Here is a 144179-nt window from a genome sequence, read left to right on the forward strand (position 1 = left end):
TACTGATCTTGGTCTCTGAGCGTTAGGAGGTCTAAACGCAGGAGATCTGTGAACTTGATCGATCGTAGGCACAGAAGTCAAAATCTCTGGAAATAATTCTTGCAAAAAGTTTGCAAAAAACTCCATAGGATGGTTACCTTCAATTAATTCTTTGAGACCCAGAACCTGTAGGTTGTTCCTTCTCTTCCATTTTCTAGGTCGATAAACTTCTGTCTCAACTTTTCGTTGGACTTCGATTGCTTTTCACAACCTTCTGCAATTCATCCACTTCCATTTCTAGAGCCAACAAATTTTCCTCATTATTTTTAATACATTCATTGTGTTCATTAAGAGTTTGTTGGCTAGAGTCCAATTTACCATCTATTTGTTTAAATTCAGTGCTGAATTGTTGAAACTTCTCAGAGGCTTCTCGTGTATGACTTTGCAGCAATTCCATAATAGAATCCAAAGAGGCATCCTTTTTAGTACCCCTGGCACTCCTTCCAGCCATAATTAAAGAATATCATACTTAAGAAAGAAGTTTCAAGACGGGTTGGAAATAATAAGATAATTAAAGTTGGAGCAATGGCAGATTGCTGTTACTCCATCAGCCACCACCAGGAAATCTCATGAGGCCACTCTCAGGGTGGAGGACCAACACCTCATATTCAATCTCATTCACCTTCAAACTGAGTCATGAACACTGATTTCTTCTTCCAGTAATTTTTCCTCTCCACTTCCCTCTTCTTCTATTGCCCACTCTGGCCTCTTACCTCTTCTCCTAACCCACCCTCAATTCCCTTCCTTCTTCTCTTTCTCCATGGTCCACTCTCCTCTCCTATCAGATTCCTCCTTCCCCAGTCTTTTACTTTTCCCACCCACCTGGCTTCACCTATCACCTTCTAGCTTGCCCTCCTTCCCCTCCCCTCACTATTTTATTCTGGGGTCTTCTCCCTTTCTTTCCAGTCCTGAAGAAGGGTCTTGGCCTAAATTGTCGACTATTTATATCCTAGATGTTGCCTGACCTGCTGAGTTCCTCCAACGTTTTGTGTGTGCTGCCCAGTTACTGCTTGTTAGCTGAATGGTCTACTCCCTCCCTCAATCTCTTTCTACTCTCTATCTTTCAGCTAAGATGAAGGGTCTCAACCCGAAATGTCAACTGTCTATTTCCCTCAACAGTTGCTGCCTGACCTACTGAGTTTTTTCATCAACTTTTTTCCCTCCATATTATAATACCTGCAGTCTCTTGTGTCTCCGCTCTATCTTTCTGGTTGTTTGTTGATGTTTGGTCAGAGAAGTGAAATGGTGATAAGATCTTTACAGTGTGTTATAAATACATTCTTTGGAACTGGCAGATAAGCATCTGACTATGTTCATCCTCTGAGTAAAAACTTGAGTGAGCAATATGAAGCCAATTAAATGCTGTTCTTTGTTTTACATGTGGTTCTGAAAAGCACTGTTTTGCAGTTGCTGGAAACCTCATACAGAAGCAATATATGCAGGATCTCCTCAGCAGGACTGGCAATATTTGTGCAGCAAGATGCAAAGAGTCCTGAAGAAGGGTTTTGGCCGAAAACATTATCTGTTTATTCTATTTCCTTAAATGATGCCTGACCTGCTGAGTTCCTCCAGCGTTTTGTGTGTATTGCCTTGGATTGCCAGCATCTGCAGACTTTCTTGTGTTTATAGTATGGTGCAGAGTTAACCTGTTCTTTAACAGCTTTGACATTGTGGCCCCTGCCCATCCCCCACATGAGCCATCTGTTGTCGGCCCCCAACCAACACATATTCCACTCTCCCCTCCAACCCCTCTTCACAGTCCCCCACCCTGCTCTCATGACTATACCCCTTCCCCACACGAAACCACCACGGTGGACTTCACAGCTGAACGGGTGAGAAGACAGCTGAAACGTCTCAACCCAAGCAAGGCTGCAGGACCGGGTGGTGTCAGTACCAGGGTGCTCAAGGCCTGTGCCCCTCAGCTATGTGGAGTACTTCGCCATGTATTCAACCTGAGCCTGAGGCTCTGGAGGGTTCCTGTACTTTAGAAGACGTCCTGCCTCGTCCCTGTGCCAAAGACGCCGCACCCCAGCGACCTCAATGACTACAGACCGGTGGCATTGACCTCCCACATCATGAAGACCCTGGAGAGACTTGTTCTGGAGCTGCTCCGGCCTATGATCAGGCCACACTTAGATCCCCTCCAGTTCGCCTACTAGCCCCGACTAAGAGTTGAGGATGTCATAGTCTACCTGCTGAACTGTGTCTATGCCCACCTGGACAAGCCAGCGAGCACTGTGAGGGTCATGTTTTTTGACTTCTCCAGTGCGTTCAACACCATCCGCCCTGCTCTGCTGGGAGAGAAGTTGACTGCGATGCAGGTGGATGCTTCCCTGGTGTCATGAATTCTTGATTACTTGACTGGCAGACCACAGTACGTGTGCTTGCAACACTGTGTGTCCGACAGAGTGACCAGCAGCACTGAGGCTCCACAGGGGACTGTCTTGTCTCCCTTTCTCTTCACCATTTCCACCTCAGAGTTCAACTACTGCACAGAGTCTTGTCATCTTCAGAAGTTTTCGGATGACTCTGCCATAGTTGGATGCATCAGCAAGGGAGATGAGGCTGAGTACAGGGCTACGGTAGGAAACATCGTCACATGGTGTGAGCAGAATTATCTACAGCTTAATGTGAAAAAGACTAAGGAGTTGGTGGTAGATCTGAGGAGAGCTAAGGTACTGGTGACCCCTGTTTCCATCCAGGGGGTCAGTGTGGACATGGTGGAGGATTACAAATACCTGGGGATACGAATTGACAATAAACTGGACTGGTCAAAGAGCACTGAGGCTATCTACAAGAAGGGTCAGAGCTGTCTCTATTTCCTGAGGAGACTGAGGTCCTTTAACATCTGCTGGACGATGCTGAGGATGTTCTACAGGTCTGTGGTGGCCAGTGCTATCATGTTTGCTGTTGTGTGCTGGGGCAGCAGGCTGAGGGTAGCAGACACCAACAGAATCAACAAACTCATTCGTAAGGCCAGTGATGTTGTGGGGATGGAACTGGACTCTCTGACGGTGGTGTCTGAAAAGAGGATGCTGTCCAAGTTGCATGCCATCTTGGACAATGTCTCCCATCCACTACATAATATACTGGTTGGGCCCAGGAGTACATTCAGCCAGAGACTCATTCCACCGAGATGCAACACAGAGCGTCACAGGAAGTCATTCCTGCCTGTGGCCATCAAACTTTACAACTCCTCCCTTGGAGGGTCAGGCACCCTGAGCCAATAGGCTGGTCCTGGACTTATTTCATAATTTACTGGCATAATTTACATATTACTATTTAACTATTTATGGTTTTATTACTATTTATTATTTATGGTGCAATTGTAACAAAAACCAAATTCCCCCAGGATCAATAAAGTATGACTATGACTATGACTATTCCAGTGGCTTTTAGTCAGAACTGTGAAACATTTGAGATTTGATATTGAACTTTTTACTGTTGGACTCTGGCCATATTCCACCGAGATACAACACTGGGCGTCATGGGAGGTTGTTCCTGCCTGTGGCCATCGAACTTTGCAGCTCCTCCCATGGAGGGTCAGACACCCTGAGCCAATAGGCTGGTCCTGGACTTATTTCCATCTGGCATAGTTTGCATATTGTTGTTTGATTGTTTGTGGTTTTTGTATTGCTATATTTATGCTCTATTCTTGGTTGGTGCGGCTGTAACGAAACCCAATTTCCCTTGGGATCAATAAAGTATATCTATCTATCTATCTATCTATCTATTAGAAATGTTTTATGATTTTGCACAATAGGCTGATGAGCAGAGAACGTACATCAAGCATCATAGGACATACATCAGAGACATATGGAAAAACCTCATGCTCTTTGCAAACTCTGCCAGCTACACTATAATCTCACCACCATAAGACCATAAGATCTAGGAGCAGAATTAAGCCATTTGGCCCATCGAGTCTGCTCTGCCATTCAATCATGGGTGACCCATTTCCCTCTCAGCTCCAGACTCCTGCCTTTTTCCTGTAACCCTTCATGTCCTGACTAATCAAGAATCTATCAACCTCCGCCTTAAATATATCCAATGACTTGGCCTCCACAGCCGCCTGTGGCAACGAATACCATAGATTCACCACTCTTCATCTAAAGAAATTCCTTCTCATTCCTGTTCTAAATGGACATCCCTCTGTTCTGGTCCCAGACTTCCCCTCTCAGAAACATCCTCTCCATATCCAAACTATCGGGGGCTTTCAAAATTTGATAGATTTCAATGAGATCTCCCTTTATTCTTCTGAATTCCAGTGACTACAGGCCCAGAGCCATCAAATGCTCCTCATATGATAAGCCATTCAATCCTGGAATCATTTTTGTAAATCTCCTTTGAACCTTTTCGAATGTCAGAACATCCTTTCGTAAATAAAGGACCAAAAATTGCTCACAATACTTCAAGTGAGGCCTCACCAATGCTTTATAAATCCTCAACATTACAAACCTGTTTTTATATTCTAGTCCCCTCGAAATGAATGCCAACATTGCATTTACCTTCCTCACCACCAGCTAAACCTGCAAATTAACCTTTAGGGAAACCTGCAAAAGGATTCTCAAACCCCTTTGCACCTTAGATTTTTGGATTTTCTCTCCATTTAGAAAATAGTCTGCGTTTTGAAGTTTGAAGAGATTTGGTATGTCAACAAATACTCTCTAAAACTTCTATAGATATGCCGTGGAGAGCATTCTGACAGGCTGCATCACTGTCTGGTACGGAGGGGCTACCGCACAGTATCAGAAGAAGCTGCAGAGGGTGGTAAATTCAGTCAGCTCCATCTTGGGTACTAGCGTACAAAGTACCCAGGACATCTTTAGGGAGCGGTGTTTCAGAAAGGCAGTGTCCATTATTACGGACCTCCAGCACCCAGGACATGCCCTTTTCTCACTGTTACCATCAGGCAGGAAGTACAGAAGCCTGAAGGCACACACTCAGCAATTCAGGAACAGCTTCTTCTCCACTGTCATCTGATTCCTAAATGGACATTGAACCCTTGAACACTACCTCACTTTTTAAATATATATTATTTTCTGTTTTTTGCACGATTTTTAATCTATTCAATATATGTACAGTATACTGTAATTGGTTTATTTATTTATTTATTATTATTTTATTTATTTGTTTTTCTTTCTTCTATATTAGGTATAGCATTGAACTGCTGCTGCTAAGTTAACAAATTTCACAACACATGCTGGTAATACTAAACCTGATTTTGAGTTATTCTTTTATCCGTTCTACCAAAGTGCATGACTATACAGTTCCCAGCACTGTATTCCATCTGCCAATTCTTTACCCATTCTCCTAATCTTTCTAAGTCCTTCTGTAGCCTCTCTACTTCCTCAACACTATCTGCTCCTCCACCTATCTTTGTATCGTCCACAAAAATTGCCACAAAGCCATCAATTCCATCATCTAAATCATTGATATATGACATAAAAAGGAGCAGTCCCAATACAGACCCTGTAACACCACTAACCACTAGTCACTGGCAGTCAATCAGAAAAGGCTCCCTTTATTCCCACTCTTTGCCTCCTGCCAGTCAGACAATGCTCTATCTATGGTAGTATCTTTCCTGTAATATCATAGTGAAACATAGAAACATAGAAAACCAACAGTACAATACAGACCCTTTGGCCTACAATGCTGTGCCGTACATGTCCTCATTGTAGAAATTACCTAGGGTTGCACATAGCCCTCTATTTTTCTAAGCTTCATGCACTTATCCAGGAGTCTTTTAAAAGACCCTATCATATCTGCCTCCACCACCTTCACCAGCAGCCCATTCCACGCACTCACTACTCTCTGCATAAAAACTTACCCCTGACATCTCCTCTGTACCTACTTCCAAGCAGCTAAAAACTGTTCCCTCTCAAGATAGCCACTTCAGCCCTGGGAAAAGGTCTCTGACTATCCACATGATCAATGCCTCTCACCATCTTGTATACCTCTATCAGGTCCCCTCTCATCCTCCGTCGCTCCAAAGAGAAAAGGCCGAGTTCATTCAACCTATTCTCATAAGGCATGCTCCCCAGTCCAGGCAAAATCCTTGTAAATCTCTTCTGTACTCTTTCTATGGTTTCCACATCCCTCCTGTAGTGAGGCAACCAGAACTGAGCACAGTACTTCAAGTGGGGTCTCCAGGGTCCTATATAGCTGCAACATTACCTCTCGGCTCCTAAACTCAATCCTATGATTGATGAAAGCCAATGCACCGTATGCCTTCTTAACCACAGAGTCAACCTGCGTAGCAGCTTTGAGTGTCCTATGGACTCAGACTCCAAGATCCCTCTGATCCTCCACACTGCCAAGAGTCTTACCATTAATACTATATTCTGCTATCATATTTGACCTCCCAAAATGAACCACCTCACACTTATCTGGGTTGAACTCCATCTGCCTCTTCTCAACCCGGTTTTACATCCTATCAATAACGCGCTGTAACTTCTGACAGCCTTCCCACTATCCACAACATCCCCAACCTTTGTGTCATAAAGCAAATTTACTAACCCATCCCTCCACTTCTTCATCCAGGTCATTTATAAAAATGACAAAGAGAAGGCGCCCCGGACCAGATCCCTGTGGAACACCACTGGTCACTGACCTCCATGCAGAATATGACCCGTCTACAATCACTCTTTGCCTTCTGTGTGCAAGCCAATTCTGGATCCACAAAGCAATGTCCCCTTGGATCTCATGCCTCCTTACTTTCTCAAATGCCTTGATCTTAATTTGTTAAGCAGTCTTATGTCAGCACCTTGTCAAAAGCCTTCTGAAGATCAAAGTACACAACATCGACTAATTCTCCTTTGTCTATCCTGCTTACTATTTCTTCAATGAATTCCATCAGATTTGTCAGGCAAGATTTTCCCTGAAGGAAACCATGTTGACCGGCCTACTTTATCATATGCCTCTAAGTACCCCAAAACCACATCCTTAACAATTGACTCCAACATCTTTCCAACCACTGAGGACAAACTTACTGGCCTATAATTTCCTTTCTTCTGTCTCACTTCTTGAAGAGTGGAATGACTTTGCAATTTCTAGTCCTCCAGAACCATGCCAAAACCTATTGATACTTGAAAGATCACTACAAATGCCTCCACAATTCCTTTAGCCACCTCTTTCAGAAGCCTGAGGTGCAGATCATCTGGTCCAAGTTACTTATTACTTGCAGACCTTTCAGTTTCCCAAGCATGTTCTCCTTAATAATAGCAACTACACTCACTTTTGCCCTGTGACATTCTCGAACTTCTGGCATACTGCTGGCATCTTTCATAGTGAAGTGTGATGCAAAACATCTATTCAGTTTGCCTGCCATTTTCTTGCCCCCACCCCCCCAATACTACCTCTCCAGCATCATTTTCCAGCGGTCTGATATATGCTCTCTCTCCTCTCTTTTACTCTTTATATAGCTGAAGAAACTTTTTGTATCCTCTTTACGGTATGTTATGTAGGACTAGATGTTAATATCCCTTATTTGCACTCCTGAGGTATGCTGCCTAGACTCTGTGGGGTGGCCAAGTGTGTGATGGCATCTTCTGGGTTATCAAGTGGGCAACCTCTTTCCTCAGTGTTTCGCTGATAGGCCCACAACTCCTCCGGAGGGTTCAGCAGTGAATCCTGGCGTCCCGGGCTCATCCCCTACATGCTGTTCACTCACTTGGGGGCGCAGACGGAATCCTTTCTCTTCATCCAGAGCCACTGACTACCCTTTTCAGCAGCTCTGGAGAGGTCTTTGACTGCTTGTCAGTGTGTCTTCCCTTGCGCTCCCAACTCCTGGAGTAACTTTGATGTTGATGTGGCTACAAATCCTCTGTGCAGCCTACTTCTACTGGCCGGACCCTTGCTTTCCAGCCACGATGTTGCGCATCAGCTGCAAGCTCAGCATACCTCAGCTTCTTGTGCTCATAGGCCTCCTCTACTGCATCCTCCCAGGGCATTGTAAGCTCGATGATGTAAACGAGATGGAGTGAGGCCAGCCATAGCACAAGGTCTGATCTGAGGTTGGTTTTCGTGATTTCAGTTCGGAAGCAGGATGTTAAGGATAAATTTGTCCTGGTGAGGAAGAAAAAGAATGGTAGGGTGAAGGAACCATGGGTGACAAGTGAGGTGGAAAATCTAGTCAGGTGGAAGAAGGTTTAGGAAGCAAGGATCAGATAGGTCTATTGAAGAATATTGGGTAGCAAGAAAGGAGCTGAAGAAGGGGCTAAGAAAAGCAAGAAGGGGGCATGAGAAGGCCTTGGCGAGTAGGGTAAAGGAAAACCCCAAGGCATTCTTCAATTATGTGAAGAAAAAAAGGATGACAGGAGTGAAGGTAGGACCGATTAGAGATAAAGGTGGGAAGATGTGCCGAGAGGCTGTGGAAGTGAGCGAGGTCCTCAATGAATACTTCTCTTCGGTATTCACCAATGAGAGGGAACTTGATGACGGTGAGGACAATATGAGTGAGGTTGATGTTCTGGAGCATGTTGATATTAAGGGAGAGGTGGTGTTGGAGTTGTTAAAATACATTAGAACGGATAAGTCCCCGGGGCCTGACGGAATATTCCCCAGGCTGCTCCACGAGGTGAGGGAAGAGATTGCTGAGCCTCTGGTTAGGATCTTTATGTCCTCATTGTCCACGGGAATGGTACTGGAGGGAGGTGACTGTTGTCCCTTTGTTCAAAAAAGGTGGTAGGGATAGTCCGGATAATTATATACCAGTGAGCCTTACGTCTGTGCTGGGAAAGCTGTTGGAAAAGATTCTTAGAGATAGGATTTATGGGCATTTAGAGAATCATGGTCTGATCAGGGACAGTCAACATGGCTTTGTGAAGGGCAGATCATGTCTAACAAGCCTGATAGAGTTCTTTGAGGAGGTGACCAGGCATATAGATGAGGGTAGTGCAGTGGATGTGATCTACATGGATTTTAGTAAGGCATTTGACAAGGATCCACACAATAGGCTTATTCAGAAAGTCAGAAGGCATGGGATCCAGGGAAGTTTGGCCAGGTGGATTCAGAATTGGCTTGCCTGCAGAAGGCAGAGGGTGGTGGTGGAGGGAATACATTCAGATTGGAGGGTTGTGACTAGTGGTGTCCCACAAGGATCTGTTCTGGGACCTCTACTTTTTGTGATTTTTATTAACGACCTGGATGTGGGGGTAGAAGGGTGGGTTGACAAGTTTGCAGATGACACAAAGGTTGGTGGTGTGGTAGATAATGCAGAGGATTGTTGAAGGTGGCAGAGAGACATTGATAGGATGCAGAAGTGGGCTGAGAAGTGGCAGATGGAGTTCAACCTGGAGAAGTGTGAGGTGGTACACTTTGGAAGGACAAACTCCAAGGCAGAGTACAAAGTAAATGGCAGGATACCTGGAAGTGTGGAGGAGCAGAGGGATCTGGGGGTACATGTCCACAGATCACTGAAAGTTGCCTCACAGGTAGATAAGGTAGTTAAGAAAGCTTATGGGGTGTTAGCTTTCATAAGTCGAGGGATATAGTTTAAGAGTCGCGATGTAATGATGCAGCTCTATAAAACTCTGGTTAGGCCACTTTTGGAGTACAGTGTCCAGTTCTGGTCGCCTCACGATAGGAAGGATGTGGAAGCATTGGAAAGAGTACAGAGGAGATTTACCAGGATGCTGCCTGGTTTAGGAAGTATGGATTATGATCAGAGATTAAGGGAGCTAGGACTTTACTCTTTGGAAAGAAGGAGGATGAGAGAAGACATGATAGAGGTGTACAAGATATTAAGAGGAATAGATAGAGTGGATAGCCAGCACCTCTTCCCCAGGGCACCACTGCTCAATACAAGAGGACATGGCTTTAAGGTAAGGGGTGGGAAGTTCAAGGGGGATATTAGAAGAAGGTTTTTTACTCAGAGAGTGGTTGGTGCGTGGAATGCACTGCCTGAGTCAGTGGCGGAGGCAGATACACTAGTGAAATTTAAGAGACTACTAGACAGGTATATGGAGGAATTTAAGGTGGGGGGTTATATGGGAGGCAGGGTTTGAGGGTTGGCACAACATTGTGGGTTGAAGGGCCTGTAATGTGCTGTACTATTTTATGTTCTATGTTCTATTTTCTAAGCAGAGCCTCTGGCCTAAGTCTGCCACCATCTTCCAATCATGTACCCTCCCCAGCCGCCCGGTGTCTGGTCTCAATGTATCGAGTCTGGCTTGACCCTCACCTTCCCAGACAAATGCAGTTAACGGCCAGCGGGATGAAGGGGGACGGAGAGCATTCACATTCATCCGTTGACTTTGCAGCACTGCTACAAGACACCTGGTTGTGCTGCCAGAAGTATCGGCCTTGAGTAAGTCTGGTCTTGCAGCTCACCAGAATGTGTTTTAGTGTTGCTGAAGTCGGGCAGAGGGAGCATGTGGGGTTCTCTCCATACCACTGGCTGAGATTCATGGGAGAAGGCAAGACATCGTAGGCAGCCCTGATGGTGAAGTTCGCTCTGAATGTCCCGATCGCCCACAGCTCTTTCCAGGAGATCTTTCTTTTCTCCACTCCCTCCCGTCTCATCCATTGCCCTTGCCTCGCCTGAGCGACGGCCTTTGCACACCTTGCCGCCGCCTCCTGCCGACGTATCTCCTGCGTCACGATCCTGCGTCTCTGAGACGGAGCAGCCTTGTTCCAGACTGTTGTACTGTCCACAGGGCCAAGACTGCTCCTCCCTTGGTGCACTCGGCCCACGATGTCCCAATACTTGAGTGCCGCCTTTGCTTGCTCAGTTGTTTCTGATTAAGTCCATTTCCTCCGAGTATCCAGGATGTGGGCAGCTTGTGCTACAAATGGATCACTCACCTCTGTTAACATCAACTCCAGTCTTACTGTGGAGCACCTGTACTCCCCTGAAAGACTGGAAATGGGTAGCCCTAGGGCTCCTTTGCCGTAGAGCCCTATGCTGCTGAGGCTCCTGGGAAAACCAAGCCACTTCCTTACGTATGAGCTGATCAGTCTCTCCAGCTTTTCTGCCTTCGAGATATACACCAGCGCTTCAACTTGCCAGAGAGTGTGTTTCTGTTGATGCTCTCGAGGCCACTGACGGCAGCCTTCCTGAGCTGATCTACCTGCTCTGTGTCTTTGAGGGATGCATTATACCACCGACCTAGGCTCTTCACAGGCTTCTCGAAGACTGTTGGAATCATCTCATTGCCCATGTAGAAGTGTTAGTCTACCAGCTTCCCCATGACGATAGAGATGCTTCTGGATTTGTTCAGCTTAATCTTCAGCCAAACCTGCTCGATGTTCTCTTGAAGCTTTCTCAACAGGCGTACAGTACAAGCCTTGGTCGTGGTAGGCATTGTCAGATCGTCCATGTATGCTCTGGTAGGCGGCAGCCTCAGTCCAGGTCTTATGCGCTGTACTCCAACCACCCACTGAGATGCTCTAATGATCACCTCCATGGCCATGGTGAAGGCTAGCAGGGAGATGGTACAAATGGCCATGATTCCCACTTCTAGATGTTGCCACACTGTGGTGTAATCTGCTGTTGTCAAACATAGCTGCACATCCTGGAAGTAGGCCTTAACGAGGCTAGTGAGGGCCACTGGGACCCTGAAGAATTCGAAAACAGTCCAGAGGAGGTAATGAAGGACTGAGCTGAAGGTATTGGCGAGGTCCAGGAACACCACGTGAAGATCTGTTCCCTCCTTCTTGGCGACCTGGATCTCATGCTAGATGGTGCAAGCGTGTTTCAGACAGCCAGAGAAGCCCGAGATCCCTGCTTTCTGGGTTGAGTTATCAGACAGATGGTTTCTTTGCGGATATCTTGACAGCCTATGAGCCACCACACGACAGAAGATTTTGCCCTTGACGTTTAGGAGACTAATCAGGTGGAACTGTCCGATTTCTGATGAACCCTTTTCCTTTGGGATCAGGATTCCTCTGGCTCCCTGCCGGGATGTTGGTACCTCCTGCTTACACCATACCACCTTCATGAGCCTCCAGAGGAACCGCAGGACACCTGATTCATTTTTGTAGAGCCTGTATGACACTCCATTGGGACCTGAGGCTGATGCAGCCCTTGCTCTGTGCACAATTTTCTCCATCGAAGTGGGCTGATATCTAGTTGGTGTTCTGGTGGATGGACTGGTGGCATGTCAGGTGGGAGGGTGATCTCTTCGTGGCATCGGTTGTCTGTGTATAACTTTTCCAGGTGTTTTTTCAGTTCTGCCTTTGACACTGAGAGACTTCCTATCTTCTGCCCTGTGAAGAGACCCTTCACAAACCTGAAGGGATCTTTATAGAAGCTTGTTCTTGTCCGCTCCTTTTTGACGCTTTTCGCCAACTCTCTTGTGCAATTCATGTTTTCACATTACCTGTAAAAATAAAAGAATTAGATTTAACCTGAACATGCAACATTGATATTGAAATGTCCACGGAAAGCCCCAAAAGAAAGAATCAATGCCAGAGTGAGCAATTATAGAGAATACTCTATATCATATGCTGATAGACTTATAGGAGTATTGTATTAATGATGCACAGCTGTACTATTCAATGAATGAAGCAAATACTTTGCAATTGAACTGAACTTTACCTACAACATTCAATGGTTCAATGGTTCCATTAAAATCAGAGAATATACAGTATGCAGTATACAACCTGAAATTCTTATTCTTCACAGACATCCATGAAACAAAAGAACACTCCTAGAATAAATGACAGAAAAATGTTAGAACCCTAAAGCTGCCCCACCCCCATGCACAAGCAGCAGCAAAGCATCAACCTTCCCCTCCCCCCCCACATATTCCAGCAAAAGGCATCAGCTCCCTCGAACACCCACCATGCAACCAATAACAAAGCCCCTAAAGAGACCATGATCTAGAATCCATAAACAACCATAGGAGCGGATAGGGAGGCAGATTTTGGAATGGAGTATAATGACGGGGTTGTTGTGGTGGAAGATTTTAATTTCCCGAATATTGATTGGCATCTCCTTAGAGTAAGGGGTTTAGATGGGGTAGAGTTTGTTAGGTGTGTTCAGGAAGGTTTCTTGTCACGTATATAAGCCTATAAGAGGAGAGGCTGTACTTGATCTGGTATTGGGAAATGAACCTGGTCAGGTGTCAGGTCTCTCAGTGGGAGAGTATTTTGGAGATGGTGATCACAATTCTATCTCCTTTACCATAGTACTGGAGAAGGATTGAAACAGACAAGTTAGGGAAATGTTTAATTGGAGTAAGGGGAAATATAAGGCTATCAGGCAGGGACTTGGAAGCATAAATTGGAAACAGATATTCTCAGGGAAACGTACGGAAGAAATGTGGCAAATGTTCAGGGGATATATGTGTGGGGTTCTGAGTAGGTATGTTCCACTGAGACATGGAAAGGATGGTAGGGTACGAGATCCATGGTGTACAAGGGCTGTTGTAAATCTAGTCAAGAAGAAAAGAAGAGCTTACGAAAGGTTCAAAAAAGTAGGTAATGATATGAATCTAGAAAATTATAAGGCGAACAGGAAAGAGCTTAAGAATGAGATTAGGAGAGCCAGAAGGGGCCATGAGAAGTCATTGGCGGACAGAATTAAGGAAAACCACAAGGCATTCTACAAATATGTGAAGAGCAAGAGGATAAGATGTGAGAGAATAGGACCATTCAAGTGTGACAGTAGAAAAATGTCTATAGAACCGGAGGAAATAGCGGAGGCACTTAATGAATACTTTGCTTCAGTATTCATGACAGAAATGGATCTTAGCGATTGTAGGGATGACTTGCAATGGACTTAAAAGCTTAAGAATGTAGATGTTAAGGAAGAGGATGTGCTGGAGCTTTTGGAAAGCATCAAGTTGGATAAGTCACCAGGACCGGACAGGAAGTACCCCAGGATACTGTGGGAAGTGAGGGAGGGATTGCTGAGCCTCTGGTGATGATCTTTGCATCATCAATGAGGACAGGGGAGGTTCTGGAGGATTGGAAGGTTGCAGATATTGTTCCCTTATTCAAGAAAGGGAGTAGGGATAGCCCAAGAAATTATAGGCCAGTGAGTCTTACTTCAGTGGTTGGTGAGTTGATGGAGAAGATCCTGAGAGGCAGGATTTATGAACATTTGGAGAGACATAATATGATTAGGAATAGTCAACATGGATTTGTCAAAGGCAGGTCGTGCCTTATGAGCCTGATTGAATTTTTTGAGGATGTGACTGAACACATCGTTGAAGAGCAGTAGATGTAGTGTATATGGATTTCAGCAAGGCATTTGATAAGGTACCCCATGCAAGGCTTATTGAGAAAGTAAGGAGGCATGGCGTCCAAGGGGACATTGCTTTATGGATCCAGAACTGGCTTGCCTACAGAAGGCAAAGAGTAGTTGTAGACGGGTCATATTCTGCATGGAAGTCGGTCACCAGTGGTGTGCCTCAGGGATCTGTTCTGGGACCCTACTCTTTGTGATTTTCATAAATGACCTGGATGAGGAAGTGGAATGATGGGTTAGTAAATTTGCTGATGACACAATGGTTGGGGGTGTTGTAGATAGTGTGGAGGCTGTCAGAGATTACAACGGGACATTGATAGGATGCAAAACTGGGCTGAGAAGTGGCAGATGGAGTTCAATCCAGGAAAGTGTGAGGTGGTTCATTTTGGTAGGTCAAATAAGATGGCAGAGTATAGTATTAATGGCAAGACTCTTGGCAGTGTGGAGGATCAGAGGGATCTTGGGGTCCCAGTACATAGGACACTCAAAGCTGCTACGCAGGTTGATTCTGTGGTTAAGAAGGCATACGGTGCATTGGCCTTTGTCAAACGTGGGATTGACTTTAAGAGCTGAGACGTAATGTAGCTATGTAGGACCCTGGTCAGACCACACTTGGAGTACTGTGCTCAGTTCTGGTTGCCTCACTACAGGAAGGATGTGGAAACCATAGAAAGGGTGCAGAGGAGATTTACAAGGATGTTGCCTGGATTGGGGAGCATGCCTTATGAAATTAGGTTGAGTGAACTTGGCCTTTTCTCCTTGGAGCAATGGAGGATGAGAGGTGACCTGATAGAGGTGTATAAGAAAATGAGAGGCATTGATCGTGTGGATAGTCAAAGGCTTTTCCCCAGGGCTGAAATGGCTGGCACGAGAGGGCATAGTTTTAAGGTGCCTGGAAGTAGGTACAGAGGAGATATCAGGTGTAAGTTTTTTACAAAGGGAGTGGTGAGTGTGTGGAATAGGCTGCTGGCAGCAGTTGTGGAAGGCGGAAACGATAGGGCCTTTTAAGAGACTCTTGGATGGCTACATGGATCTTCAAAAAATAGAGGACTATGGGTAAAGCCTAGATAGTTCTAAGGTAGGGAGATGTTCGGCACAGCTTTGTGGGCTGAAGGTCCTATATTGTGCTGTATGTTTTCTATGTTTCTATGTCTATAACCCAGCACTTCAACATGTGGTCTAACCATAGATTTATAGAGCCTCAACATTAGTACAGGTTTCCAGAGCCGGACTTTAGGTAGGGCCAGGCTGGCTGCAGTCCAGGTGCCTGAGCTGCAGAGGAGCCCAAAATATGTAGCTATCGTCATGGCGGACAAAAAAAAAATACGAGAGTGGAGCACAGAAAAGAAAAAAGAAACAAGAAAAAGTGGACCATGAGAAAGAAGCATTAAAAAAGACATTGAAATTGACAGAATTTTTTAAACCTGTTCTCGATGATGCAGCAGTGCTATTGCTCTTGTCACAGTCTGAGACCGGTGGACAAATGTAGACTTGTACAACAGTTAGCACTAGCACCAGCGTTAGCACAGGACCACCATCCTTGCCACAGTCAGCAGCTAACGTTGAAGAGGCAGAGAGCATGACTTTGGGATTCCCAACCACAGAGGCCTCCGAACAACCAAGTCGGGCTGCCATTAATATTAATGTAACCAGTACTGAGGATCTTTACAGCACTGATCCTGCTCGCTGGGGAAAAGAAACATTAGATGATTCAGTCCAAGCATACTGGGCTTAGAAAGTGCCGGAGTCCTGCCGGAATAAGAATGTGGATGTCAAAGCTTCGGAACGAGTATACTAACAGCAGAGACGTTTTTTCCTCCAAATTTCACTTCAAACGCAAGCTGGTAAATGGTGAGTACGTATCAGGGCAATGGCTCCTATATTCCCCTTCCACTGGCTGTGTGTTTTGTTTTCCATGCCGCATCTTCAGTGATGGTATCTGTCAGTCCACCTTCGAAACTGGCTTTAGCGACTGGAAACGTGCCGCTGAGCGCATAGGAGAGCATGAAAATAGCGAACACCACAGGAAACTGATGCTGACCTATGTTACACTAGCGTCTGACAACGAAAGAGTAGATACAGAACTGCAAAAGCAGTGCAAGTCAGAGTGTGTCTACTGGACCGAGTCCACCGTATCGAGAAGAGCGGCAGTGGTTGTGAAGTTTTTGGTTGAGAGGGACTGGCTATCCGAGGTTCCAGTGACATATTTGTTAGGCCTGATAACGGCAACTACATGGGTATTCTGGAGGTAATAAGTGAGTTTGACCCATTTTTGAAGGCGCACATACAAAATTTGGAAATGCACGATCAGACACTCCTTTGTATCTTTCACCTAAAACATGTAAGGAGTTTATTGAGCTCATGAGCGATCGAGTTCTGTCAGAGATCATCAGTGAAGTCAAAATGGCCAAATACTTTTCTATTAGCATCGATTCAAGCACAGATGTTGCACACGTAGATCACCACACAGTCATTTTACGTTATGTGTCAACCGATGGAAACATTCAGGAGTGATTCTTATGATTTCTACCCATTGAAAGCCACACAGGAGGAGGCTTTATGTGATTCTGTGCTCAGAGTTTTAGGAGAGATGAATATTGACATAAGCAGCTGCAGGGGGCAGTGCTATGACAATGCTGCAAATATGTCTGGTGCATACAAAGGCTTACAATTCCGCATCAAGGAAATCAATCCACTTGCCGAGTGGGTTCCATGTGCAGCAGACATATTGAATCTCGTTGGAATCAACAGTGTCAACTGTTGTGTTGAAACAGCTGATTTTTTCAGCTTTGTGCAGAATGTGTTCAACCTCTGCTCCAAGTCAACTTCTAGGTGGAAGGTGGTGACCGCAGCACTTCAGCCTAAGGCGAACAAGCACATTGAAACTTTGAAGTCTTTCTCTAACACTAGACGGGCTGCACATGCAGAAGCCACACAGGCATTGTGTGGAAATTATGCCAATATTCAAGATTCGTTAAAGAGCATTGCAGATGACATTAATCAGAATGTGGCAACTAGAAATGAAGCAAGGTCACTATACAAAAAAATGGACAAGCTTGAGATAGCTTTTCTGAGCAAATTGTGGTATTGCATTCTTCAGCGCTTTGAAAGTGCAAGTGTTGCATTGCAATCTGTAAATCTAGACCTGTGTAGTGCTGTGGATTTGGTGAGATCACTACGGGGATACATAGCAAGCTTGCGTGATCAATTTGATACTTTTGAGACCCAAGCTAAAACTATGTCTCCAACAGTCTCACAAATGTACAAAGAAGACTCCCAATGACAAAGAAAACGTAAAGCCTTTTGGATGAATCCACAACACCTGATGTTGGCTTGTCAGCCAGTGAAAAATTCTCAGCTACTGTTTTTTTGGTTGTGATGGATAGATTACTTGAAGAAATTGATTGCAGATTTGCATCATATAATGACCTTAACAACACATTAGGCATCCTAAACAATATCCCTTTTCTCTCTGTACAAGATCTGCACAAGAGAGCATCTGATCTCCAAAGCAGATATTCAGCTGACCTGGAGTTAGACTTTGTGGAGGATCTTTTGTCCATTTCACGGAATTTGTAAATGGCAAAGATATTTCACCTGCAAAAGAGCTTTTATGCTTCCTCAGAGAGAAAAAAAAAACTTGCAGGTTATCTTGCCAAATGTAAGCATTGCTTTGAGACTTTACCTGACTCTCCCTGTCACAAATGCAAGTGGTGAGCGATCTTTCTCCAAGCTCAAGCTAGTGAAGAATAGGTTCAGATCCACAATGGGACAGGACAGGCTGAATCATCTTACTCTGATGTCACTTGAAAGTGATCTTGTTTGGAAACTGGATTTTAGTGATCTGATCAAGAACCTTGCTGTGAAGAGATCCAGAAGAACTAGGCTTTAATTTTGAAAAACAAGCATCTGACTTTGTAAGTATCTAGGCTTGTGTGTCAGCGCTATTCCTGTTTTTGTGGCAATAGGCTAACAGTTGACTGTTTACAAACCTAGTAAGTAATAAGTGGTTTTTACTCTGCAAGCCACACAGCACAGCAATAAGTTAGTATGTGCTAGATCTCATTTTTCAAAAAGATTGTTGGAGTATTGTCAAGTTTCCTAGTTTGCCGTAGTGCCATCTCTCTAGGCCTTTTTGTCTCTCATTTCCATTTTATTTTCTCAGAAAACCGTTGAGAAAAATACCTAGAAAAAATGCTTTGGCTTTGTTAGAGAAATAAGGCCTATGGTATGTGCAGCAATAGCTGAATAAAGATTTAAGATTGGGTACATCATACTTTGTCTCCCTCATAACCCTACTAAGCCAACTAAGCCTGGGTCAATTTTTGAGTGCTTTAGATGCTGTCCTTCAAACTAAGAATCTGCATTACTTTCTGTCCTCCCTCTTAAGGCCTGTAAGTTTATAGCCTACGTATTGTACTAAACCAATGTCTTGGTCCACAGCTTTGATATTTAGACCAGCACGACCTTTGCTCTTGTTGTTGCCTTTTTTTGCTGGGTACAGCAGCATTTTACGGTGTCGGCGGGGCCCATCAGGGCCTCCAGTCCAGAGGCACCGGCCACACTAAATCCAGCGCTGCCGTGAGATTTTCGCTGTGCTAGGCAGTGCTGCAGAAAAGTATTTCTATTTTATATAGGCTGTGTATTTATCATATTATTCCTGCTTTTACTATATGTTACTGTTATTTTAGGTTTTATGTGTTATTTGGCATGATTTTGTAGGTTTTTTTTGTGTCTGGGAACGCTCAAGAATTTTTCCCATATTAATAAATGTAATTGCTTATTCACTTTACGACATTCTGGCTTACGAACTGTTTCACAGGAATGCTCTACTTTCGGGTAGCGGGGGATTCCTGTAAGTTGCAGTTTCATCGCAGTTAAACACTTGCTTATACAAATAACCACCTTCTGTAATTATTTTCTTCAGTTCTGCTGGGAACTTTTCAGCAGCTTCAGTATCAGCCGAAGCACTCTCTCCTCCAGTAAACGTTAAACTATGAAGCTGCCCTTGCCTCAGAAACCAATCAAACCACCCATGACTACCTTTAGATTCCATTTTTGCAACACTTTCATCACTATCATCCAGTGCTTTCTGTTTCAGCTTATTAAAAAGTATGACTGATTTCTCCTTAAGTATAAGAAATCTTAACGGAACACCACGTTTTGTACACCCATCAATCTACTCAAGCAATAGACTTTCCATTTTATCCATTATTGGATGCTGACTAAGAAAGACCATTTTGCTACAAGCAGAACCAACAGTAACATCGTCAGCTTTCAAAATTCTTTCTCTTTACGTATAATTAGTGCAAATGGTGGACGCGGGCAAGTTCAACGCACGGACGATGTCTGTACTTCGTTCTCAATGATTGAAATGCTTAATTATATCTAGTTTTACGCTAAGTTTAACACCCTTACGAGCTCTTTTAGGCTTTTCTGATACCTTAGAACTCATTTTGCTAACAGATGCACAAAATAAATGGAGATAAAGTACGTGTTTAAGCAATGGTGGCTGGAATGCAGTTCCGGGGGAGGAGCTTGTGTGTTCAGGCGCACGCTGCCTTTTTTTGTAACAGTGAAAACACCTTCTGTTAGCGAAAACAGGTAACTAATTTACGTCTTTGGGTAAAAGCGAGGTGTTGTAAAGCGAACGTTCAGAAAACGGGGGCCACCTATAACAGCAACTTAGTTAGGTTTTAATATACATCATATAATGGATTTTCACAGCAAAGAGGCAAGATCTCTGCTTGCTAAAAGGTACTTACAGAAGTCGAGGGAGGTATGGATAGATGGCTTGTATTTTGCTTACCACAGTTGCTGTCTGACCTACAGAATGTTTTCAACATCTTTTGTTTGCATAATGTTTAAGAGCAAAATTGGTCTCTGAAAATGACAACTTTTCAACATCTTCTTGTATTCGCTTTTGTAAAGAATTAAAGAAGGAAACCAAAATCATAACAACTATCTTGCATCAGTGTTTACAGATAAGCAAAGAGGACATCCCACAGATTAAATCATATATAGGAAGTTGCCAAAGTTATCAAAAGAAGATTAATAACAATAAAGTAAGTGCTGGTGCAAAAAGGATGAATGAATGGATTTCATCTCATTGCTCTAAATGAAGTAGGCAAGAGCAATGCTGATGCTCTAACAGTGAAAGAATGATCGTCAGAAACTATTCATTTAGAGATGAAAATTGAACAATGCTCTTCTATTTATGGACAGTGTGAGAGGTGAATAGGAAATTATGGAGTGGTTAGGCTATTAATTGGAGAGAGTTCAGACAAGGTTCACAAGGATGATTCTGGGAATGAAAGGGTTATTATACAAGGAACAACAGGAATTCTGCAGATGCTGGAAATTCAAGCAACACACACTAAAGTTGCTGGTGAACGCAGCAGGCCAGGCAGCATCTCTAGGAAGAGGTGCAGTCGACGTTTCAGGCCGAGACCCTTCGTCATCTCCTCACGAAGGGTCTCGGCCTGAAACGTCGACTGCACCTCTTCCTACAGATGCTGCCTGGCCTGCTGCGTTCACCAGCAACTTTGGTGTGTGTTGCTTATACAAGGAACGTTTGATGGCTCTGGGTCTGTACTCACTGGAATTTAGAAGAATGCTGGGGGATCTCATTGAAATCTTTCGAATTTGAAAGGCATAGACAGAGTAGATGTGGAAGGGATATTTCTCATGGTAGGGGAGTCGAGGGCAAGAGGGCACAGGCTCAGGTTAGAGGGGAGATTTCTTTCAAAACAGAGATGTGGAGAAATTTCTTTAGCGAGAGGGTGGTTAACTTGTGGAGTTTGTTACCACAGGTAGCTGTGGAGGCCAGGCCATTGGGTGTATTTAAGGCAGAGATTGATAGGTTCTTGATTGGACACAGTATCAAAGATTACAAGGAGAAGGCCGGGGATCAGTCTAATTTCTGCTCCTATGTCTTATGGTCTTATGGTCTAAATCAGGAAGGGTTCTGGATTTTCTGCTTACAAGCTAGCATTTCAAATTGGAATGAACTGCTTTCATCTACTTAATTCAATGCAAGTCGGAGTTCATGCCCTCTTGCAGAATTCATGCTATTTTGGTATCAGAATGTCTGGTGACTCATACAGGCTTAGATTGTGTTGGTTGTCAAAGCAAACAACACATTCACTGTACGTTTCAATGTACATAAAATGAATATGACTCCTGAGCATAAGAGACATGCTTTCCACTTTGCTCGTCACTGATCACATTGCTCGGCAAACAGGTGTCGCAGATCACCTGGAGACTTGCTTTCCAGTGAAAGACAAGACCTGAGGACTCACCCCAAGATATAGCAGCCTCCACAGTCAGGGTCATTTCATGATAGCGTCGCTTGCACACTGCATTCAGCTGCCAGCATGACTGTCTCAGTGCTATCAGTGCTGATGTTTGGAGGCATCTCTAGAGTTTGAAATCTCTGTAGGCACCATCTTGGCCATGCTAGGGGAGAGTGGGAGGGCAAAAATTAGGAGAAGAGGATGAGGGAGGGGACTGAATAACGTGTTGGAATTGGTATGTCTGTGCATGTGTACTTTAGATAACTGTATGCACATTAAGTTAGACATCAATATTTCAACAAGTTATGAAAATTGAACATGAGAAAACCTGCCTGTGCTGAAAATCCAAAGTATACATGCAAAATGCTGGAGGAACTCAGCAGGGCAGGCAGCACCTATGGAAAAGAGTAAATAGTTGATGTTTTGGTCCAAGACCCTCCATCAGAATTCAGCTCAAGATGTCAACTGTTCCATAGCTGCTGCCTGACCTGCTAAGTTCCTCCAGCATTTTGTGTGTGTTGCTATGAAATTGAAATTTTAATTACAAAATTAGAAAATTGTTAACTTCTGTATTCAAGTAAACATACTGTACTCGACTGCATCCACCAAGACTGACACATTACCACCAATAGACCTAACACTCAGTGATGATCACGTCACTAACAGCAACATGACACCTGCAACAGAGAAAGTTGTCTTTGACAAGGTGCTGGCCAAACATGACACCACTCCACTGGTGTAAAGGTGTTACCCTGAAAGAAGTAGAGCACCACTCAAAAGACTGAATCTTTAGTATAGAGAAGTTAGTTATGAACTGTTGTGAAAATTTGTTTATTTGGATATAGTTTGTGAAAGGGAAATTGAATGTTTTTTTGCATATACAGTTTTATGTTTAGCCGGCTGGTGGCACAGTGGCATCAGCGCCGGCCATCGGAGTGAAGGCTCCCGAGTTCGAATCCAGCTGTCTCCCTCGCACGCTTTCCATCTGTGCTGGGTTGGCCGTCGAGCTAGCAACTCGGCCTCATAAAAATAAGAAAGCCTGCTAAAAAAATGCCATCATGATGGTGTCCAGATGACTCCACGTGGAGCTAAGGGCTTTCTTCTTCTTCTTACTAGTACATAGGACACTTCAAGCAGTGGTCCCTATTGCAGAGTTGGTAAGTAAGGTAATAACTGAAATATCAATGCTTTGTCCAGGTGTGTATTGAAATAATAACCATACAAGCAGCTTCCACCTAAGAACAAGAGTGCAAAGTGCTTGCTACCTTAAAACAAATGGTCTTCTAATCATGTTTATCATCTTCAACTCCATTGTTGGACTGCTGAATTTAATGAGAGTCAAAACAATCTTTGAGGATGGATTCACTCCAACTCCTCAGTGCCCAGTGATGACAGGACCTCAGCTTGCAATCCTTCCCCCGTGAAGCCTTTGTATTGGCTTTATCAAGCTTTAATGATCTGACAGCATGTGATCCTGCAGCCTGGAAGGTGCCAAGTGGCAGAACTCCCTTCCAGACATCTCGTTGCATTAGATGACGAACAAGTTTCAGGCTGATGTGGTAGGCCTGCAGTACTTCAAGTCTTCAATGTCTTGCAGGATCTTGCGATCATTGAACATACATCTAAAAAGGACAATAGCAACTTTAGTTGACTCCATAGAAGCTACTTTGATCGAATATGCTGCCATCTTACTGAAATGGGGAATAATGTGATTTAAGTGACTTTGACCATGGAATGATTGTTGGTGCCAGATTGTGTGGTTTGGTAAACTGCTGATCTCCTGGATTTTCATGCACACCAGTGTCTTGACTTTAGAGGGAAAGGTGTGAAAAACAAAAAAAAATCCAGTTAGTGGCGCTTCTGTGGGTAAAAATGCTTTGTTAATGAGAGAGGTCAGAGAAGAATGGCCAGAAGAATGATCAAGACGACAGGAAGGCAACAGTAACACAAATAACCACGTATTACAACGGTGATGTGCAGATCAGCATCTTTGAATGCTCAACATGTCGAACCTTGAAGTGGATGGGCGACAGCAGCAGAAGGTACCTAATAAAGTGGCCACTGAGTGTAGATTTATGTTAATATCAACATGTAAAGTTAATGGGAGAAGTGGAAGGGAAAAAAAAGATTCAGAATAAACATGTGTTTTTGCTATGGCAGGTTGCTACTAGAGCATGCCCATGGGGTTTAGTACTGGGTTGTCAGCCATTTAATATTTATATTGTTAACTTAGATGAAAAATCAGAGTGTAACAAATTGAATTTGTTGACAATACGAAGTGGGGCAGCAAAGCAATCTCTCTGTCAGTTTGATCTATTTCCTCTCACCACCAGCAAACGTGACAACTAAGGAATTATCTTTTGTGGGTTGTTCCCCTAACTCAAGATAGGAGTGTTCTTTGTGGTCGCACTTTGGGAGTAAGGGCTGATACAGGGTTGGTGCTGGAGCAACTGCTCTTGAAGTGACTGAACAAAACTTTAAAATCCAGCATAGCTATGTTCCCTGCTTTTGCATTTTCAAAAGCTGTCAAAGACGCTGAATATTCCTGACATTCAAAGCTCAAAATAAATTTTATTATCAAAGTACATAATGGTCACCACATACAACCCTGAGAATCATTTTCTTATGGGTATACTCAACAAATCTTTCGAATAGTAACCTTAACAGAATCAATGAAAGGTCACTCAACTAGGCCATTCAACCAGAATGCAGAAGAAAACAAACTGTGCAAATGCAAGTATAAATAAATAGCAATAAATAGTGAGTACATGAGACGAAGAGTCCTTGAAAGGCAGTCCATTGGTTGTAGGAACATCTCAATGATGGGGCAAATGAAGTTGAGCAAAGTTATCCGCTTTTGTTCAGGAGCCTGATGATTGAGGGGCAGTAACTGTACCTGAACCTGGTGGTGCAAGCCCTGAGGCTCTTACATCTTCTTCCTGATGGTAGCAGTGAGAGGAGAGCATGACCTGGGTGGTGGAGATCCCTGCTGATGGATTCTGCTTTCCTACGACAGCATTTCATGTAGATGTGCTCAATGGCTGGGAGGGCTTTACACGTGATGGACTGGGTTGTATCTACAAGGGCACTGGTGGTTCCAAATCAGGCTGTGATGCAGCCAGTCAATATACTCTCCACTACACAGCTATAGGAGTTTTTCAGAGTTTTAGACGTCATGCTGAATTTCCACAAACTCCAGTAGCGGTACTGCTGTGCTTTCTTTGTAATTGTATGTTCAAAAACATTCTAAAAATTATTTAAAAATTCATTAATCAATTAAGCATTTGCAAATACATTACCAGCCTATCCCTATGTTATTGCAGTTCAGGTAGTGGATTCTCTGCAAATAATATTCTAAGGTAAGGATTAAAATTTACTTTTATGAAATTTATTCAAAGTTCAAAGAATATTTAATACCAAAGTGCATATATGTCACCGTATATAAACCTGAAATTCATTTTCTTGTGGGCAATCACAGTAAATACAAGTAACACAATAGATTTAATGCAAAACCACACCCTGCAGGATGGACAACATCCAATGTGCAAAATAAAACAATGAACTGTGAAAATACAAAAAAAAAGATTTAAAAAAAGAAATAATAGCAACCATAATGATAAATAAATAAGCAATAAATATTGAAAACATGAGATCAAAGGTCCCTGAAAGTGAGCCCAGTTCAGTGATGGGTGAGTGAAATTGAGTGAAGTTATCTCCTCTGGTTGAGGGGTAATAATTGTTACCGGCACCACAGGGGCGTAGCAGTTAGTGCAATGCTATTACAGCCCGGGGTGCTCCCGAGTTAAGTGTTCAATTGTGGCACCATTCTACAAGGAGAGACTGTATTCCTGGCCGTGGAATTTGTGCATTTTCTTCAGGCCTTCTGCTTTCCTCTCACAGTCCAAAGGTGTACCAAGTACATTGTAAATTGTTATGTGATTAGGTTTGGGTTCATCAGGTTTATTGGGTTGTGCTGGGGCAGCATGGCTCGATGGGCCAGAAAGGCCGACTCCCGGCTATATTGCTAAATAAATAAATGAGCCTGGTGGTGCATGCCCTGAGGCCCCTGTACCTTCTTCTTGATGGCAGCAACAAGAAGGGAGCATGGTCTGGGCAGAAGGATCACTGATGATGGATGCTGGTTTCCTGCAACAACGTACCATGTCGCTGAGCTCAGTGGTAAGGAGGGCTTTACCTGTGATGGACTGGGCCCTACCCACTACTTTTTGTAGGATTTTCTGTTCAAGGGCATTGGTGTTTCCATCCCAGGCTGTGATGCAACCAGTCAATATACTCTGCACCACCCATCTATAGAAGTTGGTCAAAGTTTTATATGACATGCCGAATCTTTGCGAATTTTAAAGAAAGTGGAGACATTACATGCTTTCCTAGTAATGGCACTTAAATGCTGGACCCAGGACAAATCCTTTGAAATAACACCGAGGAATTTAAAGTTGCCGAGCCTCTCCACCTCTGACCCCTCGATGATGACTGGCTCGTGGACCTCTGCTTTCCTCCTCCTGAAGTCAATTATCATCTCCTTTTTAAAAAACTTTACAAAGCATAGCTTTATTTGTTATATTGACACACCAATGGTTTATGCAGTGCTGGAAGAAGCCATTCCTGAATCTCTGAAACATCACCTTCAGGTGCCTCATGCGACCTGTGACAGTTGCGTTTCTCCTTTTGGCTTTCACACTCCAGTTACGCCTCCTCTTTCTCTTGGCAGGATAGGAACATTTACCCAGGTAGATTTTGCAGGTGAAATGCTTTAGCCCCACACTGTCGGCAAAGAGTGTGAGTCTTGTTCCACCTCTTACCAAATTATGATGTTCCTTTTCTCATTTTCCCTGCATGCTAATTCTTACTGTGAGGCTGTTTTTGTGGCATCACTCAGCCAGATATTCAATCTCCCTCCTAAAAAATTGATTCATCACTATCATTTGATTCAGCCTACTACAGAGGCGTTGTCGGGGAAAAACTTAAATCTGGCATTGGAGCTGTGCTGAGCCTTACAGTCATAAAGATAAAGTAAGTAGTATGTAAGAAAGCTAAATAAAGAAACATTTTTGAACTCATATTTCTTGATGCAGTGCAGAGAATGTGACTTCTTGTTACAGAAAACCATGACACAGACTGTTTTCCAGGAACTCAAGTCCCTGGTAATACAGGAGTTGCTGGAACAACGTTTAAAAAAAAACAAACTATTTAAAACATTTCGAACGCATCAGAAACATTAAAACAAAGTCAATTTGTTCTCAACTCTAAATCATGTTGTGCCTTCATCTCAATCATCACTTTCCATTCAAGTTGGCTGCCTTGATTGACCTGCAGCAGGCTGGAATGCAGCCGGGAAATCAACTGTCGATCTCAGCAAGTAAACTCAGTTCTCCTGGACATACGTTTCAGCAATGGAGAACAAGCTAACTTGTTACATCACTCTCTGGTACGGAGGGACCACTGCCCAGGAGAGAGAAAAGCTGCAGAAAGTTGTGAACTCAGTCATCTTCACCATGGGCACTAGTCTCTCCAGCACTGAGGACATCTTCAAAAGTTAACACATCTCAGAGCATGTGCCATTGATGTTAGACCTGATTCTGTTTCTGATCTATTCTTCTTGGCTACTGGGACCACTGGTGCTGCCAATGGGCTCCACTCAACCATGGAAATTATTCCTTCAGCCTCCTTGTGATCTATGTAAATTAGTATCACAGTCAGCATGGACATGATGAGATGAAAGTACCCATTTCTGTGTCGTATGCTTTAGTAATTCTATGAATGATACAGGACTTTGACAAGACTATATCTGGACTACATGAAACAATGTAACAACATCATCAGTTCAGGCAGATTGTTCACTGGGTCGAAGAGGATGTTATTTGAGTAGAAGTTAAGTCCTGTACTCACTGGAATTTAGACGGATGAGAGTTGATTTCAATCAATGATAAGATCCGGACAGGATAGAGAGGATAGGTAATCCTCGGGTTAAGCAATCTAGAATCTGAAGCATTTTAATTGGAAAAAGACCATACTTCCTGGACTAAGATCGAGAGGATTACTTTACTGAGGGGTTGTAAGTCTCCGGTATTCTCTGCCTTGGAACTGGATGCTGAGTCAGTGAAGGAATCAAGGTAAAAGGGGAATAGACAAGATAGAATTTTAACCCTGATGTACTCAAAGTTGGAGCAGATTCAGGGGAGCAAAGTGATGATCAAAAACAATCTTTACTCGTGACGATATACACAGGAAATACACTGCAGTTACTACATGTCTTTCTTTACACTCATTGCATCATCAAACCAATACATTTTTGTACAAAGGACAAATACCACTCATGTGGCCTTTTTCAACAATACATCCATCAATACTCGAGAGGCTGTTATCCTTGCCCAGTCCCTCAGTATCCAGTTTCAACACAGCCATGGATTGCAGTCCTTCCACACAAGGCCTTTGTGTTGGCAGCAACAAGATTCATTGCACATCCTCCAGGATTTGATGAAGGGCCTTGGCTTAAAATGTCCGCTGTTTATTTCCTTCCATAGATGCTGCCAGTCCTGTTGTGTTGCTCCAGCATTTTGTATGTGTTCCTTAATATCTCCTTGTACATGTTCCTGTAGTGGGAGCCACTGCACTTCGTGAACACTCTCAGGGGATCTGATGGTGCCTTCATAACTATATATATGTAGTAGGGACTCCTTACATCAGTGAGGCTTGTTGACTCCTCCCCACATTGCAGACTGGCTTCTCATGAGCATAGAATATAGAGAGAAGATTGAGGGAATGTTCCTCATTAGGAAGGAGGTAATTTGCTTATTGTAATTGCAACAACCTGTCATACAAATAAGCCAGCTGTAAAAAAAATGTGCTCCTTATGCCTCTTATCTCAGATCATCATAACACTTGCCTTCTTGTAACTTTGATTCCAAAGCATCTCTGGCCTCTATGTCAGCAATGTCAAAATGAACAGCATTTTGTACAGCAGGACTTTCCTGATGAATTTAACTAGCACGTGTCTGAAGAGTTCTTTTTAACCTGCTCTTGCAGTGTACTGGAAGCAAGTGTAAAACTAATGAATACCGCATTAAATATGTTTAAAAAGACACCAGGAATTTCAGGGCTTGAGCTAACACATCATTGGACACTAACAACTAAGAAAACCAGAGGCTGAAAATGCAAATACAAAACTCTTCAGGCACAGAAATGCTTTCTTTCAGATCATGAAAATAACTGTTCCTTTTAAGCCTTAGCCTAAGTTATCCTGTGGGACATTTCAAGTGAAACTGAAAGAGGGATTAAGTCAAGCTTTTGCGGGGTTAACACAGAACTGAGAATGGATAAGTGAATTCTAGGAAGGGCCAAAAAGTATGAAAGAACCTAGGCCTCGATGATAGGGAATGGAAATTTTACAAATTATGCAATGGAAATTCAGTGAAAAGTAAATTTATTCCTTCTCCTCATACAAGTTAAGAAACAAACACCACTCTTTAACTCAGTAACTTGCAGCCATTTACAATCAGTGTAAAGATATATGGCTTTTCCTTGAGACCAAAAGTGAATTTATAGGCAAATAGGATGTTTATGATTCATAGGCCAGTGGTTTGAAGGACTGAAAATGGTAACATTGTGTGATAAACACAAGAGATTCAGCAGATGCTGGAAATCTAGTGCAAAATACACAAAATGCACCAGGAACTCAGCAGATCAGACAGCATCTCTGGAAATGAATATAGTTGAAGTTTTGGGCTGAGACCCTTCTTCAGGCCTGGAAAGGTAGGGTGAAGACAACAGAATAAAAAAGGGGGAGGGAAGGGGAAGGAGGATGAGTGAGAAGGTGATAGGTGAAGCCAGGTGGGTGGGAAAGGTAAAAGGCTGGAGGAAAAGGAATCGGATAAGAAAGGAGAGTGGAATATGTGAGAAAGGGAAGAAGGAGAGGCACGTGGGAAGGTTAAATACAGGTGAGGGGAAGAGGTAGAGGACCAGAGTGGGGAATAGAAGAAGAGGGAAGGGGGAAGAAAAAAAAAACAGATGGAGAAATCAATGTTCACATCATCAGGCTGGAAGATACTCAGATGGAATATGAAGTGTTGCTCCTTCAACCTGAGAGTGGGTTTGTCATGGCAGAAGAGGAGGCTATGGACCCACACATTGGAATAGGAATAGGGATAGGAATTAAAATGGTTGGCCATCTGGAAATTCTGCTTCTTGTGGAATGAGTGGAAGTGCTCAATGAAGTGCTCCCCCAATTTATATTGGGTCCCGTCAATGTAGAGGAGGTCACATCGTGAGCACTGGTTACAATAGGTGACCCCAACAGATTTGTGGGTGAAGTGTTGCCTCAATGGGAAGGATTGTTTGGGTAAGGAAGGAGGTGAATGGATAGGAGTAGCAATTCTGTTGTTTGCAGGGATATGTGTCAGGAGGGAGATTAGTGGGAAGGGACAAATGGACAAGGAAGCCACAGAGGGAGAGATCCCTGCAGAAAGTGGAGACGGGTGGGGGGGAGTAAAGACGTTTTTGGTGTTAAGATCTTGTTGAAAATCGCAGAAGTTGTGGAGTATGATATGTTTGATGCAGAAGCTCATGGGGTTGTAGGTAGCACAAGAGGACTTTATCACTGTTAAGATGGTGGGATGATAGGGGGAGGGATGTCTGGGAAATAGAGGAGATACAGGTGAGGGCAGGAATGGTGAAGGAAGGGAAACCCTGTTCATTGAAGGAGGAGAACATCACTGATGAAATAGAAAATAAAGCCTCATTGCAGGAATGGATTCAGCAGAGACAAAGGAACTGAGAAACGGGAATAGCATTTTTAAAAGAGACAGGGTAGGAAGAGATATAATCAAGATAGCTGTGGGAATCAGTAGGTTTATAAAAGATGTCGGTAGACAGTATGTCTCCAGAGATGGAGACAGGGAGATTGAAAAAGGGAAGAGAGGTGACAAATGGACCGTGAATTTAAGGGCAGGGTGGAAGTTGGGGACTAAGTTGATGAAATTGACAAGCTCAGCATGAGTGCATGAAGCTGCACTAATGCAGTCATCAATGTCGCACAAGAAGAGCTGGGGAGCATTATCAGGGAAGGCTTGGAACATGGACTGTTCCATGTAGCCAAGGAAAATGAAGGCATAGCTGGGGCCCATGCAGGTGCCTATGGCTACCCTTTGAGTTTGGGTAACATGGGAGGAGCCACGTGAGGACTAGTTCTACTAGACAGAGGAGGGTGGTGGTGGAAGGGAACTGGTTGGGTCTTTTGTTGAGCAAAAGCAGGGAGCTTTAAGACCACATTGATGGGGATAGAACATCCATGGTGAACACAAGACAGTCAGAGTCAAGGAATTGAAAATTGTTGAGGGGATCGAGTCTCATGGATGTAGGTGGGAAAGGATTGAACCAAGGCAGATAGAATGGAGTCGGGATATGTGCACATGAGTTCAGGCAGAGACATTGGGCCTATCCAGACAGTCAGGTTTGTGGATCTTGGGCAAGAGGTATAAACAAGCAGTGCTTGGCATGTGGTGGTGGAAGGCAGTTCCCCAGAGTTCATGAGAAGACAATTTTCTGGTAGTTCGTGAGGTAAGAGGAGGTTTCCGAGAGTTAACAAGGTAGAGGTCAGTGCGCCATACTACAACACCATCCCCTTTGTCTGTGGGTTTGATGGTGAGGTTAGGATTGGTGCGGAGACAGTGGAAGGCAGTGCGTTCAGTGGGCAGAAGGTTTGAGGAGGAGAGAGGTGTGCTGAATTTGAGTCGATCATTGTCTCTTCGGTAATTTGAGATGAAAAGATCCAGACAAGCAGGATGTCCAAGAGGAGGAGAATGGTTGGAGACAGTAGAAGAGGTCTTCAGTGCAGGGTGGGGAATTCTTGCCAAAGAAGTGAGCTCGGAGATGGAGACGACAGAAGAAGAGCTCGGCATCATGGTGGGTAGAACTGAAGGGCGACAAAGGTAAAGCTGCTGCTGAGGACAGAACATCCTTCCTCAGCGAGGGGAAAGTCCAAAAGAATGGTGAAGACACAGCAGGGATTAGAGCTGGGATCAGAGGGGCAGGAGAGTTGGAGGCATCGGGGGGGGGGTTGGGGTGTTCAGGGAAGGTAGGGTAGGAGAAAGATAGAGGTTCTGAGGACCTAAGAAGTGACAGGGGAGCCTAAGTGATCGGGGGTTGGAGAGTGGTGGTGGGTGAAGGGGAGCCCGGGGCCCGGCAGCAATGAGGAGATTTTGGCCTGAAGCTGATGGCAGCAGAATCTGGGCTGGAATCGGAGCTAGAGGCCATGTAATTCGAGGTCTGAAGGCTTCCAGTATCGTTGGAACGAGGGTTGGAGATGGCAGGATCAGTTGCCTGGAGATGGGTGATCCTTTTATCTTTCCTGGATGTAAAAAAAGGTGAAAACTAGCAATTGATGGTGTGGATCCAGCAGAGGATGAAATTACTCCCTTGTGTAATTCTGCTTTTCTCTTCAGAATTATACATTCCGTTTATATTGTCACTATTTTACCTTGCAGGTTTTAAAATTAAACACAGTAAAATGTAATTCTTGTCAAAGTGAGCCACTATCAACCATCTTTCATCTGATCTTCCTTATCTAAATGAAACGGAAAAGAAATAATACCTTAACTGATGTGTGACACTCAATGTGATTGAAATATTATTTAATAACATAACATGTGAAATGAAGTTTCAAAGCAATGGTTGCCGAAAGTTTCATATTATTGTTTTCATTTTCAGATTTGTACAGCTTCACATGAATCCTTTCTGAACTGAATTGTGGTAACAGGACTTCCTGGTTCGTTCCGTGACACTGGAAGTGTGATGTGGTTGTCCCAGGTGTGAGTCACACCTCTATGCAAAGGTCACAAGGTGTAGCGTCATCCGTGCACTGTTTGTTCTCTTTTTGGTCTATGTGGGGCAATGTGAACTTCCCAGTCCCCTGGTCTTCTCAGTGCATCACTGGAGATGTCATTTGCTCAGGCAAAATCTTAAAACCCAACCTGACAACAGACAATCTGAAACCTTACACTTCCTCCACCCTTCAATCACCACTCCAACCCACCACCCTCCATCCCCAAACTTCCACTCCAATACCCGTCCCTCCACATCCAATCCACCCGTCCAGTCACACTTCCTCTACCCTTCAAATCAACACTTCAATCCCCCTTCCTCCACCCTGAAAACTACTGCTCCAATACTTCTACCTCTACTTTCTACCCTCCCCACCACTTCAGTCTTCCTATCTCCAGCCTCCAAACTACTGCTCCATACGTCCTCCCTCCATCCTTCAACTCACCACACCGTTCCACTTTCTGCCAATCTCCAAACTATCACTCAATGCCTTCCCTCCTCCCTCCAATCCTACTCTAATCTCCCTCCCTCCACCCTCCAAACCAACACTCTAATTCTCCTCCCTCTGCCCTCCAAACCAACACTCTAATCACCTTCCCTCTACCCTCCAAACCATGACTCCATTATCCTCCCTCCAACCTTTACAACAGCACTTGCAAAGTCCCATTTGTATAACTTTCCCATGCTTGCCTCTCTTCAGGTATGAAGCAGTTTCCTTCAATTTATAATAAAAGATGACATCATATGATGTCATAAAAGTTCTATTTTACATGCACAGATGATGTGTTTCATTAAACAAGAGTAACATGGTTACAGAATAAAGCCACAAGACCATATGACAAAGGAGCTGAATTACACCATTTGGCCCATCGAGTCCGTTCTGCCATTCGTTCATGCAGGATTCATTGTTCTTCTTAGCCCCAATTCTCCTGCCTTCTTCCCTTTCTTTTGAAGCCCTTACTCATCAAGAATCTATCAACCTCCACTTTAAATATCAGTTGGCCTCCACCACCATCTGTGGCAATTCACGAATCACCTCCCTCTGGCTAATGAAATTCCTCAACATGAAGATGCAGAGGTTATTTAAAGAAGTGGATTGGAGTCATGATCTAATTGCATGGCAGAACAGACCTCAGGAGAGGGCCTACTCCAGTCTCATTGACTATTTCAGTTATCATGAGCCTCTTGCTTCCAGTGGGGTTGAACACTGAGTTATGATGCAAAGCTCATTGTTGTTTCTACAAGCTTTCTTTGGTCTAAAATAATTACGAATTTCTACAGAAGCAAAATAATAAATAATTGCATCCAGACAGCAGTTTCCATTAGCCAGACAAATAGATATACGAACAAAAGTGCGAACAATATTCTGCTTTACACAATTTTGTTCTGAGCTCTCAAACACAAATTGAAGAAAATATCCTATATGAAAGGGCAAATAGCAAATGAAAAAACTGGTCAGGGTTGTAGCAATGATTACTATGGTTTTGCTAAACCGAATACTTCCATAAGATTCCATTTTTCTTTTGTGAAGTGTTGTGATAATCTGAAATGAGCAGAAACTCAAAATGATAGCGGGAATTATAAATCCAACCAGCTCAATGACAATGACAATCCAGGAGCTGGGAGGGTGCTGGGACCTATTGACAAAGCATTGGCGCTGGTTTTGGTTTTGAGCTTCTATGGTGGAATGTATTTGCAGGGGAATTCTTATCAGACACACCAAAGTCCAGGTTACACCACATGCAATCGCAGCTTTCACTGGTGACCTGTAACGAACTGCATTTAATGGGTACTTTATTGCAATGTATCGATCCACGCATATGCAGACAGTGATGTAGATACTCACATACATGTTCAGAAAATAAAGACATTCAAGAAATGCGCAGAAGCCTAATCCGAGATTCCAGTCATGCTTGTAGCTGTATAGCTTGAAAGGTAAAGATAGAAGCACCAGGGTATCAGCCACAGCCAGGCTGGTCATGTAAATTGTGGTCTCCGTCCACTTCCTGAGCTTCCAGCAGAACACCCACAGGGCCATTGCGTTGAACGGTAATCCCAGTAGAAATATTGGGATGTACATGTAAAACTGAATCAACTGCACGCTCTTAATCTCTGTAATATTGCACCACATTTCTTCTGAACTGCCAAGCTGTAAGAGAGTAACACAATATATATATACAAAGTAAGATGTGTGTTCAATGAAGCTTTGAATACTCACAACTTCTTAACTGAGTTTCTTCAATCAAGGCTTCCTTTGACAATATTAATTGAACTGTATGCACGAGATCCTTTACTAATAACAGAATATCCATTCAATACATGCTCATACATTTGAAATTGCCCGTCCTGTTGAGGATGATTTAGGCAGTGGGGTATAGTTTATAGACAGTTTAGCAGAGAAGGCATTAGGAGCTAACAATTATAAAATTCTAATGTCTTCACGTCTGAAACCTGGGCAAAAAATAAATTGCTGGTAGAACTCAGTGGGTTAGGCTGCATCTGTGGAGGCTTTTGCTCTTCCCATCTGGTCAAAAGCTGATGACCACCCTCCTTAGTAATAAGAGCACCATCAGTCTTAACGTCATCTGCACCTTTACTGATCATATTTTTTCAGATTCACATCCAGATGATTAATGTAAATAACAAACAGTAAGTGTCCTCGCACCAATCCCCATGGTCATAGGCTTACAATCATCAAAACAACCCTCAACTGTCCCTCCCGGGTTCCTATCACTAAGTCGATTTTGAATCTAGTTTGCTAAACTGCCCTGAATCCAGTAGGCTCTCAATTTTTGTTTTTATATTTTATTTTTTATTGAGATACAGTGTGGAATAGGACCTTCCACCCCTGTGATGAAACCAGTTAGAATGCTCTCCATAGTACATCTCTAGAAATTTGTGAGTGTCTTTGGTGACATACCAAATTTCCTCAAACTCCTAATGAAATATATCTGCTGCCTTACCTTTTTTGTAACTGTATTCATATGTATGGCCCAGGATAGGTCGTTAGAGGTGTCAAAACCAGGAACTTGAAATTGCTCACCCTTTCCAGTACTGATCCCTCGATGAGGACGGGTGTGTGCTTCCTTGTTCTACCCTTTCTAAAGTCCACAGTCAGTTCTTTGGTCTTACTGATGCTGATTTCAAAGTTGTTGTGATATGAATCAACCAGCTGACCTATTTCACTTCTGTACGCCTTCTTGTTACCCCTGAAATTCTGCTAACAATAGTTGTGTCATCAGCAAATTTGTAGGTTGCATTTGAGCTGTGCTTATCCGCACAGTCATGGGTGTAGAGAGAATTGAGCAGTGGGCTAAGTACACACCCTTGAGGTGTGGCAGTGTTCGAGATGTTATTTCCAATCCACATAGACTTTGGACTTCCAGTGAGGAAGCTGATGATCCAATTGCAGAGAGGGATATAGAGCTTCTTAATCGGAACTTTAGGAATGATTGTGTTAAATGCTGAGTTGTAGTCAATAAATAGGATCTTGACGTAAGTAGCAATATTGTCCAGGTGATCCAAAGATGTGTGAAGAGCCAATGAGATCGCTTTCACTGTAGGCCTATTGTGGTGATAGGCAATTTGTAGTGGGTCCAGGTCCTTGCTGACACAAGAGTTGTTTCTAGCCTTAACAAACCTCTCAAAGTAGTTCATTTCCGTAAATGTGAGTGCTACTGGACGATAGCTGTATAAGCCCTCTCACTCTGCTCCTCTTGGGTACTGGTATGATTGCTGCTCTTTGAAGCAGGTGGGAACTTCCGACTATAGCAGCATGAGACTGAAATATTCCTTGAGCATACCCATAGGTTTTCAGAGCCCTACCAGGTACACCACTGGGGTATATCACCCTGCGAGGGATTATTCTCCTGAAAGATGTTCTGACATCGGTCTCCAAGACAGAGATCACAGGGTCACCGGACGCTGCCTTTCCTCATAGCTGTAGTTTCATTCTTCCTCTCAAAGCATGCATAAAGGGCATTGAGCTCATCTGGGAATGAAACATCACTGCCGTTCATGATGTTAGCGTTCGCTTTGTAGGAAGTACTGGCCTGCAAAGCCTGACAGAGCTGACGTACATCTGATTCCACCTCTAAACTCAATCAGAATTGTTCTTTTGCTCTTGAGATAGCTCTCTGTAAGTCATACCTGGCCTTCTTGTATTGTCTTGGATCACCAGACTTGAATGCCACATTTCTAGCCCTCAGCAGACTACAAATCTCCTGGCTCACCCAAGCTTTTTGATTTGGATGTGTACAGTATGTTCTTGTAGATATGCACTCATCCACACAGGTTTTAATAAAGCCAGTGATAACTGTGGTCTATTCTTTCAGACTCGAAGATGAATCCCTGAATACTGTCTAGTCCATCAACTCAAAGCAGTCCTGTAAATGCTTCTCTGACCTTTCTTGTCCATTCCTTCTTGATCCTCTCTACTGGTGCTGCTGTCTTCAGTCTCTGCCTGTCCTCAGGGAGTAGGAGTGCAGCTACTAGGTGATCAGACTGTCCCAAGTGTGGGTGTGGGATGGCATAGTAGGCGTTCTTGATGGTAGTATAATTGTTGTCCAGTGTGTTAACTGTTCCCACAAGTGATATTTGTGTGATAATTATCTAGGGACTTTTTCATTCTGGCCTTGTTAAAATTCCCCTAAATGGCGGGAAAGGCGTCAGGATGTGCTATTTCATGCCTGTTGATTAAGTCGCTCAGTTAGTCTGGAGCTTGCCTGACACGGGCCTGAGTTGGAATGCTACCAAGATGATGGCTGAAAATTCCCGCAGAAGATGAAACAGACGACACTTGACCGCCAGATGTTGCAGGTCGGGCCAGCAGGACTGGGAAAGAACTGCCACGTTTGTGCACAATGAAGAATTAATTAAAAAGCATCCTCCTCCTCTTCTGCCTTGAAAAACTCAGCTGTACCATCTTGGTGGTGAACTGTGAAACCAGCGAGCTGTATCGCTGCGTCCAGAATAGCGGGGGATATCCAAGCCTCCGTGAAACAAAAACAAACGTAACACACTCATGTTCCTCTGGTACAGCAATCTTACTCTGAGGTGTTCGGATTTTATTTTCAGAGACTGAACGTTTGCCAGCAGAATAGATGATAATGGAAGTCGGAACCCTTTTCACCTTAAACGAACATTTAAACCAGCACGCATCCTCTCTTCTGCTGTTTTAAAGGGGTACCGTACTTGCGACCGTAGACTTTCACCCGAGATTCATCGACTTTGAGTAGCGGTAGATTTTTTAAACGCCTTAAGACGTTGTTGCTTACTGTATTGTCCATGGCCATAGCTGTGGATTTCAGTTGTAGCCTTCTAAAACGGAAATATTTGAAGATCTCCATCAGACCGGCTCGCACAGCCGCCGCTTTATTTGCACCACAGAGGTTCTCCTGTCTTTGTAAGATAATCTTTCCCCGTGTGGTTTTGTGCTGCACTATCAGTAACTGAAGCAAAGTGATAGTTTCAATGAGTGTAGCAACTGGCACTAAATGAGACTATCCTCAGCCCACACCCCACAGGCTCAGACTTTCCCTGAAAATTCATCCCTTAGTCCCAATTTCTAATCACTATGTCCAACCTGATTCATACCACCACTCCATCCAGTCTCCCACTCCTACCACTATATCCTTCTCTTTGTTTCTCCTAGCTAACACATCACTGCTTCGGGAAAACTTTTTGCATCATTACTTCAAATGTTGCAGATTTCTTTTTCTGGCAAACCTGGGATCATTGAAATAAAAAATTGAAATTTAACCAAAGTCAGATAATTTAACCAAACCCAGAGATCTTAAAATGTACCATTTCCAGCAATTGTTTTAGTTCTACAAGAAATTTCAGATGTCAACTTGTCCTACTAATTTATGGCACTTCTTAGTAAATCTTTGTTAATTACAGCTAGGGACCTACTTACTCAGCTGCATCATCCCTTTCTGAGGTTTAATCTTTCCTGCTGTCTGTTCTTCTCTTTTGTTCTCTCTCAAATTACATTAAAACTTTCCCAATGCTGATAAATGTTTATCAATATCAATTGTTATTTTTTTCCCCCTCCAACAAATTTTGACCATGGCAGAGAACTTGCTAAGTTGTTGTCATTCCACACCATAAGCCTCCAGAAGATCCTTCGTATTTTCTGGCCAAGGAAGATCTCCAACCATGTCCTACTCCCTCAACGTAACCTAGAGGACATGGCCACCATCATCTTAATGAGGAAATGCTGGAGGTGGATTGGGCACATGATGAGAAGACAGGCCAACTCCATCATCAAGACAGCACTTCATCGGACCCTTGAAGGACAGAAGAAACATGGAAGACCAAAGAAAACTTGGCGCTGTACCGTGGTGACAGAAATGAGGATGCTGAATCACGTCTGGGGCACAATAGAGAAAATGGCCAAGGACAAACAGAAGAAAGAGCTTCATTACTACCCTAAATATGAGCAGCTTAACTGGCAAGAGAGAAATATTGACCAGCTGAGAATTTCTAGAATTTTCTGTTTTACTTAAGACTTTTATTGCAACATGTTTCTGACTATTTGACAGTGAACATATTTCCAAAATCTCTATGAAACATTTCAAACAATTTCTGTTTTTAATTACATTCGCCAGTACATGAGTACATTGCTTGTTAAGTGTATGCAAAGTGAAGTAGTGCAGTGACAGTTTGCTTGTTCCCTGTGTTTTTCCAGACAAGAAACTTTGTATCTGCAAAGCCATCTCAGTACTGACCTCACCTGACTCTACTCAGTTGAATATTTTCAGGAAGTCTAAGGGTGATGGTACAACCACTAAGGCTGTTGCTAAAAATTCTAATCTTAACTGCAATGCAATGTTCTTTTTTAACAGATGCTTGGGGTTGAAGATGTAATTGTTTCCTCTCCCACTTTGCAGGTTCTGAGCGGCAAGACCAATTTTTATAGCCCATTCCTAACTCTTCCTGAGAAGGTAGAATGAGTGCTAACTTGTAACACTGCAGTCCTTCTCGTGAAGGAGCACAATGGTGGGTATGCTGGTCTATGATAGGATGCTGATGTTCACTTGGTTTCCTTTCTAGTGATTTGGAGGGGTTTTGCAGAGATAGTTTTGATGGTGCCTCTCCAGTGCTTTGAGATGCCGGCTGTAGGAAGTCCATGTTTCAGAAACTCAGAGGAGGTCAATGATAACTGCTCAACATGTCATGAAGTTTGTGAGTTTGAAGTTTTGATCCTCAAGTACTCTTTTGCTTAATCCACCAAATATTGTCCTACCCGCTGAAGGTGGTAGTAAGTATCATCACTAATATCTACCTTCTTGGCTCTTGAAACTTATTATCTAGGGAATGATTGTAGATCAATATTGTTAGGGAAGTGCTATGTGATTGGGGGCAGTTTGGTAGATGAACTTTGCTTAATGGATTTTTAGCAGTACACAGTATATCTCATATATTTCTGCAGACAAGTCAATACTTACTTGAAACTCAGCCTCCAAATGTAATCATATGCAGTTCGAGCAATCTCGGTACTGGAGTGAGTGTAGTGTAGATCAAACAGTTTCCTCTTTGTCCTGGCAATTAGCTCCACTTCAGCAGGAATCTTTTTGGAAGCAAAGTGGGTGGGGTTGAATTAAATTAGACTGGTTTGATTTGATCATATTGTCATAGGTACAGTGAAAAAGCTGTCTTGCATACTGTTTGGACAGATTAATTCATTACAACAATGCATTGAGGTAGCATGAGGTAAAATGATTCTGGAATGCAGAATAAGGTCTTACCGAGAAAGTGCACTGCAGGTAGACAATAAGAAGGTAGGCTGTGTGGTTAGGAGTCCATCTTATCATACTAGGGAACTGTTCAACAGTTTTATAATTGATGAAAAAATTATCAGGATTAAACTGGTCTGCATTGAGATTGAGTTAGTACTGGCCATCATACAGCAGAGGTGGGATGGAAACATGACCTGTGAGAGGGTGCTGACTGCAGAATCAGAATGGTTATAGAGCAGAGGAAGATCATTCAATTCATTGAGTCCACACCAGTTCAATACAAGAACAACTCACTAGGTTCATTAATAATGAATCTGTCTTCACTTCCATTCCTGGTAGTACAACTGGCCACTTATATCTTAAATAAGGTTTCCTTCATGTTGCTTTTTGTTCTTATGCCCTTCACCTTTATTCTCTGTCGAGTGGTTCTTGATCCCTCGGTGAATAGAAACATTTATGCTCTGTCTACTCTGGCCAGTCCTATCATGGTTTTAATATCCTAATCAAATCTCCTCAATACCTTCCCTCTTTCAGTGAGACCAACCCCAGCCTCTTCAGTCCATCCACATATCGAAAGCCTCTCATATCTGAAATAAATCTCTCCAAAGCCTTCATAACTTTTCCAAACAACACACACAAAAAAATGCTGGTGGACGCAGCAGGCCAGGCAGCATCTATAGGAAGAGGTACAGTCGATGTTTCCGGCTGGGACCCTTCGTCAGGACTAACTGAAAGAAGAGATAGTAAGAGATTTGAAAGTCAACTGAAAGAATAGATAGTAAGAGATTTGAAAGAGATTTCAAATCTCTTATTATCTCTTCTTTCAGTTAGTCCTGATGAAGGGTCCCAGCCCGAAACGTCGACTGTACCTCTTCCTATAGATGCTGCCTGGCCTGCTGCATTCCACCAGCATTTTTTGTGTGTGTTGTCTGAATTTCCAGCATCTGCAGATTTCCTCATGTCTGCGATATTTTCTTCCAAAATGTGATGCTCAGATGAAGGCACAGTGCCCAGTTCTGGTGGTAACAGAGTGCTGTAAAATTTAACTGTGACTTTGTTGCTTTTGTTTCCCTTGTCTCTTACTATTAGGCTCAGGATTCTATGCACTTTTTTAAAAAACTACTTTCTCTCCCTGCCCTACCACTTACAAAGAATTATGCAGCGATACCTGAAACTGCTCAGTCCTTATGCTCCTTGTCAGAACCAAGTCCTCCAGTTTACATTTCTCATTACTCCTACAAACATCTACTGACATGACCTTTCAACCATCTGAAGCAATCATTCCACCAAACTGTTCAAATCTCCTAGAAAATAAAAAAAAACTTCAAGGACTAAAAATCCAAAAAACAAAACACAAAATACTGGAAGAATTCAACAGTTGGAAAGAGAGAAGTAGTTAATAGTTCAGATACTGGACACGTCTGGTATGGGATCCTTCATCAGAACCGGAAACACTTATTCCTCTTTTCACAGATGCCTGATTTGCTGAGTGTTTCGAGTCTTTTTCTGTGTTTGTTTTAAATCTCCTGGAAGTCTAATACTGTTCTGTTCATAGTTCATAAGTCTCCATATTCTCTGTAAATTGGGAATTATGTCTAATAAGAAAAGTGAAAGAGTTGTGGAATCAAATGGTGTAAAAGCATGCCTTTGACCCACTGAGTCCAAATGGAATATTGAACATCCATTGTTCATTAATTCTACCCATCAATTTGCTTTCAAATTCTATGATCTATTCTAAGGTCAATGTACAGCAGTCAACTAAACTACCACTGGCACATTTTCAGTAAGAAACTGGGGCGCCCGGAGAAAATCCATGTAGTGACAGGGAGAACGTGCAAACTCCATACAGAAAGCATCAAAGGGTAGGATTGAACCCAGGTGACTGGTGTGAGACACCAGCTCTTCTGGCTGCACCAGGCTATTGCCTTAAACAATCAGCAAACTTTGAAGAATAAATATGATATAATAATTGTCCATATATAAATGTACAAAAAAGAAAATGTTGGAAGTTCAAAATGTTGGAAGTTCCATTGTCTTTACTTCTTGGGATTCAATCATCTCCAACATTTTAGATAGAAGCTCAGCCAGTTCTAGGAACTTCTTAACCGAACCCTGGGGAGCTTCACTGTACACCTTCCTCCAGTTTCAGAAATGGCTTTTATCTACTGCTCTCAGTTTCCTGTTACTTAAACAGTCTTCTGTCTGAGTTGCTACAGATGCTGTTTTTTCCATCAACTTTTATGTGGTGCCTTATCAGATTAGTTCACAACAGGGGGATGGGAACCAGTGCAGAGAGACAGAGGGGTGTAAAGTGAGGGTAGAAGCAAAAAGTACTATGGAGGAAAGTAAAAGTGGCAGGCCGACAAATCCAGGGGAAGCATTAAAAAGGGCCACTTTTCAGCATAATTGTATAAGGGCTAAGAGAGTTGTAAAAGAGCACCTGAAGGCTTTGTGTGTCAATGCAAGGAGCATTCGTAATAAGGTGGATGAATTGAAAGTGCAGATTGTTATTAATGATTATGATATAGTTGGGATCACAGAGACATGGCTCCAGGGTGACCAGGGATGGGAGCTCAACGTTCAGGGATATTCAATATTCAGGAGGGATAGACATGAAGGAAGGGGAGGTGGGGTGGCGTTGCTGGTTACAGAAGAGATTAACGCAATAGAAAGGAAGGACATAAGCCGGGAAGATGTGGAATCGATATGGGTAGAGCTGCGTAACACTAAGGGGCAGAAGACGCTGGTGGGAGTTGTGTACAGGCCACCTAACAGTAGTAGTGAGGTCGGAGATGGTATTAAACAGGAAATTAGAAATGTGTGCAATAAAGGAACAGCAGTTATAATGGGTGACTTCAATCTACATGTAGATTGGGTGAACCAAATTGGTAAAGGTGCTGAGGAAGAGGATTTCTTGGAATGTATGCGGGATGGTTTTTTGAACCAACATGTCGAGGAACCAACTAGAGAGCAGGCTATTCTGGACTGGGTTTTGAGCAATGAGGAAGGGTTAATTAGCAATCTTGTCGTGAGAGGCCCCTTGGGTAAGAGTGACCATAATATGGTGGAATTCTTCATTAAGATGGAGAGTGACATAGTTAATTCAGAAACAAAGGTTCTGAACTTAAAGAGGGGTAACTTTGAAGGTATGAGATGTGAATTAGCTAAGATATACTGGCAAATGACACTTAAAGGATTGACGGTGGATATGCAATGGCAAGCATTTAAAGGTTGCATGGATGAACTACAATAATTGTTCATCCCAGTTTGGCAAAAGAATAAATCAAGGAAGGTAGTGCACCCATGGCTGACAAGAGAAATTAGGGATAGTATCAATTCCAAAGAAGAAGCATACAAATTAGCCAGAGAAAGTGGCTCACCTGAGGACTGGGAGAAATTCAGAGTTCAGCAGAGGAGGACAAAGGGCTTAATTAGGAAGGGGAAAAAAGATTATGAGAGAAAACTGGCAGGGAACATAAAAACGGACTGTAAAAGCTTTTATAGATATGTAAAAAGGAAAAGACTGGTAAAGACAAATGTAGGTCCCCTGCAGACAGAAACAGGTGAATTGATTATGGGGAGCAAGGACATGGCAGACCAATTGAATAATTACTTTGGTTCTGTCTTCACTAAGGAGGACATAAATAATCTTCCAGAAATAGTAGGGGACAGAGGGTCCAGTGAGATGGAGGAACTGAGCGAAATACATGTTAGTAGGGAAGTGATGTTAGGTAAATTGAAGGGATTGAAGGCAGATAAATCCCCAGGGCCAGATGGTCTGCATCCTAGAGTGCTTAAGGAAGTAGCCCAAGAAATAGTGGATGCATTAGTGATAATTTTTCAAAACTCGTTAGATTCTGGACTAATTCCTGAGGATTGGAGGTTGGCTAATGTAACTCCACTTTTTAAAAAAGGAGGGAGAGAGAAACCGGGGAATTATAGACCGGTTAGCCTAACGTTGGTGGTGGGGAAACTGCTGGAGTCAGTTATCAAGGATGTGATAACAGCACATTTGGAAAGCGGTGAAATGATTGGACAAAGTCAGCATGGATTTGTGAAAGGAAAATCATGTCTGACGAATCTCATAGAATTTTTTGAGGATGTAACTAGTAGAGTGGATAGGGGAGAACCAGTGGATGTGGTATATTTGGATTTTCAAAAGGCTTTTGACAAGGTCCCACACAGGAGATTAGTGTGCAAACTTAAAGCACACGGTATTGGGGGTAAGGTATTGGTGTGGGTGGAGAATTGGTTAGCAGACAGGAAGCAAAGAGTGGGAATAAACGGGACCTTTTCAGAATGGCAGGCGGTGCCTAGTGGGGTACCGCAAGGCTCAGTGCTGGGACCCCAGTTGTTTACAATATATATTAATGACTTGGATGAGGGAATTAAATGCAGCACCTCTAAGTTTGCGGATGACACGAAGCTGGGTGGCAGTGTTAGCTGTGAGGAGGATGCTAAGAGGATGCAGGGTGACTTGGATAGGTTGGGTGAGTGGGCAATTTCATGGCAGATGCAATTTAATGTGGATAAATGTGAAGTTGTCCACTTTGGTGGCAAAAATAGGAAAACAGATTATTATCTGAATGGTGGCCGATTAGGAAAAGGGGAGGTGCAACGAGACCTGGGTGTCACTATACACCGGTCATTGAAAGTGGGCATGCAGGTACAGCGGGCGGTGAAAAAGGCGAATGGTATGCTGGCATTTATGGCGAGAGGATTCGAGTACAGGAGCAGGGAGGTACTACTGCAGTTGTACAAGGCCTTGGTGAGACCACACCTGGAGTATTGTGTGCAGTTTTGGTCTCCTAATCTGAGGAAAGACATCCTTGCCATAGAGGGAGTACAAAGAAGATTCACCAGATTGATTCCTGGGATGGCAGGACTTTCATATGAAGAGAGACTGGATGATCTGGGCTTGTACTCGTTGGAATTTAGAAGATTGAGGGGGGATCTGATTGAAACGTATAAGATCCTAAAGGGATTGGACAGGCTAGATGCAGGAAGATTATTCCCGATGTTGGGGAAGTCCAGAACGAGGGGCCACAGTTTGAGGATAGAGGGGAAGCCTTTTAGGACCGAGATTAGGAAAAACTTCTTCACACAGAGAGTGGTGAATCTGTGGAATTCTCTGCCACAGGAAACAGTTGAGACCAGTTCATTGGCTATATTTAAGAGGGAGTTAGATATGGCCCTTGTGGCTACGGGGGTCAGGGGGTATGGAGGGAAGGCTGGGGCGGGGTTCTGAGTTGGATGATCAGCCATGATCATAATGAATGGCGGTGCAGGCTCGAAGGGCCGAATGGCCTACTCCTGCACCTATTTTCTATGTTCCTATACCATTTGGAAGCACATTAACTCACTTAGATTTCAAGATTACTAAAATTTTGAATTCTAGATGCAAACTAAGGTGATAGCTCCTCCCTATTAGCAAAATGTCACAATGGTTCAGCCCAGCACATAAGAAATTTTCAAATAAACCAATTACTTTAAAACTGCAATTACTTACACTAATATTATGATTATTGAAGTCTGTAAAATTCCCACAAAGCCCCTATACATTTATGTATGAACATCTTCTAAATCCTGGCCAGTTTGACCTTATATATTCACTTACTTATTATTATTATTATTATTTATTTATTTAATTGCCCTTTTTTGTATTTGCACAGTTCATGTTATTTTGCATATTGGTTGTTTGTCAGTCTCTGTGTTTAGTTTGTCATTAATTATATTGCATTTCTTTGTTCTACTGTAAATGCCTACAAGAAAATGAATCTCAGAGTAGAAAATGGTGACGTATACATAATTTGATAGTAAATTTACTTTGAACTTTGAACTTCTACTAAATAAAAGTTGGCAAGGAAATTATATAATTTTTTTTGCAACCATTGTTGATGTTCTAAAGATGTAAAGCTAATTTAAGATTCAATTATCTTGTGAGAAAGGTTAATCCTGTGAACAGAGTATTCTAATTAATGATAGACAATTGCATTGTGAAATATATTAATTTTTTCTATTGACTCATCAGGCAGGTGGTTATCATTTGATATTCAGTTAATGCCTGCAATACATCTGGGTGGAAAATTACTGATGAGAAAGAGCAAACTCTTCATTCATCAGCTCTCAATGATGAAAGATATGAATAGCAAAATTACTGGGACTCCAGTCGCGACAAAAATCACTTCAATGAAAATTATTTCAAATGATCAATTGGTGCAGAGTCGCAGTATGAGATACCAGGGTAGATAGCTAAAATCTTTTCATACAGTTAATTTTTAAGAAAGGTTTTAAGGAGATGGAGAAGTGGAAATGTTTACTGAGGTAATTCCGAAACTCAAGGTCTTGATATGTGAATGCATTATATCTAACTGCAGGGTGATTAAAATTGAGGATAATTAAGAGTGTCGCCTGACTGTACTGCTGGAAGATATTAATGAAGTAATGAGGTAAGGAAGGACAAGGTTATGGAAAGATTTGCAAGGATAAGATTTTAACTTAGAGACATTAAACTGAAAGATGAACAGAATTCCGTAAGTCAGGAGCAGCCAAGTTTTGTGGAAATGGAAACACCAACCATATATATAATGTGAATTTGCAGGCAATCTGTGAGTATTTCAATATTATGTGTTGGAGATGGGGGATGTGGATGACAGCAATACTATAGAAATGAAAATCAGAAGTATCAGAGGTGGCACAGGTGTGTGGTCAAAAGCACATCACATGGTCTAATTCAACACTCATTCAGTTTTAACAGTTTCCAGGGAAAAGATGCAAACCCTACCCAGAGAATGGAGTTTATAGTGAGGATTGAGGGCAATGGCTTTGATATCCCACAAGTTTAGCTGGAGAGCAAAGCATCTACATTAGAACTTGTGAGGAAACTATAGCAATACACCACAAACTATGTCTGTTCTCACTTCATGAGGGAAGGAGAAAGAGTCAGCATGTAGAGCTGGGAGTCAATTCTGAAGCAAGACTTGCAAGGATCATAGGTGCTCATGGCTATCCTGCAAAGCTGTCTGCCATATAAATCAGCCACCTCTGCTCCAGTGCTGTCTCAGCCACTGAAGGAGTATCAGGCCAGAGAACTTAGGCACGCAAGAATGGAGAAGGCATCCATAAGATTGCATAATCGTCAATTTTAACAATTGTGAATATTCATATTTCTAAATTTGATTTGGAATACTTATTTATTTCAGTATCTACAATAGCTAAGTAAATATTGTGATGCTTAGTGACAGGAAATGAAAGATATAGAACTGTGGATGAGTGAAAATATAGAGTCATAGTTACTGGCAAAGAAAGGTGCTTGAGGTCAAACTTGAGAAGGGCTATTGATGCTGCCTTCTGTTTTCTGATTCCATCTTACCCCCTAATTTCTGTTTGGAGCTGCCTGCCTATACCCCAGCCCTCATGTCTTTGAGCACTCACGCTCAGGAGGTTGCACAGTGTACATCTTGAGGCACACACTGTTGAATACAAAAGCATTCTAAAGCCGTTGAGCTGGAGAATTATTCTTGAACCATATAATTAGTGCATAAACCCAGAGCATCCAGTAACACCTCTTTGGCTGGTAATAGTGGACGAACCACAGGTGGCGGAGTGAGTTACAATATAGTTGTTGCCAGGATATTGAACTGATATATCAATTTTTGCAGTCACTTATCAGCTGGACACTGATAAAAATAGAATCTCTTTCAACTGATATGTACTTTGAGTTGGCTCACCACCACAAATTGACACAGAAGCAAGTGTCTTTGCAGTTCTTGTAATGGCTTATGCTTATTCCTCCTGCATTTCTCACTCAAGACCGAGAATCGATAAGATCCCTTATCTTGCTCATGCGATAGCAGACAGCAATCTGTAAGGTACTGCAATGTCTTCTAAACCAACCTGGAAGTATCACAATGCATGAAACACAGTGAGTTGCCCTACTGCTTTGAAGTAGGATTAGATGAGGTCAAGATGAGGCCCACTTTCAGGCACGGGCAGCGTCGGTGTGGGAGCAAGGAGTGCTCGAGGTCGAGGGATGACTGGAGATCGGAGGATCAGAGGATCAGCTGTTGTAGATAGGCTGAGGAAGATCGGGACTACCTAGGCATTACCTGAGGAGGAAGGTAAAACTGCGCAGGCACGGGTGATGTCAGCGGCGAGCGTGGAGTTTAAAAAGAGGCCCAGTTTCAGGTGCGGGCAGCGGAGTGCATGGGAGCAGAGTGCTGGGCTTTGGCTCAGTGGGCTTCGGCGTAAGAGGGTCTTCGATGAGAGGTAATCAGTGAGCCTGAGTACGTGCTTGCTGAGGAAAAAAGGTAAGGTCGATAGGTACTTTTTCATTTATTCTGATTAATCTGGGATCAGGTAATGGGGGAGATAGTTAGAGCAGTGGTGTGCTCCGTATGCAGTATGTGGGAGGCCAGGGTCAACGCCGTTGTCCCTGATGACCACACCTGCAGAAGGTGCATCCAGCTGCAGCTCCTATCAGAGTGAGTTAGGGAATTGGAGCTGGAGCTGGATAAACTATGGATCATTCGGGAGGCAGAGACAGAGATAGATAAGAGTTATCGGGAGGTAGTCACACCGAAAAGACGAGAGGTAGGCAACTGGGTGACTGTCAGGAGGTGGAGGGGGAGCAGGTAGAGAGTGCAGAGCACCCATGTGGCTATTCCCATCAACAATAAGTATACCGTTTTGGATACTGTTGGTGGGGATGACCTACCAGGAACAAGCTGCAGTGGTCCTGTCTCTGGCACTGAGGTTGGACCCTCAACTCAGAAGGGAAGAGAGGACAGCGGTAGTGATAGGGGATTCTATAGTCAAGGGGTCAGATAGGAGATTTTGTGGGGGAGATTGGGAGTCTCGGGTGGTATGTTGCCTCCCTGGTGCCGGGTGCAGGTTATTCTCGAGAGGGAGGGCAAGAATCCAGATGTTGTGGTCCATGTAGGGACCAACGGCCTGGGTAGGAAGAGTGAGGGGGTCCTGCGTAGTGAGTTCAGGGAGTTAGGTGCGAAGCTGAAGGGCAGGACCTCCAGGAATCTCAGGATTGCTACCTGTGCCACGTGCGAGTGAGGCGAGGAACAGAAGGATTATACAGATCAATACGTGGCTGAGAGGATGGTGCAGGAGGGAGGGCTTCAGGTTTTTAGATAATTGGGCTTTGTTCCAGGGAAGGTGGGATCTGTTCCGACGGGACGGTTTACACCTGAACTGGAGGGGTACTAACATTCTTGCAGGAAAGTTTGCTAGTGCTGCTTGGGGGGGTTTAAACTAAATTTGCAGGGGGCAGGGATCCAGAATGTGAGAGAGGATAGCAAGATGAAGTATAAAGGACAGGTGGGGATTACACGGTTCCGGAATATTAAGTGTGAAGTAGAGAAAGGTGAGGCGGAACAAGTGATAAGGAGGATACATGTGCAGAGGGATGGTCTGACGGAGCATGGAGTTAAATGTGCAGAAAGAGTAAGTAAGTTTAAGAAGGCCAACAAAATTCAAGGGGCGTATAGCCCGGTGAGAGTTCGGGGAGTTGGGTTATGCACAATAGGCAGCGATTTAAACAAGGAGAGGAGAAATGGGTTAAAAATTCTATATCTGAATGCACGAAGTGTCAGAAATAAGGCGGATGAGCTTGAAGCTCAGGTGCGAATGGGTAACTATGATGTTGTTGGGATAACGGAGACATGGCTGCAGGGGGATCAGACCTGGGAATTGAATGTACAAGGGTATACGCGCTGTTGAAGGGACAGAAAGGTGGGCAGAAGGGGTGGGGTGGCCCTGTTTGTGAGGAATGAGATTCAGTCCCTTGCAAGGGGGGACATAGAATCAGGAGAAGTAGAGTCAGTGTGGATAGAACTGAGGAACAGTAAGGGCGAAAAGACCCTAATAAGTGTTACCTTCAGGCCCCCAAACAGTAGCATGGATATTGGGTGCAAGTTGAATAGGGAGTTAACAATGGCATGTGGCAAAGGAAATGTCGCAGTAGTTATGGGGGATTTCAACATGCAGGTGAACTGGGAAAATCAGGTTGGTACTGGACCCCAGGATAGGGAGTTTGTAGAGTTCCTACGGGATGCATTTTTGGAGCAGCTTGTATGAGAGCCAACCAGGGATAAGGCTATTCTGGATTTAGTGTTGTGCAATGAACAGGATTTGATAAGTGATTTTGAAGTAAAGGAGCCATTAGGAGGTAGTGACCATAATATGATAAGTTTTTATCTGCAAATTGAGAGGGATAAGGGCAGATCAGAAGTGTCAGTATTGCAGTTGAATGAAGGAGACTATGGAGCCATGAGGGAGGAGCTGGCCAAAGTTGACTGGTCGGATATCCTAGCAGAAAAGACAGTGAAACAGCAGGTATTCTTGGGAATAATGCACAAGGTGCAAAATCAGTTCATCCCCCGGAGAAGGAAGGATTCAAAGGGGGGAAAGTGGCCACAGGAGTTGACAAAGGAAGTCAGAGATAGCATAGCATTAAAAAAGAAGTATAACAGAGCTAAGGTGAGTGGGAAGGCTGATGATTGGGAAATTTTTAAGGAGAAACAGAACTTAACTAAAAAGGCAATACGGGGAGAAAAATGAGGTATGAACGCAAGCTAGCTAGGAATATAAAGGAGGATAGCAAAAGTTTTTTTAGGTATGTGAAGAGAAGGAAGATAGTTAAGAACAATGTTGGGCCCTTGAAGAATGAACTGGGAGAAATTGTTATGGGAAACAGAGAAATGGCAGACGAATTTAATAAGTACTTTGGATCTGTCTTCACTAGGGAAGACATAAGCAATCTCCCAGATGTATGGATGGGCCAAGGACATAGGGTAACAGAGGATGTGAAACAAATTGACATTAGGAAGGAAACGATGATGACGCAAATAGAAATAAGAATACAGGCTGTCTCCAGGTAATAAACAATTCCATTTTTACAGGTGACATAGTTGATTACAGACCATCTTTGTCTATTTTTAAAAAAGTTAAAGATGTTATTAAATTTAAAGGAAAAGCATATAATAGCCTTAGGAATCAGATAAGAATATATAAAGATCAAATACTATCTCAAAGATTAATAAGGAAGAATACTTGGGATAAAATATAAAAACAGATGATAAGAGTTTCATTCAAAAATGAAAACAGTTAATGAGTTAGTAAGTGAAGTTATGAAATTAATAATGGGAAACAAGAAGGTGGCAAAAGAACTAAACTAGGTAATTAGCATCTTGTTTAATACATGTAACATTCCAAAAATAACTATCAATCAGGAATTGAAAAGGAGTGAGGAACTTGGGGATATTACAGACAGGCAGTGGTTCTGAATAAGTTACAAGAGCTGTTAGATGACAAGTCTATGAACTTTGATGCAGCTCATTTGAGGATTGTAAAGTATGTTGCTGGTGAGATAGAAAATACTTTGGTTTTAATTTTCTTGATTTAGTTCTCTTGATTTAGAAAAGGGTCAGGAAGATGGGAAAATAATGAAAGAATCTACTTTATCCAAAAATGGAGGAAAACAGAAAGTAAGGAACTACGGGCACATCAGCACCATATGGAAAATAATGGAAATTATTATTAAAGATATTACAACAGTGTATTTAGAAAGATTCAAGGTAATCAGGTAAAGTCTACATGGATGTGAGAAGGGAAAATTACATTTGACTGGTTTATTGAACCTTTTAAATTAAGTATCATGAAAATGAACTGGTTATGGTACTATAAATCTCCAGAGAGCATTTGGTAATGTGGCACATCTAGGGTTTGATGAGGTACGCAGTAAGGTACTAACATGAAAAGAACATTGTGTAGGCCAGTTGGGAACTAAACAGAAGCATAAATGAACGGTACTTCTGGTTAGCAAAATGTAATGAATGAAGTGCTGCTGAAATAAGTTCTGAGATCTCAATCTTTTTATAATTTTTGGAAATAACTTTGATAGAGGTACCAAATAAAAAGCTATGATAAGCAAAGCTAGTTAAGAAAGTAATTATGAGGGGGGGAGAAGATGGCGGCACGATGACAGCGCGTGCGGCCACTTCGGTGATGAATATCTCTAATTTGTCAAGTAGGGGATCATGCACAATCCTGATTTGATGGAGACAGATGTGAGAGCACAGTGGAATATCTGGAAAACTTCTGAAATGACTGCTTTGCTACCGCTGTTACTGTGTGGTAACCGGAATCTCTGTAGCTGAAGGTCTCGAAATCCTCGGCTTTGCGTGTTTCAGCGGCCGGGGAGAGGTCGAAGGCGCTCGGCAGAGGATGGCGCTCGGGAGGCTGTATTGGAGAGGCTGCTCGGGAGCTCGGAGTTTTCGAACAAATGGGCTCAGGGTCGGCTGGGGTCGGCAAGTTGACGGTGCCTGGAGGTTTATGGCAGGGAGTTTCTCCCTCTTGCCGCCTGCTATCGGGGACTCGGGAGTCGATTGACTCGGGACTTTGAGAACTTTTTTTACTGTGCCTATGGTCTGTTCTTTATCAAATTATGGTATTGCTTTGCACTGCTGTAACTATATGTTATAATTATGTGATTTTGTCGATGTTAGTCTTTGGTCTGTCTTGTTTTCTGTGATATCACTCCGGAGAAACGTTGTATCATTTCTTAATGAATGTATGCATTTCTAAATGACAATAAAAGAGGACTGAGTGTTCTCATAACCTAAAAAAAAGTTAAGGGGGTTACAAAGAGATTTGGACAGATTTAGTAATGGGCAACAATGTTGCAAATGGAGTACAAATTGGGTAAATATGAAGTTATTGATTTTGATAGTGTCCTCTTCGACCTCATTGCAATGAGGCTCGGGACACGTAGAAAACTGGCTGCGTGGATTTGGAATTAGCAGGGGGTGGTAGTAGATGGAGTGTATTCTGTCTGGATGTCAATGACTCATAGTGTTCCAAAAGGATCTGTTCTGAGATCCCCCTGCTCTTTCTGATTTTTATAAATGACATGGATGAGGAACTAGAGGGGTGAGTTAGTAAGTTTGCAGATGACATGAAGTTTGAAGATATTGTGGATAGTGCCGAAAGTTGCTGTAGGTTACAACACGATATAGACAGGACGCAGAGTTGAGCAGATGGAGTTTAGTCCAGAAAATTATGAAGTGATACGCTTTAGAAGGTCAAACTTGAAGGTTGGATACACAGTTAATGGGAGGATTCTCAGCAGAGTGGGGGAACAGAAGGATCTAAGGGTGAAGATACATAGTTGATTTTTTTAAAACCCAGAGAGTGGTTGGTGCCTCAAACACACTGCCTAGTGTGGTGGTAAAGGTTGATACAATAGAGACATTTAAAAAGGCTCTTAAGCATATGGATGCAAGAAAAATGGAGGGTTATGGGCTGTGTAGGAGGGAAGAGTTAGATTGATCATGGTGAAGGCCTATAGTGGTCAGCACAACATTGCGAGCCAAATGGTCCATACTGTGCTATACTGTTCTATGTTCGATATTCTGTGTTCCTTGAAAGGAATAATATTGTATTACCAACATATTTCAATGTGATTAAGTTTGGTCCTCATCCCTAGGCCAAAGACATCAGCATGGACTCTTCCTTTTCTAAGGTTAAGCTTTATTTTTGTAAAGGTCAGCGATACACACAGACCTTTGTCCCTATTTTGTGGTCATTAGTTATCCCTTCATTCTACCCAGAGATCTATCAAGCCATGTAATGGCACAAATTTCGAGCTGGCCTTTGGAAATTCTTTCTCGAATCATTAATGCTGAATGACCAATCTTGTCATGAAAGTGACTTGCACTCTGCTTTTGAAATTTAGCCTCATTACGTAAATAAAGCTGAATTCTTGAAGGAGAACCTAATGAACAGATAGCACCATATCACATATTTAGTTTTATCAATTTCAGAACAAACTAAATCTGTGAATGAGTAATGATTTGTATTGGGGTGTTTACCAATTCAGATGATGAAGGTATATCTTGAGACATCGTGACACAGTTTCATCATTGCATCCCTGATCGCATATATAGATGAAGAATTGTGAGTAAAAACTTAAGACCATAAGATATAGGAGCAGAATTAGGCCATTCAGCCTCCCAGGTCTGCTCCACCATTCCATTATGGCAAATCCCGGATCCCACTCAATCCCATGCACCTGCCTTCTCGCAATATCCTTTGATGCCCTGACCGATCAGGAAACAATCAACTGCCACCTTAAATATACTCACGGACTTGGCCTTCACTGCAGTCTGTGGCAATCTTTGCTTCCACCACAGTCTCTGACTAAAAAACTTTCTCCTTACTATTGTTCTAAAGCGTCACCTCTCAATTTTGAGGCTGTGCTCTGTAGATCTGGATACCCCCAGCATAGGAAACATCCTCTCCACATCCACCCTGTCTAGTCCTTTCAACATTCAGTAGGTTTCAATTAGATCCCTCTGCATCCTCCTAAATTCCAGCGAGTACAGGCCCAAAACTGCCAAATGCTCCTCATAAGTTCACCCCTTTATTCCTGGAATCATCTTCGTAAACCTCCTCTGGACTCTTTTCAAGGTATCCTTTTTTGAGTTCTTAGGCCCAAAACTGTTGATAATACTCCAAGTGTGGCCTGACTAGTGTCTTATAGAAGCTCAGCGTTATTGCCTTGCTTTTTATTTTCTATTCCCCTTGAAATAAATGCCAACATTGCATTTGCCTTCTTTACCACAGACTCAACCTGTGAATTAACCTCCTGAAAGTCTTGCACAAGGACTAACTCCCATTGCACTTCTGATGTTTACACCTTCTCCCCATTGAGATAATAGTCCTCACTATTGTTCCTTTTACCAAAATGCATTATCATTCATTTCCCAACACTGCATTCCATCTGCCACCTTTTTCCCCATTTTACAAATTTGTCTAAGTCCTGCTGTAATTGCATTGCTTCCTCAGCACTACCTACCTTTCCACTTTTGTATCATAGAAACCATAGAAGCATTACAGCACAGAAACAGGCCTCTTGGCCCTTCTTGGCTGTGCCGAATCCTTTTTCTGCCTAGTCCCACTGACCTGCACCTGGACCATATTGCTAAATCATCTGCAAACTTTGCTACAGAGCCTTCAATTCCATGATCCAAATCATTGACGAACAACATGAAAAGTAGCATTCCCAATACTCACCCCTGAGGAGCACCACTATTCATCAGCAGCTAACCTTTATTCCTGCTCGCTGCCTCCTACCTGTCAGCCATTCTGCTATCCTTGTAAGTATCTTTCCTTTACTACCATGGGATTTTATCTTGTTTAGCAGCCTCATGTGTGGCACCTTATTAAATGCCTTCTGCAAATCCAAGTAAATGACATCCACTGCCTCTCCTTTGCTCACCCTGCTTGTTACTTCCTCGAAGAACTCCAAATTTGTCAGGCAAGATTCCCCTTCACAGAAACCACGCTGACTTTGACTTGTATAATCGTTCGTCTCCAAGTACCCCAAGTACAATTTGAAGACAGAATATAATATAAATGGTAAGATACAAATGAAAGATGTTGAGGTCGGTGTTAATATGACCCTCAAGGCTGCTGCAGAGGTTGACAATGAAGTATGATGGTATTAAGAAGTATTAAGAAGTATGGTGTGTTGGCATTCATCAAGTTCCAAGAGCCATGAGGTAATGCTACAGCTATATAAGACCTTGTGTTGGCACGTGGACAAGTGGTTAATGCGTTCGTCTAGTGATTTGAAGGTTGCTAGTTCGAGCCTTGGCTGAGGCAGTGTGTGTGTCCTGGAGCAAGGCACTTAACCACACATTGCTCTGCGACGACACCGGTGCCAAGCTGTATGGGTCCTAATGCCCTTCCCATGGACAACATCGGTGGCGTGGAGAGGGGAGACTTGCAGCATGGGCAACTGCTGGTCTTCCATACAACCTTGCCCAGGCCTGCCTCCTGGAAACCTTCCAAGGCGCAAATCCATGGTCTCATGAGACTAACGGATACCTATATATAAGACCCTGGTCAGACCCCACGTGAAGTACTGTGTTCAGTTCTGGTCACATCACTACAGGAAGGATGAGGATACTATAGAGAGAGTGCAGAGGAGATTTACAAGGATATTGCCTGGATTGGAGGGCGTACCTTATGAGAATAGGTTGAGTGTACTTGGCCTTTTCTCCTTGGAACGACAGAGGATGAGAGGTCACCTGATAGTGGTGTATAAGCTGATGAAGGGCATTGATCGTGTGGATAGCCAGAGGCTTATTCCCAGGGCTGAAATGGCTAACACAGAGCCAGGCTGCTGCTCAGATTGAAGCTGAGGGGCTTCAGGGTCCCTATGCCCACCATCCTACTAGCTAATGTACAAGCCATAGAGAACAAGGTGGATGACCTTAAAGGGAGACTCACCTACTGCAGGGAGATGCAGAATTGCTGTGTATTCTGTTTCACTGACACCTGGCTCTCCCCTGCCACCCCCGACTGTGCCATCCAACCGGAGGGATTTTCGATCCATCGGATGGATCGCATGGTGTCTTCAGGCAAGACGAGGGGAGGTGGTGTCTGCCTACTGATCAACACTGCGTGGTGCTCGGACACAGTGGCACTGACAAGCTCCTGTAGCCCGGACCTGGAACACCTGTCGGTGAAGTGTTGTCCCTAATATCTGCTACAGGAATTCACCTCGGTCATACCGACAGCGGTCTACATTCCCCCCTAGGCAGACTTGGGGTGTGCTCTGAACATACTGTATGCCAACACCAGCGAACTTGAGACCAGGTATCTGGAGGCTTTGCTCATTACAGCCGGGGACTTTAACCAGGCCAACCTCAGTAAGGCGCTGCCAAGATTATACCAACATGTCTCCTGCTCCACTAGAGGCCCGAATATACTTGACCACTGCTACACAGCAGTCAAGGATGCCTACCATTCCGTCCCATGACCTCACTTTGGAAAATCGGACAATCAGGCCGTACTCCTCCTCCTGGCTTACAAACAGAAACTGAAGCGGGAGATCATGGTGTCAAAAGTAGTGTCGCGTTGGACGGAGGAAACGGATGAGGTCCTCCGTGACTGCTTTGAATTGGTGGACTGGTTAGTATTCAAGGACTCGGCAGCTAATTTCAATGAGTATGCTTCAGCTGTCACGAACTTTATTTGGAAATGCACAGAGGACTGTGTGTCTTGCAAGACGATCCAGGTATTCTCTAACCGGAAACCTTGGATGAATTATGAGGTCAAGTCCCTTTTAAAGGCTAGAGCTGTGGCTTTTAGGTCCGGGGATACCAGTCACTACACGGAATCCAGGCGTGAACTCCGGAAAGCAATTAAGGGCGCCAAGAGGCAATATCGAGCTAAGTTGGAAGCCCAGGCTAATCAAACGGATGCCAGTAGACTATGGCAGGGTCAAAATGAGATCACCAGGTGCAAAGTAAAGGCTGGGAATATCAATAACTGTGGTGCTTCTCTTCCCGACGAACTTAATGTATTCTACGCAAGATTCGAACAGAAGAGGAGCATTCCACTCCCTCCAGATGAACCGGACCTGGTGGCATCAAGATTCATCGTCACCGAGGAGGACGTTAGAAGGGCCTTCCTGAAGATAAATCCAAGGAAGGTGATGGGCCCAGATGGCGTCTTGGGACGGGTTCTCCGGGCCTGTGCAAGCGATCTAGCTGGAGTGTTTGCTGACATCTTCAACTGCTCCTTGCTTCAGTCTAAGATCCCCTCGTGTTTTAAGAAGACAACGATAATCCCAGTGCCGAAGAAGAGCAAGGTGGCATGCCTGAATGACTATCGACCTGTGGCTCTGACATCAATTGCTATGAAGTGCTTCGAGAGATTGGTTATGACACACATCAACCACAGCCTACCAGTCAACCTCCCACATCAAAGTTGCTGGTGAACGCAGCAGGCCAGGCAGCATCTCTGGGAAGAGGTGCAGTCGACGTTTCAGGCCGAGACCCTTCGTCGACGCTTTGCAATTCGCCTACTGGAGCAACAGGTCAATGGCAGATGCCATCTCTCTGGCCCTACATTCCTCCTTAGAGCACCTGGAGAATAAAGACGCATATGCAAGGCTCATTTTCATTGACTACAGCTCTGCCTTTAATACCATCATCCCAAATAAACTGACTCCTGAGCTCCAGAACCTGGGCCTTAGCACTCAGATCTGTAGCTGGATCTTCAACTTCCTTACAGACAGGACCCAGGCTGTAAAAATAGGGGACAAGCTCTCCTCTACAATCACTCTGAGCACCGGTGCCCCACAAGGCTGTGTACTGAGCCCCCTGCTGTACTCACTGTACACCCATGATTGTGTAGCCAAGTTTCCATCAAACTCAGTATATAAGTTTGCTGATGACACAACAATTGTAGGCCGTATCTCGGGTAATGATGAGTTTGAGTACAGAGAGGAAATTAAGAACCTGGTGGCATGGTGCGAAGACAATAACCTATTCCTCAACGTCAGCAAGACGAAAGAATTGGTTGTTGACTTCAGAAGGAGTAGCGGACCGCACGACCCAATTTATATCGGTGGTGCGTAAGTAGAACAGGTCAAAAGCTTTAAGTTCCTCGGGGTCAATATCACAAATGACCTGACTTGGTCAAACCAAGCAGAGTCCACTGCGAAGAAGGCCCACCAGTGCCTTTACTTCCTGAGAAAACTAAAGAAATTTGGCCTGTCCCCTAAAACCCTCATGAAGTTTTATAAATGCACTGTAGAAAACATTCTTCTAGGGTGCATCACAACCTGGTATGGAAGTTGTCTTGTCCAAGACCGGAAGAAGCTGCAGATGATCGTGAACACGGCGCAGCACATCACACAAGCCAATCTTCCATCCTTGGACTCACTTTAGACGCTGTCAGAGCAGTGCTGCCAGGATAATCAAGGACACGACCTACTCAGCCAACACACTTTTCATCCCTCTTCCCTCTGGGAGAAGGCTCAGGAGCTTGAAGACTCGTACAGCCAGATTTGGGAACAGCTTCTTTCCAACTGTGATAAGACTGGTGAACGGATCCTGACCCGGATCTAGGCCGTACCCTCCAAATATCCGGACCTGCCTCTCGGTTTTTTTGCACTACCTTACTTTCCATTTTTCTATTTTCTATTCATGATTTACAATTTAAATTTTTAATATTTACTATCGATTTGTACTCCAGGGAGCGGGAAGCGCAGAATCAAATATCACTATAATGATTGTACGTTCTAGTATCAATTGTTTGGTGACAATAAAGTATAAAGTATATTTTTAAGGTGCTTGGAAATAGGTACCAAGGGGATGTCAGGGGTAAGTTTTTCCACACTGAGAGTGGTGGGTGCATGGAATGTACTGCCGGCACCAGCATTGGTGGTGGAAGCAGATACAGTAGGATCTTTTAAGAGCCTCTTAGATAGGTACATGGAGCTCAGAAAGATAGAGGGCAATGCACTAGGGAAATTCCAGGCAGTCTCTAGAGCAGGTTACATTGTTGGCACAACATTGTGGGCCTGTAATGTACTGTAAATTTCTACGTTCTGTGTTCTATTTTCTACCCAAAAACCTCATCCTTAATAATAGATTAAATTAGCTTATTGTGTAGAGATCGTTTAAGAATTTGGAAATGAGGGTTTGTGACCAAGTTTGCAGACGATATGAAGATAGGTGGAGGGGCAGGTAATGCTGAGGAAGCAGAGAGCCTATAGCAGGACATAGTCAGATTTGATGGGCCAAAAGGCCTACTTCTGCTCTTATATCTTATGATCTTATAGTGTAAGACTTTCCATTCTTTTTCACTGATAATCTCAAAGTATCATGTGGCATACATGGAAAAATATCCCTGCAATTTTGGGACCATACAGAAGGAAAATATGAATGACATTTTATTACATTTCCATACATTTTTATCAGATTAGGCCTGTAGATTATATAATTGTGTACAACAAAATAATGAATAAATTAATTACTACTTAGGTCAGTTTTTTCTTAAAATGTTGAATAGGGATATATATCTATTTTAATTCATCATCGTATTTGCAATGGTAGACTATGAGACGTAGGAGCAGAATTAGACTATTCAAGCTCATCGAGTTTGCTCTGCCATTTCATCATGGCGGATCCATTTCTCTTTCAACCCCTTTCTCCTGACTTCTCCCTGCAAACTTTCAGAGATTACACTGTAACAATATTTAATTAACTGCAAAGAGCTTTAGAAAGTCCTGACGTCATGAAGAACACAATTATTTCTTAATGCAAAATCTACGATCAGTTAAGTAACTGGAAATTATGTAACAAATGTTTTTTCTTATTTAGAAGTACTTAACATGGTCAATGAAGACACTAGGATACATTTTGACACTTTATAATAGAGTGAACAGTGCAATTGCAAATAGGCTGCCCATTTTACCTCCTGTTTCTATTGACCACAGCGAGAGAAGTCTAAAGGCTACATCCACACTAGACCGGATAATTTTGAAAACACTGGTTTTGCGTAAAAACGATAGGCATCCACACCAGGCGTTTTTAAAAATATCTCCGTCCACATTAGAACAGATAATTGGGCGAACCTTTTCCTACTGGGCATGCGCAGGACACACAGAAAACAAGCGAAGAGGAAACGGTGTACTTGGTGCATGCTTGTCCAGTTACAGACTAGAAAAACTTAAAAGGAATTGCTGTTGGCTCCCACGCAGGAGGACTTGAATACTGGAGTGTATGGAGGCAACCGACAGGGAGTTCATGGACAGTATGACCCAGCTGATGACAAACATTGAAAAACTGACTAACTCTGTTGCATTAATAAAGCGCCTTTTTAAATGTATAAAACATGTCTGCATCAGTGTTATCTTGCACTTCCATACAACGTTACATTAGGCTGTTACACATTATTGTCAGAAGTACTTGCATAAATAGGTAAACCACCTTCATACAAGCAAGGACAGAAAACAGGGCAAAGTGAGTATACTTATTTACTCAGTAAGCTATGGGTCAAAGTATTTGGTGAGTACATTTCTAACTCTTCTGGCTTCAGTCTTGTTGCCGTCTGTTCTGAAATTGCTAGGTTGTGTTGGAGGTTGCGTTCAAGAAAACAATGAAATGCCGAGCTGCCGCCATCTGTTCTGGCACGTCATGACAGCGTTTTTATAAATATCCGTTTACCCCGTCCACACTGCTCTGCACAATCGATGTTTTCAAATTTACACACTCTGGAGGGCGTTTTAGAAAATATCCATTTTCGGGAGATGAAAACGCTATTTCAGTGTGGATGGAGGGTCAAAATGGAGAGAAAGAGCTTTGGTTACAGATTTATCCAGTCAAGTGTGGACGTAGCCTAAATGGTTTGCTAGACAGGTCATAGATCTTTTTATTATAGATTTCTTTAATGTAAAGGGTAGAAAATATAGAAGGGATTTGAGAAATATCTCTGTGATTAAAATCTGAAATACAATGTTTTATAGATTGGTGAAGGCAGGTACTCTCAGAACATTGAAAACATACTTAGGTGAAAACTTAAAACTCCATGGCAGAGAAAGTTATATGTAGAATGCTGAGCAAAAGAATTAGCATGGGTAGGTACTTGATGATAGGCATGGACACATGGGCTGAAAAGCCTGTTTTCATGTTGTATGATTCTATAGTTACTGCACTCTATTTCAAAGACAATTGTTTGCAGTGATTCACCATCAACTGACCCCCACCTGTCTTTCCGTGGTGTGGGTATGAAATGAATTAAAGGTTGAGGAAAAGAATAATAATATACACAAAACTTTAACAATGTAGATTCAAACTAAACATTTAATAGTTGTAATTTATCAGTGAATATTTTATCCTAAGGAATAATATATTTTATTTTATTTGTCGCTTTGAACTGACAACACTTTTTACGATACTCATGTTGAATGCTACGATCATTACCAATTGCCAAAATTTTGTCAAGATAATTTGAGTGTCTTATTATATACCATTTTACACTTTTACTTTGATGGTTATAATCTCCAGCAGTTCTTACCGTTATATTACATATCCAACTGTTGCTTAATTCAGGATGTCTAACAGTTCAAATTCAAGTTCAGATTTAATTGTCGTTCAAACATGCATGCAAACCCATGAATATAGCTAAATGAAACAGCGTTACTCTGGGGCAAAGGTGCAAAATGTAGTACCAACAGTCATACACAGCATAAGACGCATATAGCACATATACGATAGCAGTAAAATACAGTCACACAAAAATATATATAGTGCAAGTCGCCGAGTCCATGAACGTTGCAGCAGTCTGCAATTAAATACAGTACAGCTTGTTTTCTGCTGAGCCAACACTGGTATAAATCATAGAAAACAAGAATGATAGGTAATATTTCAGATGCTTACCAAACACTTATTAGAAAAGAACTCCTTTAACTGCACTTTCTGGACGTCCACCTCATACATTTAAGATCCATGTAGCAGAAGTAAAGACTAAATATCTGATGATAAATGTGAGAAACTAGTTCCAGTTTTATTAAGATGATAACCACATCCGTTTGCTGATAACTTGAAATTAAATGTCATAGTAACACTAAAGCTTGTATGAAGAACTTTGTGAGTCAGTTATCTTCACAACATCTATAACCAAGAAGGTAGAGGAGATCAATAGCAGAACCAAAGAAAATTCATCTTCAGTCCCTTCTGATTGTTATCACCAAGATGAGTGTGCCAGTTGTGGCAAGTTATAACGTGTGGTTATTTGCCTTCTGAGCATCGCGAACCAGTAGGCCATTTTCCACTGATGTCACTCATTAACAAGGCATTATCGCCCACAGAACTGCTGCTCTCTGGGTGCTTTTAGCTTATCACACTATAGGTGTTCACGAATAAAACAATGTGAGGTGTTTTATGCTAAGAAAAAAAATGTAACAACTCATTTATTGTAATCCAAAACACTAAACCCTAAGAGCAGTAAACTTCTTCACATAATTGCATCCATCATCATGTCACACCCGCCTCTTAGAGTGAACTCCAATTCAACGTCTGTGGTTGTGAATTATGTTTGTTACCAGCAATTACTTTACCCTACACAGGCCCTCCCAGAATTCACTAAAACTGGCATTGTGAGCCTGTCCAGTGATCGAACAAGCCGTCCAACTTGGAGCTTTGTCCCATAGGTGGCCCTAGATCATCCAGAGGTATGTTGACACACTCATGGTCATCTTGTCTCTGCAGGGGCATGGTAACTTAATCTTCCAAATCTTGGTAAGCCACTTTAATGCAAACTAGTGAAAGACATTCAGTGTTACCCTTCTTACCTATGATAAATTCTTTTTCTCCATTCCAAAGCATGGAACAGGCTATCAAAGGGGGGCTATGGGGATGTTGGTGTGCATCATGGCAGAGGAAGACAAACAAGGCAGACTATAGGTCAACAGGAACCCAACTGAGCAATACGTCATGATGGGAGGTAGGAAAAGGTGCACAGGAATTGAATTTACTGAGGAATGTGTTGAGTCACTGTTAAGATGCCAACCAGGCAGTTGTGGCATCAGGTATGAAATCATCTTCACTCATAACAGCTGTCTATATAGCCACTCAGCTGCGGGCGACTGCAGGTCTTCTTTTGGAGCTGTTCTGATCCCCAACAGGACCCACGGGAGATGATCATACTATCACTCATTGGTCAGGGAAGCCCTCAGAGCAGCCTTTAAGAAGCAATGAAACTGCTTGCATAGGCTATTGGACTATGGGTGGTGTGATGTAGCCCAACACCGAGGTTCTGGGCCATCGCAGCTCAGAGTTCTGATGTGAATCGGAGACCGCAGTCAGAGGAACTATCAGATGGAGTGCAAAACTGAGCAACTCAGATGCTGATGAATGCCATGTGCAGCTGTTGTTGATCTTAGGGGGACGAGCTCTGACCACCTAGTGGTACAGTCCACCATGGTAAGGAGCTGTGTGAAACCGCGGGAGGGGGAAAGAGGACCAACGAAGTCCACATTGAAATGGCGAAACCATCGCTCAGGGACCTCAAAAGGAGCCAATGGTGCCTGAACATGACGGTTAATTTTTGTCCGCTGCCACTCCACACAGGCTGCAGTCCAATCACGCATACCCTTTTGAAGGCTGTACCACACAAACTTTAGTGCAATCATTTTCTGTGAGGCCTTTTGTCCCGGATGTGAGAGGCCATGTATGGAGCCAGAAACAGTCTGCCTCCAGCTTGGGGTGAGGGCAACCGGTTGAGACCTCACACAGGCAAGAAACCCCAGCTTCACTGAACTTCATGTAAGCCGACCGCAGGCCTATGACTGCTGTTCTGTAAGCTCGTACCTCTGAGTCAGCAGTTTAGTCAGCATAGTCAACCCCTTAGTCTGCCATGTCAGCATAGTCAACCCCTGTGTGTACGGCCTCAACAGCTGGCCATGAGACGTAATCAGCTACAGCATTATTTTTCCCCTTGATATGTTGTATCAGTTGTGAAATCTGAGATGTAGGACAGTTAGCATTGCTGCTGTGCAGACAAAGGGTCTGATATTTTGGCTATCACATGCACGAGGGGTTTGTGGTCAATGGATGCTGTGAAATGGAGGCCCTCTAGAAAAAAAAAACAAAAATGACGGACAGCCAGATAGAGACTGAGAAGCTCACAGCCAAATGTGCTGTCCTTCCTTTCGCGGGGACAGGGCAAGAGCTGCTGGCTATAGAAGATGGACAAATAGCTCTTGGAGTGTATGGGGTGTTAGGGAGGTGTAGCACCTCTGGTAGGGGAACATGTCGTGTCCTTTTCAGGGTGGTTTGTCCACCTTTGGTCCCCACCTGGGACTCAGCTCTCACCTGTGGCTCCCCGTAGCTGTTTGCATGCAACAGCGGCCACGCCCTGGGCAATGGCTTGGACAAGCCGGCTAAACCAGGTGAAAGTAGCCAATGGGTCTCAAACCCTCGGTGAGTTAGGGAGTTGGCTATCCCAGTATGTGAAGACAGACTCTAGCAGATTGAGCGGATGAGACCTATGGAAGGTCCAATGGTCAAGAAGGCGGTCTCTGCAAGCGTCGTGGAACGTGTAGAGCAGGACAAGACACAGAAGGCATCCTGGTAATCCACTGCACCTAGTGCCATCTCCAGCCGTCTCGACTCTGTCTTGCCACTGGATCCAGATGGGAATTGGGAAGAGAGAGTGAGGCTGATGCTGTGCAACTCTCCCTCACTTAAATCCAAGTCACACGCTAGTCTCGACACCATCATCATGGTGTCGAGGTACTCATCGACGTCGACGATGGATGAATACAGTTCTTAGGCACCCAGGAAATCTGCACTGAGCAGAGGTCTAGCCACTTTGGCCAGGATGGAGTCCCATGTGTAAAATCACCCACTGAAGCAAAGCATCGCCTGTCATGTACCGTATGTCTGGATCCTGCTGCCGTTGGTGGCCTCCAGCAAGATTTTGTCGGTCTTTGCCTTCTCATCAATAGGCGATGCTGGTGGCACACTCACTTGAGCACCCGTATCACACAGGAAGCTTCGCCCTGAAAGCATGTCCGTAATGAACAGTAGATGTCCCCTGCAGCTGAAACCCATGGTGTTCAAAGAGCTCTGATATCCCGATGTGCTGGCACTGTTGAAGTTGCAAAGGTGGTCAGCACTTCCTAGCGTTTGTACTAAAGTGAGCAGGGTAAAAGCACAGACCCAGCATTGTCTTTTTCGCAGCTGTAGATGTCCTTATGCTGGAAGCCTTGCTGACCGGGTTTGAGGCAACGAAAGGAGAAGGAATGATGTTCCTCTGCCTGGCTCAGTGTAGACTATCAGCCATTTTAGCAAGCTCCCTATTGGCCATCATGGGTGCATTAGCGAGGGCTATGCAATCTGGATCAGGCATTTGCTGCATAAAGAATTCTTTAGAAATAAAGTAAGGATGGTGATTTGCCAGGAAGGGCAGCATGTGGTCCATTAGCTCTGATGGCTTAGCATCGCTGAGGCCGGGCAAGGAGAGGACTGTTTGGTGAGTTCAGTCTCTGATTGTACAAAAGTCTGTAAAAGGTGAGTTTTCGGTGATCGGGATTTATTGTGTTCAGGTGGCTGTTCAACGTGTCTCACCACTGGATGCTGTGGAACTACTGAACAAAACCACCGTGCAGTAGAACTTGGTACAGTCCATGGCGATTTCTCACAGTGCAGTTTGGGATTCAGCTTGTAAAATCCAAGCAATGGCATTTTGCTTCCAAAACTCTGGCAGCTTCAAAGCACTGCATTGGCTGATACCTTCAATTAGCCTGGAATTGTCCTAGAGCATCAAGGTCACCAATATAGATTTTTGTAAATAAAACAACGTGAGGCATTTTATGTTGAAATAAAACCATAACAACATCTATTGTAATGCAAAACACTGAACATAGAGAGTAAACAGTACGTCACATAATTACCAGCCTCTTAAAGTGAACCCCAACTCAATATCAGTGGTTGTGATTTATGTACGTTTTCATCAATTACTTTACCCTACAGTACCTCTAAAGACTGTTGTGCATGAAAATCCCAGGAGATCAACAGTTTCTCAGATACTCGAACCACCCCATCGGGCACCAACAATCATTCCATGGTCAAAGTCACTTTGCTCACATTTCTTCTCCATCCTGATGTTTGCTCTGATCATCCTTCAATTATGTGCCACCCAAGAAGCTATCAAGCAAAATTAGAGCATATGATATTGGGTGTCTTATATTTGCACACATTATGGGTTGGCTACTAGACAAAAGAATAGGAATAAACCAATTATATTTTGGTTTGGGAGCTATCACTCATTGGGTGTTGGAGGGATTGGTGCTGGACTGTCATCTCATAAATAATACAGCCAAGTTTGCTGATGACATAAAACGGGATGAGTGATAGTGCAAACTTTGAGGTAGAGGCAGAGAGGTTTCAGTGCAGTAAAAGAAGTATACGTGAGTGGTTGAGAACATGGTAGATGAAATATAATGTGGTAAATGTGGTGTTTATTTCAGCAGGAAAGAAAAAGGAAAAATGTAATGCTTTTTCAATGATAAGAGATTGAAACTTACTGATTTTCACAGACCCTGGGTGCACTTACGTGGTATAGTGGTACAGCAAGTAGAGACGCTGCCTCACAGAGCTAGATATCTTGATTCAATCCTGACACCTGTGTGTGGAGTCTGAATGCAGCCACAAGAAGAACAATGGCTTCTGCCACACTCTGAAGACATGCTGATTGGTAGACTCACTGGCCATTGTAAACTTGGGTGAGTGGGAGAATCCGTAGAGAATTAATGAGAGTGGTGTGAGAATAAATAAATGGGATTAATGTCGGACTAGAAAATGGGTGGTTGATAATCAGGACAAACCTGATGGGCTGGAGGGTCAGTTTCCATGCTGTAGCTCTCTATGACTCCAACTGCTGCACGTTTCAGATACGTCCAGGAACTATGAAGGCAAGTATAATGTAACCTTTTACTGCAAATGGAATTGAATACCAGTATAAAGACATCTGCCATCGTAGGTTACATCCAAAATACTGAGAGGATGCTACTAGGATAATTAAATATGGCCTGCAAGCTCTCTTTGACCATGTACAACATTTGAAGTAGCACAGTGGCTTGTGTAGCACTATTACAGTGCCACCTGTAAGATCAGGGTTCAGCTCTCACCTCTGACTGCAAGGAGAGTGTACTTCGGGTTTCCTCCGGGTTCATCAATTTTCCTCCCATGTGCATAAGACATATGGGTTAGGGTTTGTGAGCTGTGCATGCTGTGTTGGTGCCAGAATCATGTGGGCTGCCCAACACAATCCTCAATAATTTGATTTGACACTTTGCGGTATGCTTCATTTTACATGTAACAAAGAAAGCTAACCTTAAATCTAATCTTTATCATCAAAGTGGGCTAAGTATATAAATATTATGGCTAGAAAGGCAGATCAGAGTTCAGCATCTTGTGGGGAACTCATAAAGCATAGGTACCGTCCGCAAGGTATATGATGAAATATGCTCCAGTTCCTTGGATGTAGTATGACTCCAGCAACACTCAAGGAGCTCAACATTGCTGAAGATATGTTCTTAATTAACTTCCCTTCCTCTGTCACAGAGCTGTGGTTGTTATGTGTTGTACCATCCACAAAATGCTCTAGATCAACTCGTCAGGCACCTTACAAGCCCACTTAGAACGTGTGTAACCATTCCCTCATTGGTAATGGTTCAAAATTCCAGACCATCTCACTCAACAGCATTTTGAAAGAAGTGTGAAAATCAATAAACTGTGTGTAGATGTTGCAAATCTGATATAAAAGCAGAAAGTGTTGAGCAAGGCAAATAGTAACTTCAGAAAGCAAAATAAAGAAGCTAACATGATGCATTTTCTGTTATTATTAAAACAGTATAATAATGCCCTTATATGGGCTATACAGAAGTTCACAAATTGGATTTCACAATTTTCTTACAGACAATTAGGGATGGCCACTAGATGCTATAATTGCCCCAAGTCTATAGTAAGAAAGTGCTTATTTGGATTGGTAGTCCATATTGGGAAATTAAGTCACCTATGCCTAGCTTTGCAAAGAAAGCCAGCATCTGGAAATGAATCAGCCTGTTTCCTTAGTAACTATACAATCTACCCATGTTTTTATTTTGATTGAAGGAAAACAGTGCTAAATCTAAGAAATAAAGTGGTAATTGCTGATCTACAATAGGAGTGGCAAACGGGTCAACGGATGATTTACAGTTGTGTTATATTATGAGCAGAATTACAGCCAAAATCCTCGGAATATGTGAAGTGGCAAAATTAATTCTATAAATAATTGGATGACCTGACTGAACCCTCATGTTTAATTTTCTCCTTTATATGAACATAAGAGCTTAAGAGCATCAGAACTAGGTATTTGCTTATCATTCAATAAAATCATGGCTTGAATTCTTATTTAATAAAATCACCATGTTGACTTGAACTTCAGTTTTCTGCCTGTTTCTCATGATTCTTGGTTAGTTTTTTCTAAAGCTATCCAAAGGCTCACACTTGAATATACTTTATGAGTCAGCCACACAGCTCTCTGGGGTAGAGGATGTCAAAAGCAGTTTTTCGGACTGAAGCAGCAATGAGATCAGAACCCAAATGACCCTGGTAAAATTAGGCATTGCTGATCAGCTTATTACTGAGTAAAAACCACTTGGTTGTATTGCTGACAATGGCTTCTGTTACTTTGCTGATGCTAAGAGTTGATTGGTTGGCTGCTTGCCATGAGCAGAACATACCTGGCCAACTGAGCTAAAACAGATAGCGAGATCTTAAGTGAATTCTTTGCACCCATATTTACTCCGGGGATGGATACAGAGTCGAGAGAAGTAAGACAAAGTGGCATCAACTACAGAGAAGGAGGTGTTTGCTACCATGAGGCATATCAGGGTGGATAAATCCCCAGGGCCTAACAAGGTGTTCCCGCAAACACTATGGGAAGCAAGTACAGAAATTGCCGGGGCTTTAGCGACAGGACAAGTACCAGAGGATTGGAGGACAGCCAATGTTGTTCTGCTGTTTAAAAAAAAGGTTCCAAATATAAACCAGGAAATTAAATACTGGTGAGTCTGATATCAGTTTTGAGAAAGTTATTGGAAGGTATTCTAAGATATACAAGTATTTGGATAGACAAGGACTGATAAAGAATGGTAATGTCTCAGTAATCATAAAGAGTTTTTTTGAGGATGTTTCCAAGAATCAATGTATTGAGTACTGGAGATGGGATGTTATGCTGAAGTTGTATAAAATGTTGGTGCGACCTCATTTGGAGTATCGCATGCAGTTGTGATCGTCTATCTACAGGAAAGATATAGACAAGGTTGAAAGAGTACAGAGAAAATTCACAAGGATGTTGCCGGGACTGGAGGGTCTGAGTTGTAAGGAAAGATTGAATAGGTTAAGACTGTATTCTTTAGAACATAGAAGATTGAGAGGTGATATGATAAAACTATTGAGGAATATAAATAGCGTAAATGCAAGCAGGCTTTTCCCTCTGAGGTTGAGTGGAACTACAACCAGAGGTCATGGGTTCAGGGTGAAAAGTGGGAAGTTTATGGGGAACATGAGGGGAAACCTCTTCACTCAGAGGGTCATGAGAGTGTGGAATGAGTTTCCAGCATAAATGGTGCATGCGAACTCAATTTCAACATTTAAGAGAAGTTTGGATAGGTACATGGATAGCAAGCTATGGTCCCAGTGCAGAATGCTGGGAGTAGGCCGTTTAAATGATTTCGACATGGAACTGATGGGTCAATGGGCTTGTTTCTGTGCTGTACTTGTCTATAACAGATGTTAGAGTTCTTATGTTTGCTTTCCTTCCTTTTTTGAATATTTATTGGAACCCAATTTGCTGGCATCTTTGCCAAACAAGGGAATTTTGGGATCACAACTTATGCATCAGCTCTCTATTCCAAACCAGAAATTCTAAAGAGCTCAACTATTCAAGTAGCAGTTGCAGACAGAGAATCCAGTCAATACTTTGGGGAAGGTTACACTGACTCAAAACAGTGACTGGTTTCTCCATAGGAGCTGTTCAACTGGATATGTTCTTCCAGTCTATGTTCTGTGCTTGTTTCAGATTCCAACATCTGCATTTTCATTTGCTTTTCACTCTTTATTCAACACTTAGTTTAAGACACTATGATATAAGCCACCCAATTCTGAGTTTACATGTTAGTTTTAGTCCCATTAGTTTGTCTAAAACATTTTATCTTAAGTGTCTCTCTTTCTATTGATTTTCTTCAGATAGTAGATTGATAGATACTTTAACAATCCCAAAGGAAATTACAGTATCACAGCAGCATTACGTGTGCACAGATATACAAATATGCAGATATTAGAAGAGAAGAAAGAAAGAATAGGAAATGAGTTACAACAAACAGTCTAATTGGAGGGGGTCATCACTTCCCCAATTATAGGTTGACTTATTATAGTACTCTTGGAAGCAGCACAGTTGTCTTAGTCTATTGCTGAAAGTGCTCCTCTGTTCAGCCAAGGTGGCATGCAGAAGGTGAGAAATATTGTGCAGAATTTCTAGGATTTTCCATAAGGTCCTTTTTTTACCACGGCCTCCAGTGTGTCCAGTTTGACTCCTATAACAGAGCCAGACTTTCTAGTCAGTTTATTGAGCCAGCTGCAATCACCCATGTTGATACCATTGCTCCAGCACACCACCATATAGAAGATTATACTGGCACCAACAGACTGGTACAACATGTGAAAGAGAGGCCTGCATACTCCATATGACCTTAGTCTCCTCAGGATATAGAGGTGACTCTGGCCCTTCTCGTACATAGCCTCTCTGTTCGTGCTCCATTTAAGTCTGTCATCCAGGTTCACCCCCAGATACTTGTACGTTCTCACCACATCCACATCCTCACCATCAATATAGTTACAGGGAGCAGTACAGGTTTAGTCTTCCCAAAATCCATCACCATCTCCTTTGTCTTACTGATGCTGAGCTGCGGATGATTCAGCTTGCACTATTTGACAAAGTCCTCCACCAGGGCTCTGTAGTCATCCTCCCGTCTTCCCTTCTGTTGCTGAGTCACACTAAACTATGGCTGAGTCATCAGTGAATGACATGACTCAATGTTGTGTCTAAAGTCTGAGATATACAGGGTAAACAAGAAGAGAGCCAATATGGTCTCCTGTGGGCCCTAGAGCTACTTCTAGCTGTCTTAGACTTGCAGCTCTAAAACCGCACTAACTATGCTTTGTAGGACACTATTAGTATTTTCAACTGCAAAGACATCGAAGAAATATTTATTCAAAACTCTTTCCATTTTCTTATTTCCATAATTAGTTTTCCAGTCTCATCAACCAAGAAACGAATTCTTATCTAAGTTAATTTTTAAAAATACTGTACTTAGGAAACTAATACTGCAAATTTTTATATTTGTTGCTAGCTTAATCTCTTAATTTATTTTTCCCAAATACAAAGTCTTCAGACACCAGAAATCCAAAGCAACACCTGCACAATGCTGGAGGAACACAGCAAGTCAGGCAGCATCTCTGGGAAAGAGTAAACAGCTGATGTTTCAGGCTGAGATTCTTCTTCAGAACTCAGACCTCTTGAGTCCTGAAGAAGAGTCTTGGCCTGAAATCTCGACTGTGCAACATGAAACATAAACATCTATAAATAACAAAAATAAGTAGTGCAGGAGAAAGGAATAATGATGTAATGTTCCTGGATTTGAGCTGGGCTTAGCCATACAGTGAGCATTGTAGTGAGAGTAGAGCAGTGGTCTAAGCACCTATCTTTGAGATGTTGATAGTCAACAAGGAGAAGACATTATTCCTGACCTTCAGTCAGCAATTTTTACACTCGCCTCCATCCTATGGGCATTTTACAGTGGCCAATCAACAAGTTGTTGTGTACGACTTTGGAATGTGGTAAGAAACAGTTTTTGTTGTGCTGTAGTATGTCACATTATATGTCTCGCAGAATTGTATGCCCTTTTGTATTCCTTGTACGATCTAGACCAACATAGTCTGATGTTTTTTTCCTCTTCTCTCGGCTTGGTGTTTCTGGCCTATGAAGTTAGGAAAATGTATATTCCTCTCCACGTAGGAATTCTACATCACACTATATACATAACTCACATCTTTCCACTACTCCACACTGCAGACATACCCCACGTCCTTCCTTTACTCAACACTACCCACGTCCCCACGTCCTTCCTGTACTCCACACTGCAGACATACCCCACATCCTTCCTCTACTTCACACATACCCCACGTCTTTCCTCTACTCCACACTACATACGTCCCCACGCCCTTCCTTTACTTCACACATACCCCACGTCCTTTCTCTACTCCACACTACACACGTCCCCACGTCCTTCCTCTACTCCACACTACACACATACCCCACGTCCTTCCTCTACTTCACACTACACACGTACCCCACGTCCTTCCTCTACTCCACACTACACACGTACCCCACGTCCTTCCTCTACTTCACACTACACACGTACCCCACGTCCTTCCTCTACTCCACACTACACACGTACCCCACGTCCTTCCTCTACTCCACACTACACACGTACCCCACGTCCTTCCTCTACTCCACACTACACACGTCCCCATGTCCTTTCTCTACTCCACACTACACACGTCCCCACGTCCTTTCTCTACTCCACACTACACACGTCCCCATGTCCTTCCTCTACTCCACACTACACACGTACCCCACGTCCTTCCTCTACTCCACACTACACACGTCCCCACGTCCTTCCTCTACTCCACACTACACACGTCCCCACGTCCTTTCTCTACTCCACACTACACACGTCCCCATGTCCTTCCTCTACTCCACACTACACACATACCCCACTTCCTTCCTCTACTCCACACTACACACGTACCCCACTTCCTTCCTCTACTTCACACGTACCCCATGTCCTTCCTCTACTCCACACTACACACATACCCCACTTCCTTCCTCTACTTCACACGTACCCCACGTCCTTTCTCTACTCCACACTACACACGTACCCCACGTCCTTCCTCTACTCCACACTACACACGTACCCCACGTCCTTCCTCTACTTCACACTACACACGTACCCCACGTCCTTCCTCTACTCCACACTACACACGTACCGCACGTCCTTCCTCTACTTCACACGTACCCCACGTCCTTTCTCTACTCCACACTACACACGTACCCCACGTCCTTCCTCTACTCCACACTACACACATACCCCACGTCCTTCCTCTACTTCACACGTACCCCACGTCCTTTCTCTACTCCACACTACACACGTACCCCACGTCCTTCCTCTACTCCACACTACACACGTACCCCACGTCCTTCCTCTACTCCACACTACACACGTCCCCACGTCCTTCCTCTACTCCACACTACACACGTACCCCACGTCCTTCCTCTACTTCACACTACACACGTACCCCACGTCCTTCCTCTACTCCACACTACACACGTACCCCACGTCCTTCCTCTACTTCACACTACACACGTACCCCACGTCCTTCCTCTACTCCACACTACACACGTACCCCACGTCCTTCCTCTACTCCACACTACACACGTACCCCACGTCCTTCCTCTACTCCACACTACACACATACCCCACGTCCTTCCTCTACTTCACACATACCCCACGTCTTTCCTCTACTCCACACTACATACGTCCCCACGCCCTTCCTTTACTTCACACTACACACGTACCCCACGTCCTTTCTCTACTCCACACTACACACGTCCCCACGTCCTTTCTCTACTCCACACTACACACGTCCCCATGTCCTTCCTCTACTCCACACTACACACGTCCCCACGTCCTTCCTCTACTTCACACTACACACGTACCCCACGTCCTTCCTCTACTCCACACTACACACGTCCCCACGTCCTTCCTCTACTCCACACTACACACATACCCCACGTCCTTCCTCTACTCCACACTACACACGTCCCCATGTCCTTTCTCTACTCCACACTACACACGTCCCCATGTCCTTCCTCTACTCCACACTACACACGTCCCCACGTCCTTCCTCTACTTCACACATACACCACGTCCTTTCTCTACTCCACACTACACACGTACCCCACGTCCTTCCTCTACTCCACACTACACACGTCCCCATGTCCTTCCTCTACTCCACACTACACACGTCCCCACGTCCTTTCTCTACTCCACACTACACACGTCCCCACGTCCTTTCTCTACTCCACACTACACACGTCCCCATGTCCTTCCTCTACTCCACACTACACACGTACCCCACGTCCTTCCTCTACTCCACACTACACACGTACCCCACGTCCTTTCTCTACTCCACACTACACACGTCCCCACGTCCTTTCTCTACTCCACACTACACACGTCCCCATGTCCTTCCTCTACTCCACACTACACACGTCCCCACGTCCTTTCTCTACTCCACACTACACACGTACCCATGTCCTTTCTCTACTCCACACTACACACGTCCCCACGTCCTTTCTCTACTCCACACTACACACGTACCCCACGTCCTTCCTCTACTCCACACTACACACGTACCCCACGTCCTTCCTCTACTTCACACTACACACGTACCCCACGTCCTTCCTCTACTCCACACTACACACGTACCCCACGTCCTTCCTCTACTTCACACTACACACGTACCCCACGTCCTTCCTCTACTCCACACTACACACGTACCCCACGTCCTTCCTCTACTTCACACTACACACGTACCCCACGTCCTTCCTCTACTCCACACTACACACGTACCCCACGTCCTTCCTCTACTCCACACTACACACGTACCCCACGTCCTTCCTCTACTCCACACTACACACATACCCCACGTCCTTCCTCTACTTCACACATACCCCACGTCTTTCCTCTACTCCACACTACATACGTCCCCACGCCCTTCCTTTACTTCACACTACACACGTACCCCACGTCCTTTCTCTACTCCACACTACACACGTCCCCACGTCCTTTCTCTACTCCACACTACACACGTCCCCATGTCCTTCCTCTACTCCACACTACACACGTCCCCACGTCCTTCCTCTACTTCACACTACACACGTACCCCACGTCCTTCCTCTACTCCACACTACACACGTCCCCACGTCCTTCCTCTACTCCACACTACACACATACCCCACGTCCTTCCTCTACTCCACACTACACACGTCCCCATGTCCTTTCTCTACTCCACACTACACACGTCCCCATGTCCTTCCTCTACTTCACACATACACCACGTCCTTTCTCTACTCCACACTACACACGTACCCCACGTCCTTCCTCTACTCCACACTACACACGTCCCCATGTCCTTCCTCTACTCCACACTACACACGTCCCCATGTCCTTCCTCTACTCCACACTACACACGTACCCCACGTCCTTCCTCTACTCCACACTACACACGTCCCCATGTCCTTCCTCTACTCCACACTACACACGTCCCCACGTCCTTTCTCTACTCCACACTACACACGTCCCCACGTCCTTTCTCTACTCCACACTACACACGTCCCCATGTCCTTCCTCTACTCCACACTACACACGTACCCCACGTCCTTCCTCTACTCCACACTACACACGTACCCCACGTCCTTTCTCTACTCCACACTACACACGTCCCCACGTCCTTTCTCTACTCCACACTACACACGTCCCCATGTCCTTCCTCTACTCCACACTACACACGTCCCCACGTCCTTTCTCTACTCCACACTACACACGTACCCATGTCCTTTCTCTACTCCACACTACACACGTCCCCACGTCCTTTCTCTACTCCACACTACACACGTACCCCACGTCCTTTCTCTACTCCACACTACACACGTCCCCACGTCCTTCCTCTACTCCACACTACACACGTCCCCATGTCCTTCCTCTACTCCACACTACACACGTCCCCACGTCCTTTCTCTACTCCACACTACACACGTCCCCACGTCCTTTCTCTACTCCACACTACACACGTACCCCACGTCCTTCCTCTACTCCACACTACACACGTACCCATGTCCTTTCTCTACTCCACACTACACACGTCCCCACGTCCTTCCTCTACTCCACACTACACACGTCCCCATGTCCTTCCTCTACTCCACACTACACACGTCCCCACGTCCTTTCTCTACTCCACACTACACACGTCCCCACGTCCTTTCTCTACTCCACACTACACACGTACCCCACGTCCTTCCTCTACTTCACACATACACCACGTCCTTTCTGTACTTCACACATACCCCACGTCCTTTCTCTACTTGGTGCCTTGTGATTGTTTCCCTGTAGACTTAACACACTCAGCCCTAAACACTGCTCTGATACTCAAGAGGTAGGATTGCCTCATTTGGCTTGTTACTCAAATAATTTTAAATTGATAACCAAATGGCAAATCTTTTGTCTTCTGACATGGTTTTTGTAATATTTCCTGATCTCTGATGTCCTTTCTTAATTTCAGCTCTTTCCTGCTGACTCTTTCCTTCCTTGAAGCAGTTTTCACAGTTGAATTCATCTCCCTTTATGATAAAGCCCAAATTTTAAGACCTTCATAATCTTCAAATTCAAGAGGAAAAAGTCAAACATTATCAGTCAGCATCCATTTGCTTCAGTCAGTTTCCTGCAGATTTCAATTAAATTTGAAAGAAGTGAGTGAAGTTCAAAGTAAATTTATTATTAAAGTACATACATGTCACCTTTTACCATACTGCACTTTCATTCTATTGCAGGCATTCACAGTAGAACAAAGAAATACAATAGTATCAGTGAAAATCTGCAGACAAAGATTGACAAACAGCCAATGTGCAAAAGCCGAACTGTGCAAATACAAAAAAAAACCCAAAAAGGCAAATAAATAAATAAATATTGAGAACATGTGTTGTAGACTCCATGACAGTGAGTCCAGGTCCTGTCCTACTCTGGAAACTTTTTGGAGAGACATTTTTAATATTATCTCAAAGGTATTGAATATAGATATCTTTCCTTATCCTATTACTGCTATCTTTGGATTACCTAAAATTTCCAGTAATCTTTCTCCTTCAGCCCGTAGAATGATTGCATTTCTTACTTTAATGGCGAAAAGATGTATTTTACAACATTGGAAAGAGACTAACGCTCCAACTACGTTTTTTTGGTTTTCCCAGACGATATTATGTTTAAATTTGGAGAAAATTAGAAGTAATCTTTATGATTCTTCAGTTAAATTCGATCAGACCTGGAGATCTTTTATTCATCATTTTCATTTAATGTAATTTTTTTTCTCTCGGTTCATATTTATATTCCCTTCTTGTTTTTTTTTAAACTCTTTTTAATGGAGGTCGGGTTTGAGGACGTGACTTTAAGTACTTTAACTCTACTTGTTTCCTAGTTAGTCCATTGCTTTGCTTTGCTTTTTAGTTTAGTTGCACGGTGGTTTTTTTTTTGGGGGGGGTTCTTTTTCTATTGATATATATAAAAAATAGTATACTATTATATTACCTTGTTATTTTATGTTTAAATTGCACTGTTTGTATCAATTTTTTACCACCGATGTTGCTTTTGAAAAAAGAGAGAGAGAGAGAAATGAAGATTAACCGTTGGACTGTCATTTTAAGGCATTGGAAGTAACTTTGGATTTCTACTGAGTTGGGTTTACAGGCATTCACAGTAGAACAAAGAAATACAATAGAATCAGTGAAAATCTGCAGACAAAGACTGACAAACAGCCAATGTGCAAAAGACGAACTGTGCAAATACAAAAAACCCAAAAAGGCAAATAAATAAATAAATATTGAGAACATGAGTTGTAGACTCCATGACAGTGAGTCCATAGGTTGTGTTAAGAGATCGATTAAGTTTTGTTTTGAGTGAAGTTAAGGACCCCCATCACCCAGAACATGCCGTATTCTTATTGTTACCATCAGGAAGGAGGTACAGAAGCCTAACGGCACACACTCAGTGATTCAGGAACAACTTCTTCTCCTCTGCCATCTGATTTCCAAATGGATATTGAACCCACAAACAATACCTCACTACTCTTTTGTATTTATTTCTGTTTTTGCATACTGATTTCAATTGAAACATTTGATATACATGTACTCATAGTAATTAAGTTTTTTTCCTATATTTATCATGTATTGCATTGTAGTGCTGCCACAAAGTTAATAAATTCTGAAATATATGCCAGTGACATTCAACCTGATTCTGCATTCTGAAGTTATCCATGCTGGTTCAAGAGCTTTATGGTTGAGGGGTAATAACTCCTCCTGAAACTGGTGGTATGGGATCCAAGGCTCTGTACCTTCTTCCCGAAGGCAGCACTGAGAAAAGAGCATGGCCCGGATTGCAGGGGTTCTTGGTGATGAATGACAATAGACAATAGGTGCAGGAGAAGGCCATTCAGCCCTTCGAGCCAGCACCATCATTCACTGTGATCATGGCTGATCATTCACAATCAGTACCCTTTTCCTGCCTTCTCCCCATATCCCTTCACTCCGCCGCTATCTTTAAGAGCTCTATCTAACTCTTTCTTGAAAGAATCCAGAGAATTGGCCTCCACTGCCTTCTGAGACAGAGCATTCCACAGAACCACAACCCTCTGGGTGAAAAAGTTTTTCTTCAACTCCGTTCTAAATGGTCTACCCCTTATTCTTGAACTGTGGCCTCTGGTTCTGGACTCCCCCAATATTGGGAACATGTTTCCTGCCTCTAGCATGTCCAATCCCTTAATAAGCTTATATGTTTCAATCGGATCCCCTCTCATCCTTCTAAATTCCAGTGTATACAAGCCCAGTCGCTCCAATCTTTCAATATATGACAGTCCTGCCATCCCGGGAATTAACCTCGTGAACCTACACTGCACTCTCTCAATAGCTAGAATATCGTTCCTCAAATTTGGAGACCAAAACTGTACCCAATACTCCAGGTGTGGTCTCACCAGGGCCCTGTACAACTGCAGAAGGACCTCTTTGCTCCTATACTCAACTTCCCTTGTTATGAAGGCCAACATGCCATTAGTTTTCTTCACTGCCTGCTGTACCTGCATGCTTACTTTCAGTGACTGATGAACAAGGACGCCTAGATATCATTGTAAGAATTCTTCTTTCTTGTGGCAGTACTCTTTGCTGATGTGCTCAATGGTGTGGAGGGTTTTTCCTGTGATAAACTAAGCTGTAACTATCACTTTTTGTAGGCCTTTCCATTCTTGGAAACTATTGTTTTCATTCTGGGTCATGATGCAACCAGTCAGGATAGTCTCCACTGTGCATCTATAGAAGTTTGTCGAAGTTTTAAATGACATGCTGATCTGCACAAACTTACAAGGAAGTAGAGGTGCTGCTGTGCCTTCTTTGAAATGGCACTTATGTGCTGGACTCAGATCAGAATCTCTGATATGGTAATGTAAAGCAATTTAAAATTACTAACCCTTTCCACCTCTAATCCCCTAATAAGCACTGGCTCATGGATCCCTAATTTCTTTCTCCTGTAGTCAATAATCAGCTCTTAACTTCTGCTGATGTTGAGTGAAAGCATTCACACTCAGATTCAACACAGCAACAATGTTATCTCCCTCTCCGTATCAAATCATATTCAGATGCTACAAATTCTGCCTGTGTCTGCAATAAAGAATGATTATTTCCAGGGATCTTTATGCCCACTTTGCATTGTATTTGATTTTTCTGCTATTAGTCAGTTGTAGGCAGATATATAACACCAATTATGAAAATGCCATAAACTTTGCAAAGAGTACTAAACATTTCATCCCAGTGACCCATCAGATGACTGCATGTCAGGAACAGTTATTACCCCTCATCCATCAGGCTCCTGAACCAGTGTGGATAACTTCACTCAACCTCACTTGCCCCATCACTGAACTGTTCCCACAGCTTATGGACTCACCTTCAAGGATTGGACTCTTCATTTTATGTTCTCAATGTTTATTGCTTATTTATTTATTATTATTATTTCATTTTTTCTTGTATTTTTGCAGTTTTTTTGCCTTTTGCACACTGGTTATCTGCACTGTTGGGTGCAGTCTTTTGTTGATTCTATTATGGTTATTGGATTTATTGAATATGCCCACAAGAAAATAAATCTCAGGTTTGCATATAGTGACATATCTGAACTTTGATAGTAAAATTACTTTGAGCTTTGACGAACAGTAACTATTGCAGATCTTGCCCAATTACGTGGCAAAGCAGCTTGACAAAAACACTGAGAATTGATCACGACTCAAGGGAGTGCCAAGACCAATTCTCTTAAGGTTTGGCACTTCCAATTACATTTGGCCTATAATGTCAATAACATCCAAAAGTGCCAGCAAGACCAAAGAATTGACTGTGAACTTCGGGAAGGGGAAACAGCAAAAACATACACCAGGTCCTCATTGAGGGGTCAGCGGTGGAAAGGGTGAGAAGCTTCAAATTTCTGGATGTCAATGTCTCAGTGAATCCTTCCTGGGGCCAACATATTGATGCAGTAGCTCTACTTCAAAGATTCAAAGTACATTTATTTTCAGCATATGTATGCAGTATACGACCCCAAGATTCATCTTCCCACAGACAGCCACAAAACAAAGAAACTGACAGAACCCATTCAAAGAAAAAAAACGTCAACCCCCCGTTGCGCAAACAAAAAAGAACAAATTGTGCAAATGACAAGGAAACAGGTGAAAAACAAAGAATATAAAATATCAAACCACAAAGTCAGTCCAGATGTATTCAGCTCAACTCAATTCAGTTCGATCTGGTGCAGAGCTGTTTGTTGACTGCAGGCCACAGAGACCGTCTGCCCCAATCAACATCATACAAAATAGCACCAAAAAGGAACAACCAGAAACTTGATTAGAAGTTTGAGGTTGTTTGGTGTGTCACCAAAGATTCTTACAAATTTCTATACATGTACCATGGAGAGCATTCTGACTGCTTATATTACAGTCTGGATTGGAGACTCCAATACACAGGACTGCAGTAGACTAAGCCATTTCCAACATGGGCACAACACTCCCCCATCATCGAGGACTTCTTTAAGAGGCGGTGCCTCAAGAAAGTGGCAGCTATCACTCAGGACCTTCACCAACCTGGACATACCCTCTCCTCATGACTATCCTTGGGGAGGAATTACAGGAGCTTGAAGGCCCTCATTCAACAATTCAGGAATAGCTTTCTTGCTGCTGTTGTCCAATTTTTGAATGGTCCATGAACCAATGGGCACTACCTCCTTGTTCCTTTCTTTCACTATTTATTTTTGTAATTTATGTAATTTTTATATTTCTGTGCTGTACTACTGCCACAAAACAACAAATTTCACATCATGCAAATCAGTGAAAATAAAAGTTTCTAATTCTGATTCCAAAAATGTCAGAGTGCTTTGACTTTTGCCAATGGTGCCAATTCTCCTTAGAAATTGAAGTCCCAAGTATCTGCCTTTACTCTATGGCACATTTGAGGTCTTCTTGCTGAGATCCTATGGGACCATCCAGAGGCTCCAAAAATAAGAAGGCTTTAATTGTGTGAATGGCATTAATTCTCACCCAAGATAGGCACTACAGTGGTGTAATGATTAGTATAATACTATTACAGCTCGGGGCATTCCGGGGCTTGGAGTTCAATTACGGTACTGTATGTAAAGGGTTGTATGTTCTTCCTGTGAGTGCATGGGTTTTTCCCAGGTCCAAAAATGTACTGGTTAGTAGCTTAATTGGTCTTTGTGACGAGACTAGTGTTAACTAGGTGAGTTGCTCGATAGTGCAGCTCATTAGATTGGAAGAGCCTGTTCTGTGCTGTATCTCAAAGTACAAATAAATAATCTCTACAGTCACTATCAGCAAGCTTCAGAATTATACAGGTAGATAGCTTTATTGATCCCAAAGGAAATTACAGTGTGACAGTAGCATTACAAGTGCACAGATATAGAAATATTAGAAGAGAAGTAGGAAAGAATAAACTAAAAATTATCTGCCAGCCTGCAGGATTTTCTGGAAAATGTATGAGCTGTCCTTTAAAATGCACTGCCATAAAATGCAATGTGAAAACAGGCATTCATTGTGACTGAGGGAAAATAAAACAATTGGTCAGATTTGGAACAAAATTTCTAATAGAAACTGATCCCATTTCTGCTTGTTACAAGTAGCAGGTGGTTCCTTAAGATTATTACAGCCAGGGGCTGCAATGGGGACAAACTCCCACTACCTATTAAATCCTCACAATGGTGTGTGCCTCATATAGCCTCTGACAACCAAGTCCAGCTTCTGGCCTTCATGTGTGGCTGAGCTACTGAGCCTGGTGGAACTGTTTCTACTGACAGGAGAAAGGGCAAAGGCAGGTTACTGCTGCCTTAAAGACAGTCGCTTCGGGCAGGTAGGATTCATCAGCCAGGGCTGGCAGCTCATCTAGGAGAAGGAAAACTCTGATCTCAAACCTCCCCTACCTTGTGGCTACACCCACTCATGGGGAAGTCTTCGGGAGTAAACCGCGAGGGAAAATTCTGGAGGTGGAGTCTCTAAGGCAATGCTATGTTGAGTTCAATGCTGACTAGTAACTCCTGCAACGCTGCTGGTACCAAACTGTATTGGTCTCTGCCATTTCTTTGGATTCATCAGTTGCGTGGGGAGGGGGAGCCTGCTACAAGGGCAACAGCTTGCTCTCCACATCTTCCTGCCCAGCCTTGCATATCTAGACAGCAAGGATGCAACATCCATGATTGACCCTGACTGACAGAGGCCTCACTCATGCAAATGGCAGGTAGTTCACATGTACATGTACAAGGCAGGAATCGTCCTGTCTAATTTCTTGAATACTGTGTTTCAGATAGAAAAAATAGTGCTTACATGTCTCTCTCTCTCTAGATAACATTGATCCTAAAATACACAACACTGGTAAAAACCACACTACTTATTAAAATTTGTAGGAGCTGTAGGTCAAATCACTTCTGAACCAAAAATATGACATACATACATTAAAATACATTACCTTTCGGATTTTAATTTTAAAAATTCTAAAATGGTGTAAATAACCATTATACTTCTACACTTATTTTCCTGAATTTTATCATTAACATCTGTCTTTGCTCAGAGGTGATCACTGAGACAAGAGAAGTGCTCTTGCTATGAATCTTTATTGTATAGCTAGTATTGCAGCAAGAGCAGGTTGCTTAGAGGACACTTGTCTTCCAGATGTTGAGTATAAGTACCTGACCTTTTGTATAGTTCAGTGAAACTGGTGACGTGACATCATCAGAAAGATAGTTTATGATAACATTTTCTTTAAAATTGCGAATTTTTTTTTCTGTGGAGTATCTGACGTTTTTTTGAAATAAGAAATGTACATATTATGGATATAATAAGAGACTTAAGGCATAGGTGGGAAGTGGTTACCCTTTCTGACATTTGCTGATTTTTCAACAGATGACCTTAAATTAAAACACTTAAATTCCAGTTGTAAATGTTATGGTGCCTTTGCAGCTTTGCACGTTGGTGATCTTGTACTTTGCAGATTTATGGTTCCACTCCCACTCTGGAGAGTGGGGTGGTGGACAAAACTTTTTTCAGAGAACTTCCTAATTTAGATAATTTATTCAACTGATATCCATCTCATGCAGTTACATAAATTCCACAGCAACACTTTAAACTAGATCAAAGGAGTGTTCTCAGATGCCTTGGTCAATATATACTATCTCATCATGTTTGAGAAGGGTACTACTATGAACAAAAGAGCACAAGGTGTAAAAGTAGGAGTAGACCCTTCGTTTCTTCTTGTCCACTCTGAATTCAGCACGATCTTGGCTGATCTTTTACCTCTTTTGCCCCCACTAGTTCATTCTGAAATCTCTCTCTCTCCCCCTCCCTCTCTGTTGAATATAATCAGTGATTAAACTCTGTAATATATATAGAACCTTAGGGTTGTATACTGCATAAAGATTTTGATAACAAATGTACTTTGAATCTTTGAATTTCAAAGATTCACCACCACTGAATGAAGAGGTTTCTGCTCAATCCTGTCCCAAGTGAGCAATGACCTATTTTAAATTGTATATCCCAGCCAGAAAAAAAACATCAACTCTGCATCTATCTTGTCAAAAGCCTTATGAATTTTGCAGGTTTCAATGTGATCTCCTCTCATTCTTCTGACGTCTAGGTAATACAGACCCAGTAATCAATCTGCTGGAGAAACTCAGGGTCAACAAGCACATATAGGGGAAAGGAACTGTCAATTTGAAAATGACTCAGTATTTTTAAGCTTCCCAAATGGGACCTTGCAATCAATCTATTGAAATTACGTTGCACTCCACTGTCACTGTATATCCTTCCTTAGGTAGTAAGATTAAATCTGTCCATAATATTCAAGTATGACATTCTAATATTTTCTATTATTTTAGTATGACATCTTTACTCTTGTACTCAAACCCTCCTGGAATAAAGGCAAACATATAATTTGCTTTCCTCCTTGCTTTAGGATTAGTGTTAAGCAATAAAGCAATTAAATGGAAAGGAAGATACGGAAGGAAAATTTCCTACTTTGCCACAATAATAACAAAGTAGCAGAGAGCAATTTACAACATTTCAATTCAGGGGTATTACTTTCTTACAAGAAATTTCTGGAGAACTTATACATTATTAACTTATATACATTTTACATAAGCTGGTTTTACACTCTCTGAAGTGGAGTACAAACTTACAACTCAGACTTAAAGTCGAATCAACCCCTGGGATGCATCTGACATAAACATTCTCATCATTCATACCCAACTAGGAAAACAGAACGTGAAGGTGTGTATTTGATTGCCGTACAAATTTTGTTTGCATTGATAGAATCTACAGCACATTACAGGTCCTTCGGCCCACAATGTTGTGCCGACCGTATGACCTACTGTAGAAGCTGCCTAGAAATTCCCTACCACATAGCCCTCTATTTTTTTCTAAGCTCTATGTACTTATCTAAGAGTCTCTTAGAAGACCCTATTGTATCTGCCTCCACACACCCACCACCCTCTGACATCCCCCTTGTACCATTTTCAAGCACCTTCAGGCATGATCAATGCCTCTCATCACCTTATACACCTCTACTAGATCACCTCTCATCCTCTGCCACTCCAAGGAGAAAAGGCCAAGTTATTCAACCTATTCTCATAAGGCGTGCTCTCCAGCCCAGGCAACATCCTTGTAAGTCTCCTCTGCACTCTCTCCATAGTATCCGCATCCTTCCTGTTGTGCGGTGACCAGAACTGAACACCGTACTGCAAGTGGGGTCTAACTAAGGTCTTACGTAGCTGTAAAATTATCTCACGGCTCTTGAACTCAATCCCATGGTTGATGAAGGCCATCACACCATACGCCTTCTTAACAACACTGTCAACCTGTGTAGCAGCTTGAGTGTCCTATCGACATGGACCCCAAGATCAAACTGATCTTCCACGCTGCCAAGAGTCTGACCATTAATATTATAGTCTGTCTTCAAATTTGACCTATCGAAATGAACCACTTCACAGTTATGAGTTGAACACCATCTGCCACTTCTCAGCCCAGTTCTGCATCCTGTTGATGTCCTGCTGTAACCTCTGACAACCATCCAGACTATCCACAGCACTAAACTTTGTGTCATCAGCAAACTTACTGACCCACCCTTCTACTTCCTCATCCAGGTCATTTATAAAAATCACAAAGAGGAGAGGTCCCAGAACAGACCTCCATGGAACCACGACTGGTCATCATCCGCCATTCAGAATACGAACCATCCACAAGCACCCTTTGCCTCCTATGGGCAAACCATTTCTAGATCCACAAAGCAAGGTCTCCTTGGATCCTATGCCTCATTATTGTCTGCATGAGACTTGGATGGGGAACCTTAACAAATGCCTTACTAAAATCCATGTACATTACATCCACTGTTCTACCTTCAATGTGTTTTGTTACCACCTCAAAGAATTCTATAGGCTCATAAGGCACAACCCGCCCTTAACAAAGCCATGCTGACTATCCCTAATCAGATTATGTCTCTCTCTAAATGCTCATAAATCCTGCCTCTTGGGATCTTCTCCAACAAATTGCCCACCACTGAAGTAAGGCTGCCTGGTCTATAATTTCATGGGTTATCTCTACTCCCTTTCTTGAACAAGGGAACAACATTTACAACCTTCCAATCCTCTGGTACTTCTCCTGTCCCTACTGATGATACAAAGATCATCGTCAGAGGCTCAGCACTCTGCTCCCTCGCTTCCTGCAGCAACCTGGAGTATATTTCGTAAGGTCCCAGCAACTTATCTAACTTCATACCTTTCAACAGCTCCAGCATTTCTTCTTTCTTAATGTCTATATGCTCAAGCGTTTCATCCCCACAATTGCCAAGGTCCTTATCACTGGTGAATACTGAAGCAAAGTATTCATTAAATACCTCTGCTACCTCCTCCAACTCTATGCAAATTTCCTCCATTGCACTTGATTGATCCTATTCTCACACAGCTCATCCTCTTGATCTTCACATACTTGTAGAATGCTTTGGGGTTTTCCGTAATCCTGCTCGCCAAGGCCTTCTCATGGCCCCTTCTGGCTCTCCCAATTCCATTCTTAAGTTCCTTCCTAGCACCTTGTAACTTTCTAGAGCTCTAACAGTACCTAGTTTCTTGAACCTTTCATTAACTTTGATTTTTCTTCTTAACTAGATGTTCTATATCCTTTGTACACCATGGTTCCTTTACCCTACCATCCTTTCTCTGCCTCAATAGAACATACCTACGCAGAATGCCATGCACATTTGCCACATTTCTGCTATGCATTTCCCTGAGAACATTTGCTCCCAATTTATGTTCCCGAGTTCATGCCTGATGGCATCATATTTCCCCCTACCCCAATTAAATACCTTCCCAAATTGTCTGTTCCTATCCCCCTCCAGTGCCAAGGCAAAGGAGATAGAGCTGTGATTACAACCTCCAAAATGCTCTCCCACCAAGAGATCTGACACCCGACTAGATTCATTTCCCAATACCAGATTAAGTACCGGCTCTCCTCTAGTTGGCTTATCTACATATTCTGTCAGGAAACCTTCCTGAACACACCTAATAGACTCCACCCACTCTAAACACCTTGCTCCAAGGAAAGTTAAAATCACCCATCACAACAACCCTATTATTATTGCACCATTCCAGAATCTACCTCCCTATCTGCTCCTTGATGTTTCTGTAACTAATGAGGGTCTATAAAAACACTCAGTAGAGTTTATTGCCCCCTTCTTGTTTCTGACTTGCACCCACAATAACTCCGTAGACAATCCCTCTGTGACTTCATCCTTTTCAGCGTCTGTGATACTATCCCTGATCAGCAGGGCCACTCCCCCACCTCTTGACTTCCTCCCTGTCCCTTTTGAAACATCTAAAGTCTGACACATCAGCAGTCATTCTTTCTCCTGAGACATCCAAGTCTCTGTAATGGCTACAACATCATAGTTCCACGTATTGAACCACGCTCTAAGTTCATCCACCTTGTGTATGATACTCCTTGCATTAAAATAGACACATCTCAAGCCATCTGGCTGAGTGCATCTTTGCTCTATCATCTGCTTATCCTTCCTCACAAACTCCCTACAAGCTGTCTCTATTTGGGTGCCAACTGTCCCATCCTCTGCCTCTTCACTTCAGTTCCCACCCCCCTTCAAATCTAGTTTATATCCTTCCCAATAGCACTAGCAAACCTCCCTGCCAGTATATTGGTTTCCCTCCAGTTTAGGTGCAACTCGTCCCACTTGTACGGGTAACTCGATCCCCAGGAAAGGCTCCTATGATCCGAGAACTTGAAACCCTGCCCCCTGCACCATCTCCTCAGCCACTCATTCATCTGCGCTATCTTCTTGTTCTGACCTTCCCCAGCTCATGGCACCAGTAGTAATCTGGAGATTACCACCTTGGAGGTCCTGCTCTTCAAGCTCCTTCCCAAATCCCTAAGTTTACTGCGCAGGGCCTCTACCCCTCTTCTGCCTGTGTCACTGGTATCAGCATGTATCATGACCTCCAGCTGCTCACCCTCCCCTTCAAGAATATTCTGCAACCGCTCAGAGACATCTTGGACCCTGGCACCCAGGAGACAAACACTATACTGGCGTTTCTTTTGCTGCCACAGAATCTCGCATCTGTCCCCTAACTAACAAGTCCCCTATAACTATTCCTCCACCTGACTTCACCCTACCCTTCTGATGCTTAGAGCCAACCACAGTGCTATTGGACTGGCTGCTGCTGCCTTGCCCAGATTGGTCATCCCCTTCAGCAGTATCCAAAGGGGTGTCCCTGTTCACCTATCTACTCCCTGAATTCTGCACTCTGGGTGTAACCATCTGCTCAAAAAAAACAATATCTATCAAATGCTCTGCCTCCCCTGTGATCCCAATTTCATCCACTCCAGCTCCATAATGTGATCTTTCGTGAGCTGGATTTGGCTACACTTGTGCAGGTGTAGTCATCAGGGAGACTATCAGGTTCCATGAATTCCCACATTCTACAGGAGAAGCATTCCAGTGCCATATCTGCCATCCTGCCTGCACTGTACAAAGGACATCCAAGACCAAAACTTCTAACCTGTTTCTTTGGACTCAGCCCCTTTTTGTCGAAGTCTCTTGTGCCAAAGCCTGAAACTCCCATTCTTACCGCTGGCCTACTCCCAACAATGGTCACCCCACTTCTCCCTTCTGTACTTCTATTTACTTCGAAGTGCTCTGTTCCTGCTGCTGAATGGGCCTCCTAAACTATCTTCTGTTCGTAGGCATACCACAACTACATGTACCACAGAATAAAACTTTTTGAAAAACAGTGCTTGACAAAGATTTTTCGCATTGATGTTACTCATATCCTCATGCTGGCATGGTGTGTTAGATGTCGTTCAGCACTGCTTTAATAGACATGACAGAATTTAAAATTAGTCCGTACTTGTGGGTGCGTGAGATTATTGGCCTTCTTCACAATTTATTGTAGTTTGAGATTTGTGAAGTAAATGCAGTTGAATTAAGCACTTAGGAAACTAATTCAGTTCAGTGTTTTTCAGTAGAAATTGAAAACATAAAATTAACAACTATGCCCTTTTGTCAAAGAATGAAACAGCAGCACTAATAATCAATTTTTAAATTGTAAATATACCATAATATACATTAAAAGTGTTTAAACAAGACTTCAAACATGTCCTGGATGTGAACTGTCTGCTCTCTACAACAAAAGCTACTGGAGATAAAAAGCAAATACACTTTCAGTATTACAAGTACATTAAAATGTAATCATATACATACCACAACTATGGCCATGGTATTTACAAATTTGTAGCTGATTTCTCATTCTATTGACAACCATATTGCTTTACTAACTGAATTTTCAGAGCTCAAAATGATCTTATATGAATGATAATGATATTTTCAAAATCACATTGATAAAAATCGTTAATTAGATAAATGGTTGTTACATCCAGTTCTTTAGATTAGCTTTAGGTTAGCTGGTTGAACCAAGCTGTTTGAAGGAAGTGATTGTGGCTAAACACATGTACTATTTTTACCATCTGCTCTAGCAAAATAATCCATTTGAAAAAGTCAACTATACGCTTCATATTATAGGTCAGAATTTTTTTAAAAAGCAAATAGCATTAAAGTTAGAAATATTTTGATCCTTTAGGATCTTGTGTTCTGTAGTGTATTGAGCTAAGAACAATTACGTGTAATAACAAATAAATGACCAAGAATTTCTACTGGCTTTCCCTTTTATGTATCCTAATAAACCTCATTCAACTAATGCACTAATAAAAATGTACAAAGCAGTGCACTTTGTAAAGCATGAAGTATTCTTACCGATTTTTTTTGTCATTCATATAGAGTGGTAGAACACAGCATATAAAGCATCTATTCTTACATAGATTAATATATAACAGTTCATCTTATGCCTTCTTGCTGGAATTCCACTGTGTGTTGTTAGCAGGATGAAGCATGGGCCACCATAGGACTTGAGGCTTTAACAGAGTCATTTGGCACGCCAACAGTATTTAGCTTTTATCTGGAGTCAGGATGCAAATGATCTCAGTTAAAACCAATGAGAATCCAGCAGTGTTCAGAACTGTTAGTGATTACAGACCTAATCCTGCTACTTCCTCTGGTGGTTATACAGTATTATCAGAAGACAGGAGAGACAATCAAAAGGGAAGGCAGACTTTCCAGAAGAGGCAAAAAGACTGGTAAAGAGCTGTTTAAGTCCAGCAAAATCTTTCTGGCACCAAATACAACTATTAATTACCTTATTAATCACACTTTTTCCTCAAAAGTGACCACTGCAATCAATAGCTTGTTATTTCACTTTCAGAGTTAAACTTTTGAACTGCCTGTATGATCTGGCACTTCTGTAGTGGGAACTGAAGTCTCAAAGATACAGGACTTTTGCAGCATGGCACATATGGCCGGATGGTGGCTGGGCTCGGGCCCAGGCCCAGGAGAGGGGAATGAGCCAATGTTTGGCTGCTGGAGCAGACTTAGAGGTGACTCGAAGCAGCAGAACCGAGGTGAGACAAAGTCAGGGAGGTAGGGCCCGGGATGAGAACAGGGAACAAAGTGAGGTTTGACCGATTTAAGAGATGAGTCAAATTGGAAAGAATCCAGGCAGCAAGTCCCAGGCCCAAGATCATATCGAAGCTGCAGGGCCTAGATCTGAGAGTGAGGAAACGTCCCACTGTTTGTTCAGTTTAATCACTGGTCCAGATTTAAAGAGTCGGGGCTGGAGGCAAGGGACGAGCTGGTGTTCTGCTTGCTGCTCTGTGAGGTTTATGCATCTCTGCACTGAACTGAGGCTGAGGCCTGCAACTAACAGGCTCCTGGATCGGCTGCATTGACGACTGGCTTCATGGCTGCGGTCTCACTTCTGTGAATTTTGATTCTGAATGTTACTTGCTTACTCTTATTCTTTACATGATATGTTTTTTCTCCCCCTGCACATTGTGTGCCTGATGGTCTACCTTTTTTTAATGGGTTCTATTGGTTTCTTAATTTTGTGGCTGAAGCAAGGAGACGAATCTTATGGTTGCAGACAGTACAGATATTTTGATAATAAATGTACTTTGAACTTACGGGGAAGGGAAAAGACCTCTTATCCAGAAAGCCCATATTACATGATTTTACAATAATCCTTTTTTCCACTTACCATTCTCTGAGGGGAAATGCATCCATTAGCTATTTTCTAGAACAGTGCAACACACACAAAATGATGGAGGAACTTAGCAGGCCAGGCAGCATCTGTGGAAAAGAGCAGTCGGTTTCGTACACCATCACCTGTGACATTTATACATTGGCTCAGTTCAGCAGAGCCCACAACCGAGAGCAAGTCAAAGTCCTCAGACAAGCCAGTCATTATCATATTGCTGATTCTTTGACATCATCTCCTCCAAAACATGGAATTTAACAATAGCCATGAGTGTTTATCACAGATTGGTGATCATGAGTAGAAGGATGACATAGGAGATGAATGTCATTTTGAATCTGTTATGGACTATAGAAAAGTGCAGTATGGACCCTTCAGCACATGATGTTCTTGTGTTCATACATGCTTGTTACAAGCTGGATGGCAACTCACAGCAGTGGAAAGATAGGGAGTGTCGTAGTCTTAGTCATGACAGATGTAATGTGTGGGTTACAACACCAGCTTTAACCAGATAACTGACGTCCATGAATTTTCCATGGTACTTGGACCAGTTCTGTGTAACATGGTTCTGCTATTTATATCTCTGGCCACCTCATCTAATACCTCTTAATTTCTATATTGTGGGCCCACCTAGCATTTCCATTGTCCTCTTCAACTCATTAATAAGGAATATTTCAATTCCATTATCTAAATCTGAAAAAAGCTGCAGGAACTGACAAAGTGATAGTAGTGGAAGCTCCAGCCCAAATGAAGGTCCATTACATGCAAGACCAGTGCTTTGGGAGAATGACCGGAGTTCAAGGTACATGTGTTATCGAAGTATATGTACTATATACAACCATGAGATTTGTCTGCTGACAGGTATCTGCAAAACAAAACAGAAAACAATAGAACCCATTTAAAAAGGATTATCAAACACCCAATGTGCAGAAAAAAAATTGTACAAACAAAAAAGCAAGCAAACAACTGAAGTTCAGGAAAGTGAGTCCACAGTCTCATAGCCAGTCATCTCTGCAGCTGACCCAGTAGCCCGTTAGTGCAGGCCACAGCCTCAGTTCAGTGCAGAGACGAGTAAACATCACTAAGAGAGCTGAACTGGTTCGTCCCTTACCTTCGGCCCCAACACCCCTGACTTTGTCAATCTGGCCCAGTGCTTAAATTATCCAAACCTTGCTGCCTCAATTCCGTCTGTACCCAGCCATTCCAATTCAGCCCGGCCCTTAACTCGATTGAACTTCAGACTGCTCTTTGCTCTTGGACCAGGCCCTGCTGCCTCAATTCTGCCAATGAAATCAGTCAAACCTCAGGTCTTACCTCACACCTGGGCCGGCAGTGGGGCTCAGAGCCTTGACTCTACCAAGTAAATCAATCAAACCTCAGGTTTTACCTCACACTCGGGCCAGTTCTAAGCCCCACTGCCTCGATTCTGCCCATTAAATCAAGCAAACCTCAGGTCTTACCTCACACCTGGGCCGGCACTGAGCCCCACTGCCTCGATTCTGCCAATTAAATCAATCAAACCTCAGGTCTTACCTCACACCTGGGCCGGCTTTGAGCCCCGCTGCCTCACCTGAACCGCATCAAATTGCCTCCAAATCCACTCCAGCAAAGCCCAAATATAGGCTCATTCCCCACTCTCAGGCCCAGGCCCCATCACTTTGATTCAGCCCCAGGTCACACAGGCAGTTCAAAAGCTCAGTTCCCAAAGGGAAGTATTGATTGCATTGATCGTTTAGCAGAAGAAGTGTGATTGATAAAGTAGCTAGAAGTTTTGTTTGATACCAGCAAGTAGTCACTGTACTTCACCATCTTAAACTAGAACCAACTCCCTTTTTAAAGGTGGAGCCCTGACATTAAGTAATGCAGACCAGACTGATAGATGTGTGGTATCAGGTAGTTCATAATGCAAAATAGTACTTTGAAATTGAGGCTATACTATCTTTAAATGGAATTGGTTCAGTATTGTCAAGTACACCAAGATACAGTAAAAAACTTGTCTTACACTGTTCATACAGATCAGTGCATTGAGGAAGAACAAGGTAAATCAATAACAATGCAGAATAAAGTGAGGCAACTACAGATAAAAAAAACACATTTACTCTTGGAAGAGGAGCAAAGCTGAATACTGTTCTTTAAATAATTACAAATACCCTCACCAATGTCACTTTAGTGCTGATACTTAAGAGTTAAAGAGTTTCCAGCCTATGTGTAGCCTGGGAAAAACACAGTCAGGATGACAAATGCTTTTTTGGGTCCTTAATTTCTTCATCTGTTTTAGATGCTTTCATGCAAAAAGGTATCAAAATAAAAACAACAAAATGAATTGAAACAGTTCCTACTGTTACAATAGCTGCGTAATTTCTGTCCACACACTTGTGTATAATAGTTACATATGCAGTATGAAAATAAATAATATACAAAACCAATACAGTAATGGCAATTCTAAAAACAATACAAACATTAGAGTCCCACCTACCCTGTACCTTATACATAATAACAAAAATATAAATAAATACATCTCATCTTAACTTAGAGGTATTCTCAATTTGGCACACATGTATTTAACTTCCAACACATGTAGGTTAGATCCTGAAACGAGTTCTCCTCTCGCACACTGTGTGAACAGAGATCAACACATTCACATTCGGTCATGAAACAAAAAGTAAGACAAAAATCAACGTTTACAAAAACTTTTACAATATATTGCCTTGTAATTAAATTCACTAGGAAGACTAACCTACTAAGCACAACCACATTATCCAGCACTGATACCTTACTTGGGAAAATTTTTCCTCACTGGAAAAGCAGCTCCCAGTACTCAATATTAATTCTAGGACACCGCAACTCTTCCTTCTACCCCACACATGTGCACAATGACATCACTGTTTTCTCGTAAAGACACAGGCAGCTATTTTAGCATTACCAGGGTGAAAACCTAGTGCACTTTAACAATAAAAAATGATATTTAATAGTCAGCTGGTTACATACGTGTCTTCACATGACAAAGAGTTGTTGTGGCATATTGGAGCACAAACCAAAAATTATAAATAGATGCAGCCACCTCTTACTCCAATTTGCTCACAGAAATTTGAATCTTCCCATTAAGCTATTGGGGATGAAGTTAAATTGTAATTAAAATTTTGAATGCATTATCAACATAATTTTGATAAGTTACATCTTGAAGTCTTCTTTACCCTCAATATTAAGAAAAGAAAGACATTTAATTTAATTAATTTATGAAAGAAAATAATCTGCGAAAGTGAACCAAAACCCATTGGGGAAATCCACTAGACTTACACTTCACATTGTCAGGAAACATAGAGTAGGCTTGACCCAAAAGCAGAGAAGCAGAGATAATTCAACATTAAACTGTAAGTTTAGTAATACACTACAAAACTAACAAGTGACAAGGGACCACAAAACAAAAGAGAACAGATACTAAACACCACAGGTAACAATGTAACTGGAGCAGCTGGTTTAGGCTGGCTGCTTCAATGGCTGAATAAAGACTGTTGATGAGAGCAAGGGTTAGGTGGATTGCAGCTGAGGAGCTGGAAACAAGTTGTAGGTGACTCCTGTTACTTGTGACTCCGGAGGGAGGTGCCTGTTCCATAGGCCTGACAGGAACCCCCTACGGCCAGCACCCAATGGCCCAAGGCAATCTGGATGGGTTTGGTGGAATTCCTCAATGAGTAATGCATCCAAGATGAAACTGGACAACATCCAAGACCTCTCCTCCAAGCTGTGCTCTTCCCAGTTGACCAGGTAATGCTCGCCCTGTCCAGGTTGACATGAATCCATCAACCAGCAAACCATGTACACTGGACCATCTTCCACCATCCTGGGTTCTGGAGGCACAGGCATAGGTGGGTTAAGTGGTCCATGAACAATGGTCTTGAGGCAGGAAACGTGGAAGGTAGGTGTGATCTTGAGGGACAGTGGCAGCAGGAGACAGTAAGTGACTGGACTGATGTGATGGGTAATCTTGAAAGGGCCAATAAACCAGGAAGAGAGCTTGCTGGAGTCAGTGCACAGGGGCAGATCTTGAGTGTGTGACAGAATCCCCAAGCCAGAGTAGTCTAGCTGAGCACTGTCGGCAGTTGGCAGCTAGGGATGGCCCTCTGTGCCCTTTTCCAAGCATTCTGGCAGCAGAAAACCAGGACCCTGGCAGATGGGTCTCCACCGTTGACTCCCCTGCAGGGAACAAGGGAGGGCTGGTAGCCATGAAGCATTTCAAAGGATGACATACCCATGGTAGAGCAGGTGTGTAGATTGTGGGACAGTTTGGCATAGAGCTGATACCACAAGGGTGAAACTTCTCCACTTGTTGATTGGCTCTTTCTGACTGACCGTTGGTCTATGGAGGTTAGCCAGGGGATAATTTCACTGTGGTTCAGAGGAGGGACTGAAAGCTCACCAGAAGAGGGAGATGAATTATAGGCCCTGGTCTGACACAATCTCCTAAGAGAAAACTACATATTGGAGAACCAGGTCCACCATCTCAGTTAGGAGAATGGAATGAAGTGGGCTGACTTGCAGAGCTGATCCACCACTGATGTGATCACTGTGGCCCCATTAAAAGGTGGTAAACCCATGATGAAATCCCTGACAAAGTGGGATCACTGACATAGAGGGATGGGTAGGGGCTGCAGGAGCCCAAAGTGCCACTGTTGGGAGGAATTGAACTGGATACATTGAGGGCAGGCTGTGACAGAGCGACGTCTGCAATCATGTTGGGCCAGCAGAACCTGCGACACAGAAAATCCAGAGCCCGTCATGAACTTGGCTAGGGCTGAGGAGTGGGCCCACTGGAGAGCCTCAGAGTGTGCGGCTGCTGCACGTACTGACAGTTGTCGGATGTGTTGGCCGGAGCAGCTACGCGCTGTAGGGCCTGGTGGATCTGATTCTAGAGATCTCGGATGATTGGGGTGAGGATCTGCAAGACTGAATGATGGGCTGAGGGCCAATCTCCATTTCAGCTGGGTTGAACTGTTGTGACAGGTTATCTGTCCTAGTGCTCTTGGAGCCAAGTCAGTAGGAGATGGTGAAGATGAATTGCTTGAAGAAGAGGGCTGAACGAGCAGGACGTGGCTTGAGTTAGTAGGTGTGCTGTATGGGTGTCAGGTTCTAGTGCTCAGTTTAATTCAGGAAGGGTTCAGTGTTTCCCAACAGCCAGTATCTCCCTTCCTCTAAGGCCTACTTAATGGTGAGTAGTTCCCTGTCTCCTACTCCATACCATAATGGCACTGTGTAGGTTTGAACTTGCAAGAGAAGAAGTCTGTCTTTATGTCTAGTTCTCACTGGGAGAGAATGGCTCCAGTCCCCATATCAGATACATCCACCTCGACCACAAAAGCTCTAGAGGGGTTGGTTGGCCGGGAATGGGAGTGGTAGTGAAGCGTCTCTTAAGCACCTCGAAAGCATGATCCGCTGCAGCAGACCGGGTTATCTGTAAAGCACAGAACTGTGCAAAAGTCTTAGGCACCCTAGCCATATATATGCGCCTAAGAATTTTGCACAGTATATAGTAGTAATTTTATGCATTGCACTGTACTACTCCTGCTGCAGAAAAAACATTCATGACGTATGTGAGTGATGATAAACCTGATTCCGATATGGGTCTCCATTGTCGTTTGAGAGTTTGAAAGGTGCAGGGAGAGGGGAATCATGGTTGGAAGAAGGGGAAGGAGAGGGGAGGGAGTGGGAAGCACCAGAGTGATGCTTAATGCTTAATAAACCAATTGTTTGGAATCAAATGACTTTGTCTGGTGGGTGTCCCAAGGGTGGGTGTGTCTGCACCCGTGCCACTCCCCACCCCTGACACTCCTCTGCCATCTGTCCTACACCCCTCTCGTGGTGCTCGACCCTCACCAATCCCAACATCCTTTGCTCCCACCAGATTTACAAACTCACTCTCTGCTCCACCTTGAAAAATGCAGTACTGTGCAAAAGTCTGCGCACCCTACCTATGTATATATATGTGTCTAAGACTTTTGTAGAGTACTGTAGGTGACTTGGTGAAGGAGGTGAGAAGAGCAGAGATCTGGCTGTAGTTCTGATGAAATGGTGGTAGAAGTCGGAGAAACCCAAGAAGCATTGCAGCTATTGGAGGGAGTATGATCTGGGTATGCAACTTGGGCCCACTTTTTCTGTGTCCATAGTTATGCCTTTGGGTGAAAGATGGTAACCCAGGAAAGAAATGACTGATGTGTGGAACTGGCAATTTTCTAACTTACAGTACAGTTGGTTTTCGAGGAGATGTTGAAAGTCTAAACTGATGTGACAGATGTGGCCTTGGTGGTCCTTGGGGAGGATGAGGAAGTCATTGAAGTAGACAAACATATACCAATGCAATATGCCTCAGGGGGTCTCAGTACTGCACTCTTAGAAAACGTCTGGACCATTGGAAAGTCCAAAAGGCATCACCAAGTATTCACAGTGGTCAGTGCGTGTTATGAATGCTGCTTCCATTCATCCCCTTGGCACGTGTGGATCAAGATATACATGCTCCATAGATCCAGTTTGATGAAGATCGAAGCCCCACAGAGTGTTATCCATCAAGGGGAAATGCAGCAGTTCTTAATTGTGATTTTGCTGAGGATGTCACAGTAGAGTGAGGATGGGAAGTTGGCACATCAATTGACAGGGAGTAAGACTGGAACTTCGTGAGTGGGATTGGCATTGGAAAGGACGGCTGTGATCGGCTGTTCATGTGAAAGTTTAGAAATGTTTGTCCATGGTCAAGTTTGGAATATGTTGGTCATGGATACATAGACACCATGAATCTACGTTGGTGAATAGTTGGGAAGGTTTAAGCATCATTGCACAGATGTAGGGTGGTAGGTTGTGTAAAAAACTCGGGGTGCAGTAATTTTTTATATTTAAGGGCACCGCTTGAACTCTGTCCCATGAGCAATACTCATCTTTGCTGTTATTGTTTGGCTTGTAGAACACAATTTCTCAGAAGTAGTATCTAAACATTTAATTCAGACCACACAACAATTCTAGAACAGTTCCCGTGCCTCTGTACATTAGGGCACCATACACAGAAAGGACACAGAAGGGAATCATGAACAATATGGCAATTAGCTAGGCCAGATAAAATTCATTTACAAGATTCTGCAGTTGCACTACTTGATAAAATAATGAGAGTGTCTGCTCTGTGAATTACATTTATAATTTTACTGTCTTCTTTGTGACTCAACTCTGGCCTTTAGGCAGAAACGTTTCAAAAGGTTGCTTGAATGTGGTTGATTTGTTGATTAATCCACAAGCCTCAGGACTAAGACATTTGTGCTGCTCCAAAGAGTGCTAAATGAGGTCATTCTTACCCTTGGCCATTAGGCTCTATGATGAGTCAACCTATAGTCAGGGAAGTGATGACCCCCTCCTGTTAGACTGTTTGAAGTAACTTATTTTTTATTCTTTCTTCTCTTCTAATAGTTGTATATTTGTATATCTGTGCACTTGTGATGTTACTGTGACACTGTAATTTCCTTTGGAAACAATGAAGTTAGCTATATCTATCTATCATACCACCAGGTTCAGGAACAGTTATTACCGCTCACCACTCAGGCTCTTGAACCAGAGGGGGTAACTTCACCCAACTTCACTCACCCCATTTGAAGAACTCTTCATCTCATTTTCTCAATATCTATTTATTTATTCTCAGCTCAAGCTGGTAAAATCTGAGGTATGGGCATAGCCAAGCATGCTCATTTCTCAATTGTAAGGAACTTTCAGACTATTCTCATGGTGTTCAGTATCGTGGCTTTCTGAAGATTTAAGTTTTGCTGTGTAGGCCAAATTATTTACTGTTATTGTGTAGTGAGTGTGGGATGATACCAGTCATGGAAATTAATTCTGGTTCGATGAATACCCTGTTAATGTTCCATATACTCTCAATTTACTCTTTTAATTCAACATTTTTCTGGTGTTTTTCACTTATTGATTTCTGTGTATTGTATGTGTTTAAATATCTATTAATTAATTTGTTCTTGCTTGTTTATTCTGTTATAGTCATAGTCATACTTCATTGATCCCGGGGGAAATTGGTTTTCGTTACAGTTGCACCATAAATAATAGATAGTAATAAAACCATAAATAGTTAAATAGTAATATGTAAATTATGCCGGTAAATTATGAAATAAATCCAGGACCAGCCTATTGGCTCAGGGTGTCTGACCCTCCAAGGGAGGAGTTGTAAAGTTTGATGGCCACAGGCAGGAACGACTTCCTATGATGCACTGTGTTACATCTCGGTGGAATGAGTCTCTAGCTGAATGTACTCCTGTGCCCACCCAGTACATTATGTAGTGGGTGGGAGACATTGTCCAAGATGGCATGCAACTTAGACAGCATCCTCTTTTCAGACACCACCATCAGAGAGTCCAGTTCCATCCCCACAACATCACTGGCCTTACGAATGAGTTTGTTGATTCTGTTGGTGTCTGTTACCCTGAGCCTGCTGGCCCAGCACACAACAGCAAACATGATAACACTGGCCACCACAGACTTGTAGAACATTCTCAGCATCGTCCGGCAGATGTTAAAGGACCTCAGTCTCCTCAGGAAATAGAGACGGCTCTGACCCTTCTTGTAGACAGCCTCAGTGTTCTTTAACCAGTCCAGTTTATTGTCAATTTGCATCCCCAGGTATTTGTAATCCTCCCCCATGTCCACACTGACCCCCTGGATGGAAACAGGGGTCACCGGTACCTTAGCTCTCCTCAGGTCCGCCACCAGCTCCTTAGGCTCTTTCACATTAAGCTGCAGATAATTCTGCTCACACCATGTGACAAAGTTTCCTACCTTAGCCCTGTACTCAGCCTCATGATTATCCAGATGATTATTATGGATTGTCCTATCTATAATAATGAATCAGTCATAATATAATTTTTCAGACTCTGACTATAAAACTGGATCAGGTTTGTATTTATAGTAAGGTGTGGTGTCTTTTATTAGTTCATATTTTAAATTATGATTTTGGTGAATGATGTTTGCCTATTGATTCTGCCTGTGAAAGTAAACAGATTGAGTTAAACTGCTGCAGGATCCTGTAATTTATTGGATTGGTTTTGGTTTTTCTTGGCATTTTCTGTATTTATTATCAGAATTGTTGTTCTTTTATTATGTATACTTGATATTTTTGTGTTAGCCACCTGATTCCACACAGCCACAAGGAACCTCTCTGTTTCTCAGAAGACATCTCCAATTCTGAGCCAGGCATTTTATGCTTCCTTGTTGACATACAGTCTGCTCAGATTGTCAGGATGTCTTCCATGGAGGATAATCTCTTCCATTGGCTAATGTTTTCTTCAATTGTGATAATTTCTTCATTTTTCTGGATTGTACTTTCATCAAAGTTTAGTGATTTGTAACTCTTGTCAGAATTACATATGCTCATGTGGAGTGCTTTCTGTTGTTGAAAATATATTCTTGGAAGTTTTATCTGATTGTTGTGTATATTTTTATGTCTGTTATTATTTTTCCTCCTTCTGTCTTAGGTGATGTTAATCTAAGTGTGTTCAAGTGTACATAGTGTTTTCTAAAATTTGTCATTTCAGTTCTTACTTTTCTTTGTAAATTTTCCAGATTGGTTTCACTCTGAAATATCATACCAAATGAATACATTAATTTTGGTATAGCAAATGGCTTCATAGAACATAGAATAGTACAGCACAGTACAGGCCCTTCGGCCCACAATGTTATGCCGACCCTCAAACCCTGCCTCCCATATAAGCCCCCGCCTTAAATTCCTCCATATACCTGTCTAGTAGTCTCTTAAACTTCACTAGTGTATCTGCCTCCACCACTGACTCAGGCAGTGCATTCCACGCACCAACCACTCTCTGAGTAAAAAACCTTCCTCTAATATCCCCCTTGAACTTCCCACCCCTTACCTTAAAGCCATGTCCTCTTGTATTGAGCAGTGGTGCCCTGGGGAAGAGGCACTGGCTATCCACTCTATCTATTCCTCTTATTATCTTGTACACCTCTATCATGTCTCCTCTCATCCTCCCTCTCTCCAAAGAGTAAAGCACTAGCTCCCTTAATCTCTGATCATAATTCGTTCTTTCTAAACCAGGCAGCATCCTGGTAAATCTCCTCTGTACTCTTTCCAATGCTTCCACATCCTTCCTATAGTGAGGCGACCAGAACTGGACACAGTACTCCATTGCCTTTGTTATATTTTTATGTTGAGCTTTGTTGGGCAGATTTTCTTAAGCCTTGAAGAAAATTATGTCAATAGTTTTCCCTTTGTTGCCCAATGATCTATTTTCTTTGTTGATATCCAAAATATTTCATATTCATCCATCCATCAATTGTATTGTATCCTGCTGCTCCGTTTTATATTCTACTAGTTCGAATGCATCTTCCTTTATATTTAACGTTCTGCACTTATATTGTCCAAATTTCTTGTTTATATCTTTAGAAAATAGTTCTACTATTTGAATTAATTGCTTCAGCTTTACTGATGAAGGAGCGTATAATTTCAAGGAATAATCTGTTTGGTTGTTTCTGATTTGATACACAATTTTCAAAATTAGAGAGCAAGTTTAAAGTGAGACAGAACCATAGTGGGCTTACAGAGCCTCCCTGAAAAAATGCCTCTGTTTATTTTGATAACAGCGGTGTTCTTTTTTCGTTGAAAATAGTAAGTAAGATACTCAGTACTACAGAATGGAGATACACTTTCAGGCTAATGATCTTTATTCATGCTCTAAGTAAAGATCATCAACCTAAAATTTTCATTAAGTTTCTCTATTGAATTTTCTAATCCATGGAGTATTTCCAGATTTTTCTGTTTTCATCTCTGATTTTTTAGTGAGAAAAATGCTGAAAAACATGGTCAATAATATAGGATTTAAGGAATGGCCTAAAGATGAAGAGAAAAGTAAGAGGGGCATCCCAATCATGGAGGCTTTGGCAACTGAAAGTATATACTTAGATTAATAAAAGATTGATAAAATCTGGAGAGGCTAGAGTTTCAGAAGAGCTGAATATTTCATTAGTATATCAATTTTTGGGAAATATAGCTTTATTAATTGGTAGCTCCACATGACCATAAACAATTTAAATCTATTTTGACAATGTATTCTAATGAATAATTATTTTCAATATTAGTATGATGCTAAGCTGTCAAATATTAATAGTTTCAGTACATGTATTTCAGGAATTGACCTTTAAGCCATAGAAAAAGACAATATGGAAACCATTCATAAATGCTGAGCTTCTATTTTTCTCTATGTTAGAAATCAGTGATGTGTATTGACTGAATTAATTCTTGTGTTGTATTGCATTGGTGATAATAATGTTTGTTAATTTCTTTTGACATAGTTAGATATAAGCTGATTTCAGTTCAGCCCTGTGAGCATTCTGTCAAAGGTATTACACTCCTATATAAAGTACAATTCATCTAGATTTCAAAAGGTTCTTTGATAAACCACATGAAGAAGTAATGAATTCAAATATGGAGTCAAAGTACTATGAGCAGAATAGGAGTTAATTGGTTTTGAAAACAGCATGTAGGGAGTAGAGATGAAGCATGACAGAAAAGAGAAGGTAATGTTTGACAGAGTGACTGCAAAGATGGGTGTTCACAATTTATGTTTACATTGTAAATCTAGTAAAGAAGAAAAGAAGAGCTTACGAAAGGTTCAAAAAACTAAGTAATGATAGAGTTCTAGGAGATTATAAGGCTAGCAGGAAGGACCTTAAGAAAGAAATTAGGAGAACCAGAAGGGGCCATGAGAAGGCCTTGGTGAACAGGATTAGGGAAAACCCCAAGGCATTCTACAAGTATGTGAAGAGCAAGAGGATAAGACATGAGAGAATAGGACCAATCAAGTGTGACAGTGGAAAAGTGTGTATGGAAGTGAAGGAGATAGCAGAGGTACTTAATGAATACTTTGCTTCAGTATTCACTACGGAAGAGGATCTTGGCGATTGTAGGGATGACTTACAGTGGACTGAAAATCTTGAGCATGTAGATATTAAGAAAGAGGATGTGCTGGAGCTTTTGGAAAGCATCAAGTTGGATAAGTCATCAGGAGGCTACTGTGGGAGGCGAGGGTGGAGATTGCTGAGCCTCTGGCGATTATCTTTGCTTCATCAATGGGGACGGGAGAGGTTCCAGAGTATTGGAGGGTTGCAGATGTTGTTCCATTGTTCAAGAAAGGGAGTAGAGATAGCCCAGGAAATTATAGACCAGTGAGTCTTACTTCAGTAGTTGATAAGTTGATGGAGAAGATCCTGAGAGGCAGGATTTATGAACATTTGAAGAGGCATAAATGATTAGGAATAGTTAACATGGCTTTGTCAAAGCAGGTCGTGCCTTATGAGCCTGATTGAATTTCTTGAGGATGTGACTAAGCACATTGATGAAGGTAGAGCAGTAGATGTAGTGTATATGAATTTCAGCGAGGCATTTGACAAGGTACCCCATGCAAGGCTTATTGAGAAAGTAAGGAGGCATGGGATCCAAGGGGACATTGCTTTGTGGATCCAGAACTGGCTTGCCCGCAGAAGGCAAAGAGTGGTTGTAGACGGGTCATATTCTGCATGGAGGTCAGTGACCAGTGGTGTGCCTCAAGGATCTGTTCTGAGACCCCTACTCTTTGTGATTTTTATAAATGACTTGGATGAGGAAGTGTTGGGATGGGTTAGTAAATTTGCTGATGACACAAAGGTTAGGGGTGTTGTAGATAGTGTGGAGGGCTGTCAGAGGTTACAGCGGGACACTGATAGGATGCAAAACTGGGTTGAGAAGTGGCAGATGGAGTTCAAGCCAGGTAAGTGTGAGGTGGTTCATTTTGGTAGGTCAAATATGATAGCAGAATGTAATATTAATGGTAAGACTCTTGGCAGTGTGGAAGATCAGAGGGATCTCGGGGTCCGAGTCCATAGAACACTCAAAGTTGCTGCGCAGGTTGACTCTGTGGATAAGACGGCATACAGTGCATTGGCCTTCATCAATTGTGGGATTGAGTTTAGGAGCCGAGAGGTAATGTTTCAGCTATATAGGACCCTGTTCAGACCCCACTTGGTGTATTGTGCTCAGTACTGGTTGCCTCACTATAGGAAGGATGTGGAAACCATAGAAAAGGTGCAGAGGATATTTACAAAGATGTTGCCTGGATTGGGGAGCATGCCTTATGAGAATAGGTTGAGTGAACTCGGTCTCTTTCCCCTGGTGCAACAGAGGATGAGAGGTGACCTGATAGAGGTGTATAAGATAATGAAAGGCATTAATCATGTGGATAGTCAGAGGCTTTTTCCCAGAGCTGAAATAGCTGGCACAAGAGGACACAGTTTTAAGGTGCTTGGAAGTAGGTACAAAGGAGATTTCAGGAGTAAGTTTTTTTACGCAGAGAGTGGTGAGTGCGTGGAATGGGCTGCCAGCAACGGTGGTGGAGGCAGATATGATAGGGTCTTTTAAGAGACTCCTGGACAGGTATGTGCAGCTCAGAAAAATAGAGGACTATAGGTAAGCCTAGTAATTTCTAAGGTAAGGACATGTTTGGCACAGCTTTGTGGGCCGAAAGGCCTGTATTGTGCTGCATGTTTTCTATGTTTCTATGTTTTTGTGTTTCTATGTTTCTAACATAATTTTAAATCAAATACGTAGTATTTAATTTTGTAGTTGGCTTTGAATTAAGATAAGCAGTATTGTCAACACTGAAGAGAAAAAACATTGCAAGAAGGCATTAAATGAAACAATATTTAATTGGCAAATCAATTTTTAAACAGTCAAGTGCGAATTGTCACAATTTACTATGAAGAATAAGTCTGTCATGTATTGTATAATTAAGGATTTGAGGATGATGCAGAAAGAGTTAAATGAAGAAAGGCTGGTAGGACTTGAAAAACTCTTGAGCAAACCAACAGGGTGAGTTGGGTAAGTGGTCTGTATTTGAGCTATATATTCTATGTGACACTATAAATGATCTGAAATTATTTCTTCACACTGCCAGATATTTACTTAAATCGGAAAGTGAAATAACAAGCAGTTGTGCAACATGCAGAAGTAGTGTCTAGAATCCGTATGTGACATTTACTATTTAAAAATTTAGTTCATGATCAGTGACATAGCTCATAGATTGTGAAATTCACAACTTTCATTTGGTTTCTGCATGTGTCGGATGCAATCATCTACAGGCAGGTGCTGTGGTATTCAATGACGACATCTTACCTTCGGATGTATGCAACTTTCTAATATGCAAACATATTGCCCTCATTTCAACTGGCCACTCATCAACCTTTTCATGATCTGACTCAACAGGCTTTCAATGTAGAGAACCACAAACCATTCCCTGACTATTAACTGGATCAACTCACCCATCAACACCTTCTGACAACCTCCAGCTGAGGTGCTGACCTTTATCTTAGTCCTCTAAAGACTCTCAATCACATCAATATTTATTAAATGTCACTAACTTGACTCACCATTTTACTACCTACTCTTTAGTTTTTTTGCTCTCTGACTCCCCCCTTCTCTTATCAAGTACAGGTCTCGGAGTAATCTCATTTCCTTCAAGTGGAGCAGGTAAATATCTGCGTATTTCATTCCACATTAAAGAAGACCATTTCAATTCAATGTTCAAGGTAAATTTATTATGAAAGTACATATATGTCACCATATACTGTGTATGTACATCTACTGATGCTTCTGGACACATCTTCAGTGATGCTCCTGGAATCATCGGGTGTTTTTTATGGTCTTTCAACGTCATACATCCTCCTCCAGGCGACCCAGCTGGGGCTGATCAGACCCCAGCTTGTGTCCAGATGGCTAGCTACTTATGACTCCATGGCTCCCCCCTTTGGAGCCACAGCCATCTTGAGGCCCACTCTGCCACATCGGTGGTACTGTGGATGGTTCTCTTCTTCCTCTCTCCCTGGATGCCCAAATTACTGAAGGCTCTGGCTAAAGAACGGGCTGAGAATCCCCTACATCCAACCTCCACTGGGAGACGCCTCGTTCTCCATCCAGCCTGCTGACAGTTGCTGACCAGTCCTGTGTACTTGGAGAGCTTCTTTTCAAAGGCCCCTTCCAAGCAATCTTCCCATGGGACTGTCAGCTCCAGCAGCACCACTTGTTTGGTAGACTCAGACAGACAGCCCTGAGATTCATTTCTTGAGTGCATGCACAGTAAATCCAAGAAACACAATAGAATGAATAAAATTTCACACCTAAAAGGATGGACAAACAACCAAATTGTACAAATGCAAAAGAAAAATATTATAATAACAAATAAATAAGCAATAAATATCAAGAAAATGAGATGAAGAGTCCTTGAAAGTGAGTTCATAGGTTGTGGGAACAGTTAGGTGATGAAGCAAGTGAAGTTGAGTGAAGTTATCCCCTCTGGTTCAAGAGCCTGATGGTTGAGAGGTAATAACTGTTCCTGAACCTGGTGGTGTGTGACCTGAGGCTTCTGCATCCTTCTTTCTGATGACAGCAGCAAGAAGGGAGCATGGGTGGTGGGGGTCCTTGATGATGGATGCTACTTTACTGCAACAGTGCTCTGTGTAGATGTGCTGAATGATGGGACGTCTTTACCTGTGATGGACTGAGCTGTATCCTCTATGTTTTGCATGATTTTCCATTCAAGGACATCGGTGTTCCCATACCAGGCTATGATGCAACCAGTCAATATACTCTCCACCACACATCTATAGAAGCTTGTCAAAGTTTTAGATGCCATGCAAAATCATCACAAACTTCTAAGGAAGTGGAGGTGCTGCTATGCTTTCTTCGTAATGGGAGTTATGTGCTGGACACAGGACAGATCCTCTGAAATGATAGCAAAGTGGAACTTAAAGTTGCTGACCTATCCACCTCTGAGTCCCTGTTGAAGACTGGCTCATTGACCTCTAGTTTCCTGGTCCTGAAGTCATTACTCGGCTTCTTGGTCTTGCTGACATTGAGTAAGAGGTTGTCGTTGTGGCACCACTCAATCAGATTTTCAATCTCCCTCCCATATGCTGTTTCATTACCACCTTTGATTCAGCCAATCACCGTTTTGTCATCAGCAAACTTAAAGTTGGCATTGGAGCCGTGCCTAGCTTCACAGTCTTCTCTCTGGCTATCTATCCCATAGGATGATGATGGTTTCTTTCAGTCACTTAGTGGGGTTTACCCCACTCATCAGAAAAGAACAGCGTGTGCATGAGTGGATTTTAGGAGAGTAGGGGGTTGCACAGGTCCAGACCCACCCTCTCGACATCCCCTCCTGGATCCAGCAGCATAGTGGGGTCCAAGACGGCTGGGGGAAGTTCTGTTGCAGTGAATGGCCAGACCAAGCTTCAATGCAAGGGATGCCCTTTCCGCGCTTCACGACGCGTGTCTGCTAGATGGCTGTTAACCCTACGAGAGGGTTCATTTGCCCTTTGACAGGTCTTGTTTTTCATCCTGTAGGGTGTCTAGCCACCCTCCTCAGCATGCAAGCCTGGTGGGGGAGCCGGTTTAGTTGCCGACCACCCGAACGTGCGACAGGTAGTACTGGATTACATGGTACCAGGAGCACTCAGAAGAGTGACCTGACAAGTAATGCTTCACAGTCATAAATATAAAGTGAGTAGAGCAGGGGGCTAAGCACACAGCCTTGTGGTGCACCTGTGCTGATGGAAATTGTGGAGGAGATGTTGCTGCCAATCTGAACTGACTGGGATCTGAAAATGAGGAACAGTTTCAAGGATGTATTGAGGCCAAGGACTTGAAGCTTATTGATTAGCTTTGAGGGAATGATAGTATTGAACGCCAAGCTGTAGTCGATGAAGAACATCATGATGTACGCACTTTCACTATCCAGATTTTCATGCTGTGGACCTGTTGTGACAGTCAGCAAGTTGGAGTGGATCCTAGTTGATTCTCAGGCAGGTGTTGATATGTTTCATCACCAACCTCTCAAAACATTTCATCACTGTGGGTATAAGGATGATATGAAGGTGGCAGTGGAAAACCATAGTGATGTTCTGCTTGATGCGGATAATACTTCTAAATATATCTCTTTTGAATTACTCTCACTGCAGCCTGTCACTTCCCTTTAGACAATGTACTTTTGCTTTCAATATTTTTTATTAATTTGTATATAAGAATACAGCGTACAGGAAAAAAAAATATGTCAATACGTTAAGCTAAGTCACATATAAAGACGCCTTACCCTATATTCGTACAAGTCAATTACTTCGTAACATTGAAAAACATTCATAACATTGCAGCCTGTCACTTCCCTTCAGACAATGTACTTTGAAATTAACTTAAATGACCTACTGATTTCACAATCTTTTGAAGGACTCTGCAGACGAAGCAGGTACAGCACCTTCAAGTGAACGAAGGTTCATCACCATGGCTGGAAGCAAGGTAGGAAGGGGGTACTCCAAGCCAGGCTGAAATGCAGAGGAACAACATCCTCTCTACCCATCATCTTGTTGGCAAATGTGTAGTCACCGGAGAACAAAATTGAGGACCTGAGGGAAAGGTTGTTGTATTGGAAAGACCATAAGATATAGGAGCAGAATTCGGCCACTTGGCCCATCGAGTCTGCTCGCCATTTCATAATAGCTGATCCATTTTCCCTCTCAGCCCCAATCTCTTGTCTTCTCCCCATATCTCTCCATGCCCTGACTAATTAAGGACCTGTGCCTTAAATACACCGAATAACTTAGCCTCCACAGCTGCCGTGGCAATGAATTCCACAGATTCACCACTCTCTGGCTAAAGAAGTTCCTCTTCATCTCTGTGCTAAAATGACACCCCTCTATTCTGAGTCTGTGGTTTCTGGTCTTGGGCTCTTCCACCATAGGAAACATCATCTCCACATCCACTCTGTTGAAGACTTTCAAAATTCAATAGGTTTCAAGGAGGTCCCCCTTCATTTTTCCAAATCCCAATGCGTGGAGGCCTAAAGCCATCAGAGGTTCTTCAAATGAGAAGGGTTTGAATCCCAGAATCATTTTGTGAACTTCCTTTGTACTCTCTGAAATGTCAGCTCATCCTTTCTTAGATAAGGGGCCGAAAACTGCTCACAATACTCCAAGTGAGGTCTTGCAGTGCTTTATAAAGCCTCAACATTACATCCTTAGTTTTATATTCTAGTTTTCTTGAAATGAATGCTAACATCACATATGTCTTCGTCACCAAAGACTGAACCTGCAAATTAACCTTTAGGGAATCCTGCATGAGGACTCCCAAGTTCCTTTGCACCCCAGTTGTTTGAATTTTCTCTCCATTTAGAAAATAGTCTATCCTAATTGTAAATTTTTGGTACATTTTTTTTCTTGCTGGCGGTTTGATGTTTATCTTTTGAAGCTTTTTGTATGATGCATGGCTCCGGGGTTGAACACCTAATGGTTTTTTTTCCTCACTTTTCTTTGCTTTAGTCGGTTTTTTTTTCTCTTTTTTTTCACCAAAATTTTTTCAATCTTTAAAATAATGTTTTTTTTCTTGAGACATTGTAAGTGTTGCTTACTTCGATGTACTCTTGTTAATTTTGAATAATAATAATGTTACATAAATGGCAACAATGAATATCAATCGAGACAGGATATATAAAAACAACCAAACATTTATTAAACATGTATAAACGATAAGGGAAAAAACAAATGAAAACTTTAACCGGAAGTTAACAGATATGCAGCCGTTCACCAACTCGCCACTCGGCTCTGGTTCTTAAAGCGTTAAATGCAAAAACAGTTCTTAAAGCGATACAGTCAGATATAGTTCTTAAAGTGATAACTTCGTAAGTCCAACAGTGTTACACATTCAATTGGGAGAGACTTCTCTGGAGAAGGATTTCTTCACAGACGCACCTTTACTGCTGGTTCTGACCACAGGATTCACAATGCCAAAAATAAACAGTTTAAATCAACTGATCTTAAATTCCTTTAGAGAGAGAGAGCACCTTTTTGCATGAACTCCTTGCTCTTTCTGGCAAGAGTTATCTTGATGCAGGTACTCCTCCAACGAAGACGCAATAAGGTCAATTCTTTATTAAACTGCCAAACGATGCCAACTTCTCTCGATCCTTCGATAAATTCTTCACTCTCCCTTCAACTGTTGGAATTGAGTAAATTGGCACATCCAGCCACAAATTTTCAGTCCAAATAATATGGGGTCTTTCAACAGAACGCGCAACCATTTTAAAAATGAAACTGCGTCACAAAAACAAACGCAACAGATACGGAGGCACAGCACGTTCTACCTGGAAATCTACAAACTTAAAAACCCTACTGCGTCACCTGAGTCGACCCTTATATAGTCACGGGGCACATGTCATCACGTGACCTCACATCGGTGGGAAAATCACATCAGGTGGCCTCCAAAAGACCATTACATCATTCTCACTAAAAAAACAGATCTCCTTGAGCATGTAACAATATTAAAAAGATTTGAAAAGAAAGAAAATAGTGTATCCTTTTATTTCTTCTACGGAAGTGCGTAACTATACACTTCCCAACACTGTATTCCATCTGCCATTTCTTTGCCTATTCTCTTAATCTGTCTAAGTTCTTCTGTAGCCTCTCTACTTCCTCAGGACTACCTGCACCTCTACCTACTTTTGTATCGCCTGCTAACATGGCCACAAAGACATCAATTCGCTCATCCAAATCATTGACATACAACATAAAAAGAAATGGTCCCAACACAGACCCCTGTGGAACACCACCAGTCACAGGCAGCCATCCAGAAAAGACTCCATTTATTTCCACTCTTTGCCTCCTGTCAATCACCCAATGCTTTATGCATGCTAGTATCTTTCCCGTTATACTGTGGACTCTTAGCTTGTTAAACAGCTTCATATGTGGCACCTTGTCAAATGTCTTCTGAAAATCCAGTGCACAACATCCATCGATTCTCCTTTGTCAATCCTGCTTGTTATTTCTTCAAAGAATTCCAACAGATTTATCAGGCAAGATTTTCCCTTGAGGAAACCATGTTGAGTTGAGCCTATTTTATCATCTGTCTCCAAGTACCTTGAAACCACATCCTTAATAATCAACTCCAACATCTTACCTACTACTGAGGCCAGACTAACTGACCTATAATTTTTTTTTATTCTACATCTCTTCCTTCTTGAAGAGAGGAGTGACATTTGAAAATTTCCATTCCCCCAGAACCATGTCATAATCAATTTATCTTGGAAGATCATTACTAATGCCTCTACAATCTCTTCAGCCACCTCTTTCAGAGTCCTGGAGCGTTCACCATCTGGTGCAGGCAACTTATCCACCTTCAGGCCTTTCTGTTTTCCAAGAACCTTCTCCCTAGTAATGGCAACTTCGCACACTTCTGCTCCCTGACACCTGGAACCTCTGGCATACTGTCTGTGTCCTCCACGGTGAAGACTGATGCAAAATACTTATTCTGTTCGTCCACCATCTCCTTGTCTGCTATTACTACCTCTCCAGCAACATTTTCCACTTACCCAATATCTACTCTCACCTTCTTTTACACTTTGTATCTGAAGACAATTTTGGTATCTTCTTTAAGATTATTGTTAGCTTACCTTTGCATTTCATATTGTCCTTCTTTATGACTTTTTAGTTGCCTTCTGTTCATTTTTAAACACTTCCCAATCCTTTAACTTCCCACTAATTTTTGCTTTTTTATATGTCCTCTCTGGCTTTTATGTTGACTTTGACTTCTCGTTAGCTGCGGTTGTATCATCCTGCCTTTAGAATATTTCTTTCTCTTTGGGCTCTTTTTAGAATATTTCCTTCTCCTGCGCCTTCTGATTTGCTCCCAGAAATTCCAGATGTTGCTGCTCAGCCATCATCCCTGCCAGTGTTTTTTTTCTGATCAATTTTGGCTAACTCCACTCTCAAGCCTCTATAATTCCCTTTACTCCACTGTAATGCTGATACAACTGACTTTAGCTTGTCCTCCTCATATTGCTGGGTGAATTCTATTATATTCTGATCACTTCCCCGAAGAGTTCCTTCACCTTGAGCTCTTCAATCAATTCTAGTTCATTGCACAACACCCAATCCAGAATAGCTGATCCCCTGGTGGGCTCAACCATGAACAGCTCTAAAAGGACATCTTGTAAGCAGTGGATGTAGTGCATATGGATTTCAGTAAGGCATTTGATAAGGTTCCTCATGTGAGGCTCATTCAGAAAATAATGAGGCATGGGATCCAATGAGATCTTGTATTGGGGATCCAGAATTGGCTTGACCAGAGAAGGCAAAGGTGGTTATGGATGGTTCATATTCTGCGTGGAGGACGATGACCAGTGGTGTTCCACAGGGATCTGTTCTGGGACCCCTCCTCTTTGTGATTTTTTTATAAGTGACCTGGAGGAGGAAGTAGAAGGGTAGGTTAGTAAGTTTGCTGATGACAAAAAAGTCAGGGGTGTTGTGGATAGCCTGGAGAGCTGTCAGAGTTTACCGTGGGAGATTGATAGGTTGCAGTACTGGGCTGAGAAGGGGTAGTTGGAGTTCAACCCAGATAAGTCTGAAGTGGTTCATTTTGATAGGTCAAATTTGAAGACAAAATATAATACTAATGGTAAGACTCTTGGCAGCGTGGAAGATCAGCGAGATCTTGGGGTGCATGTCGATAGGACACTTAAAGCTGCTGCGCAGGTTGACAGTGTTTTTAAGAAGGTGTATGGTGTGTTGGCCTTAATCAGTCATGGGACTGAGTTCAAGAACCATGAGGTAATGTTACAGCTATTTAAAACCTGAGTTAGACCCCACCTGCGGTACTGTGTACAGTTCTGGTCACCTCATTACAGGAAGGATGTAGATGCTATAGAGAGAGTGCAAAGGAAATTTACAAGGACATTTCCTGGATTGGAGAGCATGCTTTATGAGAATAGGTTGAGTGAACTTGGCCTTTTCTCCTTGGAGTGACGGAAGATGGGAGGTCACCTGATAGAGGTGTATAAGATGATGAGAGGCATTGATCCTGTGGATAGCCAAAGGCTTTTTCCCAGGAAGTTAACAAATTTCACGTCACATGCCAGTGATAATAAACCTGATTCTGAAATGGCTAACATGAGGGGGCATAGTTTTAAGGTGCTTGGAAGAAGATACAGACGGGATGTCAGGTAAGTTTTTCACACAGAGTGGTGGGTGCGTGGAATGCACTGCCAATAACAGTGGTAGAGGTGGATACAATCGGGGTTTCTCAGAGACTCTTAGATAGGTACATGAGCTTAGAAAAATAGCGGGCTATGTGAAATTCTAGGCAGCTTCTAGAGTAGGTTACATGGTCGGCACAACATTGTGGGCCGAAGGTCCTGTAATGTGCTGTAGATCTTCAATGTTCTAGGTAAGCATTCTAGAAACTTGGGATCCAGCACCAACCTAATTTGAACCATATTGAAATCCCTCATGCCTATTGTAATATTGCTCTTTTAGCATACATTTTTTAAATAGCCCATTGTAAGGGCTATATCCCACGAGTCAAGGGATATGGGGAGAAGGCAGGAACGGGATACTGATTGTGGATGATCAGCCATGATCATGGTGAATGGCGGTGCTGGCTCAAAGAGCCGAATGGCCTACTTCTGCACCTATTGTCTATTGTAATTTGTAGACCACATCCTTACTACTGGTTGGGGCATCCATATATAACTCGCATCAGGGTTTGTTTATCCTTTCCCCACATTGATTCCGACCCTATGTGACCTCTTTCTAATGATTTGATTTGACTCTTTACCAATGGAGCCACGCCGCCCCCTCTGTTTATCTGTCTGTCTTTTTGATGCAGTGTGTATCCTTGGACATGAAGCTCTCAGGTATAATGTTCTTTTAGCCATGATTCAGTGATGCCCAAAACACTATACCTGCCAATCTGTAACCGTGCTCCAAGTTCATCTACCTTATTCCATGTACTGCACGCATTCAAGTATTAAACTTTCAGTCCTGTATTCATCCTTTTCGATTTTGCCCACTTTTTGCTTTGCACTTATCCTGTTGAATGCAATTTTGCCCTGTCATCAGCCTCTTCTTACTAGAGTAACCCCGTCACCGGGCTTGTCGGCAAACTTTGCTCTGTTAACAGCCACGGGATTCAGTGGTGAGAATGCCACCTTTCACAAACAATGTACATTGTATGATCTGGGCTTCAGCCAACAGGAACATCGTGACATTCTGATTTTAAAAAAAACCTTGATTTGAGCTGATGCTGTGTAAATACTGCCCATACACAATTGTCACCAGACTGTAGACAATATATAATTATAAAGAAAGTATGTTTACAAATTTCGTTTTGTGGAACAGTTAGTGGGAAAAAGAAAATAAAAAAAAATAAATATAAGGGCCCACTTCAGATAACTCAGTCCAAATGTGCACATGAAGTTGGAGCTGAAATGTTTCTATCATTTCATTGGTCATAATAAGGTCACGGTAATAAATTCACACAGAATATATCTTCCTAATTAGGAACAACCTGGGAAATAGCATGTTTATGATAATTTATTTTCAAATACCTGCACCTCGATGTGACAACATGTTCATTAAATATGTGTGTACATTGTGTCTCAGACCACATTGCTGCCATATACCACGGTGACTGGCTGCGTCACCATCTGGTATGGTGGGGGGGAGAGGGTGGGCTACTGCACAGGATTGTAGTAAGATGCAGAGAACTGCAAAGTTGGTTAGCTCCATCATGGATACTAGCCTCCAAAGTATTGAAGAGATCTTCAAGAAGCGGAGACTCAGAAAAGTGGCTTCCATCATAGAGGACCCCGCCCCCACCCAGGACATGAACTCTTTTCATTGTTACCATCAGGAAGGAGGCACTGCTGCCAGAAAGTTCACAAATTTCACGACATATGTCAGTGATATTAAACCTGATTCTGATTCTGAATATCAGTTAATCTGTTCTGGATGGAATGGTCTCTCATATAATTACAATATTTGGCAAACTAGTGTAAACAGTGTTAGTGGTGGCCTAAAACAGAAATCAGCTTGCTTTTGTGTGGATTAGATACAGGTTAACCCACTACACGATCCCACTGTTTGTTTCTGCATGCTATCCAATATTGTCCTTTTGATTCCACTTGGGGGCTGCCACATCTGGTGCACCTCTTGCAACAGTAGAGTGGTTCTCAAGAGTTTATTCTGAGACGAAAAGTACTGTAGTTGTGCAGCATTTTTTTTGGAAATGTTCAGTCTGACATCAGCTGTCAAAGTGATAGAGGAAACAATGAAGTGTGGGATCCTGTGAGACCTGTAAGGAGATGTTTTGAGTGCTGCTTAGGGCAGGGTCTCCAAAGGATCAGGTCGATGGACTTCCCATTCCCATCCTCTATGCAACGTGGAGGGGAAAACTGTAAGGGGAAGTCTGGCAAGGAAACTTTCAAGGGAGGGGATTCATCTTCTAAGCCTTTGTCAAATAAAGGTTCATTTGAGCCCTCGCCAGATTCCTCATCTTGCGATCAGGGTTCCCTATTTCCCACACGACACCTTCACTGGCAGCAGGAGTCAGGCGCTCTGTGCCTCCCTTCCCCCTCACTCACGCAGGGATGGGTCAGGGCTCCCAGCAGATATGCTTGGCAGCCCTTTCCCAGCTGGTGGCCTGAGGCCTTATGTACCTATTGCGGTGCATTAGGAGAAAGGGAATATGCTGCAATGGTTGGCACTCGTGAACACTGGTACTGAGCATACCATTGTTCCAGGTAAACGCGACCGTTGGCAGGGTCCCCGGGCTACAACAGAGCGTTTGGAGCTTCCTTCTTCATGCCCAGGAGGTTACCCTGAAGTGGCCATCGGTCCGGGACCCATGACCATCTTGGAGTCGGCATCTCCCGTGTGCATTCTAAATATGAATGGGTTAAGAGGAAGATCGTTGAAAACAAGTTATGGTCATTTCACCTTGCGATTGACCCAGACAAAGGTACTGGTGGAATTGGCCAAGTGGGAGCTTTAGGTGATTTCGCTCCCTGTGAGGGTGGTCAACAACAAACTGTACCAGATTCTGGAATGCAGTAGTGTACCTGGCCAATGCCTTTTCCTCCATTCCTGAGTCCACAGTCTCAGGATCAGTTTGCCTTCATGTGGGAGGGTCAGCAATGCACCTTTTGATGCCTCCCCCAGGAGTATGTACACAGGTATCTTGTGATTTACAGGGGATACAGGTAGACCTGAGCATCTCTGTATCCCACTATATAGATGATATGCTGTTACAAGGGTCCTAACAGGATGTAATAAGGCAGGCAGTGGATGAAGTGGTTACCCCACTGAGAGAGTGGGGTTGTCAATCAACCCCGATAAGATACAGGGCCCCAGTCAGGATGTTCTATTCCTAAACATACAGAGATATTCTGGGCAGCAGGAGATACCTGATAAGGCCAAGTGCAAGATCTTGAAAGCTGTGGTCCCTACCTCCAAGGAGAGGACGCGGCGCTTTGCAGGCCTCCTTGGGTATTGGTGACAGCATATCCCCCAACTGACCATGATGTCACTAGGCCTCCTGCAAAAAGACTGCTTTCCAGTGGGGTCCTGGACAGCAAGTGCCTTTGAGACAAGCAGGCAGTGGAATGCGCTTTTCCATTAGCTCCTAGACAGAGAGTGTATCCTTTGAGCTGCAGGTTTCAGCTACTGCTAGAATACCCTAGTGGAGCCTGTAGCAGGTGTTGAAGGGGCGTTGCGACTCCCCCTGAGGTTTTAGATGAAAGCAGTGACTTCATACACCCCCTTGAGAAGCAATTGTAGGCCTGCTAGTGGGCCCTCCTGGCCACTAAACTACAGACAGCCTCTGAACCAGTCAGACTGTGACCACATCTCGCTATCATGCAGGGTAAAATCTGAACAATGCAACTCACAAGGCCTTCAGTCGTTAAGTGGAAGTGGTGTAACGCAGTCAGGGTAGAGAAAGGTCCTGATGGCGTGAGCCGTCTCCATGAACAGGTTATGTCTCTGCCTGACAATAACCACCACACACCACCATGAAGTCCCTACAATTGACCCCTCAGCCATACGGCAGCCTATGCTGTGTGATGATCTGACCCCTGAGGAGAAGCAACAGGTTTAGTTCACCAACAGCTCCAGCAGCAAGCAGTAGTGGAAGGCCGCTACTCTCCACCCGGTGATGAGCAAAGTCATCACGCAGGGGAGCTGGGAATCCAGCCAACTGGCTGAGTTGGTGGCCATGACCAATTGGTGGCAGCTCCTGGACCAGGGGAGGGTGCAGCGCACGGACCGGGAATACGCGGTGCGTAGCGTGGAACAGGGAATGACATGTCCAGCGATTAACCAGGAAGGAGTAACTGTGCATCTCCCTACATTGCAGGATGGCAAAGTCGTGAACGCTGACAGCAGTGGTGATGACGCTGACCTGTGGCGGCAGTCCTGTGGATAGCACATGGATACGCAAACAGGACCAATGTGTCAGATTGCTGGATTTGTATGAGGACTCCGACCACACTGCAGAAGGAATACAGTTAATACCAATCCCCTTCAATGACAAAGAAAAAGACTGTTCGATGTAAAGACTTTGGTATTCTGTTTTGGGGAAAACAGAGAGGTGGTAGTCCACTCCAGTCAATCTCACCCCATCGTATGGTAACGGGCTTAAAGAATTTGAGCCGTAGTGATCCCCTCCCCCAGTGAATGAGTGCTTTAAGGGCTGTTATTTCCTTACTTAAAACTTGTTTATCCCATCCCAACTCTGAAAGTGATTCCCCAGCCAACAAGGAAGGCAAAGGACTGCTGGTTAAGTGATTTGATAAGAACCGGTCCAATCAGTCAGTGGGACACAACGGGTGTGAGTAGAAGCGGTATCCTGGGACAACTGTGTCTACACTGAATGGGGCTGTGAAGGTGGACACTGAATGGCACTCACCGGATATGCGACTCCCAGTCTTATCCGTCTGTCCCCAGGTGGTATGGGGTAGTATGGTTGCTGCTATCTGGGGTATGTGGTGCCATACATACACCAACTCAGTGCCCTGGATGAACACACTGCCCACGATTGGAAAAGATCTATCACAGAGGCAGAAATATTTTGGATAATAGCCTTTCCCCAGTGGCCAAACAATCCCAGGAACTGATACATTTGATGGAGACATTGGTGAACTGTCATAGGTGGGACATTGAGAGCAGACCCAAATGCAAGACACAGACACTGAAGTACTAGGAACAGGACTTGACTAGAGAGCTGGGACAAGAATACAGACTTGGGCTAGGACATTGGCTAGGCAAGCGGGACCAGGACTAGGAACTGGGAACTGGGAGCCTGGGCTTGGACTCCGAGCCAGAGACTGGACAAGGACCCAGAACATGGGGTCTTGGCACAGGATCGGACCCTGGAACTAGGTGAGGACATGACGTAGCTACAGGACTGAACATGGTTTGGGTTCCTTCGAGGCTTGGGTTTGGACTCCGAGCCAGAGACTGGGCAAGGAGCCCAGGACCTGGGTTTTGACTCGGGCTCGGACTCCAGAACTAGACGAAGACATGACATGGCTACAGGACTGGACGTGGCTTGGACAGGACGAGGTTCTTGGACGTGGCTTGGACAGGACGAGAACACGAAGCCTTGACAAGGTCGAGGGAGACAGGAACGCAGAACACAGAGCCTTGGTCTTGGGAGACAGGAATGCAGAACCTTGGTTGAAGGAGGACAGGAATGCAGAGACTTGGTCTTGAGAGGATAGAAATGCAGAGACATGGAACACGGAGTCGGGACCCCTCCTTGGGAACAGGACTTGGGGCCAGGGCTCTACACAGAGTCAGGACCCCTCCTAGGGAGCAGGACGTAGGGCTGGGACTTGTACACAGAACACAGAGAGCCAGTTCTCAACACAAGGTAGCGGCAAACGGCCGGACCTACCTAGCAAAGGCGTGGACATAGAGACAGTTCCCAAGACAAGGTTGCAGCAAACGGCCAGACCTACCTAGCGAAGGCGTGGACACAGAGATGGATCCCAACACTAGGTAGCGGCAAACAGCCGGACCTACTAGTGATGGCGTGGACACAAAGACAGTTAAAGCAAGGATAGACAGTTCCTTGCTCTGGCAGCTGAAAGGTTGCAGGCAAGGGTTATAGGCGAGGCGAGGCAAGGCAAGGCTCCAGACACTGGTTGCAGGGCAAGGCTTCAGGAGGAAGGGGCAGAGAAGGGATTCAGACAGGGGGTATGGACAGGAACAATCCAGCAACTGAAGCTTCTTCTTCTTCTTCTTCTTCTTCTTCTTGTGTGTTTTATGGCAGCTGGCAAACCAGCTTTTAGGTGCATTACCGCCACCTGCTAGACTGGAGTGTGGATCACTGGATAAACAGGACAAGGGAAAAGAATTGCATTCCCTATATTCTATATAATAAACCTGAGTCTTTCAGATACTTCATGATACGGATCTGTATTTCCCTTGAATTCCCACTTAAAATGTCTTCTATACCCACATCAGTTTTTTTGTTTATCTTAAGCGCTCCAATCATCTTCACTTTTTCTTTTTGATAGTTCATACATTTTATCAATACATGTTCAACTGTATCTGGTTGATTACAGTATTCACTCAACCCAGTTGAATGCTTCCCTATTTTGTATAATGTATAATTAAGATTAGTGTGTCCAATTCTCAAATGACTGATGATCACTTCTATCTTTCTATATCCTCTTGACAATCTTTTGTATCTGACTTGCCTCTGTATTTTGTACAGTTGTCTCCCTGTTTCACTCTCATCCTAGTGCTTCTGCCATGTCTCCTCAGTACGTGTTTTAATAATGCTCTTGACTTCCGCTTTGCTAAGAGGGATCTGGACCTCTATTATAGACAATTTGAGTGATTGTTTAGCTATACTATCCACCTTTTCACTACCCTCCACTCCACAATGAGCAGGAACCCAAAGAAAGCTTACTTCTATCCCATTTTGGTCAGTGTATATACCTTGCATAAAATCTCCAATAAACTATCCTGTCTACTTTCTGATTTTCTTGATTTGATCGAGGTTAATGCAGATAAACTGTCTGAACAGATTACAGCCTTTTTGGTATTATTTTCTTCTATCCAAGATAATGCTCTCAATATTGCCTTTAATTCTGTTGTATACACTGATAAACGGTTTGATGTTCTTTTCCTGATACTAGTTTTGCACTGAGGAATGTAGACTGCAATACCTGTGTGGCCAGATCTAGGGTCTTTTGACCTAACCGTAAATATTACAAGTTCATTTCTAAAATGCAAGTCTATATATTCTTGTACTATCTGTTTGATTCCATAGTTAGAATGTTTTTAAAAACGCAAAATAATCTACAGATGCTGTTGTCAAAGGAACACTCACAATGCGCTGGAGGAACTCAGCAGGTCAGTCAGCATCAGTTGAAAAGTTTAGTCAACATTTCGGGCCGAAACCCTTTGTCAGGACTGAAGGAAGAACTTTGGGGAGGGTTTGAAGAATGCTGGTAGTTGAAAAAAACAGTAATTTGAAAGACAACGGGGTGGGGGAGGGGAAGCAGGGAGGTGATTGGCAGGAGAACAATGCGCAGTAGTAGAAGGAGGCGGAACTATGAGGGAGGTGATGTGATATAGGGATAGAGGAAGGGAGGGGGAGGGAATTACTGGAAGTTGGAGAATTCTATGTTCATACCAAGGGGCTGGAGACTACCTAGATGGTATATGAGGTGTTGCTCCTCCAACCTGAGTTTAGCCTCATCATGGCAGTAGAGGAGGCCATGTATGGACATATCTGAATGGGAGTGGGAAGCAGAGTTGAAGTGGGTGGCTACCAGGAGGTCCTGTTTGTTGTGGCGGACGGAGTGGAGGTGCTTGACGAAGCGGTCCCCCAGTCTGCGTCAGGTTTTGTCGAGCACCTCCACTCCATCCGCCACAACAGACTGGATCTCCCGGTAGCCACCCACTTCAACTCTGCTTCCTATTCCCATTGGTGTGAAAATAGAATTCTCCAACTTCTGGTAATTCCATCCCCCTCCCTTCCTCTATCCCTATTTCACATCACCTCCCTCATAGTTCCGCCTTCTTCTACTACTGTGCATTGTTCTCCTGTCAATCACCTCCCTGCTTCCCCTCCCCCACCCCTTTGTCTTTCAAATTACTGTTTTTTTCAACTACCAGCATTCTTCAAACCCTCCCCAAGGTTCTTCCTTCAGTCCTGACGAAGGGTTTCGGCCCGAAACGTCGACTAATCTTTTCAACTGATGCTGACTGACCTGCTGAGTTCCTCCAGCACATTGTGAGTGTTCTTTTTTAAAAAGTTGTTGCAGGTTTTTATCTACTGTATGCATTGTAAAGAGCCATGGAGGAGCATCGGATATTGGAAATGTAGGGCTATGCTCCATTTTGTGTTGACCATATTTTTGTGCTGCTGCATCCCTGATCCATCCAAAGCTATTATAACTTGACTTTTTTGTTCCCAGCAGTCTTTTAGTATAGCTTTAACCATCTAACCATATAACAATTACAACATGGAAACAGGCCATCTCGGCCCTTCTAGTCTGTGCCGAACTCTTACTTTCACCTGGCCCCACTGACCTGCACTCGGCCCATAACAATCCATTCCTTTCCTGTCCATATATCTATCCAATTTAACTTTAAATAACAACATCGAACCTACCTCAACCACTTCTGCTGGAAGCTCGTTCCACACAGCTACCACTCTCTGAGTAAAGAAGTTCCCCCTCATATTACCCCTAAACTTTTGTCCTTTAACTCTCAACTCTTGTTTGAATCTCTCCCACTCTCAATGGAAAAAGCCTATCCATGTCAACTCTATCTATCTATACCCCACATAATTTTAAATACCTCTATCAAGTCCCCCCTCAACCTTCTACGCTCCAAAGAATAAAGACCTAACTTGTTCAACCTTTCTCTGTAACTTAGGAGATGAAACCCAGGCAACATTTTAGTAAATCTCCTCTGCACTCTCTCAATTTTATTCGCATCTTCCTATAATTCGGTAACCAGAACTGTACACAATACTCCAAATTTGGTCTCACCAATGCCTTATACAATTTCAACATTACACCCCAACTCCTATACTCAATGCTCTGATTTATAAAGGCCAGCATACCAAAAGCTTTCTTCACCACCCTATCCACATGAGATTCCTCCTTCAGGGAACTATGCACCATTATTCCTAGATCCCTCTGTTCTACTGCATTCTTCGATATTCTACCATTTACTGTGTATGTCCTATTTTGATTAGTCCTACCAAAATGTAGCATCTCACATTTATCAGCATTAAACTCCATCTGCCATCTTTTAGCCCACTCTTCTAACTGGCCTAAATCTCCCAGCAAGCTTTGAAAACCTACTTCATTTTACACAACTCCACCTATCTTAGTATCATCTGCATACTTACTCATCCAATTTACCACCCCATCATCCAGATCATTAATATATATGACAAACAACATAGGACCCAGTACAGATCCCTGAGGCACACCACTAGTCAAAGGCCTCCAATCTGACAAACAGTTATCCACCACTACTCTCTGGCGTCTCCCATCCAGCCACTGCTGAATCCATTTTACTACTTCAATATTAATACCTAACAATTAAACCTTCCTAACTCACCTTCCCTGTGGGACCTTTTCAAAGGCCTTACTGAAGCCCATATAGACAACATGCACTGCTTTACCGTCGTCAACTTTCCTCATAACCTCTTCAAAAAATTCAATAAGCTTTGTCAAACATGACCTTCCACGCACAAATCCATGTTGACTGTTCCTAATCAGACCCTGTCTATCCAGATAATTATATTTACCATCTCTAAGAATACTTTCCATCAATTATGAATCAAACCCCTGGAAAATCTTTGTAAATTCCAGATACATCACATTCATTGCATTGCCTCTCTATTTTTTTTTGGTACATCGTCAGAGAATTCACTGAAACATGGAGAGCATTATTTCTCAAAAACAATATCATCAATTTTATATTCTATTTGTATTCTGTTACATTGAGGAAAAAATTCCCTTTTACTTTTCCTACACCCATTAATTTACCAGTAAACTTAACAGACCCAACATCTATTCCTGCCTTGTGGATAAATTGTGTTGCATAGCAATAAAATATAAAGGCATTAGCTCATAAACTGGTTAATTGTGAGAAGCAATATAAAACTAAATTATAGAAAATTTACACAGACCGTGACCAATCAGCTCAACTGAAAACAGAGAAGGAGCTACCAGGTGAAATTCCAGCACTGTATCCTGCTATATACTGTACCTCTAGGCATTGCCTTCATCATCCCCTTTGCCAGTGAATATATAAATCATCCTGTATGAAAAATATTTCCTCACTTTACTTCTAGTATTTGTGGTAATGACTGCAACTCTACAACCTGTAGCTTTTAAGACTGCAGAACAGAGAAATTAGTTCTTTCTTATTCTTCCATCAAGATCCACCCACCCTAACATCCCCCCAGTAGTTCTGTACACCTCAATAAAACCTCTCCTCTCAGCCTTCTCACAAAAGAACTCCAATCTATCCAATTGCCTTCACAGATAAAAAGTTCTAGTTCTTGCAACACTCCTCTGCACTCTGTCCTAGGTGAGGTGCCTCTGCTGATTAGTAGGGAAACAACTAAAACAATACTAAACATCCCTTAAACTTACAATAAATTCAGAAAGTAGTTAACTTTATACTTTGTAAATGTCACCTTTTAGGCAATGTGGAACTTTACTTGAATCAATTTGAAGGCGAGGTTGAACTAAACAACGGAGATGTATTCAACGAGAAAGCTAATAAATAAACAGCAGAATTGAACAGATTAAAATTCGAAGTTCAAAATAATTTTTTTTATCAAATTACATATGTGAGGGCTCCTGTCAGTCAGAGATGACCATGGATATTGTGTCCTAGCTGTCTAGATACGTTAATCTGGGCAGTACAGTTTGGAGAGCAAGCTGCTGCCCATGTAGCAAGCTCACTCTCTCCACACATCTGATGTACCCAAGGGAACGGTGTACAGCAGTGTCACAAGAGTTGCCCGGCAACATTGAACTCAATGTAGGACTGCCTTAGGGACTCCAGCTCCAGATTTTTCCCGTGGGGTTTACTCCTGAAGCCTTCCCCAGGAGCGGTTATAGACTCAAAGCAGCATAAGTCTGAGATCAGAGTTTTCTTTCCCCTAGATGAGCTGTCAACCACAGCTGATGAGACCCATCTGCCTGGAGTGACTGCTTTTAAGGAGCCAGTAACCCACTTTTGCTCCTTCTCCTGTCGGTACAAATGGTTCAGCCGGACTTAGTAGCTAAGCCACACATGAAGGCCAGGAGCAGGACCTGATTATCAGAAGCTATTTGAGGTGCACACCATTGGGAGCATTTAATAGATAGTGGGAACTTGTCCCCATTACCACCCCTGACTACAACAAGCTTAAAGAACTGAAGTTTATATACATCACCATACACTCCCGTGAGATTCATTTGCTTGAGGGCGTTCACTATATATCCAACGAAACACAATAGAATCAATGAAAAACTGCACACAGGGATGGACAAACAAAAGACAACAAGCTGTACAAATACAAAAAAGAAAAAAATAATAATAATGGTAATAAATTATCAATAAATAATATTGTGAACATGAGTTGTAGAGTCCTTGAAAGTGAATCCATAGTTTGAGGAATCAGTTCAATTTTGGTGAGTAAAGTTATCCACTCTGGTTCAGGAGCCGGATGGTTGAGGAGTAATAACTGTTCCTGGTGGTGTGGGTCCTGAGGCCCTTGTACCTCCTTCTTGATGGCATCAGTGAGACGAGAACTATGGGTGTCCGATGGATGGAATGAATTATTTACTTGTGTTTAGATCATCTGATAGTCACACACTTTTGGCAAGTTTTCAAAAACATGTTAATGATATATCTCTCATGGATTTTTCAGACAGGGAGAAAAGAAAGCCTGGGGAGAAAGAGGTTTTTCTTTAAAATGGAATTATTGAACCCACATATATTGATACTTTGGATTCATACTAAAGAGAGCCCATTAACTGGACAGTCGTTCTTGTACCGTTTGCCACCAATTGAAAACTGGAAGAAAATGAGTGAACTGCAGAATGAGGGTCAGTTATACTGAACTTCATCCAACTCTGTATGACGCTGCAGTGGAACAGCAATGGATTTCATGGCATTACCATTGCCCAACTGAACTGAAAGAAATCAAAGCCTGAATTCCAAGTATGGAGATACATCGTCTCTACAAATTGACGTATTTGATGATTATAAGAGGCCTGGTACTTTATATTTCTGAAATACATCATCTGAAGCAAATCTGATTTACTTTGACTAAGTATCCTGAGGATATTGTTTCTAAATGTGTCATTTCCAGCTGGATCTTCATGTCAATTAGGGTGAAATTAATTTTTCTGGATTGCATAGCTGTAAATTAAGATTGAGAATGAGCCACAAAACTGGAACTAATCATTGTCAATTTTAATAAAAATTTTCAACCACCATACTGTCAGTTTTGTATGTTCACAAATGACAGAAAACCTGCAAATGCTGGAAATCCGATCAACACACAAAATGCTGGCGGAACATTTCGGCCCGAAACTTCGACTGTGCTCTTTTCCATTGATGCTGCCTGGCCTGCTGAGTTCCTCCAGCATTCTGTGAGTTTTGCATGTTGATCAACCCCATGAAGCTGACACTGCAGATAATGTGATCAATCACCAAAAGTGGTTTTGTCATGAATATTGAGTGAATATTTCATTTCTATGGTCACTTGGACTACCCTCCTCTTCATAAAAGCAGGGAAAATAGTACTGAGTATTGTAATTTAAAAACATTTTACTTTCTTGCCTCTTAATAAAAGCTATGCACCCTTATTCCAAGATCTCTCTGTTCTACTGCATTCTTCAATGCCCTACCATTTACCATGGATGACCTATTTTGATTAGTCCTACCAAAATGTGGCACCTCACATTTTTCAGCATTAAACTCCATCTGCCATCTTTCAGCCCACTCTTCTAAGTGGCCTAAATCTCTCAAAGTCTAAAACTTTGAAAACCTACTTCATTATCCACAACTCCACCTATCTTAGTATCATCTGCATACTTACTAATCCAATTTACTACCCCATCATCCAGATCATTAATATATATGACCAACAACATTGGACCCAGTACAGATCCCTGAGGCACACCACTAGACACCACCCTTCAATCTGACACAGTTATCCATCACTACTCTCTGGCATCTCCCATCCAGCCACTGCTGAATCCATTTTACTGCTGGAAACGATTGAACCTTCCATGTGGAACCTTGTCAAAGACCTTACTGAAGTCCATATAGACAACATCCACTGCTTTATCCTCGTCAACTTTCCTAGTAACCTCATCAAAAAATTCAACAAGATTTGTCAAACATGACCTTCCATGCACAAATCCATGTTGACCGTTCCTAATCAGACCTTGTCTATCCAGATAATTATATATACCATCTCTAGGAATATTTTCCATCAGTTTACCCACCACTGACGTCAAACTCACAGGCCAATAGTTGCTAGGTTTACTCCTAGAACACTTTTTAAACAATGGAACAACATGAGCAATACACCAATCCTCCGGCACCATCTCCGTTTCTAATGACATTTGAAATAATTTTGTCAGAGCCCCTGCTATTTCCACACTAAATTCCTTCAAGGTCCTAGGGAATATCCTGTCCGGACCCAGAGACTTATCCACTTTTATATTCCTTAAAAGCGCAAATATTTCCTCTTCTTTAATTATCATACTTACCATAATTACCCTTCTTGTTTCCTTTACCTTGCACAATTCAATATCTTTCTCCTTAGTGAATACCGAAGAAAAGAAATTGTTCAAAATCTTCCCCATCTCTTTTGCTCTGCACACAGCTGTCCACTCTGATTCTCTAAGGGATCAGTTTTATCCCTCACTATCCTTTTGCTGTTAAGATAACTGTAGAAACCCTTTGGATTTATTTTCACCTTACTTGCCAAAGTGCCTTGTATCTTCAAATAGCTTTTCTAATTTCCTTTTTAAGATTCTTTTTACATTCTTTATAATCCTCGAGAACCTCATTTACTCCAAGCTGCCTATATTTATTGTAGATCCCTCTTTTCCTAACCAAGTTTCTAATATCCCTTGAAAACCATGGCTCTCTCAAACTTTTAACCTTTCCTTTCAACCTAACAGGAACATAAAGATCCTGTACCCTCAAAATTTCACCTTTAAATAACCTCCATTTCTCTATTACATCCTTCCCATAAAACAAATTGTCCCAGTCCACACCTACTAAATCCTTTTGCATCTCCTCAAAGTTTGCCTTCAATCAAAAATCTCAACCCTGGCTCCAGTCCCATCCTTCTCCATAATTATGTTGAAACTAATGGTATTGTGATCACTGGACCCAAAGTGCTCCCCAACACATACCTCCGTCACCTGCCCTATCTCATTCCCTGACAGGATCCAACACTGCCCCTTCTCTAGTTGGTTCCTCTATGTATTGCTGCAAAAAACTATCTTGCACACATTTCACAAACTCCAAACCATCCAGCCCTTTTACAGAATGGGTATCCTGGTCAATGTGTGGAAAATTAAAATCTCCCACAATCACAACCTTGTGCTTACTACAAATATCTGCTATCTCCTTACAAATTTGTTCCTCCAATTCTCGCTCCCCATTAGGTGGTCTATAATACACTCCTGTAAGTGTCTGTACACCTTTCCCATTCCTCAATTCCACCCAAATAGCCTCCCTAGATGAGTCCACTAATCTATCCTGCCAGAGCACTGCTGTTATATTTTCTCTGACAAGCAATGCAACACCTCCCCCTCTTGCCTCTCCTATTCTATCACACCTGAAGCAATGAAATTCAGGAATATTTAGTTGCCAATCATATCCCTCCTGCAACCATGTTTCACTGATAGCTACATCATCATATTTCCAGGTATCAATCCATGCTCTGAGCTCATTCACCTTTCTTACAATGCTCCTAGCATTAAAATAAATGCACTTAAGAAACTCTCCACCTCTTACTCTGTTTATCCTTAATGGTGCAAACAACTTTGTTATCTTTTTCTACCTTCTTCCCTACATCTTCGGTCTGAGTGCTCCCGATCTCTGTCCCCTGCCTCTCCTCCCTCACACACCATCTACTAGCTTTCTCTATTTGTGAACTAACCTCCTCTCTCCTAGTCTCTTCAATTTGATTCCCACCCCCCAACCATTCTAGTCTAAAGTCACCTCAGTAGCCCTCGCTAATCTCCCTGCCAGGATATTGGTCCCCCTAGGATTCAAGAGTAACCCGTCCTTTTTGTACAGGTCACGCCTGCGCCAAAAGAGGTCCCAATGATCCAAAAACTTGAATCCCTGCCCCCTGCTCCAATCCCTCATCCACGCATTTATCCTCCACCTCATTGCATTCCTAATCTCACTGTCACGTGACACAGGCAGTAATCCCGAGATTACTACCTTTGCGGTTCTTCCTCTCAACTCCCTTCTTAACTCCCTATATTTTCCTTTCAGGACCTCTTCCCTTTTCCTACTTATGTCACTGGTACCTATCTGTACCACAACATCCGGCTCCTCTCCTTCCCGCTTCAGGATATCTTGGACGCAATCAGAAACATCCCTGACCCTGGCACCAGGGAGGCAAACTACTATTCGGGTCTCCTGACTGCGTCCACAGATTCGTCTATCTGATCCCCTAATTACTGAGTCCCCTATTTCTACTGCTCTCCTCTTCCTCTCCCTACCCTCCTGAGCTACAGGGCTGGACTCTGTGCCAGAGGCACGGCCACTATCGCTTCCCCCAGGTGAGCTGTCCCCCCAACAGTACTCAAACAGGAGTACTTATTGTCAATGGGTACAGCCACCGGGGTACTCTCTAGTACCTGACCCTTCCCCTTCTCCCTCTTAACCATGACCCACTTGTCTGCCTCTCGTGGCCCCGGTGTGACCACCTGCCTGTAACTCCTCACTCTCCCTGACCAGACAAAGGTCATCGAGCTGCAGCTCCAGTTCCTTAACATGGTCCCTTAAGAGATGCATCTCGGCACACCTGGCGCAGATGTGGACGTCCGGCAGGCTAGGAGACTCCAGGGCCTCTCACATCTGACACAGAGAACAGCAAGCTGCCCTCACAGTCATACTTTCCCCTCTCCTCAAATAACAGGAAAAACTGCTGGATATGAGTAGTTATGTCCCATGATGTTAACCCAGTAATTTAGCATTAGCTTTATTCTTCAAAGTCTTAATGGCATTTCACCCATTTCGACTTGAAGAGCTGATACAGGTGATGTTCTGAATGCACCACTACATATCCTGAGGACCTGAGCTTGCTCAACATCCAGCATTTTTAAATTACTTTCTGCAGCAGACATGTATGCTACACATCCATAATCCAATGTAGCCCTCATTAGAGCTTGATAAATATTTAATAGTGATATCCTCCTCGCACCCCAGTCTTTTCTGGCAAGACCCCTCAGTAAGTTATTTATTTTTTTACATTTGTTTGTAATTTTCTCAATTTGCTTTTTCCATGCAAGTTTCTCATCAAATAACAAACCAAGGAACCGAATTACCTTTACCTGTTCTAATTTTTGTTCATACAATTTCACGGAAACTGCTTTGTGAATTCTTGAGAAACATATCACTTGCGACTTACTTGTAGACAATTTGAAATCCCATTTATTTGCCCACTCCTCCACTTTATTTATTGCATCTTGCATTTTCCTTTGCATATAAATTAAATTTCTTCCCCTCACCCATAAAGCCCCGTCATCAGCGTATGATCAACTTGCGCAAATATGTCATTTTTCACTATGGAAAATAGTAATGGACTGCAGACACTACCTTGTGGTGGTCATTTTCAACCAAATATGTCCTGGAGTACTCTGTTTCCACCTTGACTTGAATTGTTCGGCCAAAAAGAAAGTTTAGAACCTAATTATATAATTTTCCTTCCACCCCTGGTTCTTTCAATTTAATTAACACTCCCTCTTTCCAGAGCATATCGTATGCCTTTTCTATGTCAAAAAGTACCGCCAGGACCATTTCTTTATTTGTTTGAGCCTTCCTAATTTCAGATTCCAAGCTAAGTATTGAATCTACTGTAGTCCTTCCTTTACAAAAACCGCTTTGGTAGGGAGAAATAAGATTTTTTTCTGAAAAGTATGTAAGCCCATCAGTTATTATTTGTTCCATAACTTTACTTAGCTGTGAAGTTAGTGCAATTGGTCTATAATTTGTTGGGTCTGATGAATCTTTACCAGGTTTTAATACAGGAACAATAACAGAATGTTTCCATGCAGTTGGTAGTTTACCTATTTCCCATATTTTATTAAACAGTCGTTGTAGAACTAGAAGTGCACTTCTTGATAAATGCTTCAGCATTATACCCCATATTAGATCCTTTCCAGGAGAAGTTGGTCGCATATTCATAATGGCTCTTTCTCTTTCTGTTATGCTAATAGGTGTATCCAGCACTTCTTCTGATGTTGTTCTTTTGTCCTTAATTCCTGAATTTTGCTTAAACCTCTGGTTTAAAGTCTTCTATCCACCATAAGGCCCAGAGGATTGCTAATAATTCCGTTGCAAAGACAGGAACACCATCTGAAACTCGGTGACCAATCTTAACTCCAAGTTGAGACGCATACATCCCAAATCCTGCCCTACTGCTCTCTGGGTCCACTGAGCCATCAGTAGAAATCTTCCGATAAGATCCCCATTTATTATTTAAATATTCATTTGAGATCAACACTGATGAAATTGCACTGCTTCCTTTAAACTGAAAAAGGAGGAATAGGTCTACTTCTGGTTCTGGAAAGAGCCAAAAAGGGACGGGTGGCAAGCAAATTTGGCCAACTATGTCTTCCTCTGCCAGTTTCAATTTCACAGCCCAGTTATTAACCAAATCTAAAAATGGGTATCATTATTTTTACTTTGGCGCTCCGACTTCCCCTGCAAAAGACACTTTGGTGGACAGCTGTGATTGAATCCATTTAGTTTTACCCAATACTGCAGGCCCAACTGAATTCGTCTTAATTGCAGAGGCACTTCTCCCATCTCCACACATAATGCCAGGACTGATGTTGCTCTAAAACCTCCACAACAGAGTCTAAGTGCTTTGGACTGCACAGTGTCTAGTTTTCCAAGCATTGCTGTAGCAGCAGAACGATAAACAATACAACCATAATCTATAAATGATCTAATCATAGCTAGATATATTAAGTACATAGTTTCCCACCCTGCTCCCCAGTCGCATCCAGCAATACTTCTCATAACATTTAAGACTTTCTCAAACTTTCCAACTGTTTTATCTATATGAACCCTCCAAGTAAGTCTTTCATCAAACCAGACACCTAAAAACTTGAATACCTTGACTCTTTCTAGTGGAGAATCATATAGACACAATTCACAATCAGGAATCTTTCTTCTAAAGCCAAAAATCATGTATTTGGACTTAGAAGCAGAAATCCTGAAACCCCATATATTAGCCCAGTTTTCAACTGATCTTAAAACCTTTTGTACCTGCCTTAATATATACTTGATGTTTCTTCCTCTTTTCCAGATTGCACCATCGTCTGCAAACAATGATTTGCCAAATCCTGTCCCTACCTGATCAAAGATATCATTTATCATGACATTAAAAAGAACGGGACTAATGACACTTCCTTGAGGGGTACCATTACCTATTGTAACGGACTTGGAGCTTTTTCCGCCTATTCTTACTTGGATTGTCCTTTCCTTAAGGAAATCTTTGATCCAATTAAACATTCTGCCTCTAATTCCTCAATCATAAAGTTTAATTAACAAGCCATCCTTCCATAGTGAGTCATATGCTCCTTCAACATCTCGATATACAGTTACCATTACTTCTCTATTTTGAAATGCTTTTTTAATGTCATGATCTAAAAGGGCAACAGATTCATTGTTGATCTTCCAGTTGTAAAACCATTTTGATAGGCAGCAAAATGTCCCTTATTTTCCAAAAAATAAACAAGACTGTTGGTGACCATCGGTTCCATAATTTTACAAAGCACTGACGTTAAATCTATAGGCCGATACGAACTAGGACTAGACACGTCCTTACCTGGCTTTAAAACTGGAACTACTACCGCATGCTTTCATTCTACTAGTAATTTTCCTTCTTTCCACACTGAATTAGACAGTGCTAGAAATTCTATTAATACAGAGTCATCTAAATGCTTAAGCAATTCATAACACAGTCCACCCCTACCAGGAGAAGTGTTTGAACCTGATTGGACAGCTTCCTGCAGTTCCTGAAGGGAGAAAAACGAATTTATGGAGCTATTATCACCTAAACTCCTGTCCAATTTCCAACTACAATTTAACATAATTTCCTTTCTCAAATCACCTAACTCTCCAGAACTGTGTAATGCTTGGAACACCTCTACGAACATATCAGGCTTTTCCTTATTGGTTACAGCTTCAATATCTCCTTCCAGCAAAGCTGGGATAGATGGTCTCCTATATATCCCTGGTATTTTGTGAATGATCGTTCATAGCTGCTTTATAAGTGTCTCAGGGCCCAGGGTTCCACAAAATCTTCTCCAACTATCCCTCTTTGCATTTTTAATTACTCTCCTTGCTACTGAACTTTCCTTTTTATGCTCCATAGCATTATCTAACACTGGGTACTTTCTCAATTTCCTGTAAGCTCTATTTCTGCTTCTTACTGCTATATCACAATTTTTATTCCACCACGGAACTAATGCTTGAGCCTTAGTTACGTTCCATAGCAGAATAGTCAACTGAGCAACTTTATGAATTATAGAACAGAGGGATTCATTCCAATTGTCTGTGGAGGCCTTGCTATTAATCTGTTCTATTATATCCACAGCTTTCTCCTGGTACTCATCCCAATGGGCCAAAGAAAAATTATACCTCGCAGACATCTCCTTAACTTTTATCAAATTTCTATCAAATCTACATAATATAGGATAGTGATCACTTCCTAGTGTGTATCTGTCCATAACATCCCATTCCCCAACCCTAGCTAAGTTTGAGGAAGTGATAGATAAGTCTAAGTGACTACAAGTATTCTTTACAATATTAAATCTTGTAGGCCTTCCGTCATTTAGCAGTACCATGTTGTATTTATCTAGAAACTCCTCTATTACTGCTTCATTACTATCTTTACTTTCACTACCCCATATAGGATTATGGGCATTGAAATCTCCAACCCAGATTACTGGGGATTTTACCTTATTCATAATTTCATCCAAATCTGATAACATCATATTACCTGGATTATAAAAGTTAATCAAAGTTATTTGGCCACGAGAGCTCCAAACCTCCACAGCCACAATTTCAAAGTTAGATTTAAAATCAAGTCTTCTAAACTGGAGTCCTGTTTTTATGAAAGTTGCACACCCTCCACCAGATTTACCTGTTCTGTCAGCTCTCAAACTATCATATCCAGGGATCACAAAATCTAAATGAGGCTTTAACCATGTTTCCTGTATACAGATCAAATCAGGCTTGTCTTTAAAAGTTCCAACAAATCTTTTTAATTCTGGACAATTTGCAAATAAATTCCTTGCATTCCATTGTAATATTAAAAAACATCGAAATACTAATTATTGGCCTCTTCATCCATATAAAGCTCCTTCGTACTCTCTGATCCCAACAACTGGGAAGTATTCAGTGATTGTTTGTCTGTCGTATACTCATGTAATTTTCCTGGTGCAATCTGTTTTATATCAAGGAATCTCTCTGCAGCTCCAACAACTACTTTTATAAAAGTAGTAATACCTCTTGGCCGTAGTTTTAGCCCTGACCAGTACATCAACAACAAACGCCAAAAAAGACTCTTTAGTCATCAACAATGTGCCTGAAGGAACCATAGTTGGAGAACTTGGAATTATCTGACTCTCCATCATTCCAATTTTTTCTTTACTTATCTTTTGCTCTTTATCAACTTCCTTTACTGCTTCAGCATATGAGATTTTTTGTTGGGTACTAACACCCTGAATCTGCTTTGCCTTACTAAAATACTCACATCCTCTGAACTCTGCTATATGGTCCCCTCCACAGTTACTGCATTTAGGCACCGCTGCCTTACATGCTTTAATATCACGATCCTCTCCACATTTCATACATCTTCTTTTACCTCGGCATGAACCAGCAACATGTCCAAATCTCTGGCAATTATAACAGCGTAAGGGAGGCCTAATGTATTCTCTAACTTGAAAAGACATGCACCCAAGGTAGACTCTAGTTGGAAGAACATCACCTGCAAAAACCAGAAGAACAGGGGAATCCCAATTACCACCTTGTCTTGATTTTAATCATTTGGCTTCAATCACTCGACCACCTTTAATATTGTTCAAAATTTCCTTTTCAGTCATGCCAGACCAAATACCATACACTACCCCCTTAACTCCCTTCCTTACTTTTTCCACTCCACTTTCACAACCAATTTCCCCACCATTTTAGCACTGTTATATTGTTCAATATCTCTGCAACAAATTTTCAGCAATCCATTAGACAAAATCTTGGCCTGGAATCCTTTACCGATTTGGTTCTCTAATGCTGCTGCCACTTTCAAAGGATTAAGGGATCCAAATCCACTTTCTCCTTCCTTCTCACCTTTAATTTCATACAGAACTATAAATTCCTCCAATTCACCCATTTTCCTCAATTTCTTGTCCCCCATTACTTCAGGTCTTTCACTTGATGCACCCCTTTTTTGGCTACCCTTACTTCTGGAGTATTCCACAGTCTCCCACCCTCCCCCTTCAATCTCAACCCACCCCCTCTCACTTTTGCAACCATAGGCTATAAACTAACCCTTTCCAAACTACTTGGCTCCTCCACACCAAAGTCCCCACCCACTCAATCAACAGCCCCAACTGCCGGTCTCTCCCTCAAACTCCCCTTCTGCTCAGCCCAGCTTCCCAGCCCACTTGGAACTTGCTACAAGCCTTCAGCCAGGCAGCAACCGAAGCTGTCTGTCTGTATCTTGTTTTACGGCGGTTGGCATCCAGCTTAATGGTGCATTACCGCCACCCTCTGCTCCAGAATGTGCACTAGACATACATTCTAAATCCCTTCACCCAATCTCACGCGCGTGCGCACACACACACATATATATATATATATATATATATATATATATATATACATATATATATATATACAAACCTACACTTCACCCTCCCATCTTTGACCATCCTAGTATCCTATTCCTGTTTATTCGTCATATTCTATAAAAAACCCCTGTACCCCTTAAAAACGCTAAAAATACCCGGATTTGTGCTCTCTCACCCATGCCCAGCAACCCTTTTAATGTGAATTCCTGCATCCCCAACTCCCTTAATTTATTTCTCATCATCTATCTCTATATCCCATACTTCCTGCAACACAAAACTACATGTTCTACTGACTCCTCTTCCTGACATTCCTCACACAATCCTGTCTGGTGTTTCCCTATCATTTTCAATGTTTTGTTTAATGCACAATGCTCCAGCCTTAACCTAGTCCACACAATTTCCTCTCTTCTGTTTCCATTATCTACCCTAGTAACTGTAACACTCTTTTGTATTTGATATAAATGCCTCCCTTTCCCCACCCTGTCCCATCTTTCTTGCCACATTCGGTTGACTTTTTCCCAGATTACACACTTAACCTCTGCTTTACTGATATTAATGTGCATTTCCACATTTTCTTTCTTTAACACCCTCTTTGCCAAAGCAACTGAAGCTGAACTGAGGAACTATTTATGTAGCCAGCCCAAAATGTGAATCAGCTGCCTCAATTAGAGCACCCAACAGAAAAAAGGGAAAACCAGAAAACCTGGAATAAGGACTTCAGGGACCAGACCATGACAGTCCCAACTCACCCCTCTATGGGAGTCTCCTGGTGATCCAAAAGGCTTCCCCAGACTATGGAGGACACGGGCGGGTTGGGGGGGGCATTCACATGAGAGAACTCAAGATAGCGAGAGTTAAATAACAGTGTCTGTGTCGCTGGGTCTATGTCTGGCTAACTGTCATAGGTGGGGCATTGAGAGCGGACCTAAATGCAAGACACTGAAGTACTAGGAACAGGACTTGACTAGAGAGCTGGGTTAGGGACATGACTCGATGCAGACTAGGAGCTGGGACAAGAACACAGACTTGGGCTAGGACATTGGCTTGGCAAGTGGGACCAGGACTAGGAACTGGGCTTGGACTCCGAGCTGGAGACTGGACAAGGACCCAGAACCTGGGTCTTGATTTGGGCTCGGACCCTGGAACCAGGCGAGGACCTGACGTGGCTGCAGGACTGGACATAGCTTGGGTTCCTTTGAGGCTTTGGCTTGGACTCCGAGCCAGAGACTGGGAAAGGACCCAGAACCTGGGTCTTGACTCAGGCTCGGACTCCAGAACTAGACGAAGACATGACATGGCTAAAGGACTAGACGTGGCTTGGACAGGATGAGGTTCTTGGACGTGGCTTAGATGAGACGAGAACTCGAAGCCTTGACTAGGTCGAGGGAGACAGGAATGCAGAACACAGAGTCTTGGTCTTGGGAGACAGGAACACAGAACCTTGGTTGAGGGAGGACAGGAACGCAGAGCCTTGGTCTTGAGAGGACAGGAATGCAGAGGCATGGAACACAGAGCCAGGAGCCCTCCTTGGGAACAGGACTTGGGGATGGGGCTCTACACAGAGTCAGGACCCCTCCTAGGGAACAGGACGTAGGGCCGGGACTCATACACAGAACACAGAGAGACAGTTCTCAACACAAGGTAGAGGCAATCGGCCGGACCTACCTAGCAAAGGTGTGGACATAGAGACAGTTCTCAACGCAAGGTAGTGGCAAAGGGACAGACCTACCTAGCGAAGGCTTCAAGTAGGCTTCAATCATGCCAGTGTCCAAGAACAAGATAATGTCCCTCAATACTTTCATCTAGTAGCACTTACATCCGCTGTGATGAAGTGCTTTGAGAGATTAGTCATAATGGGTATCAACTCCTGACTGAGGAGTGACTTAGATTTGCCTACCGTCACAACAGATCTATAGCTGATGCCATCTTATTGGCTCTTCACTCAACTCTGGACAGTGAAAGTGCATACAATAGGATACTCTTCATTGACTACAGCTCAGTATTCAACACTATCATCCCCTCAAAAGTAACCAATAAGCTCCAAGATGTTTGCCTCAATACCCCCTTATGCAACTGAATCCTTGAACACTTGGAAACCCTGGTCAGTTTTGATTGGCATCATTAACTCCTCCACAACTGCCTAATGCACAAGAGCACCACAAAGCTGTGTGCTTAGCCCCCTGCTCTACTCACTTTATACTTATGATTGTGAGGTTAAGTACAGCTCCAATGCTACAAGTTTGATGGCAATACCACTTTTGTGAGTCGAATCAGCGCATAGGAGGGAGACAGAAAATCTGGTTTAATGGTGCCACAAGAACAACCTCTCACTCATCATCAGCAAAACCAAAGAGCTGATTATTGACTACAGAAGAAAGAAACCAGGGCTCCATGAGCCAGTGCTCATCAGGGGATTGGAGAGTCAGTAACCTTAAATTCTTTGGGGATCTGTCCTGGGACCAACACATAAGTGCAAGTACAAAGAAGGCACGGCAGCATCTCTACTTTCTTAGAAGTTGGTGCAGATTCAGCATGTCATCCAAAACTTTGATAATCTTCTATAAATGCTCAGTGGAGAGTATCCTGACTGGATATATCATAGTCTGGCATGGAAAAACCAATGCTCAAGAATGGAAAAGCCCGCAGAAATTGGTGGACACAGCCCTGACCATCACAGGAAAAGCACTCCCTGCCATTGAGAACATCTACAAGGAGCACTGCCACGAGAAAGCAGCATCCATCAGCAAGAATCCCTGCAAACCAGACCATGCTCTCTTTTCGCTGCTGCCATCGGGAAGGAGCTACAAGAGCCTTAGGTCTCACAATGCCAGGTTCGGGAAGAGTTATTACCCGTCAACCATCAGGCTCCTGAATTGGAGTGGATAACTTCATTCACCTCAACACTGAAATGATTCCACAACCTATGGACTGAGTTTCAAGGAATCTACAATTCATGTTCTCCGTGTTATTAATTAATTAATTGTTATTTGTGTTTTTTGTTTCTGGACAGTTTGCTTTTTGCACATTGGTTGTTTTGTCAGTCTTTGCATGTAGTTTTCCATTGCTTGTATTGTATTTCTTTGTTCTACCATGAATGCCTGCATGAAATTGAATCTGGGTGTAATATATGGTGATACTGTATACAGTTTATGTACTTCGAACAGAAGAGTGCATACTCTGGAATCTGAAGCATCAAAGTAAACTGCTGAAAGAACTCATCAAGTCAAGCAGCATTCATGATGGAAAATGGGCAGTTGATTCATGAGGGCTGCCTGGTTTAGAGAGTATGTCTTATGAGGTAGGTAGAGTAAGCTAAGACTTTTTTTATAATGTGAAGGAGAATGAGAGGTGACTCGAAAGAGGTGTACAAGATGATAAGTGAGGCATAGACTGAGTGATAGCCAGAGAGGTTCCCAGGGCAGAAATGGGTTAATGCTGATGCCCCACCTCTCCCTCGTACCCCATCCGTTATTTATTTATATACACACATTCTTTCCCTCTCTCCCCTCTGTCCCTCTGACTATACCCCTTGTCCATCCTCTGGGTTTTCCCCCCTCCCCCTTTTCCTTCTCCCTGGGCCTCCTGTCCCATGATCCTCTCATATCCCTTTTGCCAATCACCTGTCCAGCTCTTGGCTCCATCCCTCCCCCTCCTGTCTTCTCCTATCATTTTGGATCTCCCCTCCCCCTCACACTTTTAAATCTTTTACTAGCTCTTCCTTCAGTTAGTCCTGACGAAGGGTCTCGGCCTGAAACGTCGACTATACCTCTTCCTAGAGATGCTGCCTGGCCTGCTGCGTTCACCAGCAACTTTGATGTGTCTTGCTACAAATCTATCAATATTTTTTGTTCCTTGTCATTTTTCTGCTCCACCTAAACTAATTCTATTCCTTGATTTTCTGACAGAAGATCCTATACAATTTATTCCATCCTTCACTACCCCACCCTTTTGCACTTCTAAAAGTTATGTAATCTAGAAGATTTATTACCCCGTTTTGGAGCCATCATATAGTCTCAGTCATAGAAATGTTTCTACATCATAAGCAGAAACAGCCCCTAGAGCTGCCACGTCCATGATGCCTGATTTATCTATCTACGTTAATCCCATTTACAGTACTCCCATTAGGTTCATGGCATTGGCAATTGAAATACTTCAGATATTTCTTAAATGTCATGTGAGTCTTCACTCTATCACCCCTTCTGGCAGCACATTTCAGACTCCCACCAGACTGTGTGAATAAATTCCCCCTCAGATCCTCTTTAAACTTCCTACATTTTACCCTAAACCTATGCCTTATGCTCACTTTGAATCTATGTTGATGTTATACTTAGTTTATTCCCATTAACTCTCCTGCTTTGTTATGAAAGCTGCCGATAAACAGATAAAAAGCCTTCAGTTCTGTCCTTTTACCATCTTTCATTGACATGACACTAGTTAGGGATAAGCACTGACAATTACAACCTTCACTATCTGATTATTACACCCCATTGTTCTACCCTTCACTATCACCATGTCCTTTCTCTTTAACTTTATGAACTACCTCTTTCCAAAACACTTCTGTGTAATGATTGATTTCTTCCAGTGTTATTCTCCCACTTTCGTCCCTCCAACCACAGTTGCCCCACCTCATTCACCCCCCACAACAAGTCTCTCCTTCTTGTGCCCAGAAAGTGCTGCAAGGCAAATTTGTTCTATTGTGGAACCAAAAGGGTTTCAGCTCTCTCAAAATTAAGCTGATGATAAAGCTGCAAGTAATATTTCTCCCTTATGATCATGAATTTTCCCAATGATGTTTCATTGTTTAACTTTGGAAAAAATCCCATGAGAATATCACTGATCCAACTGTTTTTAAAGCAGCTGAAAACTGACAAAACAAGAAAAGAATCTGAAGAATCCCTTATTGAGCTGATGTCAATGGAAATGGCCTGAACCAAAGGGAAGGCCAATGAGAAAAAAAAACATGCAACGTTCAGACTAATTTCTATTTTATATTTGCTTTTAGATTTGTAAATACATAAAAAGCAAATAAAACTGCTGGAAAGTTGAAACAAAATCAGAATGTTCTGGAAACACTGACATCTTACTTGGTGCTAGTAAAGAGTTGTCTATAAAGAAAGGGACATGGGATTACCTTCTTAAACCTATTAATGTTTCTACATCATAAGACTTCCTTAACTCATAGCTATTTGATTAATCTTTTAGTTAGTGCCCCAGTGATCCTGAATTTCCTGACGGAAGTGAATCGGCCATGCTTGTTAATCTTCCATCTATAGAGTCCTCACTTAACTGGAGATGATTGAGCAACACCTTCTTGAACAAAGCCAGTTTCAATGTGGTCAACAGGTGGTCCTTTTCGTCTTGCTGGAAATGTCCTATGCCATCCACAAAACAGCTACGGCATCTGGTAAAAGCACTTTCTCAACTGGTTGTCAAACTGACAAAGAATTGAAAAAGTTTTGAATATCTCTAATAAAGTTTCATAGACAATGAAGAGCTAATAATGTGCACGTAAGATGAAAATGTAGTTAGCCATTAGCTGACATTATAGAAATTTTTTGAAGAACAGACAATCTGACACTGCTTCATGAACATGAGCTCACAGTCATGAACAGCAGGATGAAGACAACAAACAAAAGCTATAAATTCAAATTCAGATTCTGTACATATCTAAAGGTCTGAGGATTGTCCAATCACCAGGAAGGGTGAATGATGGTTATGTTTGACGAATTATCCTTGAATTGATTTGTGCTTGTTTACGGTCCTTATTGGAAGATAGACTCTGACACATGGAAGTACATCTGGGCTTTGCAGGCTTTCTTGGTTTTGGATTTGTAATTACAATTGTTTAGGTGTGACTTGAATTCCATTTCTTCCTTAGTTATTTAACAAAAATGTTAATTGTACTCAGCAAAAATTGTTCTACATTGGTGGCATTGTACCTTCATGCAGAATTTTAAACATTAAAACTTTGAATTTCTGCCACCACTGGAAAATATAGATGAGAGCTGCTGGACCAAACAGCATGTAGTCCATCAGAAGAGGCACAAAGCCCTCCTTAATCAATGTATTAGAATGCAAGTGGATGCAGTTCCTCCTCTCTGTCTTCTCAGCAGTAATGCAAGCAGACAAAATAACCATAGCTGTCCCCTTTGCACCACTTGTTGTGGAGTAACTGGTGTAACGGGAGATCCTGCAGCGATGTGCTGTGGTAGGGCATCTAGTGTTGTGAGACCTTTCCTTAGTGTTACCCACAATGGATAACCAGCCAGAATATTGCTTTGTTTAAAAAGTATTAGGGCAGATCACGCTGATTCTATCTCCCAACACCACCCAGAATCCCAACTATGGACTCCAATACACATTCTTACTTGGTCCAGAGAAATGGCCTACCTTGTTTGCATGGTCTGAATGACAGTATATTCTCCATTCTCCCAGTGAGGAGACTACACCTTGAATTTGCTCTGAACTTTGAAAGTCAGCTGAGCCTTGCTTCATCTTCACCAGCTGTAAAAGCTGTGAGTGATTATAATGGTTTGCAAATGTCTCTGACCGTCACTGTATGCTTCAAATATCAATGAAATGAAGTCCTAAAAAGAAAATTAAATTGCAGACAAAGTAATATATCACCAGTGTATTCATTTAAGTAGTTAGCTAAACTTGGAGCAATAGTGCATTTGATTGATAATAAATCAATATTAAAGGAGTCAGGCAGTTGTATTGTGGAGGCAGCAGTCATCTTCAAACATACACAAGTAGCCAACTTCATATCTCAGCAAGCAGTGAAAACCTAAGGAGTATTTGAATGAACATTAAATTAACTTTAAAAACAGAATACCAGCCAAAGGGAAATGAACTGTTTCCTTTCCTGAAACCCCGTGCTGTGACTATCCACAGGATATATGCTGGGAAATAGAAACACTGTCTCCACCAAGTCTGGATTCATCACTAAATCCTTTAGAAATATTAATGTTGGATTGAAGTTCATTCATTGGCCCTTCAGAATTTTGATAGTGTCATGGTCCGGTCCATGAAGTCCGTATTCCGGTTCACGGTCTGGTCCATCGATTCTTGCTTCAGATTTTCCTGTCTACACTGTTTCTGTTCTTGTTGAGTTCTAACTGGGTCAGCTGATGCTCATTGGGTCTGGCTGCATAACTACCTTCAGAGACCAGGGCGTGGCTGCTAGATTGTTCTTGTCCTTACTCCTTGTATCCCTTCCTCTGCCTTCTGTTTCCTCGCCTGAAGCCCTGCCTTGTCTTGCCGGTAACTCTCGCCTGACCTGAAGTTCTCATCTCGCCTTGCTTTGCCAGAAGTCTTGCCTTGTCTTGCTGGTAACTCTCGCCTTGTCTCGCCTGCAGTCTTGTCCTGGAGCCAACCTGTACCTAGCTCCCTTCCTGTCCCTTGCCTCTGCCCAGGTAAGCCAGGCCGTCTTGCCATTACCTGCGGTTGGTTCTGTCCCTTCCTGTCCCTTGCCTCCGTCGGGTAAGCCAGGCCGTCTTGCCGTTGCCTGCAGTTGGTTCTGTCCCTTCCTGTCCCATGCCTCTGTCGGGTGGTGATCTGCAGGAGAACCGTGCCCTGCCTAGCCTCAAGCCCAAAGACTCCAGCCTCCTGCCCAGCCTCAAGCCCGAAGACTCCAGCCTCCTGCCTAGCCTCAAGCCTGAAGACTCCAGCCTCCTGCCTAGCCTCAAGCCCAAAGACTCCAGCCTCCTGCCTAGCCTCCTGCCTCCTGCCAAGCCTCACCTCAAGTTTCTAGCCTCTAGCCTCAAGCCTGAAGACCCCAGCTTCCTGCCTCCTGCTATCCTAGTCCCTAGCATCTAGCCTCTAGCCTGAAGACTCCAACCTCCTGCCTCCTGCCAAACCTCACCTCTAGCCTCAAGCCTGAAGACTCCAGCCTCGTCCTGCCTGCCTGCCAAGCCTTGTCTTTGCCTAGCTCTGGGGTCCGAGCCAGAGGCAAGACCCAGGTACTGGATCCTTTTCCAGTCTCTGGCTCAGAGTCCAAGCCCGGGCTCCTAGCTCTCTTGTCCAGTCCTGTTCTGGGTTCCCTGTTTTTGTGTCCATGTCCTTGCTCTCACCCTGTATCCTAGTCTTGTCCCTAGTCCTTCAGTGTCTGTGTCTTGCACTTGGGTCCATTCCCAACCACCTCCGTATGACAGATAGACCTAAACATTTTTCCAAGAAAACATCATTGTGTGATAATGATTGAATATCCAACAGAACAATAGTTCTAAATATCAAGTGGTCAAACTTATACTGATGAATCTATGGAATTGGGCAAAAAATCAATTGAAGGAAGCAGGGGTAGCAAGGTCATTTACCTGCAGAAGGAAACGTAGCCACCCATTAAAGTTAGCACAAGAAATACTACATAATTCTAGGTCTGTGACCTAATGGAACTGATAAGAAATACATGTAAGGCCTACATTGTGAATAGACAACAACACATAGATTGAGCTGAATTCTTGCTTGCTCTAGGACATGAACCTCAACAAGAAAAATTGGCAGCCTTTAGTTAGGAAATGGAGAGCAGCATGAAAAGCTGAAACGTCATGGAAACAAGAATGATGAACAAAGAGAAGAAGTGGAGAC

General features: G+C 42.8%; 1 protein-coding gene across 3 annotated transcripts; it reads right to left on the minus strand.

Annotated features, from left to right (window-relative positions):
* Positions 1–32936: 32936 nt before the first annotated feature.
* LOC140196414 (G-protein coupled receptor 35-like) lies at positions 32937–90403 on the minus strand. 3 transcript variants are annotated; one of them, XR_011885706.1, is made up of 3 exons: positions 90258–90403; positions 39816–39937; positions 34433–34513 (listed from the first exon to the last, which is right to left on the minus strand). XR_011885706.1 is itself a non-coding variant. In XM_072255564.1 (2 exons), exons 1-2 carry the CDS (start codon positions 35346–35348, stop codon positions 33539–33541), a joined length of 996 nt encoding a protein of 331 aa, XP_072111665.1. In that variant the 5' UTR covers positions 35349–35714; the 3' UTR covers positions 32937–33538. The 3 variants fall into 3 exon arrangements, 1 of the variants encoding a protein (XP_072111665.1); XR_011885707.1 differs by lacking the exon at positions 90258–90403 and adding an exon at positions 62360–62425; XM_072255564.1 differs by lacking the exons at positions 39816–39937; positions 90258–90403 and adding an exon at positions 35328–35714 and having other exon boundaries at positions 32937–34513.
* Between the last annotated feature and the right edge of the window lie 53776 nt (positions 90404–144179).

The sequence above is a fragment of the Mobula birostris genome, chromosome 4 (assembly GCF_030028105.1).
Source record: "Mobula birostris isolate sMobBir1 chromosome 4, sMobBir1.hap1, whole genome shotgun sequence".
NCBI classification, from domain to species: Eukaryota; Metazoa; Chordata; class Chondrichthyes; order Myliobatiformes; family Myliobatidae; genus Mobula; species Mobula birostris.

Coding starts and splice junctions, on each gene's coding strand:
- LOC140196414 (XM_072255564.1), bottom strand. CDS start 35,348: ATGAATACAGTTACAAAAAAG. Junction 34,514..35,327: donor TGAATACAGTTACAAAAAAG/GTAAGGCAGCAG, acceptor ACTCTCTTACAG/CTTGGCAGTTCAGAAGAAAT.